General features: G+C 43.9%; 4 protein-coding genes and 1 long non-coding RNA gene across 11 annotated transcripts; 2 read left to right on the top strand and 3 right to left on the bottom strand.

Moving 5' to 3' along the window:
- Positions 1–31,475: 31,475 nt before the first annotated feature.
- LOC139421704 (developmentally-regulated GTP-binding protein 2) lies at positions 31,476–62,966 on the bottom strand. Of its 7 annotated transcripts, none has more exons than XM_071172812.1 (14): positions 62,924–62,966; positions 61,825–61,930; positions 60,181–60,341; positions 59,712–59,801; positions 57,720–57,780; positions 53,952–54,042; positions 49,788–49,860; positions 35,807–35,897; positions 34,473–34,570; positions 33,764–33,840; positions 33,180–33,268; positions 32,163–32,221; positions 31,995–32,048; positions 31,476–31,890 (listed from the first exon to the last, which is right to left on the bottom strand). In XM_071172812.1, exons 2-14 carry the CDS (start codon positions 61,886–61,888, stop codon positions 31,804–31,806), a joined length of 1,095 nt encoding a protein of 364 aa, XP_071028913.1. In that variant the 5' UTR covers positions 61,889–61,930; positions 62,924–62,966; the 3' UTR covers positions 31,476–31,803. The 7 variants fall into 7 exon arrangements, with proteins under 7 accessions (XP_071028913.1, XP_071028919.1, XP_071028916.1 ...); XM_071172818.1 differs by having other exon boundaries at positions 61,825–61,996; positions 62,924–62,965; XM_071172815.1 differs by having other exon boundaries at positions 62,895–62,945.
- A 26-nt stretch (positions 62,967–62,992) lies between these two features.
- Positions 62,993–67,152, top strand: LOC139421707 (FAD-linked sulfhydryl oxidase ALR-like). The gene is made up of 3 exons (XM_071172822.1): positions 62,993–63,420; positions 64,991–65,205; positions 65,534–67,152. Exons 1-3 carry the CDS (start codon positions 63,187–63,189, stop codon positions 65,694–65,696), a joined length of 612 nt encoding a protein of 203 aa, XP_071028923.1. The 5' UTR covers positions 62,993–63,186; the 3' UTR covers positions 65,697–67,152.
- A 12,601-nt stretch (positions 67,153–79,753) lies between these two features.
- Positions 79,754–84,842, top strand: LOC139421706 (synaptogyrin-3-like). The gene is made up of 6 exons (XM_071172821.1): positions 79,754–79,952; positions 81,380–81,614; positions 81,713–81,858; positions 82,236–82,433; positions 82,487–83,626; positions 83,675–84,842. Exons 1-5 carry the CDS (start codon positions 79,851–79,853, stop codon positions 82,499–82,501), a joined length of 696 nt encoding a protein of 231 aa, XP_071028922.1. The 5' UTR covers positions 79,754–79,850; the 3' UTR covers positions 82,502–83,626; positions 83,675–84,842.
- Positions 84,843–92,676: 7,834 nt separating this feature from the next.
- LOC139421708 (uncharacterized) lies at positions 92,677–93,477 on the bottom strand. Its single transcript, XR_011635667.1, has 2 exons — positions 93,041–93,477; positions 92,677–92,906 (listed from the first exon to the last, which is right to left on the bottom strand). It is a non-coding gene; the product is annotated as an uncharacterized lncRNA (long non-coding RNA).
- A 4,757-nt stretch (positions 93,478–98,234) lies between these two features.
- Positions 98,235–140,342, bottom strand: LOC139421698 (E3 ubiquitin-protein ligase ZNF598-like). Its single transcript, XM_071172805.1, has 11 exons — positions 140,167–140,342; positions 133,303–133,415; positions 132,542–132,671; positions 132,221–132,432; positions 130,235–130,452; positions 130,044–130,152; positions 126,957–127,472; positions 124,067–125,013; positions 109,921–110,089; positions 105,055–105,199; positions 98,235–98,946 (listed from the first exon to the last, which is right to left on the bottom strand). The coding sequence occupies exons 1-11, from the start codon at positions 140,335–140,337 to the stop codon at positions 98,581–98,583; spliced, it is 3,096 nt and encodes a 1,031-aa protein (XP_071028906.1). The 5' UTR covers positions 140,338–140,342; the 3' UTR covers positions 98,235–98,580.
- Positions 140,343–144,179: the final 3,837 nt, after the last annotated feature.

The following is a 144,179-nucleotide window of genomic DNA, read 5'->3' as shown; positions in this document are numbered from 1 at the left end:
CCCCCCACACAGAGAGAAGTGCGTCTGAGAGACTCCCCTGCTCAGGGGTATCCTCTCCTACACACGGTGTGTCAGGTGTGCGTCAGGTGTGTGAGAAAGCATATCCCACGTCAGCGTTCCTTTGTGTCCCGCAGCAGTCCTTTGTGTCTCTCCCACTGAGCCGAGACGACACTCTCTCTGGTTATGGAGCCTCCGTCCCCCGTTCACCTCAGCCCTGGGACCTGTCACCGCCTCACAGCGTGTGTGTGTGCCAGGTGTGTGTAGTGTATGTGTTTGTGTGGCCTGTTATAGTTGCAAAGGGCACCTTAATGTATCAGCTGTACTGCTTGGGGTAACCCTATCCTGGGGCTCAGTCGTGGCTGAATAATGCAGGCGGGCTGAGCTGCTGCTAAACTGTGTCTAAGAGCCTCAGCCTCATAGAGCCAAAACACATACAGCTGGCACACACACCTGATACACACAGCTTTTACACACACCTGACAAAACACAGCTTTCACACTCCTGATACAAACACAGCTTTCACACTCCTGATACAAACACAGCTGGCAGACACACCTGATACAAACACAGCTTTTACACACCTGATACAAACACAGCTTTCACACACCTGATACAAAACACAGCTTTCACACTCCTGATACAAACACAGCTTTCACACTCCTGATACAAACACAGCTTTCACACACCTGATACAAACACAGCTGGCAGACACACCTGATACAAACACAGCTTTTACACACCTGATACAAACACAGCTTTCACACACACCTGATACAAACACAGCTTCTACACTCCTGATAGAAACACAGCTGGCAGACACACCTGATACAAACACATCTTTCACACACCTGATGCAAACACAGTTTTCACACTCCTGGTACAAACACAGCTTTCACACTCCTGATACAAACACAGCTTTCACACACCTGATACAAACACAGCTTTCACACACCTGATACAAACACAGCTTTCACACTCCTGATAGAAACACAGCTGGCAGACACACCTGATACAAACACATCTTTCACACACCTGATACAAACACAGCTTTCACACTCCTGATAAAACACAGCTTTTACACACCTGATACAAACACATCTGGCACACACACCTGATACAAACACAGCTTTCACACACTTGATACAAAACACAGCTTTCACACACTCCTGATATAAACACAGCTGGCAAACACACCTGATACAAACACAGCTGGCACACACACCTGATTCAAACACATCTTTCACACACCTGATGCAAACACAGTTTTCACACTCCTGGTACAAACACAGCTTTCACACTCCTGATACAAACACAGCTTTCACACACCTGATACAAACACAGCTTTCACACACCTGATACAAACACAGCTTTCACACTCCTGATAGAAACACAGCTGGCAGACACACCTGATACAAACACATCTTTCACACACCTGATACAAACACAGCTTTCACACTCCTGATAAAACACAGCTTTTACACACCTGATACAAACACATCTGGCACACACACCTGATACAAACACAGCTTTCACACACTTGATACAAAACACAGCTTTCACACACTCCTGATATAAACACAGCTGGCAAACACACCTGATACAAACACAGCTGGCACACACACCTGATACAAACACAGCTGGCACACACACCTGATACAAACACAGCTTTCACTCCTGATACAAACACAGCTTTCACACTCCTGATACAAACACAGCTTTTACACACCTGATACAAACACAGCTTTCACATTCCTGATCCAAACACAGCTTTTACACACCTGATACAAACACAGCTTTCGCACTCCTGATACAAACACAGCTTTCTCACACACCTGATACAAACACAGCTGGTACACACTCCTGATACAAACACAGCTTTCACACACACACCTGATACAAACACAGCTATCACACATCTGATACAAACACAGCATTCACACACCTGATACAAACACAGCTTTCACACTCCTAATACAAAACACAGCTTTCACACACACCTGATACAAACACAGCTTTCACACACACCTGATACAAACACAGCTTTCACACACCTGATACAAACACAGCTTTCACACACCTGATACAAACACAGCTTTCACACTCCTAATACAAAACACAGCTTTCACACACACCTGATACAAACACAGCTTTCACACACACCTGATGGAAACACAGCTTTCACACTCCTGATACAAAACACAGCGTTCACACTCCTGATACAAACACAGCTTTCACACTCCTAATACAAAACATAGCTTTCACACACACCTGGTACAAACATAGCTTTCACACACACCTGATAAAACACAGCTTTTACACACCTGATACAAACACATCTGGCACACACACCTGATACAAACACAGCTTTCACACACTTGATACAAAACACAGCTTTCACACACTCCTGATATAAACACAGCTGGCAAACACACCTGATACAAACACAGCTGGCACACACACCTGATACAAACACAGCTGGCACACACACCTGATACAAACACAGCTTTCACTCCTGATACAAACACAGCTTTCACACTCCTGATACAAACACAGCTTTTACACACCTGATACAAACACAGCTTTCACATTCCTGATCCAAACACAGCTTTTACACACCTGATACAAACACAGCTTTCGCACTCCTGATACAAACACAGCTTTCTCACACACCTGATACAAACACAGCTGGTACACACTCCTGATACAAACACAGCTTTCACACACACCTGATACAAACACAGCTTTCACACACCTGATACAAACACAGCTTTCACACACCTGATACAAACACAGCTTTCACACTCCTAATACAAAACACAGCTTTCACACACACCTGATACAAACACAGCTTTCACACACACCTGATAGAAACACAGCTTTCACACTCCTGATACAAAACACAGCGTTCACACTCCTGATACAAACACAGCTTTCACACTCCTAATACAAAACATATCTTTCACACACACCTGGTACAAACATAGCTTTCACACACACCTGATAAAACACAGCTTTCACACACACCTGGTACAAACACAGCTGGCACACACAAACACACACACCTGACGCACAGTGTGGGGAGTCAATGAACCATGATACACAGTGTGGGGAGTCACTGAACCATGATACACAGTGTGGTGAGTCACTGAACCATGATACACAGTGTGGGGAGTCACTAAACCATGATACACAGTGTGGGGAGTCACTGAACCACGATACACAGTGTGGGGAGTGACTGAACCATGATACACAGTGTGGGGAGTCACTGAACCATGATACACAGTGTGGGGAGTGACTGAACCATGATACACAGTGTGGGGAGTCATTGAACCATGATACACAGTGTGGGGAGTCACTGAACCACGATACACAGTGTGGGGAGTCTGTGAACCATGATACACAGTGTGGGGAGTGACTGAACCATGATACACAGTGTGGGGAGTCACTGAACCATGATACACAGTGTGGGGAGTCACTGAACCATGATACACAGTGTGGGGAGTCTGTGAACCATGATACACAGTGTGGGGAGTCTGTGAACCATGATACACAGTGTGGGGAGTCTGTGAACCACGATACACAGTGTGGGGAGTCTGTGAACCATGATACACAGAGGATACAGCAAATAGCACTAAACCAATACACAGAGGTGGAGTTTCACGCAAATAAGGACAGATAAAAGGCAGAAAAATCTATTGTTGCAAGACCCAGAACTCTGTGTTGGTGTCGTGTTGGTGTCGTGTGTTGTGTTGTCGGAGAGCATTATGGAAATTAATCATGTTCATTCATTGATGACTGGTTGATACGCCAGGAGGTCATGACTGTGGCAGATATACATATTTAATAGCTGCCCTGCATTCAGCCCACGCTGCAGGATAAAACATTCATCACAACCAGCTAAATATACCACTGGGTTAACCTGCTAAATATATAATAAATCTATCACTGGGTTAACCTGCTAAATATATAATAAATATACCACTGGGTTAAATATATAATAAATATACCACTGGGTTAAATATATAATAAATATACCACTGGGTTAACCTGCTAAATATATAATAAATATACCACTGGGTTAACCTGCTAGATATATAATAAATATACCACTGGGTTAACCTGCTAAATATATAATAAATATACCACTGGGTTAAAAATATAATAAATATACCACTGGGTTAACCTGCTAGATATATAATAAATATACCACTGGGTTAAATATATAATAAATATACCACTGGGTTAACCTGCTAAATATATAATAAATATACCACTGGGTTAACCTGCTAGATATATAATAAATATACCACTGGGATAACCTGCTAAATATATAATAAATATACCACTGGGTTAACCTGCTAAATATATAATAAATATACCACTGGGTTAAATATATAATAAATATACCACTGGGATAACCTGCTAAATATATAATAAATATACCACTGTGTTAAATACTGTATATAATAAATATACCACTGGGTTAAATATATAATAAATATACCACTGGGTTAAATATATAATAAATATACCACTGGGTTAAATATATAATAAATATACCACTGGGTTAAATATATAATAAATATACCACTGGGTTAACCTGCTAAATATATAATAAATATACCACTGGGTTAAATATATAATAAATATACCACTGGGTTAAATATATAATAAATATACCACTGGGTTAAATATATAATACATATACCACTGGGTTAAATATATAATAAATATACCACTGGGATAACCTGTTAAATATATAATAAATATACCACTGGGTTAACCTGCTAGATATATAATAAATATACCACTGGGATAACCTGCTAGATATATAATAAATATACCACTGGGTTAACCTGCTAAATATATAATAAATATACCACTGTGTTAACCTGCTAAATATATAATAAATATACCACTGGGTTAAATATATAATAAATATACCACTGGGATAACCTGCTAAATATATAATAAATATACCACTGTGTTAACCTGCTAAATATATAATGAATATACCACTGGGTTAACCTGCTAAATATATAATAAATATACCAATGGGTTAAATATATAATAAATATACCACTGGGTTAACCTGCTAAATATATAATAAATATACCACTGGGTTAAATATATAATAAATATATCACTGGGTTAACTTGCTAAATATATAATAAATATACCACTGGGTTAAATATATAATAAATATACCACTGGGTTAACTTGCTAAATATATAATAAATATAGCACTGGGTTAAATATATAATAAATATACCACTGGGTTAAATATATAATAAATATACCACTGGGTTAACTTGCTAAATATATAATAAATATACCACTGGGTTAAATATATAATAAATATACCACTGGGTTAACATGCTAAATATATAATAAATATACCACTGTGTTAAATATATAATAAATATACCACTGGGTTAACTTGCTAAATATATAATAAATATACCACTGGGTTAAATATATAATAAATATACCACTGGGTTAACCTGCTAGATATATAATAAATATACCACTGGGTTAACCTGCTAAATATATAATAAATATACCACTGGGTTAAAAATATAATAAATATACCACTGGGTTAACCTGCTAGATATATAATAAATATACCACTGGGTTAAATATATAATAAATATACCACTGGGTTAACCTGCTAAATATATAATAAATATACCACTGGGTTAACCTGCTAGATATATAATAAATATACCACTGGGATAACCTGCTAAATATATAATAAATATACCACTGGGTTAACCTGCTAAATATATAATAAATATACCACTGGGTTAAATATATAATAAATATACCACTGGGATAACCTGCTAAATATATAATAAATATACCACTGTGTTAAATACTGTATATAATAAATATACCACTGGGTTAAATATATAATAAATATACCACTGGGTTAAATATATAATAAATATACCACTGGGTTAAATATATAATAAATATACCACTGGGTTAAATATATAATAAATATACCACTGGGTTAACCTGCTAAATATATAATAAATATACCACTGGGTTAAATATATAATAAATATACCACTGGGTTAAATATATAATAAATATACCACTGGGTTAAATATATAATACATATACCACTGGGTTAAATATATAATAAATATACCACTGGGATAACCTGTTAAATATATAATAAATATACCACTGGGTTAACCTGCTAGATATATAATAAATATACCACTGGGATAACCTGCTAGATATATAATAAATATACCACTGGGTTAACCTGCTAAATATATAATAAATATACCACTGTGTTAACCTGCTAAATATATAATAAATATACCACTGGGTTAAATATATAATAAATATACCACTGGGATAACCTGCTAAATATATAATAAATATACCACTGTGTTAACCTGCTAAATATATAATGAATATACCACTGGGTTAACCTGCTAAATATATAATAAATATACCAATGGGTTAAATATATAATAAATATACCACTGGGTTAACCTGCTAAATATATAATAAATATACCACTGGGTTAAATATATAATAAATATATCACTGGGTTAACTTGCTAAATATATAATAAATATACCACTGGGTTAAATATATAATAAATATACCACTGGGTTAACTTGCTAAATATATAATAAATATAGCACTGGGTTAAATATATAATAAATATACCACTGGGTTAAATATATAATAAATATACCACTGGGTTAACTTGCTAAATATATAATAAATATACCACTGGGTTAAATATATAATAAATATACCACTGGGTTAACATGCTAAATATATAATAAATATACCACTGTGTTAAATACTGTATATAATAAATATACCACTGGGTTAAATATATAATAAATATACCACTGGGTTAAATATATAATAAATATACCACTGGGTTAAATATATAATAAATATACCACTGGGTTAAATATATAATAAATATACCACTGGGTTAACCTGCTAAATATATAATAAATATACCACTGGGTTAAATATATAATAAATATACCACTGGGTTAAATATATAATAAATATACCACTGGGTTAAATATATAATAAATATACCACTGGGTTAAATATATAATACATATACCACTGGGTTAAATATATAATAAATATACCACTGGGATAACCTGTTAAATATATAATAAATATACCACTGGGTTAAATATATAATAAATATACCACTGGGATAACCTGTTAAATATATAATAAATATACCACTGGGTTAAATATATAATAAATATACCACTGGGATAACCTGCTAAATATATAATAAATATACCACTGGGTTAAATATATAATAAATATACCACTGGGATAACCTGTTAAATATATAATAAATATACCACTGGGTTAACCTGCTAAATATATAATAAATATACCACTGGGTTAACCTGCTAAATATATAATAAATATACCACAGGGTTAACCTGCTAAATATATAATAAATATACCACTGGGTTAACCTGCTAGATATATAATAAATATACCACTGGGTTAACCTGCTAAATATATAATAAATATGCCACAGGGTTAACCTGCTAAATATATAATAAATATACCACTGGGTTAACCTGCTAAATATATAATAAATATACCACAGGGTTAACCTGCTAAATATATAATAAATATACCACTGGGTTAACCTGCTAAATATATAATAAATATACCACTGGGTTAAATATATAATAAATATACCACTGGGTTAACCTGCTAAATATATAATAAATATACCACTGGGTTAAATATATAATAAATATACCACTAGGTTAACCTGCTAAATATATAATAAATATACCACTGGGTTAAATATATAATAAATATACCACTGGGTTAAATATATAATAAATATACCACTGGGTTAAATATATAATAAATATACCACTGGGTTAACCTGCTAAATATATAATAAATATACCACTGGGTTAAATATATAATAAATATACCACTGGGTTAAATATATAATAAATTTACCACTGGGTTAAATATATAATAAATATACCACTGGGTTAAATATATAATAAATATACCACTGGGTTAAACTGCTAAATATATAATAAATATACCACTGGGTTTACCTGCTAAATATATAATAAATATACCACTGGGTTTACCTGCTAAATATATAATAAATATACCACTGGGTTAAATATATAATAAATATACCACTGGGTTAAATATATAATAAATATACCACTGGGATAACCTGCTAAATATATAATAAATATACCACTGGGTTAACCTGCTAAATATATAATAAATATACCACTGGGTTAAATATATAATAAATATACCACTGGGTTAAATATATAATAAATATACCACTGGGTTAAACTGCTAAATATATAATAAATATACCACTGGGTTAACTTGCTAAATATATAATAAATATACCACTGGGTTAAATTTATAATAAATATATCACTGGGTTAAATATATAATAAATATACCACTGGGTTAACCTGCTAGATATATAATAAATATACCACTGGGTTAACCTGCTAAATATATAATAAATATACCACTGGGTTAACCTGCTAGATATATAATAAATAACCACTGGGTTAAATATATAATAAATTTACCACTGGGTTAAACTGCTAAATATATAATAAATATACCACTGGGTTTACCTGCTAAATATATAATAAATATACCACTGGGTTAAATATTTAATAAATATACCACTGGGTTAAATATATAATAAATATACCACTGGGTTAAATATATAATAAATATACCACTGGGTTAACCTGCTAAATATATAATAAATATACCACTGGGTTAACCTGCTAAATATATAATAAATATACCACTGGGTTAAATATATAATAAATATACCACTGGGTTAAATATATAATAAATATACCACTGGGTTAAACTGCTAAATATAGAATGAATATACCACTGGGTTAACCTGCTAAATATATAATAAATATACCACTGTGTTAACCTGCTAGATATATAATAAATATACCACTGGGTTAAATATATAATAAATATACCACTGGGTTAAATATACAATAAATATCCCACTGGGTTAAACTGATAAATATATAATAAATATACCACTGGGTTAAATATATAATAAATATACCACTGGGTTAAATATATAATAAATATACCACTGGGTTAAATATATAATAAATATACCACTGGGTTAAATATATAATAAATATACCACTGGGTTAACCTGCTAAATATATAATAAATATACCACTGGGTTAAATATATAATAAATATACCACTGGGTTAAATATATAATAAATTTACCACTGGGTTAAATATATAATAAATATACCACTGGGTTAAATATATAATACATATACCACTGGGTTAAACTGCTAAATATATAATAAATATACCACTGGGTTTACCTGCTAAATATATAATAAATATACCACTGGGTTTACCTGCTAAATATATAATAAATATACCACTGGGTTAAATATATAATAAATATACCACTGGGTTAAATATATAATAAATATACCACTGGGATAACCTGCTAAATATATAATAAATATACCACTGGGTTAAATATATAATAAATATACCACTGGGTTAAATATATAATAAATATACCACTGGGTTAAACTGCTAAATATATAATAAATATACCACTGGGTTAACTTGCTAAATATATAATAAATATACCACTGGGTTAAATTTATAATAAATATATCACTGGGTTAAATATATAATAAATATACCACTGGGTTAACCTGCTAGATATATAATAAATATACCACTGGGTTAACCTGCTAAATATATAATAAATATACCACTGGGTTAACCTGCTAGATATATAATAAATAACCACTGGGTTAAATATATAATAAATTTACCACTGGGTTAAACTGCTAAATATATAATAAATATACCACTGGGTTTACCTGCTAAATATATAATAAATATACCACTGGGTTAAATATTTAATAAATATACCACTGGGTTAAATATATAATAAATATACCACTGGGTTAAATATATAATAAATATACCACTGGGTTAACCTGCTAAATATATAATAAATATACCACTGGGTTAACCTGCTAAATATATAATAAATATACCACTGGGTTAAATATATAATAAATATACCACTGGGTTAAATATATAATAAATATACCACTGGGTTAAACTGCTAAATATAGAATGAATATACCACTGGGTTAACCTGCTAAATATATAATAAATATACCACTGGGTTAACCTGCTAGATATATAATAAATATACCACTGGGTTAAATATATAATAAATATACCACTGGGTTAAATATACAATAAATATCCCACTGGGTTAAACTGATAAATATATAATAAATATACCACTGGGTTAAATATATAATAAATATACCACTGGGTTAAATATATAATAAATATACCACTGGGTTAAATATATAATAAATATACCACTGGGTTAAATATATAATAAATATACCACTGGGTTAAATATATAATAAATATACCACTGGGTTAAATATATAATAAATATACCACTGGGTTAAATATATAATAACTATACCACTGGGTTAAATATATAATTAATATACCACTGGGTTAAATATATAATAAATATACCACTGGGTTAAATATATAATAAATATACCACTGGGTTAAACTGCTAAATATATAATAAATATACCACTGGGTTAACTTGCTAAATATATAATAAATATACCACTGGGTTAAATATATAATAAATATATCACTGGGTTAAATATATAATAAATATACCACTGGGTTAAATATATAATAAATATACCACTGGGTTAACCTGCTAAATATATAATAAATATACCACTGGGTTAACCTGCTAGATATATAATAAATATACCACTGGGTTAAATATATAATAAATATACCACTGGGTTAAATTGCTAAATATATAATAAATATACCACTGGGTTTACCTGCTAAATATATAATAAATATACCAATGGGTTAAATATATAATAAATATACCACTGGGTTAAATATATAATAAATATACCTCTGGGTTAACCTGCTAAATATATAATAAATATACCACTGGGTTAACCTGCTAAATATATAATAAATATACCACTGGGTTAACCTGCTAAATATATAATAAATATACCACTGGGTTAACCTGCTAAATATATAATAAATATACCACTGGGTTAACCTGCTAAATATATAATAAATATACCACTGAGTTAACCTGCTAAATATATAATAAATATACCACTGGGATAACCTGCTAAATATATAATAAATATACCACTGGGATAACCTGCTAAATATATAATAAATATACCACTGGGTTAACCTGCCTAATATACAGTGCCTTCGTAAAGTATTCAAACCCCTTGTCTTTTTGTGACCAACCGCCTCAATTCAGTCTTATGTAGCACATTTTAAAATGCTGTTTTTTATAATGGATAAAAGTAGAGACTCAAAGCTAGAAATTGGTATATCATACACTACAGTTTGAAAGTTGATAAACTTGTAACCCCACTTTTGAGAAAATGGCCCTTGAATGTTTTGGTACACCTACTGGAGAGCTCTTCTTTGTCTACACCTATTCAGCATCGTTCACACCTTTCTTAAGCCTTAGCTCCACCCATCTCTTTAAGGATTCACATGAGGCCATGTGGTAAACACAACATACACCTAGTTTGCTGATACAAAGTCATATTTTGTTAAATTAAAGCCTTATTCTGAAATGTATTAAATTATATTTTCCCTCATCAATCTACACACAATACCCCATAATGGTAAAGCAAAAACAGGTTTAGGAATTTTTGCAGATTTATTAAAAATACATTTTCAGGTCTCTCCAGAGATGTTCGATCGGGTTCAGGTCCGGGCTCTGGCTGGGCTACTTAAGGACATTCAGAGAATTCGAAGCCACTCCTTCATTGTCTTGGCTGTGTGCTTTGGGTCATTGTCCTGTTGGAAGGTGAATGTTGGCTCCAGTCTGAGGTCCTGAGCGCTCTGGAGCAGGTTTCATCAAGGATCCCTTTACTTTTCTCCGTTCATCTTTCCCTCGATCCTGACTAGTCTCCCAGTCCCTGTCACTGAAAACCATCCCCACATGATGCTGCCCCCACCATGCTTCACCGTAGACATGGTGCCAGGTTTCCTCCAGATGTGACGCTTGGCATTCAGGCCAAAAAGTTCCATCTTGGTTTCTTCAGAACAGACCAGACCATCTTGTTTCTCATGGTCTGACAGTCCTTTAGGTGCCTTTTGTCAAACTCCATGCATTAAGAATGATGGAGGCCACTGTGTTCTTGGGGAACTTCAAAGCTACTGACATTATTTGGTACCTTGCCCCAGATCTGTGCGTCGGCACAATCCTGTCTCGGAGCTCTACGGACAATTCCTTCGACCTCATGGCTTGGTTTTTACTCTGACATGCATTGTCAACTGTGGGACCTTATATAGACAGGTGTGTGCCTTTCCAAATCATGTCCAATCAATTGAACTTTCCACAGGTGGACTCAATCGGTAGCCTAGTGGTTAGAGTGTTGGGCCAGTAACCAAAAGGTTGCTGGATTGAATCCCTGAGCTGACAACGTAAAAATCTGTCGTTCTGCCCCTGAACAAGGCTGTTCCTCAGACACTGTGGATGTCGATTAAGGCAGCCCCCAACACCTCTTTGATTCAGAGGGGTTGGGTTAAATGCAGAATAAACATTTCAGTTGAATGCATTCAGTTGTACAACTGACTAGGTATCCCCCTTTCTCAATCAAGTTGTAGAAACATATCAAGGATGGTCAGGATGTACCTGAGCTCATTTTCGAGTTTCATAGCAAAGGGTCTGAATAATTACAGTACCAGCCAAACCTTTGGACACCTATTGATTCAAGGGTTATTCTTTATTTTCACTATTTTCTACATTGTAGAATAATAGTGAAGATATCAAAATTATGCAATAACACATATGGAATCATGTAGTAACCAAAAAAGTGTTAAACAAATCAAAATATATTTTATATTTTATATTCTTCAAAGTAGCCACCCGTTGCCTTGATGACAGCTTTGCACACTCTTGGTATGTCCTTCGTTCTGAGCCATAGGCTAAATCAAAGCATATTAGTTTTACAATTAAATAACAAAGGAAGCCTTGAATAATTTGCCTGAACAATAAATAAACTGCTCCATGTTGGTCATTGCATTCACAATTGCAACTGTTTTTAGTCTGTAATAAAGGCTTTACCATTTCCCCCCCGTTGGAACAGACTGTCTGGTACACCGATAATTTAGTTAGTGTTCTAGAACAGACTGCCTGGTACACTGATAATTGAATTAGTGTTCTAGAACAGACTGCCTGGTACACCGATAATTGAATTAGTGTTCTAGAACAGACTGCCTGGTACACCGATAATTGAATTAGTGTTCTAGAACAGACTGCCTGGTACACTGATAATTGAGTTAGTGTTCTAGAGCAGACTGTCTGGTACACTGATATTTGAGTTAGTGTTCTAGAACAGACTGTCTGGTACACCAATAATTGAGTTAGTGTTCTAGAACAGACTGTCTGGTACACTGATAATTGAGTTAGTGTTCTAGAACAGACTGTCTGGTACACTGATAATTGAGTTAGTGTTCTAGAACAGACTGTCTGGTACACTGATATTTGAGTTAGTCTTCTAGAACAGACTGCCTGGTACACTGATAATTGAGTTAGTGTTCTAGAACAGACTGCCTGGTACACTGATAATTGAGTTAGTGTTCTAGAACAGACTGTCTGGTACACCGATAATTGAGTTAGTGTTCTAGAACAGACTGTCTGGTACACTGATAATTGAGTTAGTGTTCTAGAACAGACTGTCTGGTACACTGATAATTGAGTTAGTGTTGTTTATAAACATGGACATTGAAATCTAAAAGCACCCGTGTCATAACAGTCCTGAAGCTCCTCCTCCTCCTGCTTTTTCTGCATCTCCAGTCGTTTCTACAACTATGTCACACGTCTTCCAGACATCTGACTTTTGTTTTTCACGTCCTCTATTTTGCTGTCATTGTGTTATGGTGTTCCCGAGTTGGTTATAACAAATGTATCGCTGTGATTATGATCGTCTACAGGTCAGACCCTATTGGTCACGTGAACGTGATGCATACATACAAGGGATGAAGGAATAGGGAATGTCTTTTATTTCAGTAACCAAACGTTTCAGTCAGAGAAACAACAAGAAAGTAGAAATGTCTGTAATGATGTTGAAGCTTCAGCACCGGGGACAGTGTGATAAACACTATTGCTGTATTGTGGTGTCTGCTTGCTTCAGCACCGGGGACAGTGTGATAAACACTATTGCTGTATTGTGGTGTCTGCTTGCTTCAGCACCGGGGACAGTGTGATGAACACTATAGCTGTATTGTGGTGTCTGCTTGCTTCAGCACCGGGGACAGTGTGATAAACACTATTGCTGTATTGTGGTGTCTGCTTGCTTCAGCACCGGGGACAGTGTGATAAACACTATTGCTGTATTGTGGTGTCTGCTTGCTTCAGCACCGGGGACAGTGTGATAAACACTATTACTGTATTGTGGTGTCTGCTTGCTTCGGCACCGGGGACAGTGTGATAAACACTATTGCTGTATTGTGGTGTCTGCTTGCTTCAGCACCGGGGACAGTGTGATAAACACTATTGCTGTATTGTGGTGTCTGCTTGCTTCAGCACCGGGGACAGTGTGATAAACACTATTGCTGTATTGTGGTGTCTGCTTGCTTCGGCACCGGGGACAGTGTGATAAACACTATTGCTGTATTGTGGTATCTGCTTGCTTCAGCACCGGGGACAGTGTGATAAACACTATTGCTGTATTGTGGTATCTGCTTGCTTCAGCACCGGGGACAGTGTGATAAACACTATTGCTGTATTGTGGTGTCTGCTTGCTTCAGCACCGGGGACAGTGTGATGAACACTATAGCTGTATTGTGGTGTCTGCTTGCTTCAGCACTGGGGACAGTGTGATAAACACTATTGCTGTATTGTGGTGTCTGCTTGCTTCAGCACCAGGGACAGTGTGATAAACACTATAGCTGTATTGTGGTGTCTGCTTGCTTCAGCACCGGGGACAGTGTGATAAACACTATTGCTGTATTGTGGTGTCTGCTTGCTTCAGCACCGGGGACAGTGTGATGAACACTATAGCTGTATTGTGGTGTCTGCTTGCTTCAGCACCGGGGACAGTGTGATAAACACTATTGCTGTATTGTGGTGTCTGCTTGCTTCAGCACCGGGGACAGTGTGATAAACACTATTGCTGTATTGTGGTGTCTGCTTGCTTCAGCACCGGGGACAGTGTGATAAACACTATTGCTGTATTGTGGTGTCTGCTTGCTTCGGCACCGGGGACAGTGTGATAAACACTATTGCTGTATTGTGGTGTCTGCTTGCTTCGGCACCGGGGACAGTGTGATAAACACTATTGCTGTATTGTGGTGTCTGCTTGCTTCAGCACCGGGGACAGTGTGATAAACACTATTGCTGTATTGTGGTGTCTGCTTGCTTCGGCACCGGGGACAGTGTGATAAACACTATTGCTGTATTGTGGTATCTGCTTGCTTCAGCACCGGGGACAGTGTGATAAACACTATTGCTGTATTGTGGTATCTGCTTGCTTCAGCACCGGGGACAGTGTGATAAACACTATTGCTGTATTGTGGTGCCTGCTTGCTTCAGCACCGGGGACAGTGTGATAAACACTATTGCTGTATTGTGGTGTCTGCTTGCTTCAGCACCGGGGACAGTGTGATAAACACTATTGCTGTATTGTGGTGTCTGCTTGCTTCAGCACCGGGGACAGTGTGATAAACACTATAGCTGTATTGTGGTGTCTGCTTGCTTCAGCACCGGGGACAGTGTGATAAACACTATTGCTGTATTGTGGTGTCTGCTTGCTTCAGCACCGGGGACAGTGTGATAAACACTATTGCTGTATTGTGGTGTCTGCTTGCTTCAGCACCGGGGACAGTGTGATAAACACTATTGCTGTATTGTGGTGTCTGCTTGCTTCAGCACCGGGGACAGTGTGATAAACACTATAGCTGTATTGTGGTGTCTGCTTGCTTCAGCACCGGGGACAGTGTGATAAACACTATTGCTGTATTGTGGTGTCTGCTTGCTTCAGCACCAGGGACAGTGTGATAAACACTATAGCTGTATTGTGGTGTCTGCTTGCTTCAGCACCGGGGACAGTGTGATGAACACTATTGCTGTATTGTGGTGTCTGCTTGCTTCAGCACCGGGGACAGTGTGATGAACACTATAGCTGTATTGTGGTGTCTGCTTGCTTCAGCACTGGGGACAGTGTGATAAACACTATTGCTGTATTGTGGTGTCTGCTTGCTTCAGCACCAGGGACAGTGTGATAAACACTATAGCTGTATTGTGGTGTCTGCTTGCTTCAGCACCGGGGACAGTGTGATAAACACTATTGCTGTATTGTGGTGTCTGCTTGCTTCAGCACCGGGGACAGTGTGATGAACACTATAGCTGTATTGTGGTGTCTGCTTGCTTCAGCACCGGGGACAGTGTGATAAACACTATTGCTGTATTGTGGTGTCTGCTTGCTTCAGCACCGGGGACAGTGTGATAAACACTATTGCTGTATTGTGGTGTCTGCTTGCTTCAGCACCGGGGACAGTGTGATAAACACTATTGCTGTATTGTGGTGTCTGCTTGCTTCGGCACCGGGGACAGTGTGATAAACACTATTGCTGTATTGTGGTGTCTGCTTGCTTCAGCACCGGGGACAGTGTGATAAACACTATTGCTGTATTGTGGTGTCTGCTTGCTTCAGCACCGGGGACAGTGTGATAAACACTATTGCTGTATTGTGGTGTCTGCTTGCTTCGGCACCGGGGACAGTGTGATAAACACTATTGCTGTATTGTGGTATCTGCTTGCTTCAGCACCGGGGACAGTGTGATAAACACTATTGCTGTATTGTGGTATCTGCTTGCTTCAGCACCGGGGACAGTGTGATAAACACTATTGCTGTATTGTGGTGTCTGCTTGCTTCAGCACCGGGGACAGTGTGATAAACACTATTGCTGTATTGTGGTGTCTGCTTGCTTCGGCACCGGGGACAGTGTGATAAACACTATTGCTGTATTGTGGTATCTGCTTGCTTCAGCACCGGGGACAGTGTGATAAACACTATTGCTGTATTGTGGTGTCTGCTTGCTTCAGCACCGGGGACAGTGTGATAAACACTATTGCTGTATTGTGGTGTCTGCTTGCTTCAGCACCGGGGACAGTGTGATAAACACTATTGCTGTATTGTGGTGTCTGCTTGCTTCAGCACCGGGGACAGTGTGATAAACACTATTGCTGTATTGTGGTGTCTGCTTGCTTCAGCACCAGGGACAGTGTGATAAACACTATTGCTGTATTGTGGTATCTGCTTGCTTCAGCACCGGGGACAGTGTGATAAACACTATTGCTGTATTGTGGTGTCTGCTTGCTTCAGCACCGGGGACAGTGTGATAAACACTATTGCTGTATTGTGGTGTCTGCTTGCTTCGGCACCGGGGACAGTGTGATAAACACTATTGCTGTATTGTGGTGTCTGCTTGCTTCAGCACCGGGGACAGTGTGATAAACACTATTGCTGTATTGTGGTGTCTGCTTGCTTCGGCACCGGGGACAGTGTGATAAACACTATTGCTATGTTGTGGTGTCTGCTTGCTTCAGCACCGGGGACAGTGTGATAAACACTATTGCTGTATTGTGGTGTCTGCTTGCTTCAGCACCGGGGACAGTGTGATAAACACTATTGCTGTATTGTGTTGTCTGCTTGCTTCAGCACCGGGGACAGTGTGATAAACACTATTGCTGTATTGTGGCGTCTGCTTGCTTCAGCACCGGGGACAGTGTGATAAACACTATTGCTGTATTGTGGTGTCTGCTTGCTTCAGCACCGGGGACAGTGTGATAAACACTATTGCTGTATTGTGGTGTCTGCTTGCTTCAGCACCGGGGACAGTGTGATAAACACTATTGCTGTATTGTGGTGTCTGCTTGCTTCAGCACCGGGGACAGTGTGATAAACACTATTGCTGTATTGTGGTGTCTGCTTGCTTCAGCACCGGGGACAGTGTGATAAACACTATAGCTGTATTGTGGCGTCTGCTTGCTTCAGCACCGGGGACAGTGTGATAAACACTATTGCTGTATTGTGGTGTCTGCTTGCTTCAGCAGGGAGGAGAGAGACATCTTTTCTTTTTTTTACACAGCATGGCAAATGTAAACCCGGCCCAAATGTAATTGCTGACAGGCTCCCCCTTGAGTCATTTGTGTGTCTTCATTTTTTTACATCAAACAGTGCGCTTAAATCGTCAGACAAACTCAGTGCATACAATTGATTTTATTGTGTTTATCAGGGCCTAAAATAAACGTTTTGGACCACCAGTCAATGAGGCAGATAGATTTAAAAATCTACCACCCACTCAGATCCCCCCCCCCCCCCCCTGCTAAAATTACACCAACAAAACACACAAAAACAGATGATTTGTAATGTTTCTAAAACAATACATGTATTACTAATAAGAAGTAATGCTGGTATATTATTTAATGTGACCTGTAAAATAAAAAGTCGCCTGCCCCTTTAAGAGCGGGAGGTTACCGTGGTAACGCTGTTGGTTCCTGTGAGAGTCTGACTAGTGTCCGCGTTGCTTCTCTTCCCGAGCTAGTGGTTGAAACGCAAACATTTCAATACAAAGTTAGCTTGTGAACAAAATAATGTAAATAGCCAAGAAAGACAACGACTTCAGTAGACTTTCGTTACAAGTCAATTATTCCACATTTTATGCCTGTTCACAAGCGCTACTAAAAATGCATCCTTTAACTCAGCTCTTGTGCACAAAGACCAATCGACTGGTGGAAAGCACAGACGACTCTCGGTGCGACACAATGTGTTGTTGTTGTCGGGGGCAGACCTAAATACTGTACGCCATAGAGTTAACCCTAGCCCTCAATTTAAGGATGGTCCCAACTCAACTGATTTCATCTCCTGATCTAATAGTAGTGATGGGAAAAAAGACAATAAAATGAGCCATTAGTTCAGTTTACCTTCCAGACAGACAGACATAAAGACTAGCCAGTGTAGGTAGGTAGTGATGGATACATGGAGCTCTGACAGACAGACATAAAGACTAGCCAGTGTAGGTAGGTAGTGATGGATACATGGAGCTCTGACAGACAGACATAAAGACTAGCCAGTGTAGGTAGGTAGTGATGGATACATGGAGCTCTGACAGACAGACATAAAGACTAGCCAGTGTAGGTAGGTAGTGATGGATACATGGAGCTCTGACAGACAGACATAAAGACTAGCCAGTGTAGGTAGGTAGTGATGGATACATGGAGCTCTGACAGACAGACATAAAGACTAGCCAGTGTAGGTAGGTAGTGATGGATACATGGAGCTCTGACAGACAGACATAAAGACTAGCCAGTGTAGGTAGGTAGTGATGAATATATGGAGCTCTGACAGACAGCAAAGCCTGACCAGTGAGGGACAACAGCCATGTTGAAAAACAGGCTCTTTTTTAAACAGAGAGAGACAGGGTCAGGTTCCCTGTAAAAGCCTTTAAAAGACCTAATCACAATACAGACAACAACCTACTGTTAACACCAAGCTCCACAAACACTAACAAGAAGATATACTATTGGAAAAAGCAACAATTATAGAAAAAATATCAACTTCATTCTTATCAAAACATAATTCGACGTCGTAAATATTGTTATCCAAAATAAAATAACCGTTTGTCGCTTAAATAAAATGTGCAACCTTTTTCCAAAGTACAATCCACATAAGAACTAAAAAGATGATTTACCATCATCTGATTGTACTATCATTTAGTTTTTAAAAATGTATTCTGAAGTAAATACACGTTTTGTAATGTTATGTGGTAAAAAATACTGCATTTAAAGGGGCGGTACACCACAATTATAAAAATACTTCCTTTTATTGACAAAAAGTGATTCATCCATTGATCCTGAGAGACAACAAAAAAACATATGGCTTATTTGTTTAATTTAACGCCCCAGCCAGCATTAGCATCGCTGCTAGTGAAACAATGGATAGGGCCCATGGCAGGATGCTTCTAAAACAATGCAAAAAATCCTCAGTCCCTTCAAACTAAATGTTCAACCAAATACCATAAAGGCTTCCGCATGCTTCCCATCAGAAACAGTTCGGAACAGTTTGTGCATTTATTACGACGACGTTTTGGTCTTTGGCAAGGGTTTTTCCCTCGGCTGTTCGTCAACACAACATTCTTTCTTCAGGAAAGATTCACTTCGATAGCCGAAGTCTACGTTCCTTCATGGGTCAACAGTAGGGATTATTAGATTAATCCTGACTATTTTAAGGAAGTGTATACTGGCTACGGCGTCTCAAGATGGACACTCGTTGGGTTCACCTAGCCGAGTTCAGCTAGGCGCCAGACAAACCGAAGCATGGTCATTGGTCAACAGTAGGGATTATTAACAGTGACTGCATAATGTTACTATAACAGACAAACACTGACTGCATAATGTTACTATAACAGACACTGACTGTATAATGTTACTATAACAGACACCGACTGCATAATGTTACTATAACAGACACTGACTGTATAATGTTCCTATAACAGACACTGACTGCATAATGTTCCTATAACAGACACTGACTGCATAATGTTCCTATAACAGACAAACAACACTCTTTTCACACTACGCGGTTGGACTAATCCTGTGAAATGACGATAATGCCCTTTTAGTGTTAGAGCTGTTTGAAAAGACAGCCTGAAATTTCAGCCTGTTTTGGTGGGATGGAGTTTTGGCCTGCCTGGTGACATCATTAGTTAATAGACCAATAAGAGAGTTCCAACCCTCTCTGATAATAACAGCTACTTCTCATGTGTCGCCTCCCCACTCAGACAACTCTCAGACAGTCCAAGCAAAATTCTTGCCATAGAAATTGCTATTTGCTAAGAAGCCATTTAAAAAAAATGTATGACCATTTTAATTGAAAACAATCACAAGTCGGTAGTTAATTGTTACCCAGAAATGATTTGATATTGAGATGAAACAGCAACATTGGACCTTTAATCTCTGCTTCTGACCCATTACCTCTGACACCTCACCCCCAACAACAGACAGCGGGGGTTAGTGGTAAATGTCTCATGCTTCTCACCCATTACCTCTGACACCTCACCCCCAACAACAGACAGCGGGGGTTAGTGGTAAATGTCTCTACCACTACATCACCATAGAAGGTAAATGTCTCTACCACCACATCACCATAGAAGGTAAATGTCTCTGTAATGACCAGGTTAGTCCAGCAGGAGGAAGCAGAGTGTCTGTTTGGGAGGAGTGACCCGCATGTCAACACCAACTGACAGGAATTAAACGACACACAATTAGAGCCCACTGAGCTAAATCCAAGGCCTTAGTATGGGGGAGCTAAATCCAATGCCTTAATATGGGGGAGCTAAATCCAATGCCTTAGTATGGGGGAGCTAAATCCAAGGGCTTAGTATGGGGAGCTAAATCCAAGGCCTTAGTATGGGGGAGCGAAATCCAAGGCCTTAGTATGGGGAGCTAAATCCAAGGCCTTAGTATGGGGAGCGAAATCCAAGGCCTTAGTATGGGGAGCTAAATCCAAGGCCTTAGTATGGGGGAGCGAAATCCAAGGCCTTAGTATGGGGAGCTAAATCCAAGGCCTTAGTATGGGGGAGCGAAATCCAAGGCTTTAGTATGGGGAGCTAAATCCAAGGCCTTAGTATGGGGAGCGAAATCCAAGGCCTTAGTATGGGGAGCTAAATCCAAGGCCTTAGTATGGGGAGCGAAATCCAAGGCCTTAGTATGGGGACATAAATCCAAAGCCTTAGTATGGGGAGCGAAATCCAAGGCCTTAGTATGGGGAGCTAAATCCAAGGCCTTAGTATGGGGAGCTAAATCCAAGGCCTTAGTATGGGGGAGATAAATCCAAGGCCTTAGTATGGGGGAGCTAAATCCAAGGCCTTAGTATGGGGGAGCTAAATCCAAGGCCTTAGTATGGGGAGCGAAATCCAAGGCCTTAGTATGGGGAGCTAAATCCAAGGCCTTAGTATGGGGGAGATAAATCCAAGGCCTTAGCTAAATCCAAGGCCTTAATATGGGGGAGCTAAATCCAAGGCCTTAGTATGGGGGAGATAAATCCAAGGCCTTAGTATGGGGAGCTAAATCCAAGGCCTTAGTATGGGGAGCTAAATCCAAGGCCTTAGTATGGGGGAGCTAAATCCAAGGCCTTAGTATGGGGGAGCTAAACCCAAGGCCTTAGTATGGGGAGCTACATCCAAGGCCTTAGTATGGGGAGCTAAATCCAAGGCCTTAGTATGGGGAGCTAAATCCAAGGCCTTAGTATGGGGAGCTAAATCCAAGGCCTTAGCTAAATCCAAGGACTTCGTATGGGGAGCTAAATCCAAGGCCTTAGCTGAATCCAAGGCCTTAGCTAAATCCAAGGCCTTAGTATGGGGAGCTAAATCCAATGCCTTAGTATGGGGAGATAAATCCAAGGCCTTAGTATGGGGAGCTAAATCCAAGGCCTTAGTATGGGGAGCTAAATCCAAGGCCTTAGTATGGGGACATAAATCCAAAGCCTTAGTATGGGGAGCGAAATCCAATGCCTTAGTATGGGGAGCTAAATCCAAGGCCTTAGTATGGGGAGCTAAATCCAAGGCCTTAGTATGGGGGAGATAAATCCAAGGCCTTAGTATGGGGGAGCTAAATCCAAGGCCTTAGTATGGGGAGCGAAATCCAAGGCCTTAGTATGGGGAGCTAAATCCAAGGCCTTAGTATGGGGGAGATAAATCCAAGGCCTTAGCTAAATCCAAGGCCTTAATATGGGGGAGCTAAATCCAAGGCCTTAGTATGGGGGAGATAAATCCAAGGCCTTAGTATGGGGAGCTAAATCCAAGGCCTTAGTATGGGGAGCTAAATCCAAGGCCTTAGTATGGGGGAGCTAAATCCAAGGCCTTAGTATGGGGGAGCTAAACCCAAGGCCTTAGTATGGGGAGCTACATCCAAGGCCTTAGTATGGGGAGCTAAATCCAAGGCCTTAGTATGGGGAGCTAAATCCAAGGCCTTAGTATGGGGAGCTAAATCCAAGGCCTTAGCTAAATCCAAGGCCTTAGTATGGGGGAAAATATAGGATTATTTAAAAAGAGTCTCACTTCTCTTGTTATCAGACAAGCTGATGGCTGCCACTTTAAAACACTACTGTAGTTAGGCTCTAAATAACCCACACACACATGCTTCCATAGATTTAACAGTGACTCAAACTGGATTTATAAATACTGCAGTCTACTACTAAATTATACACAGTAAAGTAAATCAAATATATGCTGAGTCTGAGCCAGTCTCCAGATCTCAACCCCATAGAAAATCTTTGGAGGGAGTTGAAAGTCCGTGTTGCCCAGCAACAGCCCCAAAACATCACTGCTCTAGAGGAGATCTGCATGCAGGAATGGGCCAAAATACCAGCAGTGTGTGAAAACCTTGTGAAGACTTACAGAAAACGTTTGACCTCTGTCATTGCCAACAAAGGGTATATAACAAAGTATTGAGATAAACTTTTGTTATTGACCAAATACTTATTTTCCACCATAATTTGCAAATAAATTCATTAAAAATCCTACAATGTGATTTTCTGGATTTGTTTTCTTCTCATTTTGCCTGTCATAGTTGAAGTGTACCTATGATGAAAATTACAGGCCTCTCTCATCTTTTTAAGTGGGAGAACTTGCACAATTGGTGGCTGACTAAATACTTTTTTGCCCCACTGTATATAGACATGGTGGTGGTGAATAGTAGTTAATTCAACAGGTAGATCAGGTATATAGACATGGTGGTGAATAGTAGTTAATTCAACAGGTAGATCAGGTATATAGACATGGTGGTGGTGAATAGTAGTTAATTCAACAGGTAGATCAGGTATATAGACATGGTGGTGAATAGTAGTTAATTCAACAGGTAGATCAGTATTATAAGTAAACACTTTTATAGGTCAACAACAAAGTTATGTATAACGTATATAATACATACGTGTTTGTTCTTGACCTACATGTAAACATGTTGGCTATAGTGGTAGACCAGTGTGTAGTAGGTCCTATGTGCATCCAAATTCAACAGGGGCTGAACGTAAATAGTTGTTTATAACACTGCAGTCAACTAAATGACACACGCAGTCAAACATTATCCTGATCAAGTTGTGTGGAGTTTTGAAATACAACATCTTAGCTGGCTGCTAGCTACAGTAAACAGTAAACACACACACAGTAGCCATATGATCCAGCGTCAAGTGTCATGCCTACCCCATAACGCTACAACACTGCGCGCCCTGGTGCTCTCCCTTGTTCCTCCCTCTCTCTCTCTCCTATGTCACAGTCCCTCCATCTTCTCTCCTCCTCATCTCTGGTTATTCCAAAACACAATCTCTCCATCCATGCCTCTCTCCCGACCAACATGGTGGCATCTTTAAACTCTGCGAACAAACTCTTTACGCCTGTTAATATAACCACTATGACTAGTAAACTCCCTCTCTTTCTCTTCCTCTCCTCCCTCTTCGCTGTGAATGGATGTGTTTGCATTTTTTATGTCTCTATTATGCTGTTGTTGTGTTGTCTGGTGAATGGAGCAGCCGGTAACCGGTCTACCTGAGAGGCAGAAATGGAGCAGCCGGTAACCGGTCTACCTGAGAGGAAGAAATTGAGCAGCCGGTAACCGGTCTAGGCAGAAATGGATCAGCCGGTAACCAGTCTACCTGAGAGGCAGAAATGGAGCAGCCGGTAACCGGTCTAGGCAGAAATGGATCAGCCGGTAACCGGTCTACCTGAGAGGCAGAAATGGAGCAGCCGGTAACCGGTCTAGGCAGAAATGGATCAGCCGGTAACCGGTCTACCTGAGAGGCAGAAAGCAGAGCGATTGTTGTTAAAGGCGCCAACAGCAGCTCCGGGTCCACGAGGAGGAGGTCAAAGGTAGACCTTAACCATACTGCTCACCTTACGCCTAACCCTGAACAAATGTTTCATTGATTCTTTTTACGGTATTTTGACTTTGTACCTGTGGTAACTATTGGAAGACATTTATTTTCATTGTTAGAGCGGCCACTAGAGTTTATGGTCAATATAATGAAGCAATAAGGCACGAGGGGGTGTGATATATGGCCCAAATATCACGGCTAAGGGTTGTTCCTACGCACGACTCAACGCTGAGTGCTTGGATACAGCCCTTAGACGTGGTATATTGGCCATATACCACAAACCCCAAAGGTGCCTTATTGGTATTATAAAACTGCTTAACAACTCAATTAGAACAGTAAGAATACCAGTGGTATACGGTCTGATATACCACGGCTTTCAGCCAAATCAGCATTCATGGCTCAAACCACTCAGTTTATAAATAGATAATATGTGTTAGAACCACCCAGTTTGTTATAGATAATATGCGTTAGAACCACCCAGTTTGTTATAGATAATATGCGCTAGAACCACCCAGTTTGTTATAGATAATGCATTAGAACCACCCAGTTTGTTATAGATAACATGTGTTAGATCCACCCAGTTTGTTATAGATAATGCATTAGAACCACCCAGTTTGTTATAGATAATATGTGTTAGATCCACCCAGTTTGTTATAGATAATATGTGTTAGAACCACCCAGTTTGTTATAGATTATGTTAGAACCACCCAGTTTGTTATAGATAATATGTGTTATAACCACCCAGTTTGTTATAGATAATGTGTTAGAACCACCCAGTTTGTTATAGATAATATGCGTTAGAACCACCCAGTTTGTTATAGATAATATGTGTTAGAACCACCCAGTTTGTTATAGATAATATGTGTTAGAACCACCCAGTTTGTTATAGATATGTGTTAGAACCACCCAGTTTGTTATGTGTGTTAGAACCACCCAGTTTGTTATGTGCGTTAGAACCACCCAGTTTGTTATAGATAATGTGTTAGAACCACCCAGTTTGTTATAGATAATATGCGTTAGAACCACCCAGTTTGTTATAGATAATATGTGTTAGAACCACCCAGTTTGTTATAGATAATGCATTAGAACCACCCAGTTTGTTATAGATAATATACGTTAGAACCACCCAGTTTGTTATAGATAATATGTGTTAGAACCACCCAGTTTGTTATAGATAATGCATTAGAAACACCCAGTTTGTTATAGATAATATGTGTTAGAACCACCCAGTTTGTTATAGATAAGATGTGTTAGAACCACCCAGTTTGTTATAGATAATATGCGTTAGAACCACCCAGTTTGTTATAGATAATGTGTTAGAACCACCCAGTTTGTTATAGATAATGCATTAGAACCACCCAGTTTGTTATAGATAATATGTGTTAGAACCACCCAGTTTGTTATAGATAAGATGTGTTAGAACCACCCAGTTTGTTCTAGATAATATGTGTTAGAACCACCCAGTTTGTTATAGATAATATGCGTTAGAACCACCCAGTTTGTTATAGATAATATGTGTTAGAACCACCCAGTTTGTTATAGATAATATGTGTTAGAACCACCCAGTTTGTTATAGATAATGTGTGTTAGAACCACCCAGTTTGTTATAGATAATATGCGTTAGAACCACCCAGTTTGTTATAGATAAGATGTGTTAGAACCACCCAGTTTGTTCTAGATAATATGTGTTAGAACCACCCAGTTTGTTATAGATAATATGCGTTAGAACCACCCAGTTTGTTATAGATAATATGTGTTAGAACCACCCAGTTTGTTATAGATAATATACGTTAGAACCACCCAGTTTGTTATGTGTGTTAGAACCACCCAGTTTGTTATAGATATGTGTTAGAACCACCCAGTTTGTTATAGATAATGTGTTAGAACCACCCAGTTTGTTATAGATAATATGCGTTAGAACCACCCAGTTTGTTATAGATAATATGTGTTAGAACCACCCAGTTTGTTATAGATAATATGTGTTAGAACCACCCAGTTTGTTATAGATAATATGTGTTAGAACCACCCAGTTTGTTATAGATTATGTTAGAACCACCCAGTTTGTTATAGATAATATGTGTTAGAACCACCCAGTTTGTTATAGATAATATGTGTTAGAACCACCCAGTTTGTTATAGATAATATGCGTTAGATCCACCCAGTTTGTTATAGATAATATGTGTTAGAACCACCCAGTTTGTTATAGATAATATGCGTTAGAACCAGCGATGTATATAAACCCTGGATTGTAGATGCTATGAATTGGCCATTGAAAGGCTTTGAAGCCACCGGTCCTGTGTATATATACACACATCGTTGTTTATTAGAACCATACTGAAGGTCTGATACATTGGAGCCATTAAGTGCTCCGGTATTTAGACTCTGAAGTCTGGGATTCAGCCTTCTGTTACAGCATATTAAACATAATGCTGAACATTACTATCTAGCTCAGAAACTGGAGACGTTGTTTAAATAAACATCTTTAAGACATATTTTATCTCTCGTGTTTTTACTTCGGGTTTGGTTTAGTCATCCTGTCTATTTGATCCCTCTCTGTGTACGTTTAGTCATCCTGTCTATTTTATCCCTCTCTGTGTATGTTTAGTCATCCTGTCTATTTTATCCCTATCTGTGTATGTTTAGTCATCCTGTCTATTTGATCCCTCTCTGTGTATGTTTGGTCATCCTGTCTATTTGATCCCTCTCTGTGTATGTTTAGTCATCCTGTCTATTTGATCCCTCTCTGTGTATGTTTAGTCATCCTGTCTATTTGATCCCTCTCTGTGTACGTTTAGTCATCCTGTCTATTTGATCCCTCTCTGTGTATGTTTGGTCATCCTGTCTATTTGATCCCTCTCTGTGTATGTTTAGTCATCCTGTCTATTTGATCCCTCTCTGTATATGTTTAGTCATCCTGTCTATTTTATCCCACTCTGTGTATGTTTGGTCATCCTGTCTATTTGATCCCTCTCTGTGTATGTTTAGTCATCCTGTCTATTTGATCCCTCTCTGTGTATGTTTGTTCATCCTGTCTATTTGATCCCTCTCTGTGTATGTTTAGTCATCCTGTCTATTTGATCCCTCTCTGTGTACGTTTGGTCATACTGTCTATTTGATCCCTCTCTGTGTACGTTTGGTCATCCTGTCTATTTGATCCCTCTCTGTGTATGTTTGTTCATCCTGTCTATTTGATCCCTCTCTGTGTATGTTTAGTCATCCTGTCTATTTGATCCCTCTCTGTGTACGTTTAGTCATCCTGTCTACTTGATCCCTCTCTGTGTACGTTTAGTCATCCTGTCTATTTGATCCCTCTCTGTGTACGTTTAGTCATCCTGTCTACTTGATCCCTCTCTGTGTACGTTTAGTCATCCTGTCTATTTGATCCCTCTCTGTGTATGTTTAGTCATCCTGTCTATTTTATCCCTCTCTGTGTATGTTTGGTCATCCTGTCTATTTGATCCCTCTCTGTGTATGTTTGGTCATCCTGTCTATTTGATCCCTCTCTGTGTATGTTTGGTCATCCTGTCTATTTGATCCCTCTCTGTGTATGTGTTATTTTAATGCATTAGTCTCTCAGGTTTACCATTACTTCATTATTGTCATTCACATTTTAATGTCCAATTTAAGAAATGTCCTGTGTTTTAATCTTTCTCACTGTCATTTGTGAAGCACTTTGAAAATGCCTGCCCAGTAAGGTGCTCTGTGAATAGTCTGATTCTCCAAGAGAAAAACTGTTTCATTTCTTACCTCCGGACTGAGACAAACCTCTTCAAGCGTCCAACCCTCTCGACACAACTCCTTCTGCTGCACTGTGAACCCTCCTCACCTCAAAGACCGTTTTACATTACATTTCCCGACACACACACACTATCTGGGAGTCTAGCTGTTAATGTTCAACTAGTCAGAGGTGAAGATCACCAGAGATAATCTAAATCTATTCCTGACGCTTGTAAAGTGATTGTAAAAAAACATGAAAACGCGATGACACCCAGAGCTTTCTATCACAGAAGGGCTCGTCACACCTTTCAGTAATCCACTCTAGCCGTCACTCCTCTGCCGCTGGTTTTAACAGGAGTAGGGTGAAGTTGGTTCAGGATAGGGGGCAGCTGATCCCAGATCTGTACCTAACAGGGGGGTTATGAATCTTATGTATATATAATGGTTCAGGATAGGGGGCAGCTGATCCCAGATCTGTACCTAACAGGGGGGTTATGAATCTTATGTATAATGGTTGATAGGGGGAAGCTGATCCCAGATCTGTACCTAACAGGGGGGTTATGAATCTTATGTATAATGGTTCAGGATTGGGGGAAGCTGATCCCAGATCTGTACCTAACAGGGGGGTTATGAATCTTATGTATAATGGTTCAGGATAGGGGGAAGCTGATCCCAGATCTGTACCTAACAGGGGGGTTATGAATCTTATGTATAATGGTTCAGGATTGGGGGAAGCTGATCCCAGATCTGTACCTAACAGGGGGGTTATGAATCTTATGTATAATGGTTCAGGATAGGGGGAAGCTGATCCCAGATCTGTACCTAACAGGGGGGTTATGAATCTTATGTATAATGGTTCAGGATAGGGGGAAGCTGATCCCAGATCTGTACCCAACAGGGGGGTTATGAATCTTATGTATAATGGTTCAGGATTGGGGGAAGCTGATCCCAGATCTGTACCTAACAGGGGGGTTATGAATCTTATGTATAATGGTTCAGGATAGGGGGAAGCTGATCCCAGATCTGTACCCAACAGGGGGGTTATGAATCTTATGTATAATGGTTCAGGATTGGGGGAAGCTGATCCCAGATCTGTACCTAACAGGGGGGTTATGAATCTTATGTATAATGGTTCAGGATTGAGGGAAGCTGATCCCAGATCTGTACCTAACAGGGGGGTTATGAATCTTATGTATAATGGTTCAGGATAGGGGGAAGCTGATCCCAGATCTGTACCTAACAGGGGGGTTATGAATCTTATGTATAATGGTTCAGGAGTGGGGGCAGCTGATCCCAGATCTGTACCTAACAGGGGGGTTATGAATCTTATGTATAATGGTTCAGGATAGGGGGAAGCTGATCCCAGATCTGTACCTAACAGGGGGGTTATGAATCTTATGTATAATGGTTCAGGATTGGGGGAAGCTGATCCCAGATCTGTACCTAACAGGGGGGTTATGAATCTTATGTATAATGGTTCAGGATAGGGGGAAGCTGATCCCAGATCTGTACCTAACAGGGGTCAATTTGAATTGAAGGCAGTCAATTCAGGAAGTGATTTTTAATTAAACATTTAAAAAAAGGAAAAGCTTATATAAAATAAATAAATAGTTTCTACTGCTCCGTTTGAGAAAATGATTTTCAAATGTTGAATTGGTTCAGGAAGTTCACTTCCTGAATTGACTGCCTTCAACCCCGGCCCTAGTACCTCGGGGAAACTTCACCTTGGGACCATTTTAATGGCTGTCATTTCAATTCAACACCTCCATCTCTGCTGTCAGTCTCCTTACTTCTGTAGACTACAGGACCATTTTAATGGCTGTCAACACCTCCATCTCTGCTGTCAGTCTCCTTACTTCTGCAGACTACAGAACCATTTTAATGGCTGTCAACACCTCCATCTCTGCTGTCAGTCTCCTTACTTCTGCAGACTACAGGACCATTTTAATGGCTGTCAACACCTCCATCTCTGCTGTCAGTCTCCTTACTGCAGACTACAGGACCATTTTAATGGCTGTCATTTCAATTCAACACCTCCATCTCTGCTGTCAGTCTCCTTACTTCTGCAGACTACAGGACCATTTTAATGGCTGTCATTTCAATTCAACACCTCCATCTCTGCTGTCAGTCTCCTTACTTCTGCAGACTACAGGACCATTTTAATGGCTGTCATTTCAATTCAACACCTCCATCTCTGCTGTCAGTCTCCTTACTTCTGCAGACTACAGAACCATTTTAATGGCTGTCAACACCTCCATCTCTGCTGTCAGTCTCCTTACTTCTGCAGACTACAGAACCATTTTAATGGCTGTCAACACCTCCATCTCTGCTGTCAGTCTCCTTACTTCTGCAGACTACAGGACCATTTTAATGGCTGTCATTTCAATTCAACACCTCCATCTCTGCTGTCAGTCTCCTTACTTCTGCAGACTACAGAACCATTTTAATGGCTGTCATTTCAATTCAACACCTCCATCTCTGCTGTCAGTCTCCTTACTTCTGCAGACTACAGGACCATTTTAATGGCTGTCATTTCAATTCAACACCTCCATCTCTGCTGTCAGTCTCCTTACTTCTGCAGACTACAGGACCATTTTAATGGCTGTCATTTCAATTCAACACCTCCATCTCTGCTGTCAGTCTCCTTACTTCTGCAGACTACAGAACCTGCTAGATTGGAATTCAAAAACAAGACAAATTGCAACCAATGGAAAAACAAAACCACAGAAACAAACTGTGTCCATTTCACGTTCGTGGAATTTATTTAGTTTCCCTTGTCATTCTGGATGCGTTTCAATGTCAACAAAGTTAAAATATGTTGCTTCCTGTCCTCTTGTAACTCAGACGGCATCTGGTTCTTGATTGGTTATTTTTGTTGTTGTTCCAAATGCAAAATAAGAATCAGGACTTTAGAATCTACTGTACACTGGTTCTGGATAAATCAACTTCCTGTTTTTGTTTTTAACTCCTCCCACCCATCTTGTATTCCGTCCAATCAGAAGGCCTGTTTTAATAACTCGTCCCACCCACCCCCAGCTTGTCATCGGTCCTATCCCGAAGAGCTGTTTCACTTCTTAACAATCTGGATGACGTCCTCGTGCTCCATGATGTGTGTTAGCCCCACCCGCTGGGGGTCGAACTTGGTGCTGGTGCCCTGGAACACAACAGTCACAAAATGGAGTCATGAAAGAAAGATACAGCGTTTTAAAATGCAGAGGGCAAACCCAACGTTGCTAGCACGGGGTGCTGCTAACTTACCCAAACCAGGGCGTACTTGAACTGGCTGGCTAACGTTCTGTGGATCCGATGGCACTGCAGGGAGAGAGAGGGGGAGACCGTCGTTAAGGCTTTAGCTCAGCGGGTTAACACAGTCTGGTGCCGACCACCTGGGTTCAAAGCCAGGATTGTCAGTGTGTTCAAGCTCACCACATGTTCTACAGATGCTCCTCTCCTCATGATGATGGCGTCGCTGAAGTCAGGCCTCTCTGAAACAACAAGACCCACAATTCAACAGGAGGCACCAGGGGTTCTAACCACAGCGTGGGAGACGCCAGGGGTTCAACACACAGCGTGGGAGACGCCAGGGGTTCTACACACAGCGTGGGAGACGCCAGGGGTTCTACACACAGCGTGGGAGACGCCAGGGGTTCTACACACAGCGTGGGAGACGCCAGGGGTTCTACACACAGCGTGGGAGACGCCAGGGGTTCTACACACAGCGTGGGAGACGCCAGGGGTTCAACACACAGCGTGGGAGACGCCAGGGGTTCAACACACAGCGTGGGAGACGCCAGGGGTTCAACACACAGCGTGGGAGACGCCAGGGGTTCTACACACAGCGTGGGAGACGCCAGGGGTTCTACACACAGCGTGGGAGACGCCAGGGGTTCTACACACAGCGTGGGAGACGCCAGGGGTTCTACACACAGCGTGGGAGACGCCAGGGGTTCTACACACAGCGTGGGAGACGCCAGGGGTTCTACACACAGCGTGGGAGACGCCAGGGGTTCTACACACAGCGTGAGAGACACCAGGGGTTCTACACAGCGTGGGAGACACCAGGGGTTCTACACACAGCGTGAGAGACACCAGGGGTTCTACACACAGCGTGGGAGACGCCAGGGGTTCTACACACAGCGTGGGAGTGTGTGTTTACGATTGGATTGCTGTGTGTGTGTGCACATTTGAGTGTGTATGTGTGTGAGTGAGCCTGTGTCCATTTCTGAACTCTCCTGCATCCTAAATAGTAGGCCGTTTAAGTATGAGAAAAAGTCAAATAGAATGCGACAATTTGAAACTCATTCAGCCTATGACAACAGCTGATCAGTTAGATATGGGGAGGAGCTACCGACATCAACCAATAGCAGGCAACAACAAAATCGAACCCTACGCATTCTCTGTATACGGGGGTTGGGGGGGGGGGGAGTGTGTGTGTGTGTGTACCTCCTCTCTTCTTTGTGTAAAGACAGATGAGCGCCAGGTATTCCCACAGCCTCTCTAACAGGAAGTCCAGGTTCAGCTTCATCCCACAGCTAACAGAGAGAACACAGTCAGACAGAGAGAGAGTCAGACAGAGAGGAGACAGTCAGTCAGACAGAGAGACAGTCAGACAGAGAGACACAGTCAGACAGAGACACACAGTCAGACAGAGACAACACAGTCAGACAGAGACAACACAGTCAGACAGAGACAACACAGTCAGACAGAGAAGAGACAGTCAGACAGAGAAGAGACAGTCAGACAGAGAAGAGACAGTCAGACAGAGAAGAGACAGTCAGACAGAGAAGAGACAGTCAGACAGAGAAGAGACAGACAGACAGAGAGACAGACAGACAGACAGACAGAGAGGAGACAGACAGACAGACAGACAGAGAGGAGACAGACAGACAGACAGACAGACAGACAGACAGACAGACAGACAGACAGACAGACAGACAGACAGACAGACAGACAGACAGACAGACAGACAGAGAGATAGACAGACAGACAGAGAGACAGACAGAGAAACAGACAGGGTAGTTTCTGACCTGATGACAACGCTGTGGGGTTCGTGGGCCAGTCTGTCCACCTCCTCTATAGAGATCTGATCCACCTTGTTGTACACCTTCACACACACACCACTACATATTCATTGTGGACTGGTACAGAACAGGTAGGTATAAACATAGAGCTAGATCATAGATCAGGTACGTATAAACATAGAGCTAGATCATAGATCAGGTAGGTATAAACAGAGCTAGATCATAGATCAGGTACGTATAAACAGAGCTAGATCCTAGATCAGGTACGTATATATAAACATAGAGCTAGATGATAGATCAGGTACGTATGTATAAACATAGAGCTAGATCATAGATCAGGTACGTATGTATAAACATAGAGCTAGCTAGATCATAGATCAGGTACCTACCTACGTATTAACATAGAGCTAGATCATAGATCAGGTAGGTACGTATAAACATAGAGCAAGATCATAGATCAGGTAAGTATGTATAAACATAGAGCTAGATCATAGATCAGGTACATAGAAACAGAGCTAGATCATAGATCAGGTACGTATAAACATAGAGCTAGATCATAGATCAGGTACATAGAAACAGAGCTAGATCATAGATCAGGTACGTATAAACATAGAGCTAGATCATAGATCAGGTAGGTACATATAAACATAGAGCTAGATCATAGATCAGGTAGGTACATATAAACATAGCGCTAGAAAATAGATCAGATACGTACGTATAAACAGGGCATGTAAACTCGGTTCCCAACAATGACGTCGATGAAGTCATCAGGAGTGCTGTCTTCTCGGAACAGAACCTCCGCATTGAAGATTTCTGAGGTGGATCGTTAAGGTTCAACCTACTGTTCTGAGGTGGATCATTAGGTTCAACCTACTGTTCTGAGGTGGATCGTTAAGGTTCTACCTACTGTTCTGAGGTGGATCATTAGGTTCAACCTACTGTTCTGAGGTGGATCGTTAAGGTTCTACCTACTGTTCTGAGGTGGATCATTAGGTTCAACCTACTGTTCTGAGGTAGATCGTTAAGGTTCTACCTACTGTTCTGAGGTGGATCATTAGGTTCAACCTACTGTTCTGAGGTGGATCGTTAAGGTTCAACCTACTGTTCTGAGGTGGATCGTTAAGGTTCTGTGCTGGTATTGTGTCTGTATGTCAGAAGGATACTGTGGTTAGTGGTGTCTGTAGTTAGTAGTGGTATTGTGTCTGTAGTTAGTAGTGGTATTGTGTCTGTAGTTAGCAGTGGTATTGTGTCTGTAGTTAGCAGTGGTATTGTGTCTGTAGTTAGCAGTGGTATTGTGTCTGTAGTTAGTAGTGGTATTGTGTCTGTAGTTAGTAGTGGTATTGTGTCTGTAGTTCGTGGTGGTATTGTGTCTGTAGTTGGTGATGTTGTGTCTGTGTTTAGTGGTGTCTGTAGTTAGTAGTGGTATTGTGTCCGTAGTTTGTGGTGGTATTGTGTCTGTAGTTGGTGATGTTGTGTCTGTGTTTAGTGGTGTCTGTAGTTAGTAGTGGTATTGTGTCTGTAGTTTGTGGTGGTATTGTGTCTGTAGTTGGTGATGTTGTGTCTGTGTTTAGTGGTGTCTGTAGTTAGTAGTGGTATCGTGTCTGTAGCTAGTGGTATGGTGTCTGTAGGTAGTGGTGTCTAGTCAGTGGTGTCTGTATCTAGTGGTGTCTGTAGTTAGTGGTGATGTGGTGTCTGTAGTTAGTGGTATGGTGTCTGTAGTTGGTGGTGTCTGTATCTAGTGGTGTCTGTAGTCAGTGGTGTCTGTAGTCAGTGGTGTCTGTAGTCAGTGGTGTCTGTAGTCAGTGGTGTCTGTAGGTAGTGGTGTCTGTAGGTAGTGGTGTCTGTAGGTAGTGGTGTCTGTAGTCAGTGGTGTCTGTAGGTAGTGGTATGGTGTCTGTAGTTGGTGGTGTCTGTATCTAGTGGTGTCTGTATCTAGTGGTGTATGTAGGTAGTGGTGTCTGTAGTCAGTGGTGTCTGTAGTTAGTGGTGATGTGCTGTCTGTAGGTAGTGGTGTCTGTAGGTAGTGGTGTCTGTAGGTCAGAAGGATACTGTATTCGTGGAGGATAAGCTGGACCAGTTTCTCAGAACACATCGTCAGAGGAACCATGGAGTTATAGGACAAACCCCCTCCTTTCTTGGGCTGAACACAAACACACAGTTGTCACATTACTACAGACCAGCATCAAACACATGTTGTTGAAACCTACCATCATACACATGTTGTTGAATACTACCATCATACACATGTTGTTGAATACTACCATCATACACATGTTGTTGAAACCTACCATCATACACATGTTGAATACTACCATCATACACACGTTGTTGAAACCTACCATCATACACATGTTGTTGAATACTACCATCATACACATGTTGTTGAAACCTACCATCATACACATGTTGAATACTACCATCATACACATGTTGTTGAATACTACCATCATACACATGTTGTTGAATACTACCATCATACACATGTTGTTGAACCCTACCATCATACACATGTTGAATACTACCATCATACACATGTTGTTGAATACTACCATCATACACATGTTGTTGAATACTACCATCATACACACGTTGTTGAATACTACCATCATACACATGTTGTTGAATACTACCATCATACACATGTTGTTGAATACTACCATCATACACATGTTGAATACTACCATCATACACATGTTGAATACTACCATCATACACATGTTGTTGAATACTACCATCATACACACGTTGTTGAATACTACCATCATACACATGTTGTTGAAACCTACCATCATACACATGTTGAATACTACCATCATACACATGTTGAATACTACCATCATACACATGTTGTTGAATACTACCATCATACACATGTTGTTGAATACTACCATCATACACATGTTGTTGAAACCTACCATCATACACATGTTGAATACTACCATCATACACATGTTGTTGAAACCTACCATCATACACATGTTGAATACTACCATCATACACATGTTGTTGAAACCTACCATCATACACGTTGTTGAATACTACCATCATACACGTTGTTGAATACTACCATCATACACATGTTGTTGAATACTACCATCATACACATGTTGAATACTACCATCATACACATGTTGAATACTACCATCATACACACGTTGTTGAATACTACCATCATACACACGTTGTTGAATACTACCATCATACACATGTTGTTGAAAACTACCATCATACACATGTTGTTGAATACTACCATCATACACATGTTGAATACTACCATCATACACATGTTGAATACTACCATCATACACATGTTGAATACTACCATCATACACATGTTGTTGAATACTACCATCATACACATGTTGTTGAATACTACCATCATACACATGTTGTTGAATACTACCATCATACACATGTTGTTGAATACTACCATCATACACATGTTGTTGAATACTACCATCATACACATGTTGTTGAATACTACCATCATACACATGTTGTTGATTACTACCATCATACACACGCTGTTGAATACTACCATCATACACATGTTGAATACTACCATCATACACATGTTGTTGAATACTACCATCATACACACGTTGTTGAATACTACCATCATACACATGTTGAATACTACCATCATACACATGTTGAATACTACCATCATACACGTTGTTGAATACTAACATCATACACATGTTGTTGAATACTACCATCATACACATGATGTTGAAACCTACCATCATACACATGTTGAATACTACCATCATACACATGTTGTTGAATACTACCATCATACACACGTTGTTGAATACTACCATCATACACATGTTGAATACTACCATCATACACATGATGTTGAAACCTACCATCATACACATGTTGAATACTACCATCATACACATGTTGAATACTACCATCATACACATGTTGTTGAATACTACCATCATACACATGTTGTTGAATACTACCATCATACACATGTTGTTGAATACTACCATCATACACATGTTGAATACTACCATCATACACATGTTGTTGAATACTACCATCATACACATGTTGTTGAATACTACCATCATACACATGTTGTTGAATACTACCATCGTACACATGTTGTTGAATACTACCATCATACACATGTTGAATACTACCATCATACACATGTTGTTGAATACTACCATCATACACATGTTGTTGAATACTACCATCATACACATGTTGTTGAATACTACCATCATACACATGTTGTTGAATACTACCATCATACACACGTTGTTGAATACTACCATCATACACACGTTGTTGAATACTACCATCATACACATGTTGTTGAATACTACCACCATACACATGTTGAATACTACCATCATACACACGTTGTTGAAACCTACCATCATACACGTTGTTGAATACTACCATCATACACACGTTGTTGAAACCTACCATCATACACATGTTGTTGAATACTACCATCATACACATGTTGTTGAATACAACCATCATACACATGTTGTTGAATACTACCATCATACACATGTTGAATACTACCATCATACACATGTTGAATACTACCATCATACACATGTTGAATACTACCATCATACACATGTTGTTGAATACTACCATCATACACATGTTGTTGAATACTACCATCATACACATGTTGTTGAATACAACCATCATACACATGTTGTTGAATACTACCATCATACACATGTTGTTGAATACTACCATCATACACACGTTGTTAAATACTACCATCATACACATGTTGTTGAATACTACCATCATACACATGTTGTTGAATACTACCATCATACACATGTTGTTGAATACTACCATCATACACATGTTGTTGAATACTACCATCATACACATGTTGAATACTACCATCATACACATGTTGAATACTACCATTATACACATGTTGTTGAATACTACCATCATACACATGTTGTTGAATACTACCATCAAACACATGTTGTTGAATACTACCATCATACACATGTTGTTGAATACTACCATCATACACATGTTGAATACTACCATCATACACATGTTGTTGAATACTACCATCATACACGTTGTTGAATACTACCATCATACACATGTTGAAACCTACCATCATACACATGTTGTTGAATACTACCATCATACACATGTTGAATACTACCATCATACACATGTTGTTGAATACTACCATCATACACATGTTGAATACTACCATCATACACATGTTGAATACTACCATCATACACATGTTGAATACTACCATCATACACATGTTGTTGAATACTACCATCATACACATGTTGTTGAATACTACCATCATACACATGTTGTTGAATACTACCATCATACACATGTTGAAACCTACCATCATACACATGTTGAATACTACCATCATACACATGTTGAATACTACCATCATACACATGTTGTTGAATACTACCATCATACACATGTTGAATACTACCATCATACACATGTTGTTGAATACTACCATCATACACATGTTGAATACTACCATCATACACATGTTGTTGAATACTACCATCATACACATGTTGAATACTACCATCATACACATGTTGAATACTACCATCATACACATGTTGAATACTACCATCATACACATGTTGTTGAATACTACCATCATACACATGTTGTTGAATACTACCATCATACACATGATGTTGAAACCTACCATCATACACATGTTGAATACTACCATCATACACATGTTGAATACTACCATCATACACATGATGTTGAAACCTACCATCATACACATGTTGAATACTACCATCATACACATGTTGTTGAATACTACCATCATACACATGATGTTGAAACCTACCATCATACACATGTTGAATACTACCATCATACACATGTTGTTGAATACTACCATCATACACATGTTGTTGAATACTACCATCATACACATGATGTTGAAACCTACCATCATACACATGTTGAATACTACCATCATACACATGTTGAATACTACCATCATACACATGTTGTTGAATACTACCATCATACACATGTTGTTGAATACTACCATCATACACATGTTGTTGAATACTACCATCATACACATGTTGTTGAATACTACCATCATACACATGTTGTTGAATACTACCATCATACACATGTTGAATACTACCATCATACACATGTTGTTGAATACTACCATCATACACATGTTGTTGAATACTACCATCATACACATGATGTTGAAACCTACCATCATACATGTTGTTGAATACTACCATCATACACATGTTGAATACTACCATCATACACATGTTGAATACTACCATCATACACATGTTGAATACTACCATCATACACATGTTGAATACTACCATCATACACATGTTGAATACTACCATCATACACATGTTGAATACTACCATCATACACATGTTGAATACTACCATCATACACATGTTGTTGAATACTACCATCATACACATGTTGAATACTACCATCATACACATGTTGTTGAATACTACCATCATACACATGTTGTTGAATACTACCATCATACACATGTTGTTGAATACTACCATCATACACATGTTGTTGAATACTACCATCATACACATGTTGTTGAATACTACCATCATACACATGTTGTTGAATACTACCATCATACACATGTTGAATACTACCATCATACACATGTTGTTGAATACTACCATCATACACATGTTGTTGAATACTACCATCATACACATGTTGTTGAATACTACCATCATACACATGTTGTTGAATACTACCATCATACACATGTTGTTGAATACTACCATCATACACATGTTGTTGAATACTACCATCATACACACGTTGTTGATTACTACCATCATACACACGCTGTTGAATACTACCATCATACACATGTTGAATACTACCATCATACACATGTTGTTGAATACTACCATCATACACACGTTGTTGAATACTACCATCATACACATGTTGAATACTACCATCATACACATGTTGAATACTACCATCATACACGTTGTTGAATACTAACATCATACACATGTTGTTGAATACTACCATCATACACATGATGTTGAAACCTACCATCATACACATGTTGAATACTACCATCATACACATGTTGAATACTACCATCATACACATGTTGTTGAATACTACCATCATACACACGTTGTTGAATACTACCATCATACACATGTTGAATACTACCATCATACACATGATGTTGAAACCTACCATCATACACATGTTGAAACCTACCATCATACACATGTTGAATACTACCATCATACACATGTTGTTGAATACTACCATCATACACATGTTGTTGAATACTACCATCATACACATGTTGTTGAATACTACCATCATACACATGTTGAATACTACCATCATACACATGTTGTTGAATACTACCATCATACACATGTTGTTGAATACTACCATCATACACATGTTGTTGAATACTACCATCATACACATGTTGAATACTACCATCATACACATGTTGAATACTACCATCATACACATGTTGTTGAATACTACCATCATACACGTTGTTGAATACTACCATCATACACATGTTGTTGAATACTACCATCATACACATGTTGTTGAATACTACCATCATACACATGTTGTTGAATACTACCATCATACACATGTTGTTGAATACTACCATCATACACACGTTGTTGAATACTACCATCATACACACGTTGTTGAATACTACCATCATACACATGTTGTTGAATACTACCACCATACACATGTTGAATACTACCATCATACACACGTTGTTGAAACCTACCATCATACACGTTGTTGAATACTACCATCATACACACGTTGTTGAAACCTACCATCATACACATGTTGTTGAATACTACCATCATACACATGTTGTTGAATACAACCATCATACACATGTTGTTGAATACTACCATCATACACATGTTGAATACTACCATCATACACATGTTGAATACTACCATCATACACATGTTGAATACTACCATCATACACATGTTGTTGAATACTACCATCATACACATGTTGTTGAATACTACCATCATACACATGTTGTTGAATACTACCATCATACACATGTTGTTGAATACTACCATCATACACACGTTGTTGAATACTACCATCATACACATGTTGAATACTACCATCATACACATGTTGTTGAATACTACCATCATACACATGTTGAATACTACCATCATACACATGTTGAATACTACCATTATACACATGTTGTTGAATACTACCATCATACACATGTTGTTGAATACTACCATCAAACACATGTTGTTGAATACTACCATCATACACATGTTGTTGAATACTACCATCATACACATGTTGAAAACTACCATCATACACATGTTGTTGAATACTACCATCATACACGTTGTTGAATACTACCATCATACACATGTTGAAACCTACCATCATACACATGTTGTTGAATACTACCATCATACACATGTTGAATACTACCATCATACACATGTTGTTGAATACTACCATCATACACATGTTGAATACTACCATCATACACATGTTGAATACTACCATCATACACATGTTGAATACTACCATCATACACATGTTGTTGAATACTACCATCATACACATGTTGTTGAATACTACCACCATACACATGTTGAATACTACCATCATACACATGTTGAATACTACCATCATACACATGTTGTTGAATACTACCATCATACACATGTTGAATACTACCATCATACACATGTTGTTGAATACTACCATCATACACATGTTGTTGAATACTACCATCATACACATGTTGTTGAATACTACCATCATACACATGTTGTTGAATACTACCATCATACACATGTTGAATACTACCATCATACACACGTTGTTGAATACTACCATCATACACATGTTGTTGAATACTACCATCATACACATGTTGTTGAATACTAACATCATACACATGTTGTTGAATACTAACATCATACACATGTTGTTGAATACTACCATCATACACATGTTGTTGAATACTACCAATATACACATGTTGTTGAATACTACCATCATACACATGTTGTTGAATACTACCATCATACACATGTTGTTGAATACTACCATCATACACATGTTGTTGAATACTACCATCATACACATGTTGAATACTACCATCATACATGTTGTTGAATACTACCATCATACACATGTTGAATACTACCATCATACACATGTTGTTGAATACTACCATCAAACACATGTTGTTGAATACTACCATCATACACATGTTGTTGAATACTACCATCATACAAACGTTGAATACTACCATCATACACGTTGTTGAATACTACCATCATACACATGTTGTTGAATACTACCATCATACACGTTGTTGAATACTACCATCATACACGTTGTTGAATACTACCATCATACACATGTTGTTGAATACTACCATCATACACATGTTGTTGAATACTACCATCCTACACATGTTGAATACTACCATCATACACATGTTGTTGAATACTACCATCATACACATGTTGTTGAATACTACCATCATACACATGTTGAATACTACCATCATACACATGTTGAATACTACCATCATACACACGTTGAATACTACCATCATACACATGTTGAATACTACCATCATACACATGTTGTTGAATACTACCATCATACACACGTTGAATACTACCATCATACACATGTTGTTGAATACTACCATCATACACATGTTGAATACTACCATCATACACATGTTGTTGAATACTACCATCATACACATGTTGTTGAATACTACCATCATACACATGTTGTTGAATACTACCATCATACACGTTGTTGAATACTACCATCATACACATGTTGTTGAATACTACCATCATACACATGTTGTTGAATACTACCATCATACACACGTTGTTGAAACCTACCATCATACACATGTTGTTGAATACTACCATCATACACACGTTGTTGAATACTACCATCATACACATGTTGTTGAATACTACCATCATACACATGTTGTTGAATACTACCATCATACACATGATGAATACTACCATCATACACATGTTGAATACTACCATCATACACATGTTGAATACTACCATCATACACATGTTGTTGAATACTACCATCATACACACGTTGAATACTACCATCATACACATGTTGTTGAATACTACCATCATACACATGTTGAATACTACCATCATACACATGTTGTTGAATACTACCATCATACACACGTTGAATACTACCATCATACACATGTTGTTGAATACTACCATCATACACATGTTGAATACTACCATCATACACATGTTGTTGAATACTACCATCATACACACGTTGAATACTACCATCATACACATGTTGTTGAATACTACCATCATACACATGTTGAATACTACCATCATACACATGTTGAATACTACAATCATACACATGTTGTTGAATACTACCATCATACACACGTTGAATACTACCATCATACACATGTTGTTGAATACTACCATCATACACATGTTGAATACTACCATCATACACATGTTGAATACTACCATCATACACACGTTGAATACTACCATCATACACATGTTGTTGAATACTACCATCATACACACGTTGAATACTACCATCATACACATGTTGTTGAATACTACCATCATACACATGTTGAATACTACCATCATACACACGTTGTTGAATACTACCATCATACACATGTTGAATACTACCATCATACACATGTTGTTGAATACTACCATCATACACATGTTGTTGAATACTACCATCATACACATGATGTTGAAACCTACCATCATACATGTTGTTGAATACTACCATCATACACATGTTGAATACTACCATCATACACATGTTGAATACTACCATCATACACATGTTGAATACTACCATCATACACATGTTGAATACTACCATCATACACATGTTGAATACTACCATCATACACATGTTGAATACTACCATCATACACATGTTGAATACTACCATCATACACATGTTGAATACTACCATCATACACATGTTGTTGAATACTACCATCATACACATGTTGTTGAATACTACCATCATACACATGTTGTTGAATACTACCATCATACACATGTTGTTGAATACTACCATCATACACATGTTGTTGAATACTACCATCATACACATGTTGTTGAATACTACCATCATACACATGTTGTTGAATACTACCATCATACACATGTTGAATACTACCATCATACACATGTTGTTGAATACTACCATCATACACATGTTGTTGAATACTACCATCATACACATGTTGTTGAATACTACCATCATACACATGTTGTTGAATACTACCATCATACACATGTTGTTGAATACTACCATCATACACATGTTGTTGAATACTACCATCATACACATGTTGTTGATTACTACCATCATACACACGCTGTTGAATACTACCATCATACACATGTTGAATACTACCATCATACACATGTTGTTGAATACTACCATCATACACACGTTGTTGAATACTACCATCATACACATGTTGAATACTACCATCATACACATGTTGAATACTACCATCATACACGTTGTTGAATACTAACATCATACACATGTTGTTGAATACTACCATCATACACATGATGTTGAAACCTACCATCATACACATGTTGAATACTACCATCATACACATGTTGAATACTACCATCATACACATGTTGTTGAATACTACCATCATACACACGTTGTTGAATACTACCATCATACACATGTTGAATACTACCATCATACACATGATGTTGAAACCTACCATCATACACATGTTGAAACCTACCATCATACACATGTTGAATACTACCATCATACACATGTTGTTGAATACTACCATCATACACATGTTGTTGAATACTACCATCATACACATGTTGTTGAATACTACCATCATACACATGTTGAATACTACCATCATACACATGTTGTTGAATACTACCATCATACACATGTTGTTGAATACTACCATCATACACATGTTGTTGAATACTACCATCATACACATGTTGAATACTACCATCATACACATGTTGAATACTACCATCATACACATGTTGTTGAATACTACCATCATACACGTTGTTGAATACTACCATCATACACATGTTGTTGAATACTACCATCATACACATGTTGTTGAATACTACCATCATACACATGTTGTTGAATACTACCATCATACACATGTTGTTGAATACTACCATCATACACACGTTGTTGAATACTACCATCATACACACGTTGTTGAATACTACCATCATACACATGTTGTTGAATACTACCACCATACACATGTTGAATACTACCATCATACACACGTTGTTGAAACCTACCATCATACACGTTGTTGAATACTACCATCATACACACGTTGTTGAAACCTACCATCATACACATGTTGTTGAATACTACCATCATACACATGTTGTTGAATACAACCATCATACACATGTTGAATACTACCATCATACACATGTTGAATACTACCATCATACACATGTTGAATACTACCATCATACACATGTTGTTGAATACTACCATCATACACATGTTGTTGAATACTACCATCATACACATGTTGTTGAATACTACCATCATACACATGTTGTTGAATACTACCATCATACACACGTTGTTGAATACTACCATCATACACATGTTGAATACTACCATCATACACATGTTGTTGAATACTACCATCATACACATGTTGAATACTACCATCATACACATGTTGAATACTACCATTATACACATGTTGTTGAATACTACCATCATACACATGTTGTTGAATACTACCATCAAACACATGTTGTTGAATACTACCATCATACACATGTTGTTGAATACTACCATCATACACATGTTGAAAACTACCATCATACACATGTTGTTGAATACTACCATCATACACGTTGTTGAATACTACCATCATACACATGTTGAAACCTACCATCATACACATGTTGTTGAATACTACCATCATACACATGTTGAATACTACCATCATACACATGTTGTTGAATACTACCATCATACACATGTTGAATACTACCATCATACACATGTTGAATACTACCATCATACACATGTTGAATACTACCATCATACACATGTTGTTGAATACTACCATCATACACATGTTGTTGAATACTACCACCATACACATGTTGAATACTACCATCATACACATGTTGAATACTACCATCATACACATGTTGTTGAATACTACCATCATACACATGTTGAATACTACCATCATACACATGTTGTTGAATACTACCATCATACACATGTTGTTGAATACTACCATCATACACATGTTGTTGAATACTACCATCATACACATGTTGTTGAATACTACCATCATACACATGTTGAATACTACCATCATACACACGTTGTTGAATACTACCATCATACACATGTTGTTGAATACTACCATCATACACATGTTGTTGAATACTAACATCATACACATGTTGTTGAATACTAACATCATACACTTGTTGTTGAATACTACCATCATACACATGTTGTTGAATACTACCAATATACACATGTTGTTGAATACTACCATCATACACATGTTGTTGAATACTACCATCATACACATGTTGTTGAATACTACCATCATACACATGTTGTTGAATACTACCATCATACACATGTTGTTGAATACTACCATCATACACATGTTGAATACTACCATCATACATGTTGTTGAATACTACCATCATACACATGTTGAATACTACCATCATACACATGTTGTTGAATACTACCATCAAACACATGTTGTTGAATACTACCATCATACACATGTTGTTGAATACTACCATCATACAAACGTTGAATACTACCATCATACACGTTGTTGAATACTACCATCATACACATGTTGTTGAATACTACCATCATACACGTTGTTGAATACTACCATCATACACATGTTGTTGAATACTACCATCATACACATGTTGTTGAATACTACCATCCTACACATGTTGAATACTACCATCATACACATGTTGTTGAATACTACCATCATACACATGTTGTTGAATACTACCATCATACACATGTTGAATACTACCATCATACACATGTTGAATACTACCATCATACACACGTTGAATACTACCATCATACACATGTTGAATACTACCATCATACACATGTTGTTGAATACTACCATCATACACACGTTGAATACTACCATCATACACATGTTGTTGAATACTACCATCATACACATGTTGAATACTACCATCATACACATGTTGTTGAATACTACCATCATACACATGTTGTTGAATACTACCATCATACACATGTTGTTGAATACTACCATCATACACGTTGTTGAATACTACCATCATACACATGTTGTTGAATACTACCATCATACACATGTTGTTGAATACTACCATCATACACACGTTGTTGAAACCTACCATCATACACATGTTGTTGAATACTACCATCATACACACGTTGTTGAATACTACCATCATACACATGTTGTTGAATACTACCATCATACACATGTTGTTGAATACTACCATCATACACATGATGAATACTACCATCATACACATGTTGAATACTACCATCATACACATGTTGAATACTACCATCATACACATGTTGTTGAATACTACCATCATACACACGTTGAATACTACCATCATACACATGTTGTTGAATACTACCATCATACACATGTTGAATACTACCATCATACACATGTTGTTGAATACTACCATCATACACATGTTGAATACTACCATCATACACATGTTGAATACTACCATCATACACATGTTGTTGAATACTACCATCATACACACGTTGAATACTACCATCATACACATGTTGTTGAATACTACCATCATACACATGTTGAATACTACCATCATACACATGTTGTTGAATACTACCATCATACACACGTTGAATACTACCATCATACACATGTTGTTGAATACTACCATCATACACATGTTGAATACTACCATCATACACATGTTGAATACTACCATCATACACATGTTGTTGAATACTACCATCATACACACGTTGAATACTACCATCATACACATGTTGTTGAATACTACCATCATACACATGTTGAATACTACCATCATACACATGTTGAATACTACCATCATACACATGTTGAATACTACCATCATACACATGTTGTTGAATACTACCATCATACACACGTTGAATACTACCATCATACACATGTTGTTGAATACTACCATCATACACATGTTGAATACTACCATCATACACACGTTGTTGAATACTACCATCATACACATGTTGAATACTACCATCATACACATGTTGTTGAATACTACCATCATACACATGTTGTTGAATACTACCATCATACACATGTTGAATACTACCATCATACACATGTTGTTGAATACTACCATCATACACATGTTGTTGAATACTACCATCATACACATGTTGAATACTACCATCATACACATGTGGTTGAATACTACCATCATACACATGTTGTTGAATACTACCATCATACACATGTTGAATACTACCATCATACACATGTGGTTGAATACTACCATCATACACACGTTGTTGAATACTACCATCATACACATGTTAAATACTACCATCATACACATGTTGTTGAATACTACCATCATACACATGTTAAATACTACCATCATACACATGTTGTTGAATACTACCATCAAACATACACTACAGGACCAACAGGACGTGGACACTTGATCGGTGCACAGCGTCGTCCTGGTTTGGCGGGTAGGCCATCATTGTAATGAAGAATTTGTTCTTAAATGACTTGTTAAATAAAAGGTTAAATGTAAATTATATAAAATAATGTGATGGAGAAACTGACCTTAAAGTAGATGTTGGGTTTGGAGCGGTTGAGTCTGATGCCGACGGACTCCAACTCCTTCTCCAGGAGTTTCCTGAGGAGACAGAACACACTAACTAACTAACCTGGGGAGACAGACAGAACACACTAACTAACTCAACCAGCTGGGACAGACGGAACACACTAACTAACTAACCTGGGGAGACAGACAGAACACACTAACTAACTAACCAACCTGGGGAGACAGACAGAACACACTAACTAACTAACCTGGGGAGACAGACAGAACACACTAACTAACTAACCAACCTGGGGAGACAGACAGAACACACTAACTAACTAACCTGGGGAGACAGACAGAACACACTAACTAACTAACCAACCTGGGGAGACAGACAGAACACACTAACTAACTAACCTGGGGAGACAGACAGAACACACTAACTAACTAACCTGGGGAGACAGACAGAACACACTAACTAACCTGGGGAGACAGACAGAACACACTAACTAACTAAGCTGGGGAGACAGACAGAACACACTAACTAATTAACTAACTAACCTGGGGAGACAGACAGAACACACTAACTAACTAACCTGGGGAGACAGACAGAACACACTAACTAACTAACTAACTAACCAACCTGGGGAGACAGACAGAACACACTAACTAACTAACCTGGGGAGACAGACAGAACACACTAACTAACTAACCTGGGGAGACAGACAGAACACACTAACTAACTAACCTGGGGAGACAGACAGAACACACTAACTAACTAACCTGGGGAGACAGGCAGAACACACTAACTAACCAACCTGGGGAGACAGACAGAACACACTAACTAAGTAACCTGGGGAGACAGACAGAACACACTAACTAACTAACTAACCAACCTGGGGAGACGGACAGAACACACTAACTAACTAACTAACTAACCTGGGGAGACAGACAGAACACACTAACTAACTAACCTGGGGAGACAGACAGAACACACTAACTAACCTGGGGAGACAGACAGAACACACTAACTAACCTGGGGAGACAGACAGAACACACTAACTAACTAACCTGGGGAGACAGACAGAACACACTAACTAACTAACCAACCTGGGGAGACAGACAGAACACACTAACTAACTAACCTGGGGAGACAGACAGAACACACTAACTAACTAACCTGGGGAGACAGACAGAACACACTAACTAACTAACCTGGGGAGACAGACAGAACACACTAACTAACTAAGCTGGGGAGACAGACAGAACACACTAACTAATTAACTAACTAACCTGGGGAGACAGACAGAACACACTAACTAACTAACCTGGGGAGACAGACAGAACACACTAACTAACTAACTAACTAACCAACCTGGGGAGACAGACAGAACACACTAACTAACTAACCTGGGGAGACAGACAGAACACACTAACTAACTAACCTGGGGAGACAGACAGAACACACTAACTAACTAACCTGGGGAGACAGACAGAACACACTAACTAACTAACTAACCAACCTGGGGAGACAGACAGAACACACTAACTAACTAACTAACTAACCTGGGGAGACAGACAGAACACACTAACTAACTAACCTGGGGAGACAGACAGAACACACTAACTAACTAACCAACCTGGGGAGACAGACAGAACACACTAACTAACTAACCTGGGGAGACAGACAGAACACACTAACTAACTAACCTGGGGAGACAGACAGAACACACTAACTAACTAAGCTGGGGAGACAGACAGAACACACTAACTAATTAACTAACTAACCTGGGGAGACAGACAGAACACACTAACTAACTAACCTGGGGAGACAGACAGAACACACTAACTAACTAACTAACTAACCAACCTGGGGAGACAGACAGAACACACTAACTAACTAACCTGGGGAGACAGACAGAACACACTAACTAACCTGGGGAGACAGACAGAACACACTAACTAACCAACCAACCTGGGGAGACAGACAGAACACACTAACTAACTAACCTGGGGAGACAGGCAGAACACACTAACTAACTAACCTGGGGAGACAGACAGAACACACTAACTAACCTGGGGAGACAGACAGAACACACTAACTAACCTGGGGAGACAGACAGAACACACTAACTAACCTGGGGAGACAGACAGAACACACTAACTAACTAACCTGGGGAGACAGACAGAACACACTAACTAACTAACCTGGGGAGACAGACAGAACACACTAACTAACTAACCTGGGGAGACAGACAGAACACACTAACTAACTAACCTGGGGAGACAGACAGAACACACTAACTAACTAACCTGGGGAGACAGACAGAACACACTAACTAACTAACCTGGGGAGACAGACAGAACACACTAACTCACTCACCTGGGGAGACAGACAGAACACACTAACTAACTAACCAGCTGGGACAGACGGAACACACTAACTAACTAACCTGGGGAGACAGACAGAACACACTAACTAACCTAGGGAAACAGACAGAACTAACTAACCTGGGGAGACAGACAGATCACACTAACTAACCTGGGGAGAAAGACAGAACACACTAACTAACCTGGGGAGACAGACAGAACACACTAACTAACCTAGGGAAACAGACAGAACTAACTAACTAACCTGGGGAGACAGACAGAACACACTAACTAACCTGGGGAGACAGACAGAACACACTAACTAACCTGGGGAGACAGACAAAACACAGTAACTGTCTCCCCAGGTTGGTTAGTTAGTTAGTGTGTTCTGTCTGTTTCCCCAGGTTAACTAACCAGCTGGAACAAACGGAACACACTAACTAACCAGCTGGGACAGACAGAACACACTAACTAACCAGCTGGGACAGACAGAACACACTAACTAACTAGCTGGGACAGACGGAACACACTAACTAACTAGCTGGGACAGACAGAAGACACTAACTAACCAGCTGGGACAGACAGAACACACTAACTAACCAGCTGGGACAAACAGAACACACTAACTAACCAGCTGGGACAGACATAACACACTAACTAACCAGCTGGGACAGACAGAACACACTAACTAACCAGCTGGGACAGACAGAACACACTAACTAACCAGCTGGGACAGACAGAACACACTAACTAACCTGGGGAGACAGACAGAACACACTAACTAACCTGGGGAGACAGACAAAACACAGTAACTGTCTCCCCAGGTTGGTTAGTTAGTTAGTGTGTTCTGTCTGTTTCCCCAGGTTAACTAACCAGCTGGAACAAACGGAACACACTAACTAACCAGCTGGGACAGACAGAACACACTAACTAACCAGCTGGGACAGACAGAACACACTAACTAACCAGCTGGGACAGACAGAACACACTAACTAACCAGCTGGGACAGACAGAACACACTAACTAACCAGCTGGGACAGACAGAACACACTAACTAACCAGCTGGGACAGATGGAACACACTAACTAACCAGCTGGGACAGACGGAACACACTAACTAACCAGCTGGGACAGACGGAACACACTAACTAACTAGCTGGGACAGACGGAACACACTAACTAACCAGCTGGGACAGACAGAACCCACTAACTAACCAGCTGGGACAGACAGAACACACTAACTAACTAGCTGGGACAAACAGAACACACTAACTAACCAGCTGGGACAGACAGAACACACTAACTAACTAACCAGCTGGGACAGACAGAACACACTGACTAACCAGCTGGGACAGACGGAACACACTAACTAACTAACCAGCTGGGACAGACTGAACACACTAACTAACCAGCTGGGACAGACAGAACACACTAACTAACCAGCTGGGACAGACGGAGCACACTAACTAACCAGCTGGGACAGACAGAGCACACTAACTAACCAGCTGGGACAGACAGAACACACTAACTAACTAGCTGGGACAGACGGAACACACTAACTAACTAACTAGCTGGGACAGACAGAACACACTAACTAACCAGCTGGGACAGACAGAACACACTAACTAACCAGCTGGGACAGACGGAACACACTAACTAACCAGCTGGGACAGACTGAACACACTAACTAACCAGCTGGGACAGACGGAACACACTAACTAACCAGCTGGGACAGACTGAACAGTACAGGGAAACACACACTAGACGGTTTAGCAGTAACTAACTAGCTGCTAGTACTAAGAACAGAACACACACCTCTGTACGTCTCCCTTGGTGGCGTCCAGCATCATGATGACCACGTCTGCTGTCCTGGCAACAGCAATGACCTGCCGACCTCGACCCTTACCTACGAAACACACACACAGGTCAGAGGTCACCCAATCACAACAAAGAGTTCAAATAATCATCCAATCATAAAAGGCCTCTACATTAATAGCTCAGAGATAACACAGCGCTCTATATTAATAGCTCAGAGATAACAGTGCTCTATATTAATAGCTCAGAGATAACACCGTGCTCTATATTAATAGCTCAAAGATAACACAGTGCTCTATATTAATAGCTCAGAGAGAACACAGTGCTCTATATTAATAGCTCAGAGAGAACACAGCGCTCTATATTAATAGCTCAGAGATAACACAGTGCTTTATATTAATAGTTCAGAGAGAACACAGTGCTCTATATTAATAGTTCAGAGAGAACACAGTGCTCTATATTAATAGCTCAGAGATAACACAGCGCTCTATATTAATAGCTCAGAGATCACAGTGCTCTATATTAATAGCTCAGAGATAACACAGTGCTTTATATTAATAGTTCAGAGAGAACACAGTGCTCTATATTAATAGTTCAGAGAGAACACAGTGCTCTATATTAATAGCTCAGAGATAACACCGTGCTCTATATTAATAGCTCAAAGATAACAGAGTGCTCTATATTAATAGCTCAGAGAGAACACAGTGCTCTATATTAATAGCTCAGAGAGAACACAGCGCTCTATATTAATAGCTCAGAGATAACACAGTGCTTTATATTAATAGTTCAGAGAGAACACAGTGCTCTATATTAATAGTTCAGAGAGAACACAGTGCTCTATATTAATAGCTCAGAGATAACACAGTGCTCTATATTAATAGCTCAGAGATAACACAGTGCTCTATATTACTAGCTCAGAGATAACACAGCGCTCTATATTAATAGCTCAGAGATCACAGTGCTCTATATTAATAGCTCAGAGATAACACAGTGCTCTATATTAATAGCTCAGAGATAACACAGCGCTCTATATTAATCCCACAAACATTATTGAGAGATAACACAGTGCTCTATATTAATAGCTCAGAGATAACACAGAGCTCTATGTTAATAGCTCAGAGATAACACAGTGCTCTATATTAATAGCTCAGAGATAACTCAGCGCTCTATATTAATAGCTCAGAGAGAACACAGTGCTCTATATTAATCCCACAAACATTATTGAGAGATAACACAGTGCTCTATATTAATAGCTCAGAGATAACACAGTGCTCTATATTAATAGCTCAGAGATAACACAGTGCTCTACATTAATAGCTCAGAGATAACACAGTGCTCTATATTATTAGCTCAGAGATAACACAGTGCTCTATATTAATAGCTCAGAGATAACAGTGCTCTATATTAATAGCTCAGAGATAACACAATGCTCTATATTATTAGCTCAGAGATAACACAGTGCTCTATATTAATAGCTCAGAGATAACACAGTGCTCTATATTATTAGCTCAGAGATAACACCGTGCTCTATATTAATAGCTCAGAGATAACACAGTGCTCTACGTTAATAGCTCAGAGATAACACAGTGCTCAATAACACAGCACTCTATATTAATAGCTCAGAGATAACACCGTGCTCTACATTAATAGCTCAGAGAGAACACAGTGCTCTATATTAATTCCACCCACATTATTGAGAGAACAGTGCTCTATATTAATAGCTCAGAGAGAACACAGTGCTCTACATTAATAGCTCAGAGATAACACAGTGCTCTATATTAATAGCTAAGAGATAACACAGTGCTCTATATAAATAGCTCAGAGATAACACAGTGCTCTATATTAATAGCTCAGAGATAACACAGTGCTCTATATTAATAGCTCAGAGATAACACAGTGCTCTATATTAATAGCTCAGAGATAACACCGCGCTCTATATTAATAGCTCAGAGATAACACTGTGCTCTACATTAATAGCTCAGAGAGAACACAGTGCTCTATATTAATCCCACCCACATTATTGAGAGATAACACAGTGCTCTATATTAATAGCTCAGAGATAAAACAGTGCTCTACATTATTAGCTCAGAGATAACACAGTGCTCTATATTAATAGCTCAGAGATAACAGTGCTCTATATTAATAGCTCAGAGATAACAGTGATCTATACTACTAGCTCAGAGATAACAGTGCTCTATACTACTAGCCCAGAGATAACACAGCGCTCTATATTAATAGCTCAGAGATAACACAGTGCTCTATATTATTAGCTCAGAGATAACACAGTGCTCTATATTAATCCCAACCACATTATTGAGATAACACAGTGCTCTATATTAATCCCAACCACATTATTGAGATAACACAGTGCTCTATATTAATCCCAACCACATTATTGAGATAACACAGCACTCTATATTAATAGCTCAGAGATAACACAGTGCTCTATATTAATCCCAACCACATTATTAAGAGATAACACAGTGCTCTATATTAATCCCAACCACATTATTGAGAGATAACACAGCGCTCTATATTAATAGCTCAGAGATAACACAGTGCTCTATATTAATAGCTCAGAGATAACACAGTGCTCTATATTAATAGTTCAGAGATAACACAGTGCTCTATATTAATCCCAACCACATTATTGAGAGATAACACAGCGCTCTATATTAATAGCTCAGAGATAACACAGTGCTCTATATTAATAGTTCAGAGATAACACAGTGCTCTATATTAATAGCTCAGAGATAACACAGCGCTCTATATTAATAGTTCAGAGATAACACAGTGCTCTATATTAATAGTTCAGAGATAACACAGTGCTCTATATTAATAGCTCAGAGATAACACAGTGCTCTATATTAATAGCTCAGAGATAACAGTGCTCTATATTAATAGCTCAGAGATAACACAGCGCTCTATATTAATAGCTCAGAGATAACAGTGCTCTACATTAATAGCTCAGAGATAACACAGCGCTCTACATTAATAGCTCAGAGATAACACAGCGCTCTATATTAATAGCTCAGAGATAACACAGTGCTCTATATTAATAGCTCAGAGATAACACAGTGCTCTATATTAATAGCTCAGAGATAACACAGTGCTCTATATTAATAGCTCAGAGATAACACAGTGCTCTATATTAATAGCTCAGAGATAACACAGTGCTCTATATTAATAGCTCAGAGATAACACAGTGCTCTATATTAATAGCTCAGAGATAACACAGTGCTCTATATTAATAGCTCAGAGATAACACAGTGCTCTATATTAATAGCTCAGAGAGAACACAGTGCTCTATATTAATAGTTCAGAGATAACACAGTGCTCTATATTAATAGCTCAGAGATAACACAGTGCTCTATATTAATAGCTCAGAGAGAACACAGTGCTCTATATTAATAGCTCAGAGATAACACAGCGCTCTATATTAATAGCTCAGAGAGAACAGTGCTCTATATTAATAGCTCAGAGAGAACACAGTGCTCTATATTAATAGCTCAGAGATAACACAGCGCTCTATATTAATCCCAAACACATTATTAAGAGATAACAAAAGCCTCTGAGTAGTACCACCAGGGGAGCGTTCAGCAGGACTCACTGTGTTAGAACGTTCAGATAGATAGAAATACGTTATGTAGAACAAACATGCCTCTCAGACATGTATAGCAAGGCTCAACGTTCAACACCGTTTGGCTACTGAACATGGCAGCAACCCCCTCCACAGTAGACAACCATCACGGTAACCAGTTACTGTACCTTGGGAAGCTCCTTCTATGATTCCTGGCAGATCCAGCAGCTGGATGTTGGCTCCATTATACTGCAGGACAACAGGATGGGTCATTATACACTACTGTCAGCTGGATGTTGGCTCCATTATACTGCAGGACAACAGGATGGGTCATTATACACTACTGTCAGCTGGATGTTGGCTCCATTATACTGCAGGACAACAGGATGGGTTATTATACACTACTGTCAGCTGGATGTTGGCTCCATTATACTGCAGGACAACAGGATGGGTCATTATACACTACTGTCAGATGGATGTTGGCTCCATTATACTGCAGGACAACAGGATGGGTCATTATACACTACTGTCAGCTGGATGTTGGCTCCATTATACTGCAGGATGGGTCATTATACACTACTGTCAGCTGGATGTTGGCTCCATTATACTGCAGAACAACAGGATGGGTTATTATACACTACTGTCAGCTGGATGTTGGCTCCATTATACTGCAGGATGGGTCATTATACACTACTGTCAGCTGGATGTTGGCTCCATTATACTGCAGGACAACAGGATGGGTCATTATACACTACTGTCAGCTGGATGTTGGCTCCATTATACTGCAGGACAACAGGATGGGTTATTATACACTACTGTCAGCTGGATGTTGGCTCCATTATACTGCAGGACAACAGGATGGGTCATTATACACTACTGTCAGCTGGATGTTGGCTCCATTATACTGCAGGACAACAGGATGGGTCATTATACACTACTGTCAGCTGGATGTTGGCTCCATTATACTGCAGGACAACAGGATGGGTCATTATACACTACTGTCAGCTGGATGTTGGCTCCATTATACTGCAGGACAACAGGATGGGTTATTATACACTACTGTCAGCTGGATGTTGGCTCCATTATACTGCAGGACAACAGGATGGGTTATTATACACTACTGTCAGCTGGATGTTGGCTCCATTATACTGCAGGATGGGTCATTATACACTACTGTCAGCTGGATGTTGGCTCCATTATACTGCAGGACAACAGGATGGGTTATTATACACTACTGTCAGCTGGACCCCACAACCCCATGGCATGTGGGGTTGTGTATGTTATGTGGTATGGAGTGTGATATATGGGGTGTGTGGTATGGTATGGTGTGGGGTATATGGGGTGTGATATGGTATGTGGGGGTGTGTATGTTATGTGGCATGGTATGGTGTGTGGTATATGGGGTGTGTGGTATGGTATGTGGTATGGTGTGTGTGGTATGGTGTGTGGTATGGCATGGTGTTTGGTATGTGGTATGGTGTGTGGTATGGTGTTGGGTATATGGGGTGTGTGGTATGGTGTGGGGTATATGGGGTGTGTGGTATGTTGTGTTATGGTATGTGGTATATGGAATGGTATATGGTATGGGGTGTGGTATGGTGTGTGTGGTATTGTGTGGTATGGTGTGTGTGGTATGGTGTGTGTGGTATGGTGTGGTATATGGTATGGGGTGGTATATGGTATGGGGTGTGGTATGGTGTATGTGGTATGGTGTATGTGGTGTGGTTGGTATGGTGTGGGGTGTGTGGTATATGGTATATGTGGTATAGTGTGTGGTATATGGTATGGTGTATGAGGTGTGGTATGGGGTATGGTGTATGAGGTGTGGTATGGTATATGGTGTGTGTGGTATGGTATGGTGTGTGGTATGATGTGTGTGGTATGGTGTATGGGGTGTGGTGTGTGGGGGATGTGGTGTGTGGGGTATGGTGTGTGTGGTATGGTGTATGGGGTGTGGTATGGTGTATGAGGTGTGGTATGGTGTATGGTGTGTGTGGTATGGTGTGGGTGGTGTGGTATGTGAGGTGTGGTATGGGGTGGATGTACCTCTATAACTCCAGGGATACAGGTCAGGGTGGTGTGGTATATGAGGTGTGGTATGGGGTGGATGTACCTCTATAACTCCAGGGATACAGGTCAGGGTGGTGTGGTATATGAGGTGTGGTATGGGGTGGATGTACCTCTATAACTCCAGGGATACAGGTCAGGGTGGTGAACTCATAGGAAGCTGCTTCACTGGCTGTTGCTGTCATCAGACTGAGGAAGGTGGACTAGAGGACAGAGACATGAGTTAACACACAGGACGAGAGGACAGAGACATGAGTTAACACACAGGACTAGAGGACAGAGACAGAGACATGAGTTAACACACAGGACTAGAGGACAGAGACATGAGTTAACACACAGGACTAGAGGACAGAGACATGAGTTAACACAGGACTAGAGGACAGAGACATGGGTTAACACACAGGACTAGAGGACAGAGACATGGGTTAACACACAGGACTAGAGGACAGAGACATGAGTTAACACACAGGACTAGAGGACAGAGACATGAGTTAACACACAGGACTAGAGGACAGAGACATGAGTTAACACACAGGACTAGAGGACACGTTGTGAGCGTGCTCAGTCTGTTTCCTGTCTGACCTTTCCGACGGAGGGGAAGCCAATCAGTGCAACACGTGCGTCTCCAGATTTCATGACATCGAAGCCCTCTCCTTTGGCTCCTGCGGACTTGGACGGTTCCAGCAGCTGGGCGCGGTACTTCGCTAGCTTAGCCTTCAGCAGGCCCAGATGGTACTCCGTGGCTACACACACAGGGGTAAAATACTGGGACTTAGCTAGCTTAGCCTTCAGCAGGCCCAGATGGTACTCTGTGGCTACACACACAGGGGGAAATACTGGGACTTAGCTAGCTTAGCCTTCAGCAGGCCCAGATGGTACTCCGTGGCTACACACACAAGGGGAAATACTGGGATTTAGCCTTCAGCAGGCCCAGATGGTACTCTGTGGCTACACACACAGGAGGAGATACTGGGACTTAGCCTTCAGCAGGCCCAGATGGTACTCTGTGGCTACACACACAGGGGGAAATACTGGGACTTAGCCTTCAGCAGGCCCAGATGGTACTCTGTGGCTACACACACAGGGGGAAATACTGGGACTTAGCCTTCAGCAGGCCCAGATAGTACTCCGTAGCTACACACACAGGGGGAAATACTGGGACTTAGCTAGCTTAGCCTTCAGCAGGCCCAGATGGTACTCCGTGGCTACACACACAGGGCCACATATCACACTTTCACAAAATGCATGAAGACATGGCTAAAGGTCAATCAGATTTGTGAACATGGTCCCTAAGCTGTGTGTTGCCGCTTTCCATGTCTGTTGTCTGTAACTTGTGAGGTGTAGAAACACTTTGTTGCTTTTATGAATTTTGTTCTATGTTTCTCCGTCTGTATGCTATGTCTTGCTTGTTCTATGTTGCTCTGTCTGTATGCTACGTCTTGCTTGTTCTATGTTGCTCTGTCTGTATGCTACGTCTTGCTTGTTCTATGTTGCTCTGTCTGTATGCTATGTATTGCTTGTTCTATGTTGCTCTGTCTGTATGCTATGTCTTGCTTGTTCTATGTTTCTCTGTCTGTATGCTACGTCTTGCTTGTTCTATGTTTCTCTGTCTGTATGCTACGTCTTGCTTGTTCTATGTTGCTCTGTCTGTATGCTACGTCTTGCTTGTTCTGTTGCTCTGTCTGTATGCTACGTCTTGCTTGTCCTATGTTTCTCTGTCTGTATGCTACGTCTTGCTTGTTCTATGTTTCTCTGTCTGTATGCTATGTCTTGCTTGTTCTATGTTGCTCTGTCTGTATGCTACGTCTTGCTTGTTCTATGTTGCTCTGTCTGTATGCTACGTCTTGCTTGTTCTATGTTTCTTCGTCTGTATGCTATGTCTTGCTTGTTCTATGTTGCTCTGTCTGTATGCTACGTCTTGCTTGTTCTATGTTGCTCTGTCTGTATGCTATGTCTTGCTTGTCCGATGTTGCTCACTGCTCAATGATAGTCTATATTGTAATTGTTTTTAATAACCTGCCCTGGGACTTCGGTTGAAAATTAGCCGGCTGGCTAAAACCGGCACTTTTACTGAAACGTTGATTAATGTGCACTGTCCCTTTAAAAATAAAATAAACTCAAACACAACCCAGCCGGCCTCTCGGCACACCTCTACCTTACCACTCTGCCTGACCCTGAGCACCTCTGCCTTACCACTCTGCCTGACCCTGAGCACCTCTACCTTACCTTTGTTTTTCTGTGTTCGAGAGATCTCTCTCTCTATCTCTCCTATCTTCTCCAGGATACCCATGTTGTCGTAGCGGGCAGTTTACACTTCTAGTCTGGTTACTGCCTGGAGAGAGACACACATCAGACTGGTTACTGCCTGGAGAGAGACACACATCCGACTGGTTACTGCCTGGAGAGAGAGACACACATCAGACTGGTTACTGCCTGGAGAGAGACACACATCAGACTGGTTACTGCCTGGAGAGAGACACACATCAGACTGGTTACTGCCTGGAGAGAGACACACATCAGACTGGTTACTGTCTGGAGAGAGACACACATCAGACTGGTTACTGTCTGGAGAGAGACAGACATCAGTCTGGTTACTGTCTGGAGAGAGACACATCAGACTGGTTAGTGCCTGGAGAGAGACACACTACATCAGACTGGTTACTGTCTGGAGAGAGACTGACATCAGACTGGTTAGTGCCTGGAGAGAGACACTACATCAGACTGGTTACTGTCTGGAGAGAGACACTACATCAGACTGGTTACTGCCTGAAGAGAGACACTACATCAGACTGGTTACTGCCTGGAGAGAGACACTACATCAGACTGGTTACTGCCTGGAGAGAGACACTACATCAGACTGGTTACTGCCTGGAGAGAGACACTACATCAGACTGGTTACTGCCTGGAGAGACACTACATCAGACTGGAACCACTGGAGGCTGCTGGGTGGAGGACGGCTTATAATAATGGCTGGAACGGAGCGAATGGAAACCATGTGTTTGATACCATTCCACTCCAGCCATTACCACGAGTCCATCCTCCCGAATGAAGGTGCCACCAACCTTCTGTGATTGAAACGTGTCAACACTGCTACTCCCCAATAGCCTAGCAAGCTCGCTAACTAGCGGTAGCTTCCTGTGTTAGGCAACTAGTGAGAAGACCGCAACATTAATTTGTCAATCAAATAAAAACTACAGATTTAACTAAAATCCAAGAAGTTAACATACAAACACAAAACTGATCAGCCGGTAGTAATATCTATGAAAAATATACACTTTAAATGTGTTCGACTCAACTGCATGCATAGAAAAATGACATCACAAACCGGAACTACAGGGTTCCGTTCTCTTTTCATTCCGGTGGGGAACAAAACATCTAACGTTAAATACCTGGAAAAATAGTTCCTAGTCAAATATCAAGTAGTTTACAGAACACTGTTCGAGTGGACTTACTGCCCTACATGTTTAGAATAAATTCAGACATGTGTAGTTGGTGAACATGGAGGCCGGGTGTCATAAATAGAACACATGGAGGAGGAGTTATAAAGCGTTATAACGGAAGCGTCCTTCAGCCGCGGGTTCTGGTCCGATGACAGATCCTTCCCACGGTAACACAGCGGACATGGCCGCGTCCACCGGAGGATCATCCACCGCGGGCATCCAGGGGTTCCCCATCATAACCGGCAGGCCCCCGGAGGACAGCACCGGTAAGGACCCGGAGCAGACCGGAGAACCGAAGAAAAAGCCGTGCAGGGCTTGTACCGACTTCAAGTCGTGGATGAAGGTCCAGAAAACGCCACAGACCCCAGCAGCAGCGCCACAGGTGAGCATGGCTCTCGACCTTCGCCCCTCCCGAACCGTACGGGAGTTGCAACGATGGGACAAGACTGGAACTACTACCAATTGGATATCACTAAATTGGAGAGAAAACGGGATTTAAAATATATTTATTTCCATGGGAGAGAAACTGAATGTAATTATCTGCAGTTGACATAGCTAAGTAAATGGACGAATACTCGTATTGCAATGTGGGTGGCTCTTAAAATAGTCTTTGGTTGTGCATAGTGTAGTCTTCGGCACAAGGTGTTGCCTGGGAACAGCACCCTCTTAGATGTAGGAGGTGACGATCTGCAACACGGATTGGCTCCCGTGCTGAGGTGAAGAGCTCAGAAGACCCTGCCCTCTCCAGAAGACCCTGCCCTCTCCAGAAGTCCCTGCCCTCTCCAGAAGTCCCTGCCCTATCCAGAAGTCCCTGCCCTATCCAGAATAGCCTTCTCTCTAGATCTTTGACAGCTGGATCTGCTATCCTTTCACCCTCCTCCATGGCCATAAATTCATTAAACTGAAAATGAATTAAACTATTTACCCATTTAATAACCAGACCTTCATACAAACTTGCTATATGCTGAATTCTTGACGCACAATCGACTGTTCTGCAATATGCTGCCAGCACACCCACAAGTGAGCCACGCATGATTTACTGCGTACTGACGCGCACGGACAGTTTCACTACCGTGCATTCTAATTCCAGCGTCAGCACTCTCATTCACGCGTATAAAAACACACTTTTCTTTTGATTTGGCCTTTAGAAACTGACTGTCCTCTCAGACTGAAGGTTATGAGCGTCAACCTACCGTAAAGCTACTTGTTTGAGACAAACGTCAACCTACCGTAAAGCTACTTGTTTGAGACAAACGTCAACCAACCGTAAAGCTACTTGTTTGAGACAAACGTCACTGTTTATGTAGCTGATAAGATGTTTCCTCATGGACACCTCTGTAAGCTGCCACTTTGTTCTGACTCGGCCAGGCCTCTAGTATTATCTAATAGAGGATGTATTTAGATTAGTAAACCTGAATGATGTCAGTGTGGATAGCCTACTAACTCTGCCAGGCCTCTACTAATAGAGGATCTATTTAGATTAGTAAACCTGAATGATGTCAGTGTGGATAGCCTACTAACTCTGCCAGGCCTCTACTATTATCTAATAGAGGAGCTATTTAGATTAGTAAACCTGAATGATGTCAGTGTGGATAGCCTACTAACTCTGCCAGGCCTCTACTATTATCTAGTAGAGGATCTATTTAGATTAGTAAACCTGAATGATGTCAGTGTGGATAGCCTACTAACTCTGCCAGGCCTCTACTATTATCTAATAGAGGATCTATTTAGATTAGTAAACCTGAATGATGTCAGTGTGGATAGCCTACTAACTCTGCCAGGCCTCTACTGTTATCTAATAGAGGATCTATTTAGATTAGTAAACCTGAATGATGTACTAACTCTGCATGTGTTTCATCATGTTGAGTAATGATGACTTGGTAATGCCCATCAGACAACTCAGTCAAGCAGAATGTGTGTCTGTCTGTATCTCTGTGTGTGTTTGTGTGTAGGCGGCCCCAGCTGAGCATGTGGAGCCCCAGCGGCAGCCGGAGTGTCCGCTGGACAGGGAAGAGTTAGGGCGTAACACCTGGTCCTTCCTGCACACCATGGCAGCTTACTACCCAGACCGGCCCTCCCCCAGACAGCAGACAGACATGGGACAGTTCATCAACCTCTTCTCTAAGGTCTTCCCCTGCGAGGAGTGTGCTGAGGACCTGCGGACAAGGTCAGGGGTTAGAGGTTATGTTATTGTGTGTTACGTTGGCTGGTGTTGAGAGTTGTATAATTGGTTCTAGTGGGTTAAAAGTCACAGATGATTGGCAGTAGATACAGGTCCACTTCCTGCCCAACTAGATACCCAGGAGTAGCATTGCATCAATCAATGGTTGCATGCCACGTCATCCACTATGCAGTCGGGCATCAGATTGCTATATTATATGTGGTTAGCTGATCTGTTAAATACCTGTCCAGGCATTGTAAGATCGTCTGCAATGTAGTCGAGTAGGGACTCCACCACAGTGTTGACTAAATGACATCACTTCCTGTTTCCTCAGGCTGAAGACCAATCAGCCAGACGCCAGTAGTCACCACACCCTCTCCCAGTGGCTGTGTGGCGTCCATAACGACGTCAACGCTCGGCTGGGGAAGCAGCCGTTTGACTGTTCCCGCGTGGATGAGAGGTGGAGGGACGGTTGGAAAGATGGCAGCTGTGACTGATTCATTACTGTTACCTGGGAACTGAGAGATACAGGACGCGTCTATTCACATCCTGTTCCCTGTATAGTAGCGTTTAGGGAACTATCTGGCATCTGACACAGAGACTATGTTCTATTTTCTGATTGGCTACGGATCTACATGATGCTCACTATCAATCTGTTGTCCAGTGTCTACAGAAAGTATTCATACCCCTGGACTAATTACACATGTTGTTGTGTTACAGCCTGAATTCAACATGGATTAAATACCCCATAATGACATCACAATACCCCATAATGACATCACAATACCCCATAATGACATCACAATACCCCATAATGACATCACAATAACCCATAATGACATCACAATACCCCATAATGACAAAAGTGAAAACAGGTTTTTAGAAATGTTATCAAATGTATTGAAAATGAAATACAGAAATATCTCATTTTACAAGTATTCACACCCCTGAGTCAGTACATGTTAGAATCATCTTTGGCATCGATTTACAGCTGTGAGTCTTTCTGGGTAAGCTTTGTGGGTAATTCTCTAAGAACTTTACACACTTGGATTGTACAATATTTGTAGCATGTTTTGGAATACTCCCAGTATCTGTTGGGAAGCAGACAACCAGGTTTTCCTCTGGGATTTTGTCTGTGCTTCACTCTATTCCGTTTATTTTTATCCTAAAAAACTCCCCTAGTCCTTGCCGATGACAAGCATACCCATAACATGATGCAGCCACCTCATCTTTGAAAATATGAAGAGTGTTACTCAGTGATGTTGTGTTGGATTTGCCCCAAACATAACACTTTGTATTCATGACATAAAGTTAATTTCTTTGCCACATTTTTGAAGATTTACGTTAGTGCCTTATTTGTTTGGAATATTTTTATTCTGTACAGGCGTCCTTCTTTTCACTCTGTTAATTGGGTTAGTATTGTGGAGTAACTACAATGTTGTTGATCCATCCTCGTTTTTCTCATATGATCACAGCCATTAAACTCTAACTGTTTTGCAGTCGCCATTGGCCTCATGGTGAAATCCCTGAGCAGTTTCCTTCCTCTCCGTTAACCGAGTTAGAAAGGACGCCTGTATCATTGTAGTGACTGGGTGTATTGATACACCATCCAAAGTGTAATTACTAACTTCACCATGATCAAAGGTTTGATTCTGTGTTTGAAATTCACTGCTCAACCGGAGGGACCTTACAGATAATTGTATGTGTGGGGTACAGAGATGAGGTAGTCATTGTATGTGTGGGGTACAGAGATGAGGTAGTCATTCCAATTCAAAAATCATGTTATTATTGCACACAGAGTGAGTCCATGTGACGTGTTAAGCACATTTCTACTCCTGAACTTATTTAGACTGACCGTAACAAAGGGGTTTGATGTGTCACATGCAGCAAAATGCTGAACACCAACTATGCAGTTAAGAAAAATACACCTTAAGTCAAATATAAGAAAGAAAAGTAACAAATAATTAAAGAACAGCAGTACAATAACAAGGCTATATACAGGAGGTACCGATACAGAGTCCATGTGGAGGCTGTATACAGGAGGTACCGATACAGAGTCCATGTTCGGGGGCACTGGTTAGTTGAGGTAATATATATACACTACCGGTCAACAGTTTTAGAACACCTCATTCAAGGGTTTTTATTTATTTTTACATTGTAGAATAAACGTGAATTGACTACAGGACTATTGACATATGGAATCAAGTAGTGACCAAAAAAAGAGTTAAACAAATCAAAATATATTTCATATTTGAGATTCTTCAAATAGCAGCCCTTTGCTTTGATGACAGCTTTGCACACTCTTGGCATTCTCTCAACCAGCTTCATGAGGTAGTCACCTGGAATGCATTTCAATTAACAGGTGTGCTGCCTTAATTTATGGAATTTATTTCCTTAATACGTTTGAGCCAATCAGTTGTGTTGTGACATGGTAGGTGTGGTATACAGAAGATAGCCCTATTTAGTAAAATACCAAGTCCATATTATGGCAAGAACAGCTCAAATAAGCAAAGAGAAACGACAGTCCATCATTACTTTAAGACATGAAGGTCAGTCAATACGGAACATTTCAAGAACTTTTAACGTTTCTTCAAGTGCAGTTGCAAAAACCGTCAAGCGCTGTGATGAAACTGGCGCTGAAGACCCAGAGTTCCCTCTGCTGGAGAGGATAAGTTCATTAGAGTTAACTGTCTCTCATGAGGACCGCCACAGGAAAGGAAGACCCAGAGTTACCTCTGCTGGAGAGGATAAGTTAATTAGAGTTAACTGGCTCTCATGAGGACCGCCACAGGAAAGGAAGACCCAGACTTACCTCTGCTGCAGAGGATAAGTTCATTATAGTTACCAGCTTCAGAAATTGCAGCCCAAATAAATGCTTCACAGAATTCAAATAACGGACACATCTCAACATCAACTGTTCAGAGGAGACTGTGTGAATCAGGCCTTCATGGTCAAATTGCTGCAAAGAACCCACTACTAAAGGACACCAATACGAAGAAGAGACTTGCTTGGGCCAAGAAACACGATCAATGGACATTGGACCGCTAGATATTTGTCCTTTGGTCTGGAGTCCAAATTGGAGATTTTTGGTACGTACCGCTTTGTCTTTGTGAGATGAGGTGTGGCAGAATGGATGATCTCTGCATGTATGGTTCCCACCGTGAAGCATGGAGGAGGAGGTGTGATGGTGTGGAGGTGCTTTGCTGGTGACGCTGTCTGTGATTTTTTTTTAAATTCAAGGCACTCTTAACCAGCATGGTTTGCTCTTAGTGGGACTATCATTTGTTTTTCAACAGGACAATGACCCAACACACCTCTAGGCTGTGTAAGGGCTATTTGACCAAGAAGGAGAGTGATGGAGTGCTGCATCAGATGACCTGGCCTCCACAATCCCCCTACCTCAACCAAATTGAGATGGTTTGGGATGAGTCGGACCACAGAATGAAGGAAAAGAGGCCAACAAGTGCTCAGCATATGTGGAAACTCCTTCAAGACTGTTGGAAAAGCATTCCAGGTGAAGCTGGTTGAGAGAATGCCAAGAGTGTGCAAAGCTGTCATCAAGGATATTAGTTGTGATGTCTTCACTATTAGAAAATAGTAACAATAAAGAAAACCCCCTTGAATGAGTAGGTGTTCTAAAACTGTTGACCAGTAGTGTACATGTAGGCAGAGTTAAAGTGACTATGCATAGATAATAATCAGAGAATAGCAGCAGTGTAAAAGAGAGGGGGGGGGGGGGGTAGAAGCTCTTCAGGAGTCTTATAGCTGGGGGGTAGAGGCTGTTCAGGAGTCTTGTAGCTGGGGGGTAGAAGCTGTTCAGGAGTCTTATAGCTGGGGGGTAGAAGCTGTTCAGGAGTCTTATAGCTGGGGGGTAGAAGCTGTTGATGAGTCTTGTAGCTGGGGGGTAGAAGCTGTTCAGGAGTCTTATAGCTGGGGGGTAGAAGCTGTTCAGGAGTCTTATAGCTGGGGGGTAGAAGCTGTTCAGGAGTCTTATAGCTGGGGGGTAGAAGCTGTTCAGGAGTCTTATAGCTGGGGGGTAGAAGCTGTTCAGGAGTCTTATAGCTGGGGGGTAGAAGCTCTTCAGGAGTCTTATAGCTGGGGGGTAGAAGCTGTTCAGGAGTCTTATAGCTGGGGGGTAGAAGCTGTTCAGGAGTCTTATAGCTGGGGGGTAGAAGCTGTTGAGGAGTTTTATTGCTGGGGGGTAGAAGCTGTTGAGGAGCCTTTTGGACCGAGACTTGGCACTCCGGTACCACTTGCCATGCGGTTGCAGAGAGAACAGTCTATGACTGGGGTGGCTGGAGTCTTTGACAATTTTTAGGGCCTTCCTTTGACACCTCCTGGCATAGAGGTCCTGGATTGCAGGAAGCTTGGCCCCAGTAATGTACTGGGCCGTACGCACTACCCTCTGTAGTGCCTTGCTTTCGGAAGCTGAGCAGTTGCCATACCAGGCAGTGATGCAACCAGTCAGGATGCTCTCGATGGTGCAGCTGTATAACCTTTTGAGGATCTGAGGACCCATGACAAATCATTTCAGTCTCCTGAGGGGGAATAGGTTTTGTCGTGCCCTCTTCGTGACTGTCTTGGTGTTCTTGGACCATGTTAGTTTGTTGGTGATGTGGACACCAAGGAACTTGAAGCTCTCAACCTGCTCCATTACAGCCCCGTCAATGAGAATGGGGGCGTGCTCAGTTCTCCTTTTTCCTGTAGTCCACAGTCATCTCCTTTGTCTTGATCACGTTAAAGGAGAGGTTGTTATTCTGGCACCACACGGTCAGGTCTCTGACCTCCTCCCTATAGGCTGTCTCATCGTTGTCGGTGGCCATGCAGTCATGAGTGAACAGGGAGAACAGGAAGGGAATGAGCACTTACCCCTGAGGGGCTCTTGTGTTGAGGATCAGCGTGGCGGATGTGTTGTTACCTACCCTTACCACCTAGGGGGGCGGCCCGTCAGGAAGTTCAGGATCCAGTTGCAGAGGGAGGTGTTTAGTCCCAGGATCCTTAGCTTAGTGATGAGCTTTGAGGGCACTATGGTGTTGAACGCTGAGCTGTAGTCAATGAACAGCATTCTCACATAGGTGTTCCTTTTGTCCGGGTGGGAAATACTTATTGACTCAAGATTTGTATTAATTTAATTTGTAAAAATGTCTAAAAACATAATTTCACGTAGACATTTTGTATTGTATGTATTATTGATCCCCAAAATCTCAATTGAATCCATTATAAATTCAGGCTATAACACAAGAACAACGTGGAAAAGTCAAGGGGTGTGAATACATTCTGAAGGCTCTGCAGATATTTAAACATAGCGAAGATACTTACACATATTTCCCTTGGAATTTACACTACCTGAACTATCCAACTACAGAGCTCCTGGTCTACCTGACTACAGAGCTCCTGGTCTACCTGAACTACAGAGCTCCTGGTCTACCTGAACTATCCAACTACAGAGCTCCTGGTCTACCTGACTACAGAGCTCCTGGTCTACCTGACTACAGAGCTCCTGGTCTACCTGACTACAGAGCTCCTGGTCTACCTGACTACAGAGCTCCTGGTCTACCTGAACTATCCAACTACAGAGCTCCTGGTCTACCTGAACTATCCAACTACAGAGCTCCTGGTCTACCTGAACTATCCAACTACAGAGCTCCTGGTCTACCTGAACTATCCAACTACAGAGCTCCTGGTCTACCTGAACTATCCAACTACAGAGCTCCTGGTCTACCTGACTACAGGGCTCCTGGTCTACCTGACTACAGAGCTCCTGGTGTACCTGACTACAGAGCTCCTGGTCTACCTGAACTACAGAGCTCCTGGTGTACCTGACTACAGAGCTCCTGGTCTACCTGAACTATCCAACTACAGAGCTCCTGGTCTACCTGACTACAGAGCTCCTGGTCTACCTGACTACAGAGCTCCTGGTGTACCTGACTACAGAGCTCCTGGTCTACCTGAACTACAGAGCTCCTGGTCTACCTGAACTACAGAGCTCCTGGTCTACCTGACTACAGAGCTCCTGGTGTACCTGAACTACAGAGCTCCTGGTCTACCTGACTACAGAGCTCCTGGTCTACCTGACTACAGAGCTCCTGGTGTACCTGACTACAGAGCTCCTGGTCTACCTGAACTACAGAGCTCCTGGTCTACCTGACTACAGAGCTCCTGGTCTACCTGACTACAGAGCTCCTGGTCTACCTGAACTACAGAGCTCCTGGTCTACCTGACTACAGAGCTCCTGGTCTACCTGACTACAGAGCTCCTGGTGTACCTGACTACAGAGCTCCTGGTCTACCTGACTACAGAGCTCCTGGTCTACCTGAACTACAGAGCTCCTGGTCTACCTGACTACAGAGCTCCTGGTGTACCTGACTACAGAGCTCCTGGTCTACCTGACTACAGAGCTCCTGGTCTACCTGAACTACAGAGCTCCTGGTCTACCTGACTACAGAGCTCCTGGTCTACCTGCCTACAGAGCTCCTGGTCTACCTGAGCTACAGAGCTCCTGGTCTACCTGAACTACAGAGCTCCTGGTCTACCTGACTACAGAGCTCTTGGTGTACCTGAACTACAGAGCTCCTGGTGTACCTGACTACAGAGCTCCTGGTCTACCTGACTACAGAGCTCCTGGTCTACCTGACTACAGAGCTCCTGGTCTACCTGACTACAGAGCTCCTGGTGTACCTGACTACAGAGCTCCTGGTCTACCTGACTACAGAGCTCCTGGTCTACCTGACTACAGAGCTCCTGGTCTACCTGACTACAGAGCTCCTGGTGTACCTGACTACAGAGCTCCTGGTCTACCTGACTACAGAGCTCCTGGTGTACCTGACTACAGAGCTCCTGGTCTACCTGACTACAGAGCTCCTGGTCTACCTGACTACAGAGCTCCTGGTGTACCTGACTACAGAGCTCCTGGTCTACCTGAACTACAGAGCTCCTGGTCTACCTGACTACAGAGCTCCTGGTGTACCTGAACTACAGAGCTCCTGGTGTACCTGACTACAGAGCTCCTGGTCTACCTGACTACAGAGCTCCTGGTGTACCTGACTACAGAGCTCCTGGTCTACCTGACTACAGAGCTCCTGGTGTACCTGACTACAGAGCTCCTGGTCTACCTGACTACAGAGCTCCTGGTCTACCTGACTACAGAGCTCCTGGTGTACCTGACTACAGAGCTCCTGGTCTACCTGACTACAGAGCTCCTGGTCTACCTGACTACAGAGCTCCTGGTGTACCTGACTACAGAGCTCCTGGTGTACCTGACTACAGAGCTCCTGGTCTACCTGACTACAGAGCTCCTGGTGTACCTGACTACAGAGCTCCTGGTCTACCTGACTACAGAGCTCCTGGTGTACCTGACTACAGAGCTCCTGGTGTACCTGACTACAGAGCTCCTGGTCTACCTGACTACAGAGCTCCCGGTGTACCTGACTACAGAGCTCCTGGTCTACCTTACAGTCTGTCTGGGTGTTAATACATGTCCTGGATGTTACATAGTAGATGTTAGTGTATGATCTATTTAGTGTATGATCTATATAGTGTATGATCTATTTAGTAGATGTTAGTTTATTATCTATATAGTGTTTGATCTATATAGTAGATGTTAGTGTATGATCTATATAGTAGATGTTAGTGTATGATCTATATAGTGTATGATCTATATAGTGTATGATCTATTTAGTAGATGTTAGTTTATTATCTATATAGTGTTTGATCTATATAGTAGATGTTAGTGTATGATCTATATAGTAGATGTTAGTGTATGATCTATATAGTGTATGATCTATATAGTAGATGTTAGTTTATTATCTATATAGTGTGTGATCTATATAGTAGATGTTAGTGTATGATCTATATAGTAGATGTTAGTGTATGATCTATATAGTGTATGATCTATATAGTGTATGATCTATTTAGTAGATGTTAGTTTATTATCTATATAGTGTTTGATCTATATAGTAGATGTTAGTGTATGATCTATATAGTAGATGTTAGTGTATGATCTATATAGTGTATGATCTATATAGTAGATGTTAGTTTATTATCTATATAGTGTGTGATCTATATAGTAGATGTTAGTGTATGATCTATATAGTAGATGTTAGTGTATGATCTATATAGTGTATGATCTATATAGTAGATGTTAGTGTATGATCTACATAGTGTATGATCTATATAGTATATGCTCTATATAGTGTATGATCTTAATAGTGTATAATCTGTATAGTGTATACTCTATATAGTGTATGATCTATATAGTAGATGTTAGTGTGTGATCTATATAGTGTATGATCTATATAGTAGATGTTAGTGTATGATCTATATAGTGTATGATCTATATAGTAGATGTTAGTGTATTAACTATATAGTAGATGTTAGTGTATGATCTATATAGAAGATGTGAGTGTATGATCTATATAGTGTATGATCTATATAGTATATGATCTATATAGTGTATGATCTTAATAATGTATAATCTGTATAGTGTATACTCTATATAGTGTATGATCTATATAGTAGATGTTAGTGTATGATCTATATAGTGTATGATCTATATAGTAGATGTTAGTGTATTATCTATATAGTAGATGTTAGTGTATGATCTATATAGTAGATGTTAGTGTATGATCTATATAGTAGATGTTAGTGTATGATCTATATAGTAGATGTTAGTGTATGATCTATATAGTGTATGATCTATATAGTAGATGTTAGTGTATGATCTACATAGTGTATGATCTATATAGTGTTTGATCTATATAGTAGATGTTAATGTACGATCTATATAGTAGATGTTAGTGTATGATCTATATAGTAGATGTTAGTGTATGATCTATATAGTAGATGTTAGTGTATGATCTATATAGTGTATGATCTATATAGTAGATGTTAGTGTATGATCTACATAGTGTATGCTCTATATAGTATATGATCTATATAGTGTATGATCTTAATAGTGTATAATCTGTATAGTGTATACTCTATATAGTGTATGATCTATATAGTAGATGTTAGTGTGTGATCTATATAGTGTATGATCTATATAGTAGATGTTAGTGTATGATCTATATAGTGTATGATCTATATAGTAGATGTTAGTGTATGATCTATATAGTATATGATCTATATAGTGTATGATCTTAATAATGTATAATCTGTATAGTGTATACTCTATATAGTGTATGATCTATATAGTAGATGTTAGTGTATGATCTATATAGTGTATGATCTATATAGTAGATGTTAGTGTATGATCTATATAGTAGATGTTAGTGTATGATCTATATAGTAGATGTTAGTGTATGATCTATATAGTAGATGTTAGTGTATGATCTATATAGTGTATGATCTATATAGAAGATGTTAGTGTATGATCTATATAGTAGATGTTAGTGTATGATCTATATAGTAGATGTTAGTGTATGATCTATATAGTAGATGTTAGTGTATGACCTATATAGTAGATGTTAGTGTATGATCTATATAGTAGATGTTAGTGTATGATCTATATAGTAGATGTTAGTGTATGATCTATATAGTAGATGTTAGTGTTTGATCTATATAGTAGATGTTAGTGTATGATCTATATAGTAGATGTTAGTGTATGATCTATATAGTAGATGTTAGTGTATGATCTATATAGTAGATGTTAGTGTGTGATCTATATAGTAGATGTTAGTGTGTGATCTATATAGTGTATGATCTATATAGTAGATGTTAGTGTATGATCTATATAGTGTATGATCTATATAGTAGATGTTAGTGTATTATCTATATAGTAGATGTTAGTGTATGATCTATATAGTAGATGTTAGTGTATGATCTATATAGTAGATGTTAGTGTGTGATCTATATAGTAGATGTTAGTGTATGGTCTATATAGTAGATGTTAGTGTATGATCTATATAGTAGATGTTAGTGTGTGATCTATATAGTAGATGTTAGTGTATGGTCTATATAGTAGATGTTAGTGTATGATCTATATAGTAGATGTTAGTGTATGATCTATATAGTATATGTTAGTGTATGATCTATATAGTAGATGTTAGTGTTTGATCTATATAGTAGATGTTAGTGTATGGTCTATATAGTAGATGTTAGTGTATGATCTATATAGTAGATGTTAGTGTATGATCTATATAGTAGATGTTAGTGTATGATCTATATAGTAGATGTTAGTGTATGATCTATATAGTAGATGTTAGTGTATGATCTATATAGTAGATGTTAGTGTATGATCTATATAGTAGATGTTAGTGTATGATCTATATAGTAGATGTTAGTGTATGATCTATATAGTAGATGTTAGTGTATGATCTATATAGTAGATGTTAGTGTATGATCTATATAGTAGATGTTAGTGTATGATCTATATAGTAGATGTTAGTGTATGATCTATATAGTAGATGTTAGTGTATGATCTATATAGTAGATGTTAGTGTATGATCTATATAGTAGATGTCAGTGTATGATCTATATAGTAGATGTTAGTGTATGATCTATATAGTAGATGTTAGTGTATGATCTATATAGTAGATGTTAGTGTATGATCTATATAGTAGATGTTAGTGTATGATCTATATAGTAGATGTTAGTGTATGATCTATATAGTAGATGTTAGTGTATGATCTATATAGTAGATGTTAGTGTATGATCTATATAGTAGATGTTAGTGTATGATCTATATAGTAGATGTTAGTGTATGATCTATATAGTAGATGTTAGTGTATGATCTATATAGTAGATGTTAGTGTTTGATCTATATGGTAGATGTTAGTGTATGATCTATATAGTGTATGATCTATATAGTAGATGTTAGTGTATGATCTATATAGTAGATGTTAGTGTATGATCTATATAGTAGATGTTAGTGTATGATCTATATAGTAGATGTTAGTGTATGATCTATATAGTAGATGTTAGTGTATGATCTATATAGTAGATGTTAGTGTATGATCTATATAGTAGATGTTAGTGTATGATCTATATAGTAGATGTTAGTGTATGATCTATATAGTAGATGTTAGTGTATGATCTATATAGTAGATGTTAGTGTATGATCTATATAGTAGATGTTAGTGTATGATCTATATAGTAGATGTTAGTGTGTGATCTATATAGTAGATGTTAGTGTATGATCTATATAGTAGATGTTAGTGTATGATCTATATAGTAGATGTTAGTGTATGATCTATATAGTAGATGTTAGTGTATGATCTATATAGTAGATGTTAGTGTATGATCTATATAGTAGATGTTAGTGTATGATCTATATAGTAGATGTTAGTGTATGATCTATATAGTGTATGATCTATATAGTAGATGTTAGTGTATGATCTATATAGTAGATGTTAGTGTATGATCTATATAGTAGATGTTAGTGTATGATCTATATAGTAGATGTTAGTGTATGATCTATATAGTAGATGTTAGTGTGTGATCTATATAGTAGATGTTAGTGTATGATCTATATAGTAGATGTTAGTGTATGATCTATATAGTAGATGTTAGTGTATGATCTATATAGTAGATGTTAGTGTATGATCTATATAGTAGATGTTAGTGTATGATCTATATAGTAGATGTTAGTGTATGATCTATATAGTAGATGTTAGTGTATGATCTATATAGTGTATGATCTATATAGTAGATGTTAGTATGTGATCTATTTTTTTTTACTGTTATTGAACAAACATGTTGAATGCCTGACCCTGCCCTAAACACGTTGATGTCTGTCGTCTGGGCAATTATACCTGCCAGTCTGAGTCTCCCATCCACTGTGCCTCAACAGATGTGTAGTCGAGACCTCCTATACCTCCTCAACAGATGTGTAGTCTAGACCTCCTATAACTCCTCAACAGATGTGTAGTCAAGACCTCCTATAACTCCTCAACAGATGTGTAGTCTAGACCTCCTATACCTCCTCAACAGATGTGTAGTCTAGACCTCCTATAACTCCTCAACAGATGTGTAGTCTAGACCTCCTATAACTCCTCAACAGATGTGTAGTCTAGACCTCCTATAACTCCTCAACAGATGTGTAGTCTAGACCTCCTATAGCTCCTCAACAGATGTGTAGTCTAGACCTCCTATAGCTCCTCAACAGATGTGTAGTCTAGACCTCCTATAACTCCTCAACAGATGTGTAGTCGAGACCTACCTCCTATAACTCCTCAACAGATGTGTCGTCTAGACCTCCTATAACTTCTCAACAGATGTGTAGTCGAGACCTCCTACCTCCTCAACAGATGTGTAGTCTAGACCTCCTACCTCCTCAACAGATGTGTAATCTAGACCTCCTTTCTCCTATACCTCCTCAACAGATGTGTAGTCTAGACCGCCTATAGCTCCTCAACAGATGTGTAGTCTAGACCTATAACTCCTCAACAGATGTAAAGTCGAGACCTCCTACCTCCTCAACAGATGTGTAGTCTAGACCTCCTATAGCTCCTCAACAGATGTGTAGTCTAGACCTACTATAGCTCCTCAACAGATGTGTAGTCTAGACCTCCTATAGCTCCTCAACAGATGTGTAGTCTAGACCTCCTATAGCTCCTCAACAGATGTGTAGTCTAGACCTCCTACGTCCTATAACTCCTCAACAGATGTGTAGTCTAGACCTCCTATAGCTCCTCAACAGATGTGTAGTCTAGACCTCCTATACCTCCTCAACAGATGTGTAGTCTAGACCTCCTATAACTCCTCAACAGATGTGTAGTCGAGACCTCCTATACCTCCTCAACAGATGTGTAGTCTAGACCTCCTATACCTCCTCAACAGATGTGTAGTCTAGACCTCCTATACCTCCTCAACAGATGTGTAGTCTAGACCTCCTATAACTCCTCAACAGATGTGTAGTCTAGACCTCCTATAACTCCTCAACAGATATGTAGTCGAGACCTACCTCCTATAACTCCTCAACAGATGTGTAGTCTAGACCTCCTATAGCTCCTCAACAGATGTGTAGTCTAGACCTCCTATAGCTCCTCAACAGATGTGTAGTCTAGACCTCCTATAACTCCTCAACAGATGTGTAGTCTAGACCTCCTATAACTCCTCAACAGATGTGTAGTCGAGACCTCCTACCTCCTCAACAGATGTGTAGTCTAGACCTCCTATAACTCCTCAACAGATGTGTAGTCTAGACCTCCTATAACTCCTCAACAGATGTGTAGTCGAGACCTCCTACCTCAACAGATGTGTAGTCTAGACCTCCTATAACTCCTCAACAGATGTGTAGTCGAGACCTACCTCCTATAACTCCTCAACAGATGTGTAGTCTAGACCTCCTATACCTCCTCAACAGATGTGTAGTCTAGACCTCCTATAACTCCTCAACAGATGTGTAGTCGAGACCTCCTACCTCCTCAACAGATGTGTAGTCTAGACCTCCTATAACTCCTCAACAGATGTGTAGTCGAGACCTCCTACCTCCTCAACAGATGTGTAATCTAGACCTCCTTTCTCCTATACCTCCTCAACAGATGTGTAGTCTAGACCGCCTATAGCTCCTCAACAGATGTGTAGTCTAGACCTATAACTCTTCAACAGATGTAAAGTCGAGACCTCCTACCTCCTCAACAGATGTGTAGTCTAGACCTCCTATAGCTCCTCAACAGATGTGTAGTCTAGACCTCCTATAGCTCCTCAACAGATGTGTAGTCTAGACCTCCTATAGCTCCTCAACAGATGTGTAGTCTAGACCTCCTATAGCTCCTCAACAGATGTGTAGTCTAGACCTCCTACGTCCTATAACTCCTCAACAGATGTGTCGTCTAGACCTCCTATAACACAACAGATGTGTAGTCGAGACCTCCTTTCTCCCATAGCTCCTCAACAGATGTGTAGTCTAGACCTCCTATAGCTCCTCAACAGATGTGTAGTCTTGACCTCCTATAGCTCCTCAACAGATGTGTAGTCTAGACCTCCTTTCTCCTATAGCTCCTCAACCGATGTGTAGTCTAGACCTCCTATAGCTCCTCAACAGATGTGTAATCTAGACCTCCTATAACTCCTCAACAGATGTGTAGTCGAGACCTCCTTCCTCCTATAGCTCTTCAACAGATGTGTAGTCTAGACCTCCTATAACTCCTCAACAGATGTGTAGTCTAGACCTCCTATAACTCCTCAACAGATGTGTAGTCTAGACCTCCTATAGCTCCTCAACAGATGTGTAGTCTAGACCTCCTATAGCTCCTCAACAGATGTGTAATCTAGACCTCCTATAACTCCTCAACAGATGTGTAGTCGAGACCTCCTTCCTCCTATAGCTCTTCAACAGATGTGTAGTCTAGACCTCCTATAACTCCTCAACAGATGTGTAGTCTAGACCTCCTATAACTCCTCAACAGATGTGTAGTCTAGACCTCCTATAACTCCTCAACAGATGTGTGGTCTAGACCTCCTATAACTCCTCAACAGATGAGTAGTCTAGACCTCCTACCTCCTCAACAGTAGATGCTACTGCTGTTTTCATGCCACAGCAGCCCTGTGCGTGTTCCCGCTCCGTCGAGCACGCCCCCGCCCAGTAGCAGCGTGCACATCGTGTGCGCGCAGGACCCTTCCCTAGACTACAAGACAGTACCAAACCCAGCCTGGAGCCTGACGCAGGGTAGCGCACCCAGAGAACAGAGAGAGAGAGAGAGAGAGAGAAGATGGACGGAGTGGGATCGTTCGGAGCGGGCCTGGCGGGTGCTGCCTTCGACCCGGTTTCCTTCATCAAGCAGCCGACCACCATCCTCAGGGTCTTGTCATGGGTAAGAGACCGACAGATAACGGGGTCTGTCGCGGCGTCCTCCCTCGGCCTGCCGCTCGGTGGCGAGTGATCGCTCCGTAGAGCGCCGCAGATAAGAGTCTGGAAACGGCAGTAGGCTTATAGATGGACGGGGTCCAGGGGAGAGGAGGCTGTCGAAGAACGGTCCATCCTGTACAGATACACGGATATGTACCATGTTTTAGAACTTCCGGTCGTTTTATAAAACAGATTTGTAAAGAATGTCAAAAAATGAATGTGGCCTTAAAATGTATTGAATTAGGTAGCTAGGCTACAGATGATAACTAGACTGTTGCGTTGAGAGAAACGTATCTTTATGATGTCTATCTGTAGGCCTTAAGCAGGTCTATATCATAGTGTTATTATTATATGTCGTGTGTGTATATAGGCTGTGGGTTTGTGATATGGATCATTCCACCGCCACTCCTCGGGAGGGGGCCGTATAGTGGCGTCGCATCCTCTCTCTCTCTATTCGCCAGTGTGGATCATTCTCCATGTGTTAATAACCCGGGTGGTTTGTCGTTTTAGTGACCGGATAGTTCTACTACAGAGTGACGATATATACGCATGTGTTAATACCCCGGGTGGTTTGTCGTTATAGTGACCTTATAGTTCTACTACAGAGTGACGATATATACACATGTGTTAATACCCCGGGTGGTTTGTCGTTATAGTGACCGGATAGTTCTACTACAGAGTGACGATATATACACATGTGTTAATACCCCGGGTGGTTTGTCGTTATAGTGACCGGATAGTTCTACTACAGAGTGACGATATATACACATGTGTTAATACCCCGGGTGGTTTGTCGTTATAGTGACCGGATAGTTCTACTACAGAGGATATATACACATGTGCGATCTACAGTGCCTTGGAAAAGGATTTGTCCCCTTTCTGATTTTCTCTATTTGTGAATAGTTTTTAAACTGAACGTTATCAGGTGTTCAACCAAAACCTAATATTAGATAAAGGGGAACCTGCGTTTACAAATAACAAATAAATGTTATATGTATTTTGTTTAATTAATACATTAAATAAGTCTGCACTTTTGGTCCACACAGGTGTACCCCCACCCCCCTCCCTCCCTCCCTCTCCTCTCCTCTCCTCCCCTGGTATTCTCCCTGGTGGTGTTTGCCTCTATAGTGAACGAGGGCTATGTGAACCTGGGTAGTGAACGTCTCTTCTCCCCCTCCCCTCTCCTCCCCTGGTATTCTCCCTGGTGGTGTTTGCCTCTATAGTGAACGAGGGCTATGTGAACCTGGGTAGTGAACGTCTCTTCTCCCCCTCCCCTCTCCTCCCCTGGTATTCTCCCTGGTGGTGTTTGCCTCTATAGTGAACGAGGGCTATGTGAACCTGGGTAGTGAACGTCTCTTCTCCCCCTCCCCTCCCCTCTCCTCTCCTCCTCAGGTATTCTCCCTGGTGGTGTTTGCCTCTATAGTGAACGAGGGCTATGTGAACCTGGGTAGTGAACGTCTCCACTGTGTGTTCAATAAGAACGCTGATGCGTGTAACTACGGAGTGTTCTGTGGTCTGGTGGGCTTGTTGCTGTGCTCCTTCTTCTTCCTGTTGGATGTGAAGTTTCAACAGATCAGCTCTATTAAGGACAGGAAGAAGGCTGTGATGCTGGAGGTCGGGGTTTCAGGTAGGCTAAAACACACAGACGGACACTCTTTATTTCAATGTGTATGCTGTGATTGGTTGGCTGTCCTCTGACTATGTGCTGTGATTGGTGGTTTTCAGGTTTCTGGACGTTCCTGTGGTTTGTGAGTTTCTGTTTCCTGGCCAATCAGTGGTCTAGGACCGCCCCTGAGGACCTGCCACTCAACCAGGGGGCTGACGCAGCCAGGGCCTCTATCGCCTTCTCATTCTTCTCTATCCTCACCTGGGTACACACACACACACACACACACACACACACACACACACACACACACACACACACACACACACACACACACACACACACACACACACACACTATAGCTGCTCCAGGGGCACTGCACTGTGGCATTGTACTTCTCATTCTTCTCCTCCTACTCCTCTTCCTTCTCTTCTTAATTCTTCTCCTCCTACTCTTCCTTCTCCTTTTCATTGTTCTGCTCCTCCTCTCCTCCTCCTCCTACTCCTCTTCCTTCTCCTCCTCCTCCTCTTCATTCTTCTTCTCCTCCTCCTTCTCTTCCTTCTCCTTCTCCTTCTCCTCCTCCTCCCCATTCTTCTCCTTCTCCTCATTCTTCTTCTCTTCTTGTTCTTCATCTCCCTCCAGGCTGGTCTGACGGTGCGTGCAGTCCAGAAATATCTCCTGGGAACAGACATGACCCTCTTCACCACCGACCATCTGGACGGAGTCGCCCCGGTAACACCATACCCCCCCACCACCACCGGGGGCGCCATCGAGCCCAGCGACAACTACCAGAGCCCCCCGTTCACAGAGGGGCTGGAAGCCCCTGCCCCCACATACCAGGTCCCCATATACTAGTCCCTCCCTGTCCCCATCTCCCTGTCCCCACATACCAGGTCCCCATATACTAGTCCCTCCCTAGTCCCCACCTCCCTGTCCCCCTAGTCCCTCCCTGTCCCCACATACCAGGTCCTATCCACTAGAGAACATAGTGCTGGAAGCGCTGAAGGGGACCTAGTTACATGTACAGTCCCTCCATGGTAATGTTTTTAAGGGGATGTTCTGTTCTTGGGTTCGGTGTTATCTGCATGTTCTGTAAGACTGACTAAGTGCCAAACTGTCTTGTGTGTCTGACAGTGACTGTAGATAGTAACTTTCACCACTATGATGTTAACGTGACCAAGTGCAATATCTCCCTCCACCCAGTAGCCACTCTGCCGACCAGTCATACACTATTCCCTATGTAGTGCATTAATGATGGCCAGCTGAGCCTTTACCACCAGTGCACTTTGTAAGGTAATAGTGGTTTCAGATCCGCCCTAAACTAATGTGTGCAAACATCACAGAAGATTCTGGCTTGTTTATGTTTACATTCTAGAAGTGGTTTGTTTACGTTCGTTCTAGAAGTGGTTTGTTTACATTTAGAAGCTATTTATTTACGTTCTAGAAGCTGTTTGTTTACGTTCTAGAAGTGGTTTGTTTACATTTAGAAGCTGTTTATTTATGTTCTAGAAGCTGTTTGTTTACGTTATAAAAGCTGTTTGTTTACGTTCTAGAAGCTGTTTGTTTACGTTCTAGAAGCTGTTTGTTTACGTTCTAGAATCTTTGTATGTTTCTTTTCTAGAAGCTGTTTGTTTACATTCTAGAAGCTGTTTGTTTACGTTCTAGAAGATGTTTTTACATTCTAGAATATTTTTATGTTTATTTTCTAGAAGTTGTTTGTCATTCTGGAAGCTGCCAAACTGCCCTGCTAGTTGTCTTCCTTCACAGAGCATCAGTCAGTCAGCTACCCAGAGATAAACTAGACATACCATGATGGCTCTTTATTACTGTATATACCCTGGGTCTGGGTCTCTCTAAATCTGCTCTGTGGAATACAACCGTGCCCATTGTTACCATGGTGACAACACACCCACACACACTCACTAGTGAACCTCACTGCCCAGTGTGTGTGTCTGGTGTGTGTGTGTGTGTGGTATGTTGTTGTTTCAGGTCTGAAGAAAAAGAAAGACAAGTAAAGCGTTCTTCTGTTGGTGGTGTTCCGGAACAGAGGTGTTCCGGAACAGAGGTGTTCCGGAACAGAGGTGTTCCGGAACAGTCTGTCTCACCATCTTGTACAGTGTCTCTAGGTGAAGCCTAGACATTACATGTCACTGTCTGTATTGACAGTCATATTACATATTATATTACAATTCAAGAGGTTTTGTGTTTGTTGATATAACAGTCAACAGATGAATATAATGCTGAATTTAACTGACCTCCAGAAAGCCTTGTCTGTGGTGCCATCTGCTCCTTGTAACACTAGCGGTGTAACAGCGCCCTCTAGCTGCCGAGGGACTCAAGCTTTTAAAGGCCCAATGCTGCAGCTATTTTTTATCTGACTATCAAATCATTTCTGACGAATTAGTACATTTCTGTGATTCCTTTTGACCATTTTAATTGAAAACAAACAAAAAAATAGCTTCTTAGCAAAGAGTAATATCTCAAGCAATAATTTTGCTAGGACTGTCGGAGTGGTGAGGGGGAAACTAGCTGTTATTGTCAGAGAGATTTCGAACTCTCTTATTGGTCTATTAACTAATTAACCGCCTGGTGACGTCACCAGGCAGGCCAAAACTCCATCCCACCAAAACAGACTGAAATTTCAGACGGTCTTTTCAAACAGCTCTTCAACTAAAACGGCGTTATGAATTTCACAGTATTATTCCAACATCATAGCGTGGAAATATATCAAACACAGGAACGTTTTTGACTGCCTTGGGCCTTTAAAATAAGTTTAAAAGTGATGACTGTAATATTGTGTGGGCAAAGTGTTCTGTTGAATTCTGTGTAATTGTGAATTTTGATTTAAAGAGCCGTTTGTTTTGATTTTAAAATTCATTTGATCTGAATTGATATGGAAAAACGTTGATTTACCCCTAAAAAAAACCTGAAAGGTTGAATAAATTGACTTTACACATAGGACCTACAGTATAATGAACGGAGTTCTATGTTCAGATAAAGAGGATTTTCAGTATGTAGATCAGGGACGGGCAACTCAAGGATGGCCAATATACAGCACCAGTCAAAAGGTTGGACACACCCACTCATTCCAGGGTTCTAGAACACCCACTCATTCCAGGGTTCTAGAACACCCACTCATTCCAGGGTTTTTATTTATTTGTAATACTATTTTCTACATTGTAGAATAATAGTGACGACATCAAAACGATTAAATACTCCCTATTAATGTAGAATGTCCTCTGGGTCTAATAGACCGTGGCGTAAACACAACCAGTCATGTTTTCAGCTGATTGTCAAACAATCACTTCCCTAAAGGTGCTCCTGTTGGCTTGCCGCGCATGTTTGTCCACTGTGCGCCGGTCGTTTGATGAATGGAAAGAGATCTGTTACAAAATAAACGAGAAGTGTAATGACATTCAGTGATTGTCAATGGTAACCATTAGGCTTGTAGTCTGAATTGATGCGTCCGCTGCTGTAAGAGCGCGTCTGTCTCTCTGCCTTGGTAGAAATGTTGTCGAACGCAATTTGGAGGGAATACTGCCCGTTTTAATGTCAATTCGCTCATTTTCATGCAGCTGACATGCGGTAATGTTAATCCTTAAGAGTTTGAGTTTAGTGCGTCAATCTCAGTAACATAATACAAAAATCCCCATCTAAACGTGTCAGTTTAAAGATAGAGATGGTTATTTTTGCCTGGGCTCAATGCACCGCATCCTCCTGTCGGGATTCCGCATCAGCGGGGGAGGGTGGCCGAGCTAAAGCAGTGTTTGACAGAACATGAGACATCCCGAAAATCAGAGAACCGTTTGGGCTTCTCCGTTTAGCTCTACGAACCCCACAAGTGTCATAGGACTCCTCTGAAGGTAACCAGGTACCGGCACAAAAACAATCAATACATGGAAGTATGGAGGTAGTTTTGTTAAATATGTCCAAAAAACGACAATATTTCCTGATCTTATATCTCCTAGATATACAGAACCAATCAAACGTTTGGACACACCTACCCATTCAATTATGTTTTATTTTTTTACCGTTTCTACATTGTAGAATAATAGTGACGATGTCAACTATGAAACAACACATGGAATCATGTAGTAACCAAGAAAGTGTTAAACAAATCAACATATAGTTTAAATTTGAGATTCTTCAAAGTAGCCACCCTTTGCCTTGATGACAGCTTTGCACACTCTTGGCATTCTCTCAACCAGCTTCACCTGGAATGCTTTTCCAACAGTCTTGAAGGAGTTCCCACATATGCTGAGCACTTGTTGGCTGCTTTTCCGTCACTCTGCGATCCAACTCATCCCAAACCATCTCAATTGGGATGAGGTCAGGTGATTGCGGAGGCCAGGTCATCTGATGCAGCACTTCATCACTCTCCTTCATCAAATTGCCCTTACCCAGCCTGGAGGTGTGTTGGGTCATTGTCCTGTTGAAAAATCAATGATAGTCCCACTAAGCCCAAACCAGATGGGATGGCGTATCGCTGCAGAATGCTGTGGTAGCCATGCTGGTTAAGTGTGCCTTAAATAAATCACAGACAGTGTCACCAGCATTTCAGTTGAATACATTCAGTGGGACAACTGACCCTTTCCCAAAGCACCCCTACACCATCTCCTCCTCCATGCTTCGCGGTGGGAACCACACATGCAGAGATCATCCTTTCACCTACTCTGCATCTCACAAAGACACGGTTGGAACCAAAGATCTCAAATTTGGACTCACCAGATCAAAAGGACAGATTTCCACCGGTCTAATGTCCATTGCTTATGTTTCTTGGCCCAAGCAAGTCTCTTCTTATTGGTGTCATTTAGTAGTGGTTTCTTTGCAGCAATTCAACCATGAAGGCTTGATTCACGCAGTCTCCTCTGAACAGTTGATGTTGAGATGTGTCTGTTACTTGAATTCTGTGAAGCATTTATTTGGGCTGCAATCTGAAGTGAGGTTACCTGTAATCTCTTTGCTTCTTGCCATAATGTGGACTTAGTCTTTTACCAAATAGGGCCAACTTCTGTTTACCACCCCTACCTTGTCACAACACAACTGATTGGCTCAAACACATTAAGAAGGAAAGAAACTTCACAAATGAACTTTTAACAAGGCACACCTGTTAATTGAAAAGCATTCCAGGTGACTACCTCATGAAGCTGGTTGAGAGAATGCCAAGAGTGTGCAAAGCTGCCTTAAAGGCAAATATATTATGATTTATTTAACACTTTTTTGGTTACTGCATGATTCCATATGTGTTATTTCATAGTTTTGATGTCTTCACTATTATTCTACAATGTAGAAAATAGTAAACATAAAGACAAGCCCTGGAATGAGTAGGTGTGTCCCAACTGTTGACCGGTACTGTAGGACAGACACTTCAAAAACCTTGTTTCGTATCATTTCTTGTTTTGCCATTGATGAATGTGTTATTCAATGTGTTTCTATAGGTCATTAGTAGTAATAATACATATTAAAGGCCAAATTCAACATATGAAATGGCTCCATACGGAACACAGTTACTTACTCTACACATCACAGCAGCGTGTCTGTTCTATATCCTATAATTCTATGTTGTGTTGATGTTCTCAGTACTCTAGTCTGAGTGATAGAGGGGTCAGGAGGAGGGGTCAGGAGACAGGGAGGAGGGGTCTGGAAACAGGGAGGAGGGGTCAGGAGACAGGGAGGAGGGGTCTGGAAACAGGGAGGAGGGGTCAGGAGACAGGGAGGAGGGGTCTGGAGACAGGGAGGAGGGGTCTGGAGACAGAGAGGGGTCTGGTCTGTAGAATAAGGAATAATTTCAGATCAACTCATTTCTGTCCTGTTGATCCTCCCAAACACACTCTGCCTGTGTGTGTGTGTGTGTGTGTGTGTCCACTCCAGTGCTGTTGGTAGTAAAGTATCTCAGTGTGTATTATAGAAGTTGTCGTAAAGCCGTCTGTAGTGCTTCAGTATTATAATAACTCTGTTGGAAATGGACCAATCACATGTGATCTGACCCTGGTTGTTGTTTTTAAAGGTGTAGCACCTCAATGTGCCCATTACGTACAGAGGTCCTTCCATTGTTCTCCTCTCTGAATGTCTGACTGCTGTCAGATCACCTCACTGAAATAAAGCAGAACATTTTTCATGACTGGTCTCTGTTGTGTTACTTCTATAAAAAAGGTCCCCCCTTCTTTTGTGTTACGTCTATAAAGGTCCCCCTTCTGTTGTGTTATGTCTATAAAGGTCCCCCTTCTGTTGTGTTACGTCCAATAAGGTCCCCCTTCTGTTGTGTTACGTCCATAAAGGTCCCCCTTCTGTTGTGTTACGTCCATTAAGGTCCCCCCTTCTGTTGTGTTACATCCATAAAGGTCCCCCTTCTGTTGTGTTACGTCTATAAAGGTCCCCCTTCTGTTGTGTTATGTCTATAAAGGTCCCCCTTCTGTTGTGTTATGTCTATAAAGGTCCCCCTTCTGTTGTGTTATGTCTATAAAGGTCCCCCTTCTGTTGTGTTACGTCCATAAAGGTCCCCCTTCTGTTGTGTTACGTCCATTAAGGTCCCCCCTTCTGTTGTGTCACGTCCATTAAGGTCCCCCCTTCTGTTGTGTCACGTCCATTAAGGTCCCCCCTTCTGTTGTGTTAAGTCCATAAAGGTCCCCCTTCTGTTGTGTTACGTCCATTAAGGTCCCCCCTTCTGTTGTGTCACGTCCATTAAGGTCCCCCCTTCTGTTGTGTCACGTCCATTAAGGTCCCCCCTTCTGTTGTGTTACGTCTATAAAGGTCCCCCTTCTGTTGTGTTATGTCTATAAAGGTCCCCCTTCTGTTGTGTTATGTCTATAAAGGTCCCCCTTCTGTTGTGTTACGTCCATAAAGGTCCCCCTTCTGTTGTGTTACGTCCATTAAGGTCCCCCCTTCTGTTGTGTCACGTCCATTAAGGTCCCCCCTTCTGTTGTGTCACGTCCATTAAGGTCCCCCCTTCTGTTGTGTCACGTCCATTAAGGTCCCCCCTTCTGTTGTGTCACGTCCATTAAGGTCCCCCCTTCTGTTGTGTTACGTCCATAAAGGTCCCCCTTCTGTTGTGTTACGTCCATTAAGGCCCCCCTTCTGTTGTGTTACGTCCATTAAGGCCCCCCTTCTGTTGTGTTACGTCTATAAAGGTCCCCCCTTCTGTTGTGTTACATCTATAAAGGTCCCCCCTTCTGTTGTGTTACGTCTATAAAGGTCCCCCTTCTGTTGTGTTACGTCTATAAAGGTCCCCCCTTCTGTTGTGTTACGTCTATAAAGGTCCCCCCTTCTGTTGTGTTACGTCCATTAAAGAAATGTACGTAAATATTCAGACCCTTTGTTTTGAGACTCAAAATTGAGGTCAGGTGCTTCCTGTTTCCATTGATCATCCTTGAGATGTTTCTACAACTTGATTGGAGTCCACCTGTGATAAATTCAATTGATTGGACATGATTTGGAAAGGCACACACCTGTCTATATAAGGTCCCACAGAGTATGTCAGAGAAAAAACCAAGCCATGAGGTTGAAGGAATTGTCCGTAGAGCTCCGAGACAGGATAGTCTTGAGGAACAGATCTGGGGAAGGGAACCACCAAAACATTTCTGCCATATTGATGGTCCCCAAGAACACAGTGGCCTCCATCATTCTGAAATGGAAGAAGTTTGGAACCACCAAGACTCTTCCTGGAACTGGCCGCCCGGCTAACTGAGCAATCGGGGGAGAAGGACCTTGGTCAGGGAGGTGACCAAGAACCCAATGGTCACTCTGAAAGAGCTCCAGAGATCGTCTGTGGAGATGGGAGAAACTTCCAGAAGGATAACCATCCCTGCAGCACTTCACAAATCAGAAGCCACTCCACTAGGGTAGGGGACAACAGTATGGTGTAGACAGACTAGGACCTCCTCTAACACTAGGGTAGGAGACAGACTAGGACCTCCTCTAACACTAGGGTAGGGGACAGACTAGGACCTCCTCTAACACTAGGGTAGGGGACAGACTAGGACCTCTAACACTAGGGTAGGGGACAGACTAGGATCTCCTCTAACACTAGGGTAGGAGACAGCAGTATGGAGGAGACAGACTAGGACCTCCTCTAACACTAGGGTAGGAGACAGACTAGGATCTCCTCTAACACTAGGGTAGGGGACAGACTAGGACCTCCTCTAACACTAGGGTAGGAGACAGCAGTATGGAGGAGACAGACTAGGATCTCCTCTAACACTAGGGTAGGAGACAGACTAGGACCTCCTCTAACACTAGGGTAGGGGACAGACTAGGACCTCCTCTAACACTAGGGTAGGAGACAGACTAGGACCTCCTCTAACACTAGGGTAGGGGACAGACTAGGACCTCCTCTAACACTAGAGTAGGGGACAGACTAGGACCTCCTCTAACACTAGGGTAGGGGACAGACTAGGACCTCCTCTAACACTAGGGTAGGGGACAGACTAGGACCTCCTCTAACACTAGGGTAGGGGACAGACTAGGACCTCCTCTAACACTAGGGTAGGGGACAGCAGTATGGAGGAGACAGACTAGGATCTCCTCTAACACTAGGGTAGGAGACAGACTAGGACCTCCTCTAACACTAGGGTAGGGGACAGACTAGGATCTCCTCTAACACTAGGGTAGGAGACAGACTAGGACCTCCTCTAACACTAGGGTAGGGGACAGACTAGGACCTCCTCTAACACTAGGGTAGGGGACAGACTAGGACCTCCTCTAACACTAGGGTAGGGGACAGACTAGGACCTCCTCTAACACTAGGGTAGGGGACAGACTAGGACCTCCTCTAACACTAGGGTAGGGGACAGACTAGGACCTCCTCTAACACTAGGGTAGGGGACAGACTAGGACCTCCTCTAACACTAGGGTAGGGGACAGACTAGGACCTCCACTAACACTAGGGTAGGAGACAGACTAGGACCTCCTCTAACACTAGGGTAGGGGACAGCAGTATGGAGGAGACAGACTAGGACCTCCTCTAACACTAGGGTAGGAGACAGACTAGGACCTCCTCTAACACTAGGGTAGGAGACAGCAGTATGGAGGAGACAGACTAGGATCTCCTCTAACACTAGGGTAGGAGACAGACTAGGATCTCCTCTAACACTAGGGTAGGGGACAGACTAGGACCTCCTCTAACACTAGGGTAGGGGACAGACTAGGACCTCCTCTAACACTAGGGTAGGGGACAGACTAGGACCTCCTCTAACACTAGGGTAGGGGACAGCAGTATGGAGGAGACAGACTAGGATCTCCTCTAACACTAGGGTAGGAGACAGACTAGGACCTCCTCTAACACTAGGGTAGGGGACAGACTAGGATCTCCTCTAACACTAGGGTAGGAGACAGACTAGGACCTCCTCTAACACTAGGGTAGGGGACAGACTAGGACCTCCTCTAACACTAGGGTAGGGGACAGACTAGGACCTCCTCTAACACTAGGTTAGGGGACAGACTAGGACCTCCTCTAACACTAGGGTAGGGGACAGACTAGGACCTCCTCTAACACTAGGGTAGGGGACAGACTAGGACCTCCTCTAACACTAGGGTAGGGGACAGACTAGGACCTCCACTAACACTAGGGTAGGAGACAGACTAGGACCTCCTCTAACACTAGGGTAGGGGACAGCAGTATGGAGGAGACAGACTAGGACCTCCTCTAACAATAGGGTAGGGGACAGACTAGGATCTCCTCTAACACTAGGGTAGGAGACAGACTAGGATCTCCTCTAACACTAGGGTAGGGGACAGACTAGGACCTCCTCTAACACTAGGGTAGGGGACAGACTAGGACCTCCTCTAACACTAGGGTAGGGGACAGCAGTATGGAGGAGACAGACTAGGACCTCCTCTAACACTAGGGTAGGGGACAGACTAGGACCTCATCTAACACTAGGGTAGGGGACAAACTAGGACCTCCTCTAACACTAGGGTAGGGGACAGACTAGGACCTCCACTAACACTAGGGTAGGGGACAGACTAGGACCTCCTCTAACACTAGGGTAGGGGACAGCAGTATGGAGGAGACAGACTAGGACCTCCTCTAACAATAGGGTAGGGGACAGACTAGGATCTCCTCTAACACTAGGGTAGGGGACAGACTAGGACCTCCTCTAACACTAGGGTAGGGGACAGACTAGGACCTCCTCTAACACTAGGGTAGGAGACAGACTAGGACCTCCTCTAACACTAGGGTAGGAGACAGACTAGGACCTCCTCTAACACTAGGGTAGGGGACAACAGTATGGAGGAGACAGACTAGGACCTGCTCTAACACTAGTGTAGGAGACAGACTAGGACCTCCTCTAACACTAGGGTAGGGGACAGACTAGGACCTCCTCTAACACTAGGGTAGGGGACAGACTAGGACCTCTAACACTAGGGTAGGGGACAGACTAGGACCTCCTCTAACACTAGGGTAGGGGACAGACTAGGACCTCCTCTAACACTAGGGTAGGGGACAGACTAGGACCTCCTCTAACACTAGGGTAGGGGACAGACTAGGACCTCCTCTAACACTAGGGTAGGGGACAGACTAGGACCTCCTCTAACACTAGGGTAGGGGACAGACTAGGACCTCCTCTAACACTAGGGTAGGGGACAGCAGTATGGAGGAGACAGACTAGGACCTCCTCTAACACTAGGGTAGGGGACAGACTAGGACCTCCTCTAACACTAGGGTAGGGGACAGACTAGGACCTCCTCTAACACTAGGGTAGGGGACAGACTAGGACCTCCTCTAACACTAGGGTAGGGGACAGACTAGGACCTCCTCTAACACTAGGGTAGGAGACAGACTAGGACCTCCTCTAACACTAGGGTAGGGGACAGACTAGGACCTCCTCTAACACTAGGGTAGGGGACAGACTAGGACCTCCTCTAACACTAGGGTAGGGGACAGACTAGGACCTCCTCTAACACTAGGGTAGGGGACAGACTAGGACCTCCTCTAACACTAGGGTAGGAGACAGACTAGGACCTCCTCTAACACTAGGGTAGGGGACAGACTAGGACCTCCTCTAACACTAGGGTAGGGGACAGACTAGGACCTCCTCTAACACTAGGGTAGGGGACAGCAGTATGGAGGACAAATAGACCGAAATGGACCAAAGCTGTTTAATCAAAATTGGGGCAAACAGAAATATTCTGGTTTTATATGTTGTGGGTTTACAGACTGGTTGTGGGTTTACAGACTGGTTGTGGGTTTACAGACTGGTTGTGGGTTTACAGACTGGTTGAGAGAGAGAGGGACAGAAGAGAAACAAGAGAACCAGCAGTGCCCCTCCCCACTACTATATACCGTCCCAAACAGTCCGACTCCCTCCAGACTCCCTCCAAACAGTCCGACTCCCTCCAGACTACCGTCCCAAACAGTCCGGCTCCCTCCAGACTTCAGTCCCAAACAGTCTGACTCCCTCCAGACTACCAGACTACCGTCCCAAACAGTCCGACTCCCACCAGACTACCGTCCCAAACAGTCCGACTCCCTCCAGACTACCGTCCCAAACAGTCCGACTCCCTCCAGACTACCGTCCCAAACAGTCCGACTCCCTCCAGACTACCGTCCCAAACAGTCCGACTCCCTCCAGACTACCGTCCCAAACAGTCCGACTCCCTCCAGACTACCGTCCCAAACAGTCCGACTCCCTCCAGACTACCGTCCCAAACAGTCCGACTCCCTCCAGACTACCGTCCCAAACAGTCCGACTCCCTCCAGACTACCGTCCCAAACAGTCCGACTCCCTCCAGACTACCGTCCCAAACAGTCCGACTCCCTCCAGACTACCGTCCCAAACAGTCCGACTCCCTCCAGACTACCGTCCCAAACAGTCCGACTCCCTCCAGACTACCGTCCCAAACAGTCCGACTCCCTCCAGACTACCGTCCCAAACAGTCCGACTCCCTCCAGACTACCGTCCCAGTCCGACTCCCTCCAGACTACCGTCCCACAGTCCGACTCCCTCCAGACTACCGTCCCAAACAGTCCGACTCCCTCCAGACTACCGTCCCAAACAGTCCGACTCCCTCCAGACTACCGTCCCAAACAGTCCGACTCCCTCCAGACTACCGTCCCAAACAGTCCGACTCCCTCCAGACTACCGTCCCAAACAGTCCGACTCCCTCCAGACTACCGTCCCAAACAGTCCGACTCCCTCCAGACTACCGTCCCAAACAGTCCGACTCCCTCCAGACTACCGTCCCAAACAGTCCGACTCCCTCCAGACTACCGTCCCAAACAGTCCGACTCCCTCCAGACTACCGTCCCAAACAGTCCGACTCCCTCCAGACTACCGTCCCAAACAGTCCGACTCCCTCCAGACTACCGTCCCAAACAGTCCGACTCCCTCCAGACTGTCCGACTCCCTCCAGACTACCGTCCCAAACAGTCCGACTCCCTCCAGACTACCGTCCCAAACAGTCCGACTCCCTCCAGACTACCGTCCCAAACAGTCCGACTCCCTCCAGACTACCGTCCCAAACAGTCCGACTCCCTCCAGACTGTCCGACTCCCTCCAGACTACCGTCCCAAACAGTCCGACTCCCTCCAGACTACCGTCCCAAACAGTCCGACTCCCTCCAGACTACCGTCCCAAACAGTCCGACTCCCTCCAGACTACCGTCCCAAACAGTCCGACTCCCTCCAGACTGTCCGACTCCCTCCAGACTACCGTCCCAAACAGTCCGACTCCCTCCAGACTACCGTCCCAAACAGTCCGACTCCCTCCAGACTACCGTCCCAAACAGTCCGACTCCCTCCAGACTACCGTCCCAAACAGTCCGGCTCCCTCCAGACTACCGTCCCAAACAGTCCGGCTCCCTCCAGACTACCGTCCCAAACAGTCCGGCTCCCTCCAGACTACCGTCCCAAACAGTCCGGCTCCCTCCAGACTACCGTCCCAAACAGTCCGACTCCCTCCAGACTACCGTCCCAAACAGTCCGACTCCCTCCAGACTACCGTCCCAAACAGTCCGACTCCCTCCAGACTACCGTCCCAAACAGTCCGACTCCCTCCAGACTACCGTCCCAAACAGTCCGGCTCCCTCCAGACTACCGTCCCAAATAGTCCGACTCCCTCCAGACTACCGTCCCAAACAGTCCGACTCCCTCCAGACTACCGTCCCAAACAGTCCGACTCCCTCCAGACTACCAGACTACCGTCCCAAACAGTCCGACTCCCTCCAGACTTCAACTATCTGATTACCTTCCACAGCCCTGAGAGAACCTCTACCTTTTAACAAGGTTACTTTACCACCCTGAGGGACGAGTAGAGGGTCTGACTGTCTCCGTGGGAGGAGAAGAGGGTTTGACTGACTGTCTCCTCTCTGAGGGAGTAGTAGAGGGTCTGACTGACTGTCTCCTCTCTGAGGGAGTAGTAGAGGGTCTGACTGTCTCCGAGGGAGTAGTAGAGGGTCTGACTGTCTCCGAGGGAGGAGTAGAGGGTCTGACTGTCTCCGAGGGAGGAGTAGAGGGTCTGACTGTCTCCTCTCCGAGGGAGTAGAATAGAGGGTCTGACTGTCTCCGAGGGAGGAGTAAAGGGTCTGACTGTCTCCGAGGGAGTAGTAGAGGGTCTGACTGTCTCCGAGGGAGTAGTAGAGGGTCTGACTGTCTCCGAGGGAGTAGTAGAGGGTCTGACTGTCTCCGAGGGAGTAGTAGAGGGTCTGACTGTCTCCGAGGGAGTAGTAGAGGGTCTGACTGTCTCCGAGGGAGTAGTAGAGGGTCTGACTGTCTCCGAGGGAGTAGTAGAGGGTCTGACTGTCTCCGAGGGAGTAGTAGAGGGTCTGACTGTCTCCGAGGGAGTAGTAGAGGGTCTGACTGTCTCCGAGGGAGTAGTAGAGGGTCTGACTGTCTCCTCTCTGAGGGAGTAGTAGAGGGTCTGACTGTCTCCTCTCTGAGGGAGTAGTAGAGGGTCTGACTGTCTCCTCTCTGAGGGAGTAGTAGAGGGTCTGACTGTCTCCTCTCTGAGGGAGTAGTAGAGGGTCTGACTGTCTCCTCTCTGAGGGAGTAGTAGAGGGTCTGACTGTCTCCTCTCTGAGGGAGTAGTAGAGGGTCTGACTGTCTCCTCTCTGAGGGAGTAGTAGAGGGTCTGACTGTCTCCTCTCTGAGGGAGTAGTAGAGGGTCTGACTGTCTCCGAGGGAGTAGTAGAGGGTCTGACTGTCTCCGAGGGAGTAGTAGAGGGTCTGACTGTCTCCGAGGGAGTAGTAGAGGGTCTGACTGTCTCCGAGGGAGTAGTAGAGGGTCTGACTGTCTCCGAGGGAGTAGTAGAGGGTCTGACTGTCTCCGAGGGAGTAGTAGAGGGTCTGACTGTCTCCGAGGGAGCAGTAGAGGGTCTGACTGTCTCCGAGGGAGCAGTAGAGGGTCTGACTGTCTCCGAGGGAGCAGTAGAGGGTCTGACTGTCTCCGAGGGAGCAGTAGAGGGTCTGACTGTCTCCGAGGGAGTAGTAGAGGGTCTGACTGTCTCCGAGGGAGTAGTAGAGGGTCTGACTGTCTCCGAGGGAGTAGTAGAGGGTCTGACTGTCTCCGAGGGAGTAGTAGAGGGTCTGACTGTCTCCGAGGGAGTAGTAGAGGGTCTGACTGTCTCCGAGGGAGTAGTAGAGGGTCTGACTGTCTCCGAGGGAGTAGTAGAGGGTCTGACTGTCTCCGAGGGAGTAGTAGAGGGTCTGACTGTCTCCGAGGGAGTAGTAGAGGGTCTGACTGTCTCCGAGGGAGTAGTAGAGGGTCTGACTGTCTCCGAGGGAGTAGTAGAGGGTCTGACTGTCTCCGAGGGAGTAGTAGAGGGTCTGACTGTCTCCGAGGGAGTAGTAGAGGGTCTGACTGTCTCCGAGGGAGTAGTAGAGGGTCTGACTGTCTCCGAGGGAGTAGTAGAGGGTCTGACTGTCTCCGAGGGAGTAGTAGAGGGTCTGACTGTCTCCGAGGGAGTAGTAGAGGGTCTGACTGTCTCCGAGGGAGTAGTAGAGGGTCTGACTGTCTCCGAGGGAATAGTAGAGGGTCTGACTGTCTCCGAGGGAGTAGTAGAGGGTCTGACTGTCTCCTCTCTGAGGGAGTAGTAGAGGGTCTGACTGTCTCCTCTCTGAGGGAGTAGTAGAGGGTCTGACTGTCTCCTCTCTGAGGGAGTAGTAGAGGGTCTGACTGTCTCCTCTCTGAGGGAGTAGTAGAGGGTCTGACTGTCTCCTCTCTGAGGGAGTAGTAGAGGGTCTGACTGTCTCCTCTCTGAGGGAGTAGTAGAGGGTCTGACTGTCTCCTCTCTGAGGGAGTAGTAGAGGGTCTGACTGTCTCCTCTCTGAGGGAGTAGTAGAGGGTCTGACTGTCTCCTCTCTGAGGGAGTAGTAGAGGGTCTGACTGTCTCCGAGGGAGTAGTAGAGGGTCTGACTGTCTCCGAGGGAGTAGTAGAGGGTCTGACTGTCTCCGAGGGAGTAGTAGAGGGTCTGACTGTCTCCGAGGGAGTAGTAGAGGGTCTGACTGTCTCCGAGGGAGTAGTAGAGGGTCTGACTGTCTCCGAGGGAGTAGTAGAGGGTCTGACTGTCTCCGAGGGAGTAGTAGAGGGTCTGACTGTCTCCGAGGGAGTAGTAGAGGGTCTGACTGTCTCCGAGGGAGTAGTAGAGGGTCTGACTGTCTCCGAGGGAGTAGTAGAGGGTCTGACTGTCTCCGAGGGAGTAGTAGAGGGTCTGACTGTCTCCGAGGGAGTAGTAGAGGGTCTGACTGTCTCCGAGGGAGTAGTAGAGGGTCTGACTGTCTCCGAGGGAATAGTAGAGGGTCTGACTGTCTCCGAGGGAGTAGTAGAGGGTCTGACTGTCTCCTCTCTGAGGGAGTAGTAGAGGGTCTGACTGTCTCCTCTCTGAGGGAGTAGTAGAGGGTCTGACTGTCTCCTCTCTGAGGGAGTAGTAGAGGGTCTGACTGTCTCCTCTCTGAGGGAGTAGTAGAGGGTCTGACTGTCTCCTCTCTGAGGGAGTAGTAGAGGGTCTGAATGTCTCCTCTCTGAGGGAGTAGTAGAGGGTCTGACTGTCTCCTCTCTGAGGGAGTAGTAGAGGGTCTGACTGTCTCCTCTCTGAGGGAGTAGTAGAGGGTCTGACTGTCTCTGAGGGAGTAGTAGAGGGTCTGACTGTCTCCGAGGGAGTAGTAGAGGGTCTGACTGTCTCCGAGGGAGTAGTAGAGGGTCTGACTGTCTCCGAGGGAGTAGTAGAGGGTCTGACTGTCTCCGAGGGAGTAGTAGAGGGTCTGACTGTCTCCGAGGGAGTAGTAGAGGGTCTGACTGTCTCCGAGGGAGTAGTAGAGGGTCTGACTGTCTCCGAGGGAGTAGTAGAGGGTCTGACTGTCTCCAAGGGAGTAGTAGAGGGTCTGACTGTCTCCGAAGGAGTAGTAGAGGGTCTGACTGTCTCCGAGGGAGTAGTAGAGGGTCTGACTGTCTCCGAGGGAGTAGTAGAGGGTCTGACTGTCTCCGAGGGAGTAGTAGAGGGTCTGACTGTCTCCGAGGGAGTAGTAGAGGGTCTGACTGTCTCCGAGGGAGTAGTAGAGGGTCTGACTGTCTCCGAGGGAGTAGTAGAGGGTCTGACTGTCTCCGAGGGAGTAGTAGAGGGTCTGACTGTCTCCGAGGGAGTAGTAGAGGGTCTGACTTAATAAACTCTCCTCAGTCATCAAACCTGATAAAACAACCAACGCGTCACTCCTTCAACACTTTATCAACAACATGGAAATGTGATCAGAAGAGAGGGGGAGAAAAATCAAATATATAGAACCATTCTTCTTATTAATACACAACATGTGGTACTTGTAGGGCCCTCCAGGTTCGGGTCGCCAGGCTGGGTCCAGGTCCAGCCGGAATCACACCGGGAATCAGGTCAACATCTGGCAACCAGAATTCAGTTCAACCTCCTGCTGGCCCCAGCCTCGCCATCAAATACACTACCCAACGTCCTCTCTGGCCATGGTCACCATGGAAACAGGCTCCCCCTGAATGGCAACAGGCAGGGCTGTGATTGGGCAGTGCGCATGTCTGTCCCAGGCCAGGGCTAGCTGATGATGCGGCTGATGTCCTGCAGGGAGGGGAAGTCCTCGTTGTCCCCCAGGTGCAAGGTCTTATGGGAGTTGAAGTCTTTAGGGTCCAGCACCTGGCAGCAGGTGGGGCATACCTGGCAGTCCAGCGCGGCTGCATTAGAGATGGCGCTGGAGGGGGTCTGCCAGGCACTCTTCCTGTTCTTCCTGGTCCCGCCCCCTCCCTGTCTTTCCATGGCCCGGTCGTCTGCGTGGGCCGTCAGCAGCTCCTGCTGTTTCCTCGTGTCAGGAAGTAGCACCAGCAGCTCATTGAAGACGCCGCCAAAGTTGTCCCCTAACAGAGTCCTACAGCTCTGGTGGTACAGCACGGCTGTCATCAGACCCTGTTAGAGAGAGATGTTAGGGTTAGGGTCTACATCAGACCCTGTTAGAGAGAGAGAGATGTTAGGGTTAGGGTCTACATCAGACCCTGTTAGAGAGAGAGATATGTTAGGGTTAGGGTCTACATCAGACCCTGTTAGAGAGAGAGAGATGTTAGGGTCTACATCAGACCCGGTTAGAGAGAGAGAGATGTTAGGGTCTACATCAGACCCTGTTAGAGAGAGAGAGATGTTACCGACTTCACTGTCCCCATGGCAACATGCTGCTGCTGCGTCACGTACACGTTTAAATACAACTTTTATAAACAGTTTCGTATCAATAAAAATAGATTAGCCTGCTGGTCTTACTGGGTCTATAGGAACATTAGCCTGCTGGTCTTACTGGGTCTATAGGAACATTAGCCTGCTGGTCTATAGGAACATTAGCCTGCTGGTCTTACTGGGTCTATAGGAACATTAGCCTGCTGGTCTTACTGGGTCTATAGGAACATTAGCCTGCTGGTCTTACTGGGTCTATAGGAACATTAGCCTGCTGGTCTTACTGGGTCTATAGGAACATTAGCCTGCTGGTCTTACTGGGTCTATAGGAATATTAGCCTGCTGGTCTTACTGGGACTATAGGAACATTAGCCTGCTGGTCTTACTGGGTCTATAGGAACATTAGCCTGCTGGTCTTACTGGGTCTATAGGAACATTAGCCTGCTGGTCTTACTGGGTCTATAGGAACATTAGCCTGCTGGTCTTACTGGGTCTATAGGAACATTAGCCTGCTGGTCTTACTGGGTCTATAGGAACATTAGCCTGCTGGTCTTACTGGGTCTATAGGAACATTAGCCTGCTGGTCTTACTGGGTCTATAGGAACATTAGCCTGCTGGTCTTACTGGGTCTATAGGAACATTAGCCTGCTGGTCTTACTGGGTCTATAGGAACATTAGCCTGCTGGTCTATAGGAACATTAGCCTGCTGGTCTTACTGGGTCTATAGGAACATTAGCCTGCTGGTCTTACTGGGTCTATAGGAACATTAGCCTGCTGGTCTTACTGGGTCTATAGGAATATTAGCCTGCTGGTCTTACTGGGTCTATAGGAATATTAGCCTGCTGGTCTTACTGGATCTATAGGAATATTAGCCTGCTGGTCTTACTGGGTCTATAGGAACATTAGCCTGCTGGTCTTACTGGGTCTATAGGAACATTAGCCTGCTGGTCTTACTGGGTCTATAGGAACATTAGCCTGCTGGTCTTACTGGGTCTATAGGAATATTAGCCTGCTGGTCTTACTGGGTCTATAGGAATATTAGCCTGCTGGTCTTACTGGGTCTATAGGAATATTAGCCTGCTGGTCTTACTGGGTCTATAGGAACATTAGCCTGCTGGTCTTACTGAGTCTATAGGAACATTAGCCTGCTGGTCTTACTGGGTCTATAGGAACATTAGCCTGCTGGTCTATAGGAACATTAGCCTGCTGGTCTATAGGAACATTAGCCTGCTGGTCTATAGGAACATTAGCCTGCTGGTCTATAGGAACATTAGCCTGCTGGTCTATAGGAACATTAGCCTGCTGGTCTATAGGAACATTAGCCTGCTGGTCTATAGGAACATTAGCCTGCTGGTCTATAGGAACATTAGCCTGCTGGTCTTACTGGGTCTATAGGAACATTAGCCTGCTGGTCTATAGGAACATTAGCCTGCTGGTCTATAGGAACATTAGCCTGCTGGTCTATAGGAACATTAGCCTGCTGGTCTATAGGAACATTAGCCTGCTGGTCTTACTGGGTCTATAGGAACATTAGCCTGCTGGTCTTACTGGGTCTATAGGAACATTAGCCTGCTGGTCTTACTGGATCTATAGGAATATTAGCCTGCTGGTCTTACTGGGTCTATAGGAACATTAGCCTGCTGGTCTTACTGAGTCTATAGGAACATTAGCCTGCTGGTCTTACTGGGTCTATAGGAATATTAGCCTGCTGGTCTTACTGGGTCTATAGGAACATTAGCCTGCTGGTCTTACTGGGTCTATAGGAACATTAGCCTGCTGGTCTTACTGAGTCTATAGGAACATTAGCCTGCTGGTCTTACTGAGTCTATAGGAACATTAGCCTGCTGGTCTTACTGGGTCTATAGGAACATTAGCCTGCTGGTCTATAGGAACATTAGCCTGCTGGTCTATAGGAACATTAGCCTGCTGGTCTTACTGGGTCTATAGGAATATTAGCCTGCTGGTCTTACTGGGTCTATAGGAACATTAGCCTGCTGGTCTTACTGGGTCTATAGGAACATTAGCCTGCTGGTCTTACTGGATCTATAGGAACATTAGCCTGCTGGTCTTACTGGGTCTATAGGAACATTAGCCTGCTGGTCTTACTGGGTCTATAGGAACATTCGGCTGCTGGTCTTACTGGGTCTATAGGAACATTAGCCTGCTGGTCTTACTGGGTCTATAGGAACATTAGCCTGCTGGTCTTACTGGGTCTATAGGAACATTAGCCTGCTGGTCTTACTGGGTCTATAGGAACATTAGCCTGCTGGTCTTACTGGGTCTATAGGAACATTAGCCTGCTGGTCTTACTGGGTCTATAGGAACATTAGCCTGCTGGTCTTACTGGGTCTATAGGAACATTAGCCTGCTGGTCTTACTGGGTCTATAGGAACATTAGCCTGCTGGTCTTACTGGGTCTATAGGAACATTAGCCTGCTGGTCTTACTGGGTCTATAGGAACATTAGCCTGCTGGTCTTACTGGGTCTATAGGAACATTAGCCTGCTGGTCTTACTGGGTCTATAGGAACATTAGCCTGCTGGTCTTACTGGGTCTATAGGAACATTAGCCTGCTGGTCTTACTGGGTCTATAGGAACATTAGCCTGCTGGTCTTACTGAGTCTATAGGAACATTAGCCTGCTGGTCTTACTGAGTCTATAGGAACATTAGCCTGCTGGTCTATAGGAACATTAGCCTGCTGGTCTATAGGAACATTAGCCTGCTGGTCTTACTGGGTCTATAGGAATATTAGCCTGCTGGTCTTACTGGGTCTATAGGAACATTAGCCTGCTGGTCTTACTGGGTCTATAGGAACATTAGCCTGCTGGTCTTACTGGATCTATAGGAACATTAGCCTGCTGGTCTTACTGGGTCTATAGGAACATTCGCCTGCTGGTCTTACTGGGTCTATAGGAACATTCGGCTGCTGGTCTTACTGGGTCTATAGGAACATTAGCCTGCTGGTCTTACTGGGTCTATAGGAACATTAGCCTGCTGGTCTTACTGGGTCTATAGGAACATTAGCCTGCTGGTCTTACTGGGTCTATAGGAACATTAGCCTGCTGGTCTTACTGGGTCTATAGGAACATTAGCCTGCTGGTCTTACTGGGTCTATAGGAACATTAGCCTGCTGGTCTTACTGGGTCTATAGGAACATTAGCCTGCTGGTCTTACTGGGTCTATAGGAACATTAGCCTGCTGGTCTTACTGGGTCTATAGGAACATTAGCCTGCTGGTCTTACTGGGTCTATAGGAACATTAGCCTGCTGGTCTTACTGGGTCTATAGGAACATTAGCCTGCTGGTCTTACTGGGTCTATAGGAACATTAGCCTGCTGGTCTTACTGGGTCTATAGGAACATTAGCCTGCTGGTCTTACTGGGTCTATAGGAACATTAGCCTGCTGGTCTTACTGGGTCTATAGGAACATTAGCCTGCTGGTCTTACTGGGTCTATAGGAACATTAGCCTGCTGGTCTTACTGGGTCTATAGGAACATTAGCCTGCTGGTCTTACTGGGTCTATAGGAACATTAGCCTGCTGGTCTTACTGGGTCTATAGGAACATTAGCCTGCTGGTCTTACTGGGTCTATAGGAACATTAGCCTGCTGGTCTTACTGGGTCTATAGGAACATTAGCCTGCTGGTCTTACTGGGTCTATAGGAACATTAGCCTGCTGGTCTTACTGGGTCTATAGGAACATTAGCCTGCTGGTCTTACTGGGTCTATAGGAACATTAGCCTGCTGGTCTTACTGGGTCTATAGGAACATTAGCCTGCTGGTCTTACTGGGTCTATAGGAACATTAGCCTGCTGGTCTTACTGGGTCTATAGGAACATTAGCCTGCTGGTCTTACTGGGTCTATAGGAACATTAGCCTGCTGGTCTTACTGGGTCTATAGGAACATTAGCCTGCTGGTCTTACTGGGTCTATAGGAACATTAGCCTGCTGGTCTTACTGGGTCTATAGGAACATTAGCCTGCTGGTCTTACTGGGTCTATAGGAACATTAGCCTGCTGGTCTTACTGGGTCTATAGGAACATTAGCCTGCTGGTCTTACTGGGTCTATAGGAACATTAGCCTGCTGGTCTTACTGGGTCTATAGGAACATTAGCCTGCTGGTCTTACTGGGTCTATAGGAACATTAGCCTGCTGGTCTTACTGGGTCTATAGGAACATTAGCCTGCTGGTCTTACTGGGTCTATAGGAACATTAGCCTGCTGGTCTTACTGGGTCTATAGGAACATTAGCCTGCTGGTCTTACTGGGTCTATAGGAACATTAGCCTGCTGGTCTTACTGGGTCTATAGGAACATTAGCCTGCTGGTCTTACTGGGTCTATAGGAACATTAGCCTGCTGGTCTTACTGGGTCTATATGAACATTAGCCTGCTGGTCTTACTGGGTCTATAGGAACATTAGCCTGCTGGTCTTACTGGGTCTATATAAACATTAGCCTGCTGGTCTTACTGGGTCTATAGGAACATTAGCCTGCTGGTCTTACTGGGTCGATAGGGACATTAGCCTGCTGGTCTTACTGGGTCTATAGGAACATTAGCCTGCTGGTCTATAGGAACATTAGCCTGCTGGTCTTACTGGGTCTATAGGAACATTAGCCTGCTGGTCTTACTGGGTCTATAGGAACATTAGCCTGCTGGTCTTACTGGGTCTATAGGAACATTAGCCTGCTGGTCTTACTGGGTCTATAGGAACATTAGCCTGCTGGTCGATAGGAACATTAGCCTGCTGGTCTATAGGAACATTAGCCTGCTGGTCTTACTGGGTCGATAGGGACATTAGCCTGCTGGTCTTACTGGGTCTATAGGAACATTAGCCTGCTGGTCTTACTGGGTCTATAGGAACATTAGCCTGCTGGTCTTACTGGGTCTATAGGAACATTAGCCTGCTGGTCTTACTGGGTCTATAGGAACATTAGCCTGCTGGTCTTACTGAGTCTATAGGAATATTAGCCTGCTGGTCTTACTGGGTCTATAGGAATATTAGCCTGCTGGTCTTACTGGGTCTATAGGAACATTAGCCTGCTGGTCTTACTGGGTCTATAGGAACATTAGCCTGCTGGTCTTACTGGGTCTATAGGAACATTAGCCTGATGGTCTTACTGGGTCTATAGGAACATTAGCCTGATGGTCTTACTGGGTCTATAGGAACATTAGCCTGCTGGTCTTACTGAGTCTATAGGAACATTAGCCTGCTGGTCTTACTGAGTCTATAGGAATATTAGCCTGCTGGTCTTACTGGGTCTATAGGAATATTAGTCTGCTGGCCTTACTGAGTGTTTGGAGTCAGGGTTAGGAGTCAGGATTAGGGGGTTAAGGTTAGGAGTCAGGGTTAGGGTTAGGGGGGTTAAGGTTAGGAGTCAGGGTTAGGGGGGTTAAGGTTAGGAGTCAGGGTTAGGGGGGTTAAGGTTAGGAGTCAGGGTTAGGGGGTTAAGGTTAGGAGTCAGGGTTAGGGGGTTAAGGTTAGGAGTCAGGGTTAGGGGGTTAAGATTAGGATTCAGGGTTAGGGGGGTTAAGGTTAGGAGTCAGGGTTAGGGGGGTTAAGGTTAGGAGTCAGGGTTAGGGGGGTTAAGGTTAGGAGTCAGGGTTAGGGGGGTTAAGGTTAGGAGTCAGGGTTAGGGGGGGTTAAGGTTAGGAGTCAGGGTTAGGGGGGTTAAGGTTAGGAGTCAGGGTTAGGGGGTTAAGGTTAGGAGTCAGGGTTAGGGGGGTTAAGGTTAGGAGTCAGGGTTAGAGGGGTTAAGGTTAGGAGTCAGGGTTAGAGGGGTTAAGGTTAGGAGTCAAGGTTAGGAGTCAAGGTTAGGGGTTAAGGTTAGGGGTTAAGGTTAGGAGTCAGGCCTTACCTGTCTAAACTGTCCAGAGTAGTCCTTGAACTGGTTGAATCGTGACTGGTCGTTCTGCAGGAGGTTCTTAATGGACTGGATCAGTTCCATGTTCCTCTGCTGGAAGTTCTCTGGAGCCAGGTACACCCCCGGGGACTGGGGAGAGCTGAACACCCCCCATATGGAGTCATTTAGAACACACAGTTTGAATCAAATATGTGTTGTTGTGTGTGTAAAGGTGGTGGCCTGTCTGGTGTCTGGTGTGTGTAAAGGTGGTGGCCTGTCTGGTGTCTGGTGTCTGTAAAGGTGGTGGCCTGTCTGGTGTCTGTAAAGGTGGTGGCCTGTCTGGTGTCTGTAAAGGTGGTGGCCTGTCTGGTGTGTGTAAAGGTAGTGGCCTGTCTGGTGTCTGGTGTCTGTAAAGGTGGTGGCCTGTCTGGTGTCTGGTGTGTGTAAAGGTGGTGGCCTGTCTGGTGTGTGTAAAGGTGGTGGCCTGTCTGGTGTCTGGTGTGTGTAAAGGTGGTGGCCTGTCTGGTGTCTGGTGTCTGTAAAGGTGGTGGCCTGTCTGGTGTCTGGTGTCTGTAAAGGTGGTGGCCTGTCTGGCGTGTGTAAAGGTGGTGGCCTGTCTGGTGTCTGTAAAGGTGGTTGGCCTGTCTGGTGTGTGTAAAGGTGGTGGCCTGTCTGGTGTCTGGTGTCTGTAAAGGTGGTGGCCTGTCTGGTGTCTGGTGTCTGTAAAGGTGGTGGCCTGTCTGGTGTGTGTAAAGGTGGTGGCCTGTCTGGTGTGTGTAAAGGTGGTGGCCTGTCTGGTGTCTGTAAAGGTGGTGGCCTGTCTGGTGTCTGTAAAGGTGGTTGCCTGTCTGGTGTCTGTAAAGGTGGTGGCCTGTCTGGTGTCTGTAAAGGTGGTGGCCTGTCTGGTGTCTGTAAAGGTGGTGGCCTGTCTGGTGTCTGGTGTCTGTGAAGGTGGTGGCCTGTCTGGTGTCTGGTGTGTGTAAAGGTGGTGGCCTGTCTGGTGTCTGGTGTGTGTAAAGGTGGTGGCCTGTCTGGTGTCTGGTGTGTGTAAAGGTGGTGGCCTGTCTGGTGTCTGTAAAGGTGGTGGCCTGTCTGGTGTCTGTAAAGGTGGTGGCCTGTCTGGTGTCTGTAAAGGTGGTGGCCTGTCTGGTGTCTGTAAAGGTGGTGGCCTGTCTGGTGTCTGTAAAGGTGGTGGCCTGTCTGGTGTCTGGTGTCTGTAAAGGTGGTGGCCTGTCTGGTGTGTGTAAAGGTGGTGGCCTGTCTGGTGTCTGTAAAGGTGGTGGCCTGTCTGGTGTCTGGTGTCTGTAAAGGTGGTTGCCTGTCTGGTGTCTGGTGTGTGTAAAGGTGGTTGCCTGTCTGGTGTGTGTAAAGGTGGTGGCCTGTCTGGTGTGTGTAAAGGTGGTGGCCTGTCTGGTGTGTGTAAAGGTGGTGGCCTGTCTGGTGTCTGTAAAGGTGGTGTCCTGTCTGGTGTCTGGTGTGTGTAAAGGTGGTGTCCTGTCTGGTGTCTGGTGTGTGTAAAGGTGGTGTCCTGTCTGGTGTCTGGTGTGTGTAAAGGTGGTGGCCTGTCTGGTGTCTGTAAAGGTGGTTGCCTGTCTGGTGTCTGGTGTGTGTAAAGGTGGTTGCCTGTCTGGTGTCTGGTGTGTGTAAAGGTGGTGGCCTGTCTGGTGTGTGTAAAGGTGGTGGCCTGTCTGGTGTCTGTAAAGGTGGTGGCCTGTCTGGTGTCTGTAAAGGTGGTGGCCTGTCTGGTGTCTGTAAAGGTGGTGGCCTGTCTGGTGTCTGTAAAGGTGGTGGCCTGTCTGGTGTCTGTAAAGGTGGTGGCCTGTCTGGTGTCTGTAAAGGTGGTGGCCTGTCTGGTGTCTGTAAAGGTGGTGGCCTGTCTGGTGTGTGTAAAGGTGGTGGCCTGTCTGGTGTGTGTAAAGGTGGTGGCCTGTCTGGTGTGTGTAAAGGTGGTGGCCTGTCTGGTGTCTGGTGTGTGTAAAGGTGGTGGCCTGTCTGGTGTCTGTAAAGGTGGTGGCCTGTCTGGTGTCTGTAAAGGTGGTGGCCTGTCTGGTGTCTGGTGTCTGTAAAGGTGGTGGCCGTCTGGTGTCTGGTGTCTGTAAAGGTGGTTGCCTGTCTGGTGTCTGGTGTCTGTAAAGGTGGTGGCCTGTCTGGTGTGTGTAAAGGTGGTGGCCTGTCTGGTGTGTGTAAAGGTGGTGGCCTGTCTGGTGTCTGTAAAGGTGGTGGCCTGTCTGGTGTGTGTAAAGGTGGTGGCCTGTCTGGTGTCTGGTGTGTGTAAAGGTGGTGGCCTGTCTGGTGTCTGGTGTCTGTAAAGGTGGTGGCCTGTCTGGTGTGTGTAAAGGTGGTGGCCTGTCTGGTGTCTGTAAAGGTGGTGGCCTGTCTGGTGTGTGTAAAGGTGGTGGCCTGTCTGGTGTCTGGTGTGTGTAAAGGTGGTGGCCTGTCTGGTGTCTGGTGTCTGTAAAGGTGGTGGCCTGTCTGGTGTCTGTAAAGGTGGTGGCCTGTCTTGTGTCTGGTGTGTGTAAAGGTTGTGGTCTGTCTGGTGTCTGTAAAGGTGGTGGCCTGTCTGGTGTGTAAATGTGATGTAGTGGTCTGTGACTGGTCTGAAAAGGTGATATGATGGTTGGTCTGTAAAGGTGATGTGACGTCTGGTCTGTAAAGGTGATGTGACGTCTGGTCTGTAAAGGTGATGTGACGTCTGGTCTGTAAAGGTGATGTGATGTCTGGTCTGTAAAGGTGATGTGACGTCTGGTCTGTAAAGGTGATGTGACGTCTGGTCTGTACAGGTGATGTGACGTCTGGTCTGTACAGGTGATGTGACGTCTGGTCTGTACAGGTGATGTGACGTCTGGTCTGTACAGGTGATGTGACGTCTGGTCTGTACAGGTGATGTGACGTCTGGTCTGTAAGTCTGTAAAGTCTGTTAGTTTGTAAAGGGGATGTGACGGTTAGTCTGTAAAGGGGATGTGACGGTTAGTCTGTAAAGGGGATGTGACGGTTAGTCTGTAAAGGGGATGTGACGGTTAGTCTGTAAAGGGGATGTGACGGTTAGTCTGTAAAGGGGATGTGACGGTTAGTCTGTAAAGGGGATGTGACGGTTAGTCTGTAAAGGGGATGTGACGGTTAGTCTAAAGGGGATGTGACGGTTAGTCTGTATAGGGGATGTGACGGTTAGTCTGTAAAGGGGATGTGACGGTTAGTCTGTATAGGGGATGTGACGGTTAGTCTGTAAAGGGGATGTGACGGTTAGTCCGTAAAGGGGATGTGACGGTTAGTCCGTAAAGGGGATGTGACGGTTAGTCCGTAAAGGGGATGTGACGGTTAGTCTGTAAAGGGGATGTGACGGTTAGTCTGTAAAGGGGATGTGACGTCTGGTCTGTAAAGGGGATGTGACGTCTGGTCTGTAAAGGGGATGTGACGGTTAGTCTAAAGGGGATGTGACGGTTAGTCTAAAGGGGATGTGACGGTTAGTCTAAAGGGGATGTGACGGTTAGTCTGTAAAGGGGATGTGACGGTTAGTCTGTATAGGGGATGTGACGGTTAGTCTGTAAAGGGGATGTGACGGTTAGTCTGTAAAGGGGATGTGACGTCTGGTCTGTAAAGGGGATGTGACGGTTAGTCTGTAAAGGGGATGTGACGTCTGGTCTGTAAAGGGGATGTGACGGTTAGTCTGTAAAGGGGATGTGACGTCTGGTCTGTAAAGGGGATGTGACGGTTAGTCTGTAAAGGGGATGTGACGGTTAGTCTAAAGGGGATGTGACGGTTAGTCTGTATAGGGGATGTGACGGTTAGTCTAAAGGGGATGTGACGGTTAGTCTAAAGGGGATGTGACGGTTAGTCTGTAAAGGGGATGTGACGGTTAGTCTGTAAAGGGGATGTGACGTCTGGTCTGTAAAGGGGATGTGACGGTTAGTCTGTAAAGGGGACGTGACGGTTAGTCTGTAAAGGGGATGTGACGTCTGGTCTGTAAAGGGGATGTGACGGTTAGTCTAAAGGGGATGTGACGGTTAGTCTGTAAAGGGGATGTGACGGTTAGTCTGTAAAGGGGATGTGATGGTTGATCTAAAGGTGATGTCTAGTCTAAAGGCGATGTCTAGTCTGTAAAGGTGATGTGATGGTTGGTCTGTAAAGGTAAGGTGATGTCTGGTCTCTAAAGGTGATGTGATGGTTGATCTAAAGGTGATGTCTAGTCTAAAGGTGATGTTTAGTCTGTAAAGGTGATGTGATGGTTGGTCTGTAAAGATGATGGTTGGTCTGTAAAGGTGATGTGATGCCTGGTCTGTAAAGGTGATGTGATGCCTGGTCTGTAAAGGTGATGTGATGCCTGGTCTGTAAAGGTGATGTGATGCCTGGTCTGTAAAGGTGATGTCTGGTCTGTAAAGGTGATGGTTGGTCTGTAAAGGTGATGTGATGGTTGGTCTGTAAAGGTGATGTCTGGTCTGTAAAGGTGATGTGATGGTTGGTCTGTAAAGGTGATGTGATGGTTGGTCTGTAAAGGTGATGTCTGGTCTGTAAAGGTGATGTCTGGTCTGTAAAGGTTATGTTTGGTCTGTAAAGGTTATGTGATGGTCGGTCTGTAAAGGTGATGTCTGGTCTGTAAAGGTTATGTCTGGTCTGTAAAGGTGATGTCTGGTCTGTAAAGGTGATGTCTGGTCTGTAAAGGTGATGTGATGGTTGGTCTGTAGAGGTGATGTGATGGTTGGTCTGTAAAGGTGATGTCTGGTCTGTAAAGGTGATGGTTGGTCTGTAAAGGTGATGGTTGGTCTGTAAAGGTGATGGTTGGTCTGTAAAGGTGATGTCTGGTCTGTAAAGGTGATGTGATGGTTGGTCTGTAAAGGTGATGTGATGGTTGGTCTGTAAAGGTGATGTCTGGTCTGTCTGTCTCACCGGGGGCTGGATGCAGGGGGGGCAGGCTCCACCACGTTGCTGTTGAGGGGGATGCCGGTAAACCCTGGGGGGGGCTTACTGGGAGGGGTGGCGCTGCCCTGGCCGGGGCGAGGGGGGGACAGGTTTCTGGGGGGGGCAGAACTCTTCAGGACGAAGGAACTTTTAAATCCTGGAGGAGACAAACAGCATGGTCAACATCACTACATTATCACAGTTACTTTCATCCATAACCCCAACTTAAAACCTAGAGACAAACAGCATTGTCAACATCACTACATTATCACTGTTACTATCATCCATAACCCCAACTTAAAGCTGCAATTTGGAACTTTGGTCACACAACTAAATTCACATAGAAAAGTATGTTAAAGATCTGTCATTATCATTGACGGCAAGTCTAAGAAGCGGTAGGACTGTTCTGTGACCTATTTCTATGCTCCCTGTTCTTATGTTTAGTTTCTGCGTCTTTTACTTTCGGTGTTCAACACCAGCATCAAAACAACTGAATATACAATATTTTTGGTTATTGCATACATATTTCACAGCGGTTTAGATAGAACAATGATTCGCCATGCAATTGGCTAAAAAATGAATACTTAAATGTCAATAAATAAAATGGCTGAGGTCCAAACTGTTCTGGAGAAGAAGGAATCCATCGCAAAATAATGATGGAAAACCAGTGGACGAGTTCCAGCTTCAAAGACCAATGTACCTCCTAGACCAACACATCCTCACTGCTGAGACGTTACGCCCTCATAGACCAACACATCCTCACTGCTGAGACGTTACATCCTCACTGCTGAGACGTTACGCCCTCATAGACCAACACATCCTCACTGCTGAGACGTTACGCCCTCATAGACCAACACATCCTCACTGCCGAGACGTTACGCCCTCATAGACCAACACATCCTCACTGCTGAGACGTTACGCCCTCATAGACCAACACGTTACGCCCTCATAGACCAACACATCCTCACTGCTGAGACATTACGCCCTCATAGACCAACACATCCTCACTGCTGAGACGTTACGCCCTCATAGACCAACACATCCTCACTGCTGAGACGTTACGCCCTCATAGACCAACACATCCTCACTGCTGAGACGTTACGCCCTCATAGACCAACACATCCTCACTGCTGAGACGTTACGCCCTCATAGACCAACACATCCTCACTGCTGAGACGTTACGCCCTCATAGACCAACACATCCTCACTGCCGAGACGTTACGCCCTCATAGACCAACACATCCTCACTGCTGAGACGTTACGCCCTCATAGACCAACACATCCTCACTGCTGAGACGTTACGCCCTCATAGACCAACACATCCTCACTGCTGAGACGTTACATCCTCACTGCTGAGACGTTACGCCCTCATAGACCATTACATCCTCACTGCTGAGACGTTACGCCCTCATACACCAACACATCCTCACTGCTGAGACGTTACGCCCTCATAGACCATTACATCCTCACTGCCGAGACGTTACGCCCTCATAGACCAACACATCCTCACTGCCGAGACGTTACGCCCTCATAGACCAACACATCCTCACTGCTGAGACGTTACGCCCTCATAGACCAACACATCCTCACTGCTGAGACGTTACGCCCTCATAGACCAACACATCCTCACTGCTGAGACGTTACGCCCTCATAGACCAACACATCCTCACTGCTGAGACGTTACGCCCTCATAGACCAACACATCCTCACTGCCGAGACGTTACGCCCTCATAGACCAACACATCCTCACTGCTGAGACGTTACGCCCTCATAGACCATCACATCCTCACTGCTGAGACGTTACGCCCTCATAGACCAACACATCCTCACTGCTGAGACGTTACGCCCTCATAGACCAACACATCCTCACTGCTGAGACGTTACGCCCTCATAGACCAATACATCCTCACTGCTGAGACGTTACGCCCTCATAGACCAACACATCCTCACTGCTGAGACGTTACGCCCTCATAGACCAACACATCCTCACTGCTGAGACGTTACGCCCTCATAGACCAACACATCCTCACTGCTGAGACGTTACATCCTCACTGCTGAGACGTTACGCCCTCATAGACCAACACATCCTCACTGCTGAGACGTTACGCCCTCATACACCAACACATCCTCACTGCTGAGACGTTACGCCCTCATAGACCATTACATCCTCACTGCCGAGACGTTACGCCCTCATAGACCAACACATCCTCACTGCCGAGACGTTACGCCCTCATAGACCAACACATCCTCACTGCTGAGACGTTACGCCCTCATAGACCAACACATCCTCACTGCTGAGACGTTACGCCCTCATAGACCAACACATCCTCACTGCTGAGACGTTACGCCCTCATAGACCAACACATCCTCACTGCTGAGACGTTACGCCCTCATAGACCAACACATCCTCACTGCTGAGACGTTACGCCCTCATAGACCAACACATCCTCACTGCTGAGACGTTACGCCCTCATAGACCAACACATCCTCACTGCCGAGACGTTACGCCCTCATAGACCAACACATCCTCACTGCTGAGACGTTACGCCCTCATAGACCATCACATCCTCACTGCTGAGACGTTACGCCCTCATAGACCAACACATCCTCACTGCTGAGACGTTACGCCCTCATAGACCAACACATCCTCACTGCTGAGACGTTACATCCTCACTGCTGAGACGTTACGCCCTCATAGACCAACACATCCTCACTGCTGAGACGTTACGCCCTCATACACCAACACATCCTCACTGCTGAGACGTTACGCCCTCATAGACCATTACATCCTCACTGCCGAGACGTTACGCCCTCATAGACCAACACATCCTCACTGCCGAGACGTTACGCCCTCATAGACCAACACATCCTCACTGCTGAGACGTTACGCCCTCATAGACCAACACATCCTCACTGCTGAGACGTTACGCCCTCATAGACCAACACATCCTCACTGCTGAGACGTTACGCCCTCATAGACCAACACATCCTCACTGCTGAGACGTTACGCCCTCATAGACCAACACATCCTCACTGCCGAGACGTTACGCCCTCATAGACCAACACATCCTCACTGCTGAGACGTTACGCCCTCATAGACCATCACATCCTCACTGCTGAGACGTTACGCCCTCATAGACCAACACATCCTCACTGCTGAGACGTTACGCCCTCATAGACCAACACATCCTCACTGCTGAGACGTTACGCCCTCATAGACCAACACATCCTCACTGCTGAGACCCTCATAGACCAACACATCCTCACTGCTGAGACGTTACGCCCTCATAGACCAACACATCCTCACTGCTGAGACGTTACGCCCTCATAGACCAACACATCCTCACTGCTGAGACGTTACGCCCTCATACACCAACACATCCTCACTGCTGAGACGTTACGCCCTCATAGACCATTACATCCTCACTGCCGAGACGTTACGCCCTCATAGACCAACACATCCTCACTGCCGAGACGTTACGCCCTCATAGACCAACACATCCTCACTGCTGAGACGTTACGCCCTCATAGACCAACACATCCTCACTGCTGAGACGTTACGCCCTCATAGACCAACACATCCTCACTGCTGAGACGTTACGCCCTCATAGACCATTACATCCTCACTGCCGAGACGTTACGCCCTCATAGACCAACACATCCTCACTGCTGAGACGTTACGCCCTCATAGACCAACACATCCTCACTGCTGAGACGTTACATCCTCACTGATGAGACGTTACGCCCTCATAGACCAACACATCCTCACTGCTGAGACGTTACGCCCTCATAGACCAACACATCCTCACTGCTGAGACGTTACGCCCTCATAGACCATTACATCCTCACTGCCGAGACGTTACGCCCTCATAGACCAACACATCCTCACTGCTGAGACGTTACGCCCTCATAGACCAACACATCCTCACTGCTGAGACGTTACGCCCTCATAGACCAACACATCCTCACTGCTGAGACGTTACGCCCTCATAGACCAACACATCCTCACTGCTGAGACGTTACGCCCTCATAGACCAACACATCCTCACTGCTGAGACGTTACGCCCTCATAGACCAACACATCCTCACTGCTGAGACGTTACGCCCTCATAGACCAACACATCCTCACTGCCGAGACGTTACGCCCTCATAGACCAACACATCCTCACTGCTGAGACGTTACGCCCTCATAGACCAACACATCCTCACTGCTGAGACGTTACGCCCTCATAGACCAACACATCCTCACTGCTGAGACGTTACGCCCTCATAGACCAACACATCCTCACTGCTGAGACGTTACGCCCTCATAGACCAACACATCCTCACTGCCGAGACGTTACGCCCTCATAGACCAACACATCCTCACTGCTGAGACGTTACGCCCTCATAGACCATCACATCCTCACTGCTGAGACGTTACGCCCTCATAGACCAACACATCCTCACTGCTGAGACGTTACGCCCTCATAGACCAACACATCCTCACTGCTGAGACGTTACGCCCTCATAGACCAACACATCCTCACTGCTGAGACGTTACGCCCTCATAGACCAACACATCCTCACTGCTGAGACGTTACGCCCTCATAGACCAACACATCCTCACTGCTGAGACGTTACGCCCTCATAGACCAACACATCCTCACTGCTGAGACGTTACGCCCTCATAGACCAACACATCCTCACTGCTGAGACGTTACGCCCTCATAGACCAACACATCCTCACTGCTGAGACGTTACGCCCTCATAGACCAACACATCCTCACTGCTGAGACGTTACGCCCTCATAGACCATTACATCCTCACTGCTGAGACGTTACGCCCTCATAGACCAACACATCCTCACTGCTGAGACGTTACGCCCTCATAGACCAACACATCCTCACTGCTGAGACGTTACGCCCTCATAGACCAACACATCCTCACTGCTGAGACGTTACGCCCTCATAGACCAACACATCCTCACTGCTGAGACGTTACGCCCTCATAGACCAACACATCCTCACTGCTGAGACGTTACGCCCTCATAGACCAACACATCCTCACTGCTGAGACGTTACGCCCTCATAGACCAACACATCCTCACTGCTGAGACGTTACGCCCTCATAGACCAACACATCCTCACTGCCGAGACGTTACGCCCTCATAGACCAACACATCCTCACTGCTGAGACGTTACGCCCTCATAGACCATCACATCCTCACTGCTGAGACGTTACGCCCTCATAGACCAACACATCCTCACTGCTGAGACGTTACGCCCTCATAGACCAACACATCCTCACTGCTGAGACGTTACGCCCTCATAGACCAACACATCCTCACTGCTGAGACGTTACGCCCTCATAGACCAACACATCCTCACTGCTGAGACGTTACGCCCTCATAGACCACCACTGCTGACACATCCTCACTGCTGAGACGTTACGCCCTCATAGACCATTACATCCTCACTGCCGAGACGTTACGCCCTCATAGACCAACACATCCTCACTGCTGAGACGTTACGCCCTCATAGACCAACACATCCTCACTGCTGAGACGTTACGCCCTCATAGACCAACACATCCTCACTGCTGAGACGTTACGCCCTCATAGACCAACACATCCTCACTGCTGAGACGTTACGCCCTCATAGACCAACACATCCTCACTGCTGAGACGTTACGCCCTCATAGACCAACACATCCTCACTGCTGAGACGTTACGCCCTCATAGACCAACACATCCTCACTGCTGAGACGTTACGCCCTCATAGACCATCACATCCTCACTGCTGAGACGTTACGCCCTCATAGACCAACACATCCTCACTGCTGAGACGTTACGCCCTCATAGACCAACACATCCTCACTGCTGAGACGTTACGCCCTCATAGACCAACACATCCTCACTGCTGAGACGTTACGCCCTCATAGACCAACACATCCTCACTGCTGAGACGTTACGCCCTCATAGACCAACACATCCTCACTGCTGAGACGTTACGCCCTCATAGACCAACACATCCTCACTGCTGAGACGTTACATCCTCACTGCTGAGACGTTACGCCCTCATAGACCATTACATCCTCACTGCTGAGACGTTACGCCCTCATAGACCAACACATCCTCACTGCCGAGACGTTACGCCCTCATAGACCAACACATCCTCACTGCTGAGACGTTACGCCCTCACTGCTGAGACGTTACGCCCTCATAGACCAACACATCCTCACTGCTGAGACGTTACGCCCTCATAGACCAACACATCCTCACTGCTGAGACGTTACGCCCTCATAGACCAACACATCCTCACTGCTGAGACGTTACGCCCTCATAGACCAACACATCCTCACTGCTGAGACGTTACGCCCTCATAGACCAACACATCCTCACTGCTGAGACGTTACGCCCTCATAGACCAACACATCCTCACTGCTGAGACGTTACGCCCTCATAGACCAACACATCCTCACTGCTGAGACGTTACGCCCTCATAGACCAACACATCCTCACTGCTGAGACGTTACGCCCTCATAGACCAACACATCCTCACTGCTGAGACGTTACGCCCTCATAGACCAACACATCCTCACTGCTGAGACGTTACGCCCTCATAGACCAACACATCCTCACTGCTGAGACGTTACGCCCTCATAGACCAACACATCCTCACTGCTGAGACGTTACGCCCTCATAGACCAACACATCCTCACTGCTGAGACGTTACGCCCTCATAGACCAACACATCCTCACTGCTGAGACGTTACGCCCTCACTGCTGAGACGTTACGCCCTCATAGACCAACACATCCTCACTGCTGAGACGTTACGCCCTCATAGACCAACACATCCTCACTGCTGAGACGTTACGCCCTCATAGACCAACACATCCTCACTGCTGAGACGTTACGCCCTCATAGACCAACACATCCTCACTGCTGAGACGTTACGCCCTCATAGACCAACACATCCTCACTGCTGAGACGTTACGCCCTCATAGACCAACACATCCTCACTGCTGAGACGTTACGCCCTCATAGACCAACACATCCTCACTGCTGAGACGTTACGCCCTCATAGACCAACACATCCTCACTGCTGAGACGTTACGCCCTCATAGACCAACACATCCTCACTGCTGAGACGTTACGCCCTCATAGACCATCCTCACACATCCTCACTGCTGAGACGTTACGCCCTCATAGACCAACACATCCTCACTGCTGAGACGTTACGCCCTCATAGACCAACACATCCTCACTGCTGAGACGTTACGCCCTCATAGACCAACACATCCTCACTGCTGAGACGTTACGCCCTCATAGACCAACACATCCTCACTGCTGAGACGTTACGCCCTCATAGACCAACACATCCTCACTGCTGAGACGTTACGCCCTCATAGACCAACACATCCTCACTGCTGAGACGTTACGCCCTCATAGACCAACACATCCTCACTGCTGAGACGTTACGCCCTCATAGACCAACACATCCTCACTGCTGAGACGTTACGCCCTCATAGACCAACACATCCTCACTGCTGAGACGTTACGCCCTCATAGACCAACACATCCTCACTGCTGAGACGTTACGCCCTCATAGACCAACACATCCTCACTGCTGAGACGTTACGCCCTCATAGACCAACACATCCTCACTGCCGAGACGTTACGCCCTCATAGACCAACACATCCTCACTGCTGAGACGTTACGCCCTCATAGACCAACACATCCTCACTGCTGAGACGTTACGCCCTCATAGACCAACACATCCTCACTGCTGAGACGTTACGCCCTCATAGACCAACACATCCTCACTGCTGAGACGTTACATCCTCACTGCTGAGACGTTACGCCCTCATAGACCAACACATCCTCACTGCTGAGACGTTACGCCCTCATACACCAACACATCCTCACTGCTGAGACGTTACGCCCTCATAGACCATTACATCCTCACTGCCGAGACGTTACGCCCTCATAGACCAACACATCCTCACTGCCGAGACGTTACACCCTCATAGACCAACACATCCTCACTGCTGAGACGTTACGCCCTCATAGACCAACACATCCTCACTGCTGAGACGTTACGCCCTCATAGACCAACACATCCTCACTGCTGAGACGTTACGCCCTCATAGACCAACACATCCTCACTGCTGAGACGTTACGCCCTCATAGACCAACACATCCTCACTGCCGAGACGTTACGCCCTCATAGACCAACACATCCTCACTGCTGAGACGTTACGCCCTCATAGACCATCACATCCTCACTGCTGAGACGTTACGCCCTCATAGACCAACACATCCTCACTGCTGAGACGTTACGCCCTCATAGACCAACACATCCTCACTGCTGAGACGTTACGCCCTCATAGACCAACACATCCTCACTGCTGAGACGTTACGCCCTCATAGACCAACACATCCTCACTGCTGAGACGTTACGCCCTCATAGACCAACACATCCTCACTGCTGAGACGTTACGCGTTACGCCCTCATAGACCAACACATCCTCACTGCTGAGACGTTACGCCCTCATAGACCAACACATCCTCACTGCCGAGACGTTACGCCCTCATAGACCAACACATCCTCACTGCTGAGACGTTACGCCCTCATAGACCAACACATCCTCACTGCTGAGACGTTACGCCCTCATAGACCAACACATCCTCACTGCTGAGACGTTACGCCCTCATAGACCAACACATCCTCACTGCTGAGACGTTACGCCCTCATAGACCAACACATCCTCACTGCTGAGACGTTACGCCCTCATAGACCAACACATCCTCACTGCTGAGACGTTACGCCCTCATAGACCAACACATCCTCACTGCTGAGACGTTACGCCCTCATAGACCAACACATCCTCACTGCCGAGACGTTACGCCCTCATAGACCAACACATCCTCACTGCCGAGACGTTACGCCCTCATAGACCAACACATCCTCACTGCTGAGACGTTACGCCCTCATAGACCAACACATCCTCACTGCTGAGACGTTACGCCCTCATAGACCAACACATCCTCACTGCTGAGACGTTACGCCCTCATAGACCAACACATCCTCACTGCTGAGACGTTACGCCCTCATAGACCAACACATCCTCACTGCCGAGACGTTACGCCCTCATAGACCAACACATCCTCACTGCTGAGACGTTACGCCCTCATAGACCAACACATCCTCACTGCTGAGACGTTACGCCCTCATAGACCAACACATCCTCACTGCTGAGACGTTACGCCCTCATAGACCAACACATCCTCACTGCTGAGACGTTACGCCCTCATAGACCAACACATCCTCACTGCTGAGACGTTACGCCCTCATAGACCAACACATCCTCACTGCTGAGACGTTACGCCCTCATAGACCAACACATCCTCACTGCTGAGACGTTACGCCCTCATAGACCAACACATCCTCACTGCTGAGACGTTACGCCCTCATAGACCAACACATCCTCACTGCCGAGACGTTACGCCCTCATAGACCAACACATCCTCACTGCTGAGACGTTACGCCCTCATAGACCAACACATCCTCACTGCTGAGACGTTACGCCCTCATAGACCAACACATCCTCACTGCTGAGACGTTACGCCCTCATAGACCAACACATCCTCACTGCTGAGACGTTACGCCCTCATAGACCAACACATCCTCACTGCCGAGACGTTACGCCCTCATAGACCAACACATCCTCACTGCTGAGACGTTACATCCTCACTGCTGAGACGTTACGCCCTCATAGACCAACACATCCTCACTGCTGAGACGTTACGCCCTCATAGACCAACACATCCTCACTGCTGAGACGTTACGCCCTCATAGACCAACACATCCTCACTGCTGAGACGTTACGCCCTCATAGACCAACACATCCTCACTGCCGAGACGTTACGCCCTCATAGACCAACACATCCTCACTGCTGAGACGTTACGCCCTCATAGACCATCACATCCTCACTGCTGAGACGTTACGCCCTCATAGACCAACACATCCTCACTGCTGAGACGTTACGCCCTCATAGACCATTACATCCTCACTGCCGAGACGTTACGCCCTCATAGACCAACACATCCTCACTGCCGAGACGTTACGCCCTCATAGACCAACACATCCTCACTGCCGAGACGTTACGCCCTCATAGACCAACACATCCTCACTGCTGAGACGTTACGCCCTCATAGACCAACACATCCTCACTGCTGAGACGTTACGCCCTCATAGACCAACACATCCTCACTGCCGAGACGTTACGCCCTCATAGACCAACACATCCTCACTGCTGAGACGTTACGCCCTCATAGACCATTACATCCTCACTGCCGAGACGTTACGCCCTCATAGACCAACACATCCTCACTGCTGAGACGTTACGCCCTCATAGACCAACACATCCTCACTGCCGAGACGTTACGCCCTCATAGACCAACACATCCTCACTGCTGAGACGTTACGCCCTCATAGACCATTACATCATCACTGCCGAGACGTTACGCCCTCATAGACCAACACATCCTCACTGCTGAGACGTTACATCCTCACTGATGAGACGTTACGCCCTCATAGACCAACACATCCTCAATGCTGAGACGTTACGCCCTCATACACCAACACATCCTCACTGATGAGACGTTACGCCCTCATAGACCAACACATCCTCAATGCTGAGACGTTACGCCCTCATAGACCAACACATCCTCACTGCTGAGACGTTACGCCCTCATAGACCAACACATCCTCACTGCTGAGACGTTACATCCTCACTGATGAGGCGTTACGCCCTCATAGACCAACACATCCTCACTGCTGAGACGTTACATCCTCACTGCTGAGACGTTACGCCCTCATAGACCATTACATCCTCACTGCCGAGACGTTACGCCCTCATAGACCAACACATCCTCACTGCTGAGACGTTACATCCTCACTGCTGAGACGTTACGCCCTCATAGACCAACACATCCTCACTGCTGAGACGTTACGCCCTCATAGACCAACACATCCTCACTGCTGAGACGTTACGCCCTCATAGACCAACACATCCTCACTGCTGAGACGTTACGCCCTCATAGACCAACACATCCTCACTGCCGAGACGTTACGCCCTCATAGACCAACACATCCTCACTGCTGAGACGTTACGCCCTCATAGACCATCACATCCTCACTGCTGAGACGTTACGCCCTCATAGACCAACACATCCTCACTGCTGAGACGTTACGCCCTCATAGACCATTACATCCTCACTGCCGAGACGTTACGCCCTCATAGACCAACACATCCTCACTGCCGAGACGTTACGCCCTCATAGACCAACACATCCTCACTGCTGAGACGTTACGCCCTCATAGACCAACACATCCTCACTGCTGAGACGTTACGCCCTCATAGACCAACACATCCTCACTGCCGAGACGTTACGCCCTCATAGACCAACACATCCTCACTGCTGAGACGTTACGCCCTCATAGACCATTACATCCTCACTGCCGAGACGTTACGCCCTCATAGACCAACACATCCTCACTGCTGAGACGTTACGCCCTCATAGACCAACACATCCTCACTGCCGAGACGTTACGCCCTCATAGACCAACACATCCTCACTGCTGAGACGTTACGCCCTCATAGACCATTACATCCTCACTGCCGAGACGTTACGCCCTCATAGACCAACACATCCTCACTGCTGAGACGTTACATCCTCACTGATGAGACGTTACGCCCTCATAGACCAACACATCCTCAATGCTGAGACGTTACGCCCTCATACACCAACACATCCTCACTGCTGAGACGTTACGCCCTCATAGACCATTACATCCTCACTGCCGAGACGTTACGCCCTCATAGACCAACACATCCTCACTGCTGAGACGTTACGCCCTCATAGACCAACACATCCTCACTGCTGAGACGTTACGCCCTCATAGACCAACACATCCTCACTGCTGAGACGTTACATCCTCACTGATGAGACGTTACGCCCTCATAGACCAACACATCCTCACTGCTGAGACGTTACATCCTCACTGCTGAGACGTTACGCCCTCATAGACCATTACATCCTCACTGCCGAGACGTTACGCCCTCATAGACCAACACATCCTCACTGCTGAGACGTTACATCCTCACTGCTGAGACGTTACGCCCTCATAGACCAACACATCCTCACTGCTGAGACGTTACGCCCTCATAGACCAACACATCCTCACTGCTGAGACGTTACGCCCTCATAGACCAACACATCCTCACTGCTGAGACGTTACGCCCTCATAGACCAACACATCCTCACTGCCGAGACGTTACGCCCTCATAGACCAACACATCCTCACTGCTGAGACGTTACGCCCTCATAGACCATCACATCCTCACTGCTGAGACGTTACGCCCTCATAGACCAACACATCCTCACTGCTGAGACGTTACGCCCTCATAGACCATTACATCCTCACTGCCGAGACGTTACGCCCTCATAGACCAACACATCCTCACTGCCGAGACGTTACGCCCTCATAGACCAACACATCCTCACTGCTGAGACGTTACGCCCTCATAGACCAACACATCCTCACTGCTGAGACGTTACGCCCTCATAGACCAACACATCCTCACTGCCGAGACGTTACGCCCTCATAGACCAACACGTTACGCCCTCATAGACCAACACATCCTCACTGCTGAGACGTTACGCCCTCATAGACCAACACGTTACGCCCTCATAGACCAACACATCCTCACTGCTGAGACGTTACGCCCTCATAGACCAACACGTTACGCCCTCATAGACCAACACATCCTCACTGCTGAGACGTTACGCCCTCATAGACCAACACGTTACGCCCTCATAGACCAACACATCCTCACTGCTGAGACGTTACGCCCTCATAGACCAACACATCCTCACTGCCGAGACGTTACGCCCTCATAGACCAACACATCCTCACTGCTGAGACGTTACGCCCTCATAGACCAACACATCCTCACTGCTGAGACGTTACGCCCTCATAGACCAACACATCCTCACTGCCGAGACGTTACGCCCTCATAGACCAATACATCCTCACTGCCGAGACGTTACGCCCTCATAGACCAACACATCCTCACTGCCGAGACGTTACGCCCTCATAGACCAACACATCCTCACTGCTGAGACGTTACGCCCTCATAGACCAACACATCCTCACTGCTGAGACGTTACGCCCTCATAGACCAATACATCCTCACTGCTGAGACGTTACGCCCTCATAGACCAATACAAAACACCCCCTAACCCCCCCAGGGGTAATACTGCACAAAACCCCTCCTAATCCTCCCAGGGGTAATACTGCACAAAACCCCTCCTACCCCTCCCAGGGGTAATACTGCACAAAACCCCTCCTACCCCTCCCAGGGGTAATACTGCACAACCCCCCCCCCCCCCCAGGGGTAACACTGCACAAACCCCCTCCCAGAAGTAATACTGCACAAAACCCCTCCCAGGGGTAATACTGCACAAAACCCCTCCCAGGGGAAATACTGCACACAACCCCCCCCCAGGGGTAATACTGCACAAAACCCCTCCCAGGGGTAATACTGCACAAAACCCCTCCCCCCCAGGGGTAATACTGCACAAACCCCCCCCCCCCTAACCCTCCCAGGGGTAATACTGCACAAAACCCCCCAAGGGGTAACACTGCACAAAACCCCTCCTAACCCCACAGGGGTAATACTGCACAAAACCCTCCCCCCCAGGGGTAATACTGCACAAAACCCCTCCTAACCCTCCCAGGGGTAATACTGCACAAAACCCCTCCTAACCCTCCCAGGGGTAACACTGCACAAAACCCCTCCTAACCCCACAGGGGTAATACTGCACAACCCCCCCCTAACCCTCCCAGGGGTAATACTGCACAAACCCCCCCCCCTAACCCTCCCAGGGGTAATACTGCACAAAACCCCCCAAGCGGTAACACTGCACAAAACCCCTCCTAACCCCCCAGGGGTAATACTGCACAAACCCCCCCCCAGGGGTAAAACTGCACAAAACTCCCCCAGGGGTAATACTGCACAACTGGCACATAGAAATGTATTGTGTAGAGGAAATATGAATTGGGATAGTTATGTTATGTACCTGGGGGAGGTTTCTTGGAGATGAGGGCAGGGAACTCCTCCTCTACCTCCAGGGGGGGTTCCGGCTGGGCTTTGGGGAGGGGGGCCACTGTGACTGGTTTATCCAGGTGGCCGTTAGCCAATCCACTTGCTTTGACCTTTGCTTTTACAGCGGTTTTAACTGTTGCCGTCGTCATAGCAACCAGTGGCTTGGAGGCGTGGCTCTCCGGAACGTTCTCCTTCTGTACCCTGGAGACCGTTTCCATGAGGACAGGAACTTGGTTCCCAAATGATGATGGAGGGGGCGTGGCCTGTTTCTTCTTCTTGGCTGTCTTGGATGTGGGGCTTGGGGCGGGAATAGGAGTGGGGTTAGATGTCACGGGGGAGGGCTTAGAGGTCAGTGGGAGGGGCTTATCTGTCAGTGGGGGAGGCTTGGCGGTTGGTGGGAGGGGCTTAGCTGTCAATGGGAGGGGCTTAGAGGCAGATTTAGAGGGTCCTTTGACGATGAGAAGAGAGGAGATATCCAACATGGTTGGAACTGCTCGGTGCTCCTGCATCGTCTTGGCAACGCAATTGTCATCATCAGATGGGGGGGAGGGGCGGCGGATGGGGTGCTTTTTCCTCCGAGAGGAAGAGGAGGAGGAGAGGAGCTGGGGGCCGGCGGGGAGAGGGAGAGGAGGGTTGTTAGGGGGAGGTCTAGAGGAAGAGGAGGGAAGGATGACCGTCTTGGAGGTGTTGCTGCTGCTGGCTTGGCTCCAGGCTGAGGTAGCTCCGCCCGCTGGTCTGGGAGGGCGGATCTTAGAGACCAGGGCGGGGAAGTCTTCTTCTTGGAAAGAGGAGTGCTTCCTGGGTTGGGCGGAGTAGGCAGGGGTCATGGGGGTCATAACCATGGCAGCAGATAGACTGGGGAAGTCATCCTCCTTCAGAGGGACCTGGGCTGGAGTCTTCAGGGCTGGGGGGGGCTTTACACTGTAACACACACAATATATATACCTATAACATACATCACTAGAGACCTGGGGGGGCTTAACACTAACACACAATATATAAACCTATAACATACATCACTACAGAGACCTGGGGGGGCTTTAGAGAGACCTGGGGGGGGGGGGGGGGGGGGGGGGGGGGGTCAGGAGGGCTGGGGGGGGGGGGGCTTTACACTGTAACACATACATTAATGTATATACCGGTAACATACAATACCAGTAAAAAGTTTGGACACACCTACTCATTCAAGGGTTTTTCTTTATGTTTACTATTTAATAAGTGAAGACATCAAAACTATGAAATAACATAAAGTGTTAAATCTAAATATATTGTATATTTGAGATTCTTCAACAGTAGCCACCCTTTGCCTTGATGACAGCATTGCACAGTCTTGGCATTCTCTCAACCAGCTTCATGAGGAATGCTTTTCCAACAGGCTTGCTTTTCCTTCACTCTGCGGTCCGACTCATCCCAAACCATCTCAATTTGGTTGAGGTCAGGTGATTGTGGAGGCCAGGTCATCTGATGCAGCACTTCATCACTTTCCTTCATCAAATTGCCCTTACCCAGCCTGGAGGTGTGTTGGGTCATTGTCCTGTTGAAGAAAAGATAGTCCCACTAAGCGCAAACCAGATGGGATGGCGTATCACTTCAGAATGCTGTGGTAGCCATGCTGGTTAAGTGTGCCTTGAATTAAAAAAAACACCACCTCCTCCATGCTTCACGGTGGGAACCACACATGCGGAGATCATCCGTTCACCCATCTCTGCATTTCACAAAGACACGGCAGTTGGAACCAGAAATCTCAAATTTGGACTCATCAGACCAAAGGACAGCTTTCCACCAGTCTAATGTTCATTGCTCGTGTTTCTTGGCCCAAGCAAGTCTCTTCTTCTTATTCGTGTCCTTTAGTAGTGGTTTCTCTGCAGCAATTTGACCATGAAGGCCTGATTCACACAATCTCCTCTGAACAGTTGATGTTGAGAGGTGTCTGTTACTTGAATTCTGTGAAGCATTTATTTGGGCTGCAATTTCTGAAGCTGGTAACTATAATTAAGTTATCCTCTGTAGCAGAGGGAACTCTGGGTCTTCCTTTCCTGTGGTGGTCCTCATGAGAGCCAGTTAACTCTAATGAACTTATCCTCTGTAGCAGAGGGAACTCTGGGTCTTCCTTTCCTGTGGTGGTCCTCATGAGAGCCAGTTTCATAATGATGGTTTTTGCAACTGCATTGAAGAAACTTTCGTGGAAGAATCTTGACATTTTCCGTATTGACTGACCTTCATGTCTTAAAGTAATGATGGACTGTCATTTCTCTTTGCTTATTTGAGTTGTTCTTAACATAATATGGACTTGGTCTTTTACCAAATAGGGCCATCTTCTGTTTCCCACCCCTACTGTGTCACAACACAACTGATTGGCTCAAACGCATTAAGGAAAGAAACTTCACAAATTAACTTTTAACAAGGCACAACTGTTAATTGAAAAGCATTCCAGGTGACTACCTCAAGAAGCTGGTTGAGAGAATGCCAAGAGTGTGCAAAGCTGTCATCAAGGCATCTTTGAAGAATCTCAAATATAAAATAAATTTGATTTTGTTTAACACTTTTTTGGTTACTACATGAGTCATCAAGTCATCAAAAATTAGGGTTCTGGTCATTCTTGTTTCCATATGTGTTATTTCATAGTTTTGACGTCTTCATTATTGTTCTACAATGTAGAAAATAGTACAAATAAAGACAAGCCCTGGAATGAGTAGGTGTCCCAACTGTTGACTGGTACTATACATCACAACAAAGAGACCTGGGCCAGGGACAGGAGGGCCGGTGGGGGGCTTTACAGTGTAATATACACATAAATGATAACACAGCTGGTATACACCTTCACCTCGGGGTGTGTGTGTGTGTGTGTGTGTGTGTGTGTGTACCTCAGTGTGGGTGCTGCAGCCCCCAGGAGAGCTGGAAAGTCGTCTCCTGTCAGAGGGTTACTCTTCATGGTCCTCACTGGGGGAGCTTCTGCTGGAGGTTTGACAGGAACACTCCTGTGTCTCTCCTCAGTCTCCATCCGCTCGGGCCGCTCCATCCGCTCGGGCCGCTCCATCCGCTCGGGCCTCTCCATCCGCTCGGGCCTCTCCATCCGCTCGGGCCTCTCCATCCGCTCGGGCCTCTCCATCCGCTCGGGCCTCTCCATCCGCTCGGGCCTCTCCATCCGCTCGGGCCTCTCCATCCGCTCGGGCCTCTCCATCCGCTCGGGCCTCTCCATCCGCTCGGGCCTCTCCATCCGCTCCATCCGCTCGGGCCTCTCCATCCGCTCCATCCTCTCCTCTTTGCGGTGTTTGTGCGCTGCGCTCCTGTCCTGGGTGTCTCGTCCTCCGTCCTCCTGTCTCCTCTGCTGCATCAAAGAGGCTCTGACTGCTACTGCCAACTCCCTGTCCTCCTCCTCACTACCAAAACACAGCACTGTTATAGTCTATCACAGAGTCATAATACCCCAAAAACACTGGTGAAACACGCAAACGGTTCCAATTGTTTATCCACAATTCATTTTTATTCATTGTGGATATTAGTCATTTCAAATAAGGACTGTTTGGTGTAGGCTCACCCTGGCCCTGTTGTGATAACCATGGAGGCTCACCCTGGCCTGATGTTGTGATAACCATGGAGGCTCACCCTGGCCTGATGTTGTGATAACCATGGAGGCTCACCCTGGCCTGATGTTGTGATAACCATGGAGGTTTACCCTGGCCTGATGTTGTGGTAACTGTGTAAATCTCTCTAAGACAAGGTGACTTGTATCAATATAGTCGCCTGTATTTACAACCCCAAAAAATGATATGCTAGTTAGCTGCTAATGTGGCTATCATACAGAACTAGAAACGCCTGTCAAGCTTCACGCCACTCACCAGGGCCGTGATGATCTGGACCAGACTGACGAATCCAGGCAAAAGGTAAGAATCTCTGGATTAACTAATGTTAGCTAAATGTAGTAATTAATAAATTGGCTACAGTTGTTTAAATCCTGTGAACTGTCTTGAGCAAGTTTTTAAATTGAAAACGCCTGTTACCTAGCTAGCTAGCTCATGGTTAGCTAGCAAGCAACATTAGCCTGGCTAGATACATTCGTAACTTGTTTAGGTTTTTATAAACCAACAGCCTAGCTTGCTAGTTGACTAGCTAGCTAACTTAGATGGTGAAGCTGGGGCTACGTGTTCATGATAATGTTTGTTTGTGTCTGTGGGTGAGAGTTGGGTAGCCTACTTCAAGTAACGTAAACTCACGTAAACTCGTACATCGCCTTTATTTTAGCGCCCCCAAAACGTAATACTTCCAGATCAACTGTAATGTCAATACCATTGTAAAAGCACAATTTCTCCCCTTTCCAACAGAATCAATTACATGACCTAAACGCTGCCTGTTTCTGCATAATTCAAGCAGGCAATGAGCCCCGTCGGGTGGGGAAGCGAAACTAATGCGTGATAGTGAGAAGGACAGATGTTGTCGTGTGGGAAAATGGCTTTTTTCACTCGATCTGTCCAACTTATCACCTTATCGCCTCTAAAATGTAAATAAAACTCTGTAAAGAGTTTATATAATGTGTCATTACATACCTATTTGAAGGTTTGTGTCGAATTTGAATCGGGTTATTAGGGCGGTGCTAAAGTGATCTTAGAAGTAAACAGCGGCTTCGAGAATGATGATCGCATGCAATGGTGACGAATAAAATGACTAGGACGATAGAAGTGCTACACCTGGTGGAGAGAGGTTGTAAGACAGAAATAGTTGCTTAATGCTGCTGTACGTTACGACACGTCGAGATGTAACGGAAGGTCAGTTTTTTCAACTTTTCTCCAATACTATAGAGCCGTTACCATGTCGATCAACGCTTGAATAGAAACCTACCGTAATACATCCAACATCGGATGAAGCAATTCTGAGGCTATTCAACTCCGACACCGAAGGAGATGACTTCATGGGTTTCAGTGCACAGGAGGAGGAAGATAGTGACCAATGACTTTCTTGGTAGGCTACTGTTTAATTTTTGTTACAAGCAGTGCTTTGTTAAAGCCTATTTATTTTTGTTACAAGCCGTGTTTCGTTTAAAGGCTGTGTAAAGTTCAATAAAATAAATAAATAGTCCAGCAATTACGCTAGTTCACACCCCCGATTGCCGTCAACACAGTCGCTACAGTCCCATTAGTTTTCTTTGTAGCCTCGTTTAAATGTTGCGGTTGCGCACATTTGTACGGAATGGGGCGAGTTTACGTTACTTGGGGGTATGATATAAAATGCTAACCTCCCCTGTTATAGTAATGGTGAGAGGTTAGCATGTCTTGGAGGTGTGATATAAAATGCTAACATCCCCTGTTATAGTAATGGTGAGAGGTTAGCATGTCTTGGAGGTATGATATAAAATGCTAACCTCCCCTGTTATAGTAATGGTGAGAGGTTAGCATGTCTTGGGGGTATGATATAAAATGCTAACATCCCCTGTTATAGTAATGGTGAGAGGTTAGCATGTCTTGGAGGTATGATATAAAATGCTAACATCCCCTGTTATAGTAATGGTGAGAGGTTAGCATGTCTTGGAGGTATGATATAAAATGCTAACCTCCCCTGTTATTGTAATGGTGAGAGGTTAGCATGTCTTGGGGGTATGATATAAAATGCTAACCTCCCCTGTTATTGTAATGCAAAGAGGTTAGCATGTCTTGGGGGTATGATATAAAATGCTAACCTCCCCTGTTATTGTAATGGTGAGAGGTTAGCATGTCTTGGAGGTATGATATAAAATGCTAACCTCCCCTGTTATTGTAATGGTGAGAGGTTAGCATGTCTTGAGAGTGATCAGCTAACTTTAGCCACCGCTAGCTAGAAATCAATAAGAGTAATGGGTGCAACCCAGCAATGTTTTGGACAAATGAACTGAAATCAACTGGTTTAACGTTACTTAAAGTTGATTAGTGTGATGTGTCACGGATGTCATGGTGGTCTCATAGTGATGATGTCATACTGACCGGTTGTATCTCCAGCTACCTCTGGTGTTCGGTTGGTTCCCTTGGCTCCTTCCTCTTCCCCCCCGACCCGACCTCGCCTCCTCATAGTCCTCTCCAGACACCATGCCTCCTTGAAGGAACACAGTGTGTTGTTACCAAGCAGGCCTGAAATCCAGTTTGTTTAGACAGAAAAGCACAGTATCCAGTCTCACCATCGTTGCGTCGGGTCTGGCGAGGGGCATAGCTGAACTGCAGGTCTATGTGTCGGTTCTGTCGTGCTTCGGCTCGGTTCTTGCTGTGTGCTGAGGCCTTGTGGGCCTTGTAGTCGATCTGGCTCCTGAAGGCGTGGGTGAACTGCTCCGTAGCACAGCGCCCCTCCTCACACAGGTAGTGGGCCTCCCGGAAGTGTTCGCTCAGGTACTGGTAGTCACTGTGGAGAGAAGGGGGGGTACAACATGTTTAGGACAGATACGGGGGGGGGGGGGGGGGGGGTTCTCAATTTTGACCAATTTCTACTTGGTAGAATAATATTGAAGACATCAAAATTATGAAATAACACATTTGGAATCATGTAGTAACCAAAACAGTGTTAAAAAAAAATTAAACTCAGCAAAAAAAGAAACCCTTTATCAGGACCCTGTCTTTCAAAGATAAATGGTTAAAATCCAAATAACTTCACAGATCTTCATTGTAATGGGTTTCAACACTGTTTCCCATGCTTGTTCAATGGGTTTCAACACTGTTTCCCATGCTTGTTCAATGGGTTTCAACACTGTTTCCCATGCTTGTTCAATGGGTTTCAACACTGTTTCCCATGCTTGTTCAATGGGTTTAAACACTGTTTCCCATGCTTGTTCAATGGGTTTCAACACTGTTTCCCATGCTTGTTCAATGGGTTTCAACACTGTTTCCCATGCTTGTTCAATGGGTTTAAACACTGTTTCCCATGCTTGTTCAATGGGTTTCAACACTGTTTCCCATGCTTGTTCAATGGGTTTCAACACTGTTTCCCATGCTTGTTCAATGGGTTTCAACACTGTTTCCCATGCTTGTTCAATGGGTTTCAACACTGTTTCTAAAGGTGGTTCAATAGGTTTCAACACTGTTTCCCATGCTTGTTCAATGGGTTTCAACACTGTTTCCCATGCTTGTTCAATGGGTTTCAACACTGTTTCTAAAGGTGGTTCAATGGGTTTCAACACTGTTTCTAAAGGTGGTTCAATAGGTTTCAACACTGTTTCCCATGCTTGTTCAATGGGTTTAAACACTGTTTCCCATGCTTGTTCAATGGGTTTCAACACTGTTTCCCATGCTTGTTCAATGGGTTTCAACACTGTTTCCCATGCTTGTTCAATGGGTTTCAACACTGTTTCCCATGCTTGTTCAATGGGTTTCAACACTGTTTCCCATGCTTGTTCAATGAACCATAAACAATTAATGAACATGCACCTGTGGAACGGTCGTTAATACACTAACAGATTACAGACGGTAGGCAATTAAGGTCACAGTTATGAAAACTTAGGACACTAAAGAGGCCTTTCTATGGACTCTGAAAAACACCAAAAGAAAGATGCCCAGGGTCCCTGCTCATCTGCGTGAACGTGCCTTAGGCATGCTGCAAGGAGGCATGAGGACTCCAGATGTGGCCAGGGCAATAAATTACAATGTTCGTACTGTGAGATGCCTAAGACAGCGCTACAGGGAGACAGGACGGACAGCTGATCATCCTCGCAGTAGCAGACCACGTGTAACAACACCTGCACAGGATCGGTACATCCGAACATCACACCTGCGGGACAGGTACAGGATGGCAACAACAACTGCCCAAGTTACACCAGGAACGCACAATCTCTCCATCAGTGCTCAGACTGCACTTGAAGAAACGTTCAGAGTTCTTGGCATTTTCCAGATTGACTGACCTTTATGTCTTAAAGTAATGATGGACTGTCGTTTCTCTTTGCTTATTTGAGCTCTTCTTGCCATAATATGGACTTGGTATTTTACCAAATAGGGCTGTGTTCTGTACACCAAACAGTAAAAAATAAAGAAAAACCCTGGAATGAGTAGGTGTGTCCAAACATGTGACGTGTGTGTGTGTGTGTGTGTGTGTGTGTCCAAACATGTGACTGTGTGTGTGTGTGTCTGTGTTTCTGTGTGTGTGTCTGTCCAAACATGTGACTGGTTGTGTGTGTGTGTACCTGTAGTACTCCTGGGCTCCGTCAGCATCACAGAAGTGACAGAAGTAATGGTCTCTACGAAGGTGTTTCAGCAGCTCGTCGTTGTCAAGGTAACGGTCATCACAGAACTTGCAGAGCGGGTGTCCGCGGTGAGACGTGTCATCTGGGTCACCATGGGTGCGGTGACGTGCCAGATCCTTCCGGTTATACCACTTCCTCTCATGGGAGAAGATCTGGTGGGAACAGGTTACTTACATGTTAGACAGACAGGTATAACAGGCAGACAGACAGGTATAACAGGCAGACAGACAGGTATAACAGGCAGACAGACAGGTAACCTACCTGCAGGTGTTTGGTACAGAGTTTGCAACAGAAGAGTTCATGCTGTTTCCTCATGTGCTGCTCCAACTCCTCAAACTTTGAGAAGACTTTAGACTCTGGACACACAGGACACTCAGACTGCAGCAGTGTCCTACAGGCAGAGAGAGAGACATGAGGAAGAGACAGACAGAGACTGATAGTAGATAGAGAGGGCCAGGGGGAGGACAGGAGAGGAAGAGCGGTCCAGGGGGAAGACAGGAGAGGAAGAGCGGTCTAGGGGTAAGACAGGAGAGGAAGAGCGGTCCAGGGGGAGGACAGGAGAGGAAGAGGGCCAGGAGAGGAAGAGAGGGCCAGGAGAGGAAGAGAGGGCCAGGAGAGGAAGAGAGGGCCAGGAGGGGGACAGGAGAGGAAGAGCAGTCCAGGGGGAAGAGGAGAGAGGGCCAGGAAGAAGAGGAGAGAGGGTCAGGAGAGAGGGCCAGGAGGAAGAGGAGAGAGGGATAGGAGAGAGGGCCAGGGGGAAGAGGAGAGAGGGTCAGGAGAGAGGGCCAGGGGGAAGAGGAGAGAGGGCCAGGGGGATGAGGAGAGAGGGATAGGAGAGAGGGCCAGGGGGAAGAGGAAAGAGGGATAGGAGAGAGGGCCAGGGGGAAGACAGGAGAGGAAGAGGGCCAGAAGAAAGAGGAGAGAGGGATAGGAGGAAGAGGAGAGAGGGATAGGAGAGGGGGCCAGGAGGAAGAGGAGAGAGGGATAGGAGGAAGAGGGATAGGAGGAAGAAAGCAGTGTACCTGAACTGAGCGTATATCTTGGAGTCTGTAAAGTAGATGTCATGTTTCCTTTCCACCTGCAGCGTCTGGAGGGGCTGAGAGGAGAACGCCACCAACTTCTGCACAAACAGCACCTAGACACAAACACCCTGTCAATGGGAATCAGCCTTTACCTGACCTGTCCACTGGTAGCTGGGGTCAAGCCCTTGGGGTTTTACTTGTTATACCAACCAACATTACAGTGACAATCAAAGTACAGCTGTTAAATGAAGCTAACCCTACCCTAGGGCACTAGCTCACAAACTAACAGAGACAGGGATTAGCCAGCTAGTTAAAGTGAGTAGTGAAATCAGTCTGTAGTCCCACTACTGACCAGACCAGAGTAGTGTTTATAACGAGATGGAGAATCTGTCTCAGAGACCATACTTGTTTTGGGAGACTGCAAAAAACAGGATAAATATATTGTTTCAGGTGTTTAGTTACTTTTTCCTCAACTAGTTTCTCTAATTGTATAGCAAGTCAAGCTAGCTTGCACTGCAGAGCAGCTTGCTAGCTGAATGCTAGGCTAGGTTGAAGCTCCCACCGTAGCTAGCTGAATGCTAGGCTAGGTTGAAGATACCACCGTAGCTAGCTGAATGCTAGGCTAGGTTGAAGCTCCCACCGTAGCTAGCTGAATGCTCGGCTAGGCTGAAGGTACCACCGTAGCTAGCTGAATGCTCGGCTAGGCTGAAGGTACCACCGTAGCTAGCTGAATGCTCGGCTAGGCTGAAAGTACCACCGTAGCTAGCTGAATGCTCGGCTAGGCTGAAGATACCACAAATGGTAGGCTGCAGTAGCACGACAGTCATTTCCACAGGTTTACTGTCTCAAATGGTAGGCTACAGTAGCACTGTTCTGCCCTATTATTATTCGACCATGCTGGTCATTTATGAACATTTGAACATCTTGGCCATGTTCTGTTATAATCTCCACCCGACACAGCCAGAAGAGGACTGGCCACCCCACATAGCCTGGTTCCTCTCTAGGTTTCTTCCTAGGTTTTGGCCTTTCTAGGGAGTTTTTTTTAAGCCACCGTGCTTCTACACCTGCATTGCTTGCTGTTTGGGGTTTTAGGCTGGGTTTCTGTATAGCACTTTGAGATATCAGCTGATGTACGAAGGGCTATATAAATACATTTGATTTGATTTGACAGTCATTTCCACATGTTTACTGTCTCAAATGGTAGGCTGCAGTAGCATAGAAATAGGCTACTGGACGGCCAACAGCTGCAAATGTATCATTCTCCACATGTAATGTCAGTTTCATTGTGAACTGTTCCCCATAACAGAGGCCCCTGGACTGTCCCCCCATAACAGAGGCCCCTGGACTGTCCCCCCATAACAGAGGCCCCTGGACTGTTCCCCCATAACAGAGGCCCCTGGACTGTTCCCCCATAACAGAGGCCCCTGGACTGTTCCCCAATAACAGAGGCTCCTGGACTGTTCCCCCATAACAGAGGCTCCTGGACTGTTCCCCCATAACAGAGGCTCCTGGACTGTTCCCCCATAACAGAGGCTCCTGGACTGTTCCCCCATAACAGAGGCTCCTGGACTGTTCCCCCATAACAGAGGCTCCTGGACTGTTCCCCCATAACAGAGGCTCCTGGACTGTTCCCCCATAACAGAGGCTCCTGGACTGTTCCCCCATAACAGAGGCCCCTGGACTGTTCCCCCATAACAGAGGCTTCTGGACTGTTCCCCCATAACAGAGGCTCCTGGACTGTTCCCCCATAACAGAGGCCCCTGGACTGTTCCCCCATAACAGAGGCTCCTGGACTGTTCCCCATGTTCCCCAATAACAGAGGCACGGAAGGGAGTTGCATAACTTCCACTTCAAAACTCCACTCAAGACCCAAGAACTGAGCATGCGTAAAAACCCTCCGCTTGATACGGTTTTCCATAAGCAGAGTCGATATTACAATGCAGTTTAAACCACCTACAAGCAGAGGTGATATTACAATGCAGTTTAAACCACCTACAGGCAGAGTCGATATTACAATGCAGTTTAAACCACCTACAAGCAGATTCGATATTACAATGCAGTTTAAACCACCTACATGCAGAGTCGATATTACAATGCAGTTTAAACCACCTACAAGCAGAGTCGATATTACAATGCAGTTTAAACCACCTACAGGCAGAGTCGATATTACAATGCAGTTTAAACCACCTACAAGCAGAGTCGATATTACAATGCAGTTTAAACCACCTACAGGCAGAGTCGATATTACAATGCAGTTTAAACCACCTACAGGCAGAGTCGATATTACAATGCAGTTTAAACCACCTACAGGCAGAGTCGATATTACAATGCAGTTTAAACCACCTACAGGCAGAGTCGATATTACAATGCAGTTTAAACCACCTACAAGCAGAGTCGATATTACAATGCAGTTTAAACCATCTACAAACGAATGTATCTAATGCGCTGTAGTGCCTAGTGGTTTTCCAGTGCTTTAACAAGCTAGAACTGATATATGTTTTATGGAAAAAGATGTCTCCACAATGACAAATTAAAGAGCCTAACTACAACTGGTGAAACAGTTGTCAGGACGTGCGTCTGCTGTTCACATGCTGGTCGGAATTGGAAGCTCAGGAACGTCCGACTTGCTGATTGATTGAACGAGGCACGTGTATAACTACAACCAGTTAAGCAAGTCGGACATTTCAGACTTTCCTAGTTCCGACTAGCATGTGAAGGCAGCAAATGTCTCCTCTCACTCAGGTGACTCAGCTGCCTGCTGCAGCGCTCTCTCAACGCACACCCAAAGACCGTATGAACATGGGCAGGAACTCACCCAAAGACCGTATGAACATGGGCAGGAACTCACCCAAAGACCGTATGAACATGGGCAGGAACTCACCCAAAGACCGTATGAACATGGGCAGGAACTCACCCAAAGACCGTATGAACATGGGCAGGAACTCACCCAAAGACCGTATGAACATGGGCAGGAACTGCTTTTCCAATACCAATCCAAGCTCATGCTTGTAGGTGATATCATTGAGACATTGGCTAGCTCAGCTCATACGCAGGAACATGTCATCAGGTTTAACGGTCGTTTTGCGCTTGTGCAGGCCATCAAATCAAAAGCGTATGAGCCTTTCATAGAAAAAGGGTTTTTACCCCCTTTTTCGCCCCAATTTCATGATATCCAATTAGTAGTTACGATCTGGTCTCAACTCCCCAACGAGCTCGGGTGGAGGTTGAAGGTCAAGTCTTGCGTCCTTCGTAACATGAGCCGCCAAGACGAGCTACTTCTTAACACACTGCTCGTTTTACCCGGAAGCCAGCCGCACCAATGTGTCGGAGGAAAACCCATTCAACTGACAAACGAGGTTAGCTTGCAGGCGCCCGGGCCCACCACAAGGAGTCGCTAGAGCTCAGTGAGCCAAGGAAGTTCCACCAGTCAAACCCTCCCCTGGACGACGTGGCTGTAGTGCCCTAAGACAGCTGCGCCACTCGGGAGGCCGATGAAGTTGTTTTTTGCCAAAAATGAAAACGTGTCAGTTTGTCACCTTTATGAGGTTGGAGAAATAACATGTTCAAACTACTTAAGACTTAAGCTCAAATCTAGGTTGCGCCTTTAGATTAAAAAAATGAACAACTAAAGCCAGAATTGTTCACTTATATTTATTGACTTCTCAAACCCCAAACCGGTCTGGTCTGCTTGGTCTGTTTCAAAAGCGTTCCCGGAAGTCTTGCGATTTTGCACTTCTGGGTTTAGAAACTCTGACACACCCCTACGGCCCTCCCCTTCCCCACCACTCACTCAGCAACAGCTGGCCTCACTGCTTGATCACAGATCGAACAATGAGACAGATGTTTCACCGGATGTATAAATGTGAAGCATCCGGTCGGCGTTTCAACTCACTACCAAATATGGTGATGAGAGGAAACCCATCCGGTCGGCGTTTCAACTCACTACCAAATATGGTGATGAGAGGAAGCCCAGTGGGAGAAGATGGAGCGGGATGGATTTTGGCCGACATTCTGCAAATGTTCTCGTCAATGAAAAGTTTGATCTCAATACAGTTCACTGCTCCCAAAACTAAAATCAGCTATGAACAGAGTGGACTAAGTTGAGTTGACTTTTTCTTCCCCTCATCATTTGCCAATATTTCCAAAAAGTGCAAAGGCGAATTTAGTTTTTGCACACCCGCACGCACTTCAGAGTAGGCGTTCCCTAATGACAATATGCAAATACACGCATAAAATGAGCCAATAGGATCTTGGGAGCTCGTGCTTTGCTCTGCCTCCATCCTTGCTTGTTCTGCCAACTATGACTCATTTGATCCCATTGCAAACCACAGGTTGTGATCTCTCTTGGATTAGCTATAAACATCTTTGGCCTGATTCTCTGATAGTCAGCAGGTCACAGTGAAATATATATTTTTGTTGTTGTTGGTGAGAAATGCCATGGCGACCGCGGTGCAATTTATAAGTAGTCCGAAAAACCTGCAACCAATACATTTTCACATTGATTTCAAAGTAGCTCAATTTCAGGAAAACCGCGGACATGGCATAGCGAAGCGAAAACCACGGCAACCCCGCCGTCCCGTAGCGGAAACCACGGCAACCCCACCGTCCCGTAGCGAAACCACGGCAACCCCGCCGTCCAGTAGGGAAACCACGGCAACCCCGCCGTCCAGTAGGGAAACCACGGCAACCCCGCCGTCCAGTAGGGAAACCACGGCAACCCCGCCGTCCAGTAGGGAAACCACGGCAACCCCGCCGTCCAGTAGGGAAACCACGGCAACCCCGCCGTCCAATAGGGAAACCACGGCAACCCCGCCGTACAGTAGGGAAACCACGGCAACCCCGCTGTCCAGTAGGGAAACCACGGCAACTCCGCCGTCCAGTAGGGAAACCACGGCAACTCCGCCGTCCAGTAGGGAAACTACGACAACCCCGCCGTCCAGTAGGGAAACTACGGCAACCCTGCCGTCCAGTAGCGGAATGAGCTTTGCATGAAGATGTACAGCGTGGTTAAATAGAGATGCACTGGATATACAGCAGTATGTCGACTCCCCTTCAAATTAGTGGATTCAGATATTTCAGCCACATGCGTTGCTGACGGTTGTATAAATCGAGCACACAGCCATGCAATCTCCATAGAAACATTGACCTTACTGAAGAGCTCAGTAAGTTTCAACGTGGCACCGTCATGACGCCACCTTTCCAACAAGTCAGTTCGTCAAATTTCTGCCTTTCTAGAGCTGCCACGGTCAACTGTAAGCTCTGTTATTGTGAAGTGGAAACAGTCATGGAGCAACAACGGCTGAGCTTTGAAGTGGTAGGCCACACAAGCTCACAGAACGGGACCATCGAGTGCTGAAGCACGTAAAAATCGTCTGTCCTCAGTTGCAAAAGTTCCCTACCGAGTTCCAAACTGGAAGCAACATCGTTGGAAGCTTCATGAAAATGGGTTTCCATGGCCGAGCTGCCACACACAAGCCTAAGATCACCATGGCCAATGCCAAGCGTCAGCCGGAGTGGTGTAAATCTTGTCGCCATTGGACTTAGGAACAGTGGAAACTGTTATAGCAGCAACTCCATATTAATGCCCATGATTTTGGAATGAGATGTTGGATGAACAGGTGTCCACATACTTTTGGTCATGTAGTGTCCTTCACAATGTAAACAGGGCATAATGCCTGCCTCATGCCGCAGAACTAGGAAACTGAGTTGCTAAACGAGACAAACAGAATCACATGGCTTATCAGTCTTTCTGAAAGCTGATAACTTCAGAACAAAGTCGACTACGAACACAAAGTTCTCAATGTCTTTGCAATTGATGTGAAGTATGAAAAGTTATTTCAAATGAAAAAAAATGAGATGAATGCAATTCAAATTTAAACATTAGGCTATAGGCTCATTTCAAGTATATTGAAATTACATTTCATGTTCAATTAATTGACTTCTATTTTCCTACTTGTACTTTTCACAAAATCTGTCATTTGTCAAAAATATATAATGTGTAGCCTAACATGCGAGCAATGACGTGCCAAATCTGTGATTTAGTGCATTTTTATTGAGTAAGCATTAGGCCTAATGTCTGTCTAGGAGCTGATCCGTCGTCTGCATTGTGAAATAATTACCATGTTAATAAGGTCATATTTGAATGGAGAAAACTTATCCTAGAGCAGTGATCCCTTTCTTCCTGATCCATCAGACCGCTGTCTCTACGTGGTGTTTTTGGGAAACGCATGTAACATCATCGGCCGTTGTAGGAAAGATGGATAGGATAGTTAAACAGTCCAACCAAAATGCCATCGCTGTCGGGAAACCGGGCCCTGGTCAATATAATGGATCATCTGTGGCTAGGTCCATGGTACGGGGAGGGGTGACTGTCCCGTCCCCGGTAGTAAATTACAAACCATTACATAACCACCACCCTTCATGAAGCCTGACAGCTCTCTCTCATAAGACAACCTTACATGGCCTTATAGCATCGGTTACATACTTATTAGTTACCTACATAAATACAAAAACTACTTACCTGGTGACAATAACACCAAAATATGTGTTATAACTCACCTCTTTGTTCTATTTGTGATAACACTCAAGCTAACGTTAGTCATTACGTTTCTTAGGTCATTTAACTGTGTGTGTGTGGAGGGGTTAGCTCGTGCCTGCCTATTACCACGTACAAACTACAAATATATGTGTTGACTTTGACGAATAACTATCTAAGTAAGTAAATAAACCCCCTCCGACCTAACTGAAGTAGTTAGATAAGAGTCCGTGAGAGATCATTAGAAACGTAGCTGAGCAGATACCACGGCCTACAGTGTTCCCAGCGCATCCCCGCTGTAGAGTAGTCGGGCCGGTAGTCGGTGTTACCTTGTCGAGCTGCTCCCGGCACACGGCGCAGTACTTCTGGTCGCACAGCACCCTCATTTTGGTCGAGCAGCGGTAACACACCGGGTGGTCGCATTTCCCCAGGGCGAAGATGTCGAGCTCCTGACAACACAGAACACAGTTCCGCTCGTAGTTGTTAGATGTTGATTCCATGGTAGTTATTTGTTTTTTTAAACGAGTTAAAACCCGGAGTTGTAGTTGGTTTTCCGGTCTGAATCGCAGACGTCAGGAAGTAGCTGGGTGGTTTAACAGCGGCTGTTAGTTCAATAGAAGGAGGTATCGTCTGTTTGTGTAATGACACGGAAGTCCTAAAGTCACTCGACAATGCAGAGATTTACTGGTGTATAAACCATAAGGATAGACTGTCCACGGGTTTGTCTGCGTTCAATGGTAGTTGTGCTTCTCCTATCCCTCGCCAATAGAGATTTACTGGTGTATAAACCATAAGGATAGACTGTCCATGGGTTTGTCTGCGTTCAATGGTAGCTGTGCTTCTCCTATCCCTCGCCAATAGAGATTTACTGGTGTATAAACTATAAGGATAGACTGTTCAATGGTAGCTGTGCTTCTCCTATCCCTCGCCAATAGAGATTTACTGGTGTATAAACCATAAGGATAGATTGTTCAATGGTAGCTGTGCTTCTCCTATCCCTCTACGAGGCATTGGGGTTCATTACACAGGCGGGTCCTCTGACATCTCCACGTGCCTGTCTCAGTGACTCAGAACATGTCAGATGATTCTTTATGTCAATCCGACACGCATTACATATATATATAGTATGTATTTATTTGTGGGTGTCCATCATCCATAATATGTATATATTATGAAGACGTTTCAGACTTTGGTGGGAGTTTTCCGGCTGTTCAGGCACACATTACTCTACAGGCGAGCCGCAGCGCGGACCCGAAGCCCCTTCGTCGGTGATTGGTCAACGGTGGGGATTCTTCAGTAAACTCTGTCATTCAACGAGATACGACTTGTTTCCATGCAAATGTTTTATTTAAAATGAGATACCTTTAGCTAACATGTAAATGAGATGCCTTTACCAAATATCTTAGTTCAATGTAAAATTGCGCAACTAGGATCTCTAAAGGAAAACATGTCAAAACTAACGTCAGATTTCTTGAGTTATTTTGGCTACAGCCTCTCAAAATGGACAAACAGTACTATTGCCGCTTTATTCTCGTTTTTTAAAATCAAATCAAATGTTATTTGTCACATACACGTGTTTAGCAGATGTTATTGCGGGTGTAGCTTGTGTTTCTAGCTCTAACAATGCAGTAATATCTAATATCTAATATTTAACCATTTCACAACAATACACACAAATCTAAAGTAAAGGAACTGCCTTTAAGAAGGAGAGGCCTTTAGCTAACATGTAAATGAGATGCCTTTAGCTAACATGTAAAGGAGATGCCTTTAGCTAACATGTAAAGGAGATGCCTTTAGCTAACATGTAAATGAGATGCCTTTAGCTAACATGTAAATGAGATGCCTTTAGCTAACATGTAAATGAGATGCCTTTAGCTAACATGTAAATGAGATGCCTTTAGCTAACATGTAAATGAGATGCCTTTAGCTAACATGTAAATGAGATGCCTTTAGCTAACATGTAAAGGAGATGCCTTTAGCTAACATGTAAAGGAGATGCCTTTAGCTAACATGTAAATGAGATGCCTTTAGCTAACATGTAAATGAGATGCCTTTAGCTAACATGTAAATGAGATGCCTTTAGCTAACATGTAAATGAGATGCCTTTAGCTAACATGTAAATGAGATGCCTTTAGCTAACATGTAAAGAAGATGCCTTTAGCTAACATGTAAATGAGATGCCTTTAGCTAACATGTAAAGGAGATGCCTTTAGCTAACATGTAAATGAGATGCCTTTAGCTAACATGTAAATGAGATGCCTTTAGCTAACATGCAAATGAGATGCCTTTAGCTAACATGCAAATGAGATGCCTTTAGCTAACATGCAAATGAGATGCCTTTAGCTAACATGCAAATGAGATGCCTTTAGCTAATATGTAAAAAAGATGCCTTTAGCTAACATGTAAATGAGATGCCTTTAGCTAACATGTAAACGAGATGCCTTTAGCTAACATGTAAAGGAGATGCCTTTAGCTAACATGTAAATGAGATGCCTTTAGCTAACATGTAAATGAGATGCCTTTAGCTAACATGTAAATGAGATGCCTTTAGCTAACATGTAAATGAGATGCCTTTAGCTAACATGTAAATGAGATGCCTTTAGCTAACATGCAAATGAGATGCCTTTAGCTAACATGCAAACGAGATGCCTTTAGCTAACATGCAAATGAGATGCCTTTAGCTAACATGTAAAGAAGATGCATTTAGCTAATATGTAAAGAAGATGCCTTTAGCTAATATGCAAAGAAGATGCCTTTAGCTAACATGTAAATGAGATGCCTTTAGCTAATATGCAAAGAAGATGCCTTTAGCTAACATGTAAATGAGATGCCTTTAGCTAACATGTAAATGAGATGCCTTTAGCTAACATGTAAATGAGATGCCTTTAGCTAACATGTAAATGAGATGCCTTTAGCTAACATGCAAATGAGATGCCTTTAGCTAACATGCAAATGAGATGCCTTTAGCTAACATGCAAATGAGATGCCTTTAGCTAACATGCAAATGAGATGCCTTTAGCTAACATGTAAAGAAGATGCCTTTAGCTAATATGTAAAGAAGATGCCTTTAGCTAATATGCAAAGAAGATGCCTTTAGCTAACATGTAAAGGAGACACATTTCGCTTACATGTAAATGAGATGCCTTTAACTAACATGTAAATGAGATGATTTTAGCTAATGGAGATGCCTTTAGCTAACATGTAAAGGGGAGGTCTTCAGCTAACATGTAAAGGGGAGGCCTTTAGCTAACATGTAAAGGAGATGCCTTTAGCTAACATGTAAAGGAGATGCCTTTAGCTAACATGTAAAGGAAATGCCTTTAGATAACATGTAAAGTAGATACCTTTAGCTAACATGTAAAGGAGATGCCTTCAGCTAACATGTAAAGGGGAGGCCTTTAGCTAACATGTAAAGGAGATGCCTTTAGCTAACATGTAAAGGAGATGCCTTTAGCTAACATGTAAATGAGATGCCTTTAGCTAACATGTAAATGAGATGCCTTTAGCTAACATGTAAAGGAGATGCTTTTAGCTAATGGGGATGCCTTTAGCTAACATGTAAAGGAGAGGCCTTTAACTAACATGTAAAGAAGATGCCTTTAGCTAACATGTAAAGGAGAGGCCTTTAGCTAACATGTAAAGGAGATGCCTTTAGCTAACATGTAAAGGAGAGGCCTTTAGCTAACATGTAAAGGAGATGCCTTTAGCTAACATGTAAATGAGATGCCTTTAACTAACATGTAAATTAGATGCCTTTAGCTAACATGTAAAGGAGAGGCCTTTAACTAACATGTAAAGGAGGTCAAAAGTATATATATGTAGGTATCGTTAAAGTGACTGTGCATATAAGATAAACAGAGAGTAGCAGCAGCATAAAAGAGGGGGACACACACAATGTAAATAGGTCAGGTAACCATTTACCTGTTCAGGAGTCTTATGGCTTGGGGGTAAAAACTGTTGAGAAGCCTTTTTGTCCTGGACTTGGCACTCCGGTACCGCTTGCCATGCGGTAGTAGAGAGAACAGTCTTTGACTGGGGTGGCTGGGGTCTTTGACAATTTTTAGGGCCTTCCTCTGACAGAGGTCCTGGATGGCAGGCAGCTTTGCCCCAGTGATGTATTTGGCCGTACGCACTACCCTCTGAAGTAACCTTTGTCTTATGCAACCCCACCAAACTTAACCAGGCTGGTCTGTCTAGTCTGAGAGACCAGGCTGGTCTGTCTAGTCTGAGAGATCGGGCTGGTCTGTCTAGTCTGAGAGATCGGGCTGGTCTGTCTAGTCTGAGAGATCTGGCTGGTCTGTCTAGTCTGAGAGATCAGGCTGGTCTGTCTAGTCTGAGAGAC

This window comes from Oncorhynchus clarkii, chromosome 12, assembly GCF_045791955.1.
Source record: "Oncorhynchus clarkii lewisi isolate Uvic-CL-2024 chromosome 12, UVic_Ocla_1.0, whole genome shotgun sequence".
Classification (NCBI taxonomy): Eukaryota; Metazoa; Chordata; class Actinopteri; order Salmoniformes; family Salmonidae; genus Oncorhynchus; species Oncorhynchus clarkii.
Note: the sequence above shows the minus strand (reverse complement) of the source record. Positions and strands in the feature narration are given on the sequence as shown.

Bases quoted from the DNA above. Each gene is read 5' to 3' on its own strand.
- LOC139421704 (XM_071172812.1), bottom strand. From the start codon at position 61,888: ATGGGTATCCTGGAGAAGATAGGAGAGATAGAGAGAGAGATCTCTCGA. The intron at 35,898-49,787 runs GTCAGTTTCTCC...GTTTGTGTTCAG, and splicing joins AACCCAACATCTACTTTAAG to CCCAAGAAAGGAGGGGGTTT. The intron at 33,841-34,472 runs GTACGTATCTGA...GTGTGTGTGAAG, and splicing joins TTTACATGCCCTGTTTATAC to GTGTACAACAAGGTGGATCA.
- LOC139421707 (XM_071172822.1), top strand. From the start codon at position 63,187: ATGACAGATCCTTCCCACGGTAACACAGCGGACATGGCCGCGTCCACC. The intron at 63,421-64,990 runs GTGAGCATGGCT...GTTTGTGTGTAG, and splicing joins CCCCAGCAGCAGCGCCACAG to GCGGCCCCAGCTGAGCATGT. The intron at 65,206-65,533 runs GTCAGGGGTTAG...CTGTTTCCTCAG, and splicing joins GCTGAGGACCTGCGGACAAG to GCTGAAGACCAATCAGCCAG.
- LOC139421706 (XM_071172821.1), top strand. From the start codon at position 79,851: ATGGACGGAGTGGGATCGTTCGGAGCGGGCCTGGCGGGTGCTGCCTTC. The intron at 79,953-81,379 runs GTAAGAGACCGA...TCTCCTCCTCAG, and splicing joins TCCTCAGGGTCTTGTCATGG to GTATTCTCCCTGGTGGTGTT. The intron at 81,615-81,712 runs GTAGGCTAAAAC...GGTGGTTTTCAG, and splicing joins GCTGGAGGTCGGGGTTTCAG to GTTTCTGGACGTTCCTGTGG.
- LOC139421698 (XM_071172805.1), bottom strand. From the start codon at position 140,337: ATGGAATCAACATCTAACAACTACGAGCGGAACTGTGTTCTGTGTTGT. The intron at 125,014-126,956 runs GTACACACACAC...TGTGTGTTACAG, and splicing joins GCTGCAGCACCCACACTGAG to TGTAAAGCCCCCCCCAGCCC. The intron at 110,090-124,066 runs GTACATAACATA...TGTCTCCTCCAG, and splicing joins CTCCAAGAAACCTCCCCCAG to GATTTAAAAGTTCCTTCGTC.